Source organism: Anticarsia gemmatalis, chromosome 6 (genome assembly GCF_050436995.1).
Source record: "Anticarsia gemmatalis isolate Benzon Research Colony breed Stoneville strain chromosome 6, ilAntGemm2 primary, whole genome shotgun sequence".
Taxonomy (NCBI): domain Eukaryota; kingdom Metazoa; phylum Arthropoda; class Insecta; order Lepidoptera; family Erebidae; genus Anticarsia; species Anticarsia gemmatalis.
Window position 1 is genome coordinate 2,878,403 of NC_134750.1, and position 141,890 is coordinate 3,020,292.

Genomic DNA, 141,890 nt, shown 5'->3' on the forward strand with positions numbered 1-141,890 from the left:
AAAACCTTACAACTATGAATCTCAATTTTATTATTTGTATTATAAAACCTACTCGTAAATACAATTCTCGAAACAATTTCTAACTAAAAATTGCGATACAACAATAAATTATTTACCTCACCCATTTCTAGTAAGTAAGTAAGAATAGCATCGACGTATTCTGTGAAAATTAAATTAATTTGGGTCCATTTGCCTCGAGTTTACACAATTAATTAATTGGCTTTATGTGTAATTCCACGTATATTAATAGAATTTCGGGCGAGAACAACACCAATTACATTCTTTAGAGTTATTAATTAAAACTGTATCTACTACAATAAGGGTTTAAAATACGATAGAGTTATTTTCGTAGTTTGAAACAACAAAATTGATTAGGTTCTCTAAATGTAAGTGTATGAATCTGTTGATCAAGTGTTCAGGATCCAGTAAGTAGTTAAATTGAGCTCAATATTTTAATATGACTATTTCAAATACATTGTACGAAGTTTACCTAGTGAATTACCTAGGTAATGGTACGCATAAATTGTCAGTCACTGATATACTTAATTTCATGCATATTTTGTTTCTTTCGGGACCGCCTCCATCGGTTAGCAGCGTGATATGTACTAGAAGTACCCCTTGCTAGAAAAGGTAATTTATCTTCTTAAACAATTATAAGAATCCTCGTTCCTAGACTAACTAAACATACAAACTGGACTCAAAGATAGAGACGTTTAACCTCTAGCGATAAACACAACACAGTGGCAGCAACGGCAGTAATTAACTACAGGTGAACAGACGACAGGGAATACTAAAAACAACAAGAGTATTGACTTGTTGGAACACAAACATGTGAATAACGAGAGATATGACCTACACGCGAACTGACCGTTGAGGATTGAAATCCAAGGCTAACTTTCAGGGTCGCTTTGTTGAAACTAGATTTATCTGTGTATCTCGTAGTTTACGAGAATGAACGCGACTTTGAATTTTTCTTGAGCGTTTTGGTATAGCTGGTGTAATTGTCGTTGTCGCAGGCTGACTTAACTACTTAAAATCGTTTTTCTAACACTTCCCTGTTCACTCCTGAATTTGAAGGCGTGTGTTAGAACTATGACCAACTATGTTCACTTACTGCACTCATCGAAATTCAAACTCAATAATTCTGGTTCACCTTTGTCTTAGCAATAGGATTATCAAAGTTCAGAATTTTTTCGTTTTTAATAAATGTTTTGTAAAATGTGTTCGAAAAGCTATAAAACCAGGAACTCTTGTTTTTCATAGAAAAAGGTGCGTAGTTTTAAGGTAACCGTCTTCTCAAAGACAGTCAAAATAATGACGTCTTGTGTAAGTAATTGGATATTTACATAACAAAATCGTTTCGGACAGTCCGTAACGAAAATTAACATGAATATTCCGCATATTTCAATGTCAGTTTAAAAACGTTTTACTTATGATACGTCGACGTACATTATATTTATCGAATTAATATTTTTGTGAAATTATTTTTGAGGACAGTTTATGATGTTTCCGAGTAATATCCCAGCGTAATTTCAATATTATGTCGTGTTGGGCCATGACCTGTTTATTTTGACACATATTTCTAGATATGAATTAGGTATATTACTGTTTACCACACCTACCGAACCTAATCATCATAATCCATAGTTTCAGTAAATTAGAACGCCTATCAATCATTAAGTTTGCGTGCGTAATAGTATAAAATTCTAATTAACAAGCTATCTATCTAGTTTAGTATTTTGATGACTAAGTTTCTAAGTTTTTTTAGTTAGATTTAGGTCGAGTGTTTATTAGTTAAGTGCTTAGATACATTATTACGCAAAGACAAGTAAGTACATTTGTAACTGATTTTATTTCTCTGTTCGATAGCAAGGCGATCGCGATTCGCGTGCGCAACTACTGTATTGCGATTTTTCTTTTGAATTTCAATTAGGTGCTTATGAAACTTTCACAAAAAAGCAAGGATAACCTATCTTTGTTATAGTTACCCATCTTAAGAACGTAAACAACCGTGTTTTAGACCCATTAGGTACACCGCATTACGGCAAACATTGGCCTAATTTTGATGCTACCCTTACCTACCCTCTTTTGAGTTCGTTAACTTGTATACGTCATAAAGGCTAATCTAGGATAAATCACGGCTACAGCCTACAAGGTTCCTAAAACCTTTGCCTTCAATATTTTACGACGATGCTAAAACCGTGCTCGAATAAACAAGAAAATGGTTCAAGGATTAGGTACTTTTTATTTTACAGATGAAACCTTTTTGCGACAAACTCTTTCAATCAACTGCAGAACGCCAATAAAAAAATATTGCGAGACTCCGACTAGCAACTGGACCACGCTGGACAACGCTGGAAGAAAATAAAACAGTTTAAAAATAGAACACGTGGCTTAAAAACCAAATAAACGTCAATCCGCAATACGTATCGACCGACACGCTTTACGATTTCTTATCAGAAAATAAACAATGATATTATAATCAGTGAATCATCAAAATTCCTGTTAGTTACAGAAGTACTGACCTAGTAACGTAGTGAAGTAAATACAAGATTACGTATTGTATAGCTTTGTTTAGTTGATATTGTGCTCCAAACTTGTGCAATGGACAGTAGTGAAGTATTGACAGTGTGTAATTTAATTTACATACAAACAAGGAATGCTATATTTCGTTCTTGGGATCTTCCAGATGGTTTCTTGTATAGTCTACGGAAACCCTTCAGTGAGTAGTTTGTTTCATATGCATATGCGTTTCAATAATTAAACTAAACTATAATATTTACAGAAAATCAAGTGTCGAATTCTTGGAAATTTCAAGTACAGTATTCCGTTTTACTAAATCTCGTGATCTTCAGTGATGGTTGACTTGGAATTCAATTTAGTACAGCTGACTCAAATTATTTTACCTTTAGATGAAACAGCTATTTACGGTAATTTTTATTGGTTGCTTGAAGTAATTATATAAAAATATATTCATAGGTCGTTTAATTTTATGTGCATAATCATGAACGCATCCGAATGTTCGATGACAAAAAATGAATTTAGACAGTTTTTGAATTTAGAATGTTTTGCTGGTAACATTAGTGACTGTCCTGTCACTTAGGTTATGACAGAAACATAAAATTAAAAAAATGGCGGCGATTGGAATGTGTGAAACACCCGGCTGCAAATCTATTGCACAGCTACAGTGTCCGACATGTATAAAACTCGGTATACAGGGCTCTTTTTTCTGCAATCAGGACTGTTTCAAGAAATCCTGGAAGAATCATAAAATTATTCACTCTTTGGCGAGTAAGTGCATTGTAGGTTATGTTGCGGTGTAAGGTTACAAGACATCGGTGGTAATGTGGATTTTGTTTTAGAGGGCGAAAGTACAGATGGCTCGAACGTGGAGTTCAATCCCTGGCCGTCATACAATTTCACTGGGAAGCTAAGGCCTTTCCCGGCGGGGCCGAAGCGTACGGTGCCGCCTCATATTGGCCGTCCAGATTACGCAGATCATCCTACCGGCTTCCCGGCGTCCGAGAATGCTGCGAAGGGTTCCGGACAGATCAAAGTGCTAGATGATGAAGAAATTGAGGGCATGCGCGTCGCCTGCCGTCTTGGCAGGGAAGTTTTAGACGAGGCTGCTAGGTAAGTGTTGTTATTGTGCTCCTTGTTTTGTAATAATATGATTATGAGCTAAATGGAAGTTACTTAATTTTCCATAAGTATTCATAATAGTAAAACAATTAGAAAATTGTTGGGACAACTGACTCATCAACAGCACCAAGGCTGTTAAGTTGTTATGTATTATCTGTTCAGTGATAGGTGCTAATTGTTGATACTTTGTACATGTTTACTTACTAAAAAAGGTTCCTATTAGATCCTGTTCTATATTTCTATATTTGCCATGAAAGATATTAATTGTGAATCAACTGTAAATTTACTATAAAAGAGAATAGGGAGATGCCAACTATTTGTATACAAGTTATAACTGACTGCATTGCCAAACTAGAATGAGTTTGCTGTTCAAATTACTCAATAATTAGCTTTTTGAGGCACCACTTATTAGATCCAAAAGGATTTAAATAAATTATTGTCTTATTTTTGATTTAACATAAATTTTTCTAACTGTTTTCAGAGTGTGTGATGTAGGAGTGACTACAGATGAAATAGACCGCATTGTACATGAAGCATGCATTGAACGTGAATGCTATCCGAGTCCACTGAACTATCACAACTTCCCCAACAGCTGCTGTACTTCAGTCAATGAGGTTATCTGTCACGGAATACCTGATTTGCGTCCGTTACAGGTTTGTTTACTTCATTAGGCAATAATGTAATCAATATACCTATGAATACTTTTTTCTTTAACTTTTGATTGAAAGAATGAGAGAATATTTATTGAATGTAATCTTAGATCCAAATCTATGAATATCATGATTCACCAAAATGAAAGGACTTATTCACACATTTTTTTCATAATTCAATCTGATGACTGACTTATCATAAAGTATTACATGTAATAATTATGTTCTTTGTTAATTAATGATATGGTGACTGACATTATTATTATTTTTATCTGAAATATGTTTATTTATGAACAATGTAATTTTTATCTCAATGACCTGTAGTAATTTTTTATTGCATTTCATCATCAAGCACTTGATTTGTTTACATAGATAAGGGTTTGATTGATAGTCTTGAACAATTTGATTGATGGCAGATAAAAATTGGCTGTAAACTGCTTAAATAGATTATCCTTCTGTAATCTACCTAGCATAAGAAAATAATTGATGCAAGGGATTTGTAATTGCTATTGTTTCTTTCAGGATGGCGATATTTGCAATGTAGACATCACAGTCTACCACCGAGAGTTCCATGGTGACTTGAACGAGACATTCTTTGTGGGAAATGTACCGGAAACAACACGCAAACTTGTGCAAGTAACTTATGAATGCTTACAAAAGGCTATTGACATTGTGAAGCCTGGTGAGAAGTACAGAGAGATTGGCAATGTTATACAGAAGCATGCTCAAGCAAATGGGTTCAGTGTTGTGCGGTCTTATTGCGGTCATGGAATACACAGACTGTTCCACACTACACCAAATGTACCACATTATGCTAGTGAGTAACCATGTAACTTAATATTAGATTAACTTTTAAATTAATTGATGTCAGGAAGAGAAACCATGATTGTATTGATCAATTGTAACATGCCTTTGTCGTTAAACCACGGCAAAGGCCTCTTGGGCGGCTTGAACAACTTTGACACTAGGTTGACCACTAACTATACGACAAACAAACAAACAATTTTAACATACTGAATAGAGTGCAACTTATGTGCCTTTAATACTCATTATTTGTTATTTAGCCAACAAGTATTGCTGTAGGAAATATGATTTTGTTATCTAATTTTGCTTAACAACTTTTAAAAATAAGTTTACTATTCTGCCTATTTCAGAGAACAAGGCAGTAGGTGTGATGAAGCCAGGCCACTGCTTCACAATCGAGCCGATGATCAACGAGGGAGGATGGCGCGACGAGCAGTGGCCAGATCACTGGACCGCTGTAACAGCTGATGGCTCGCGATCTGCACAGGTATTTACTACACATTTACCACCCTTATTGTGAACATTAAATGCTTAGGGCATTATAATAATATACCAAGCTGGGAATAGACAAACCTGTTTGTAGCATTTGAATGAACTCACATTTAGATGAGCTTAATATAAAATTGTAAAAGACAGTCCAGGCGGTCTTTTACAATTTTTTTAACACATAACTTGTTGTGACCGGCCAAATTTATGCGCTAAATTGTAATTTCCTTAACTGCCTCAATAAACAAACAATAATTTTATGTCAAACTGATAAATTGACTTTATTTTTGATTTCAGTTTGAACAAACCCTGTTAGTGACGGAGACTGGTTGCGATATTCTGACGAAACGCGGGACTGGTCGGCCGTGGTTCATGGACCAACTGGAGAAAATGAACGCGGCCTCCTAGTGCCCCTTAAACCCACGCCATCCACTGAGACGGGCTAACAACTCGAGCTTGCTACTACGCACTAAACACAATAACAAGGCAAGAGAAAGATGATTTTATTAGTAGTTTTCTTTAGTGTTTCGCGTCAAGGCATGACGGGATATACGGTATTTGCCCGTGAGTGCTAAACGGTTAATCAAGAAGTTATCATAAATTCACGTAATAACATACAGCGCCGAGATAATTACTATAAAATTAATCTAATTATACAGTGATTGAGCCGCCGATAAATTGTTTTTTTTCTTGTGAGGTTGTTCTCTAAATGTCTTAATGTATTTACTGCGTAGTAGCAACAAAAGGTTGCCAAATCGTACTATGTAATGTGCGTAGCGCGTAGTGTTTATAGATACACTATTTCAAATAGTTCGATTTGACAACTAACAACTGGCCTAGGTGCAAACTGCCTGCCTTTAACTGAGTAATGATAAAAAAATAAATAGGGTTTATAATGTTGCATGGTTTTTAACAACCAGTATAATGAAGCCACAAAACAAGTGCCCAATAAAAAAAAATACTGCCAATAGTTTTCATACAAAAATAGAGTATAAATATACATCATATTTAGAAGTTCTAAGGAATACAAATAACGTGCAATAATTAGATTACAATTTAATACTGTATATAAAAGAGTCTCATCTCAGTGGATGTATTATTATGATAGAATTGCGAAAAATATTAATTAAACTTTTAGGTAGGTTAAAGTATTTTATTGTTTTCTTGAGCTTAGCTTAATATTTGAGATACATCAATAGTTTGATTTCTTGCACCCTGAATTAAAAAAGATAATGACAGTATCTACACAAGTTTTGTATAATTTAAAAACGAGTTGTTTAAATTAAATAACTGTGTAAGTAACAATAGGGAAGGAATACAATCTGGCTGATTTGTCTCAAATGCTAAGTGAATACAATTATGCAGTGGCCCTTATTATATTATTACTTTGATATTTTTGTAAGTCATCTGTACAGTCCATTTGGCATTGTTTTGTGTATAATGTAAGTGACTTGCATTTTAGCTTTATTTGCTATGACAATATTTTACACTAGACATTTCCTGGAGAGATGTCTTAAAACTGTGTCGGTTTCCCTAGCACAACTTTATAATAAGTTATTTTAAAGTTTGACTCACAAAAGGCTTTTTGATGATTTTTTATTGGCAACACTGAGCAAAAGATTGATGTTGCCAGATCACATTATGAGTGACAATGTATGCCTGAGGTTTTAAGGCTTTATTACTCGCCCTCCAGTTCTGGACCTAATGTATGGAGGACGATATAAATTCTGTTTACTATTTGTCCTAACTTTGTGCAATGTCTGCGTAATTTCTTTTAATATAAGTTTTCGTATTGTGGTTGAGGATCGACAGAGACGGGTGTCTCTAAAACCCAAATTGTAGAGTAAAATATTACGTGTAATGAAGTTGAGATTTTGTAAATTGTAAAAGCGATAAAAAATTAAAATAAAGCGAATATAAAATGAAATCCTTTTTATTTGAATAACAATTTGGCATTTATATCAATAAATAACAATTATTCTAAATGCACTTACATACTTATAATCAACTTGGAATCATTTCACCATTTCCTTATATTTAGATTAATGGAAATATCTGGCGATTATTATTTAGCGTTAGTTGCTGTTTGTAAACTTGCATAATTAATGTATATTTCATTTGAAAAGTGGCAAAATGATCCCTATTAACAAAACTTACAATTACGAGGAAAAATATTATTTACATGGTTATTTCATTTGAAAATCAATCGTATATAAACATTAAAAGCACATTTTTCACAGATTTGAAATTGAATTTTATACTTAGCACCATAACATGAAAGTTACACAACCATAGATTATTTAGCACCAATTTTTAACAAAATATGCACACTCTGAACAACATTGAAAAGCCTTACTTTCAGGTGGGCGGGTTTAATTAAACAAGTAAAGTTTGTCGGCTTTTTGAAGAATTAACTGATATTATTACAGATCAAATGTATCGTGAATCTGACAAAAATCCTTGGATAAAAATATTTCATAATCAAAGTCGACTATAATCTTCAGTGATCTAAAACGCAGGATTTATCAGTTCACCCACATAAACAATTAATAAAGTACCCATTTGTGGCAGATTGTGGTAAATTTCAAAGGAGAAAACGCTAAACTTTGAACCGTTTTTACCATTGACGCATAAAAATAGAAGCTACAAAGTACACTCAGTCATCGTACTCCTCAAACAGTGGTATGTAATCGTCATTTCTTTCTCGCAGTTTGAGACCAAACTGCGTCACTTGATTCTCGTCGAACCCTTTACTTTTCTCTGAAACTGCCTTTATCGTAGCTCCTCTCCAGTCTAATATGTCTTTCTTCATTATTGTGTCCTTCGCCGGTTTTAAAGCAGCCAATTTTGAAACTACTGCGTCTTTCTGGAAGGTAGGAAAATTCCTAATTTATTATTGGTTTCGTGGCTCATATTTGACTGACTATGCGCGAAGTTAGAAATGCTTGTATAAGTATTCCTTAGTATTATTTGCCTTTGCAAAAGAGTATTATCCATATTGAGTTGTATTCTTTGTTAGAAAGGTCTTCCAAGTTTTAAATTCATCATCATTATGATGATTATATCAACTTACCTGTGAGGGATTGTCGACGTAACTGGCATATATCCTCAAAATTGGCTCCCCGGTCTTATCGTCAAAAGTCAACTTGCTCTTAGGTGGAATTCTCGCTTTAACCGCTGTTACCTTTGGAATCGATACTGAATTTACTGCACTGGCTATATTATTTGAATCTGCAACGGCAAGTAGTCTAATAGGAGCTCTCCGTGACATCAAAGTCGCCTTTTCTTTATTAAAATCCTGGTCCTCGCTTATAGTTGCTTCTACAATTTGACCTGCATACACAGCCCCTTCTTGAGTCACTTTGGGTTGCTGCTTGTCATCTGCTCTTACCAAAGTGTACGCTACTTTAACGGAATCCGTAGCTTTAGTGAACGGTACACCTAATAATGACTTCAATTCAGTACTTGTTGTGTTTTCAGATTTCTCGTCGCTTTTTACGAAATAAGCTTTCAAATCTGGTAATAATGTCGTCGTTGTTATATTATCAACTGGTTTTTCTGGTGGCTTTTCGGGAGTTTTCTCCACTTGCTCCATAGCTGCTGCTGCTCTTACGTCGTTTATAGCTGAATAAAACCCATTTGCGATAACATTGCCCACACTTTGACCAACTTGTGCGTAGTATATAGGAGTGGTATTTTGTACTTCGGTGTTAGTTTCAATCACATATTTGATGGTAGTTGATGGTTGTGAATCAGCTGCTACCAATTGTACAGTAATGTTTTGAGGCTGTTGAGGTTGTTGAGGTGTGGTTGCTTCCACTTGCCTCTCTGTGGTGTTGGGAGCAACAAATGATTGTGGAACTAAAGTGACTACTGCAGCTTCTTGTGTTTCTCTTTGGACTACGTTCTTCTGCTCAGTTCGTTCCGGTACGTGGATAGCTATTGGTTTGTTCAACTGCTCATTCTCAAGCAGGACTATTTGAGGGTGATGTTGTGATGCTTGTGCTTGGGGTTGTACATGAACTTGGTTGGGGACATCGGCATTGTACGGGATAAATTCTACGGCGGGGAAACGCTGCATCAGCTGGCTTTGAAGTTTTTGAAGGAACATAGGATCTGACTGATACAGCGCGTTCGGTGGGATGAAGAGACCCTCAGCGCCAGAATTAAGTAAATCCTGATGCGTCGGGAGGCTGCTCATGCTCTGCAATATATTGTTAACATTAATGATGATGACAATCTTATCATAGGTCCAATTACTCATTAATGGTTTGAGTAAACCTCAACCTTAGGTACCTGCATCTGGAATTGTTGCGGTAAGATCGGATGTTGGTTGATGGTGACCGGCAACGAATATTCGGAGGCGAGTTGTAACGCTGCGCCATTCCTTATTAGTGTCTGTAGCTCTGGCGTTGAGAAGGACTAGAAAAGTTATAAAATATGTCATTATCATTGCTAGCCTTTTAATTATCAAGTAAATATAGCTGAGACTTACAGTTGATTTGGAGAATCCAACAGGTGATTCTATTTTAGCCACGCTATATTCGCCTTCTGGGTACTTTTCAGTCACTTCGTACGAAGGTTTCACCTAAAACACAATTTAATTTTTTTATTATCGTTGGAGTTTCCTTCTACCTTCACGAAAGGTTAAAGACGTAACTTACATGTTCTGATATAGGGTTTTCTGAGGTTTCGATGACAACGATGGGCTTCTCTGACAGGCTGAGGTTGGGCGCTGGTATCGTGTGGATGGCACCTGACGGTCATACACGTCTGAACAATCGTGCTTGGCCCACCAGCGAACATTTCATGTCAAAAATGATATAATTTGATACTCTCATGGTTAAGATGGCAAACTTTGAAAAAGTCCTATGTTGATAGTTTTGACACAAAATGTCGCTGAGGGCCTTCCATTAATTTTGTGCATGTGGTGCACGAAACTTAATTACTAAAAATGTAACTACAAACAACATAGATACATCCCCCCACCGTGTGCTGCAAACAAAAAGATGTGATAACATTTTGATGAGAAATGGGTCTTATTGCATTGAATCTGGGAAACAATTCAACTAGTTCCATACAGATTTTCAACAAGCGGGTGAGTCAGCAAACCTTCGCACCAATTAAGGGGTTGTAGCATTAGTATTTTTAGGGCTTAATTTAACTATTACTATCAAGCCTTTACGATGAAAAAGATAACCGTAGGGATAGTAACACCTTAAGCAAACTACTAAAAAAACAGTTTGTAAGTTCAGTAAAGTGATTGTGCAGTGCACTTAGCCAGTCAACCTGTACCACCGTCAGTGTGAACAGGTTGCGCCGACGCGGCCTTGACGAACTCGTACTCGGGCGTCACGGGCGACATCTGCGGCAACCGCGCCGTCGTCTTCCAAGGACTTTGAGCGAAGATGTTGCGAGTAGCTGACGGAGAGTACTTTATTGCGTACCTGGAAAATTCAAATAGTTCTTCAGAAACCTATTTGCCTAAAAAAATTAACTTTATTATATTGGCGAGGACTTTTCTATGATTTTAAACTTGTGCCCTCGACGAGCTTGGCTTAAAATCTACAATCAAACTTAAAGCGTGGCTATTTTGTAGAACGTTCTTAGTTGTCTGCTGTTTGGTTTCAAACAATCAGAATATTTCAATTATAAGTATTTGCTAATAGGGGTAGACTAAAATATGGTTTTAGTTCTTTTTAATTTTTTTATCTTACCGTTTCGGCGCATTCCTATACAACACATAAGGCGCTCGATGCGAGGCAGCTTGTGTCAGTCTCATGGAGCCGTAACTCCAAGGTCGCTGCATGGGCTGTAGGCTCTGCAAGCTGACGCCAGGCCTGAACACAGACCCGCGCATTCTGTTCACTGTCGACATGCGGTTGATCGGAGACATCCGGCTTATGTACACCGCTTGTGTGAAGGAGCAGAGAGCGACGTAGATTAGGTAGACCTGCGAATAAAAGGTTTACTTTAACGTGGTTTCTGTTTACTTGAAGAGAGTTTGTGCTCCAATCTTCTTTCCCGCGTACAAGTATATGTGAAAGTGATAGCGCAGTAATAATTTGTTAGCCGCGGTGTCTGTCGTCATTTACGATGACTGGTTTGCATGTATTGTTGCATGAATATAGGCATCTAATAAGACATTGCTGATTTTGTGTTTGGTTCCCCTTTTGATTTCTTAGACTTATATTAGACTAAAAATATTAAGAAACGTTCCTGCCAACAGGTACACACTTGTACCTACGATTTCCATACCAGATTCGATTGTTCTTCAACTAGCAATATTTCGTCTTACACAGGATGCAGATGACGTGTTAATTAAAGGCTTTAACTTAGATACGTTACCGGTTGTGCTGATGCAGTTAGGTAAATTTATTTGTCAAGAGTTTTCACTTGTTGAATATAATAAATACGATTAATGGTAACTGGTAGAGCGTGATCTAGGTCCTAGTGCAAGTGCCTATATATCTTTGTACTTGACAGAGTAATTAGTATTTAAAATAAATCATTGAGCAGTTTAACTGTTATTTACGTATACCCTCGTTTTTAACCAATAAACGGCCAATACTAATGCTAATTTTACAATGCAAGTTTCGCTAGGAGAAACTTGAACAAACGTGTAGACCATTATAACCCAGCAAAACAATAATTAGGTAAAATCATGTACCTACTTAATAAAACATTTTTCGAAAGATCCTTTATATCTGACTGAATTAAACTAGATAGCAGAACTAGAAAGAATTTTCCGCAGACTATTCAATGTATTGACACTACGTTTGCACTTGGCTAATACACGTTTTCTTTTTACTCCAAATGATTCGCAACGAAAAAGTTTTTCGAAGCTTAGTACATAAAATAAAGGATGTTTAAGTCATTTTCGCACTCTACCTAATAATATAAGTATAAATATCCTCAATTACTCAGTTACGAGACGACATTCCGTATTTGTAAGACACCGGGGAAAGATGTGTGCCGACCGGTCCGGTTATTTCTAACGCGGGAAAATCGTTCTCTGTAAACGTTTAAGTGCTGGATGTGTTTCTTTAGTATTGCGCTTGTAATGTACCTTGAACTTATCCTTTTCTCTTTCTTTTGTTTACTTATATGGTGACTTGATAGGTAGGACGCAAGCATTTGTTTTGTGATGTTTGTTATTCGTGGTTTATTTAAATTGGGTTAATAAAGGAGTTAGTTTCTACGGATTGGGTTGATGAAAGTCTGGTTAAGTCTGGTACTCAGGTCTTAAAGGACGGCAGGTATCTCAATCAAGTGGGTTAGTGTTGATAATTGTATAATATTATTGACTAATGAAAAAGCTTTTACTATATAGGCATTGCCATATTCGTTCTTGAGCCCATCTTTGGTGGTGTTTAAAAAAAAGATAATTACAAGAATAATGCAAAGATTCTTATTTGTGACTAGTTTTTTGAATTGAAGAGCTCTTTATTAATTTGTTCGTGTAGCAACGACACTAAACGAAGACATCAATTAATCTCGTATGTCACTTACAAAATGTTGATAGTCGCGTTATATTATACTTTGTACAGAGCATGAGTGACATGACTGTGTATCAATACTGGTACAATGTACAAGTTTCAAGAGAAACAATGTCATGGATGGGTGCGGGCGAAATTGAACAACACGGTGCTGCTGCACCGACTTAGCCTTAGTTTAAAATAGTAACACTCCTAAACTACATTCAGACACTTGTCACTTGGCAAAATATTTTTATGGGCTATCGCTATACCCTTTTCTTTTTTATACAATGGCCATATACCCAGTGAGTAATCTATTTTATGTGAAGAAGGCCCTGCCGATATTGAGACAGAACATGTACTTAGTTACAGAATCGTTGATAACATTAAATTTTACAGTCTCATAGATAGCAAATGATTTAGAGACAGAGTTTAACAAATTTCACACCAAATTAGCCTTATTTATTAGACAATTTATAAGTCTAATTTATTACACAAAAAAGATCTCATGATTAGCATCCATTTAGTGAGGTATGCGCATTTAAACGACGCTATCGAGAATGCGGTACAAGTTAAAACATGGCTAAAAAGTGCACTAATGCATAATTCTTTAAGACATATTATTCGCGTGGAGCCGTCATCATGCGTAACACACGCAATAGGTGATCGCCACATAGAGATTACCAATTTACTGATTGTTACGTCAAGATGGAGAAAAAACATCGAAGATTGTTTCACGGCCGTACTGGCCGTTGCCAATGCGCATTGCTGATATCAAATAAAACTGTAGGACTTGTGTACTGTGTCTATGTAGTTGCAATCATTATTACTTACAACTAATATACCTAGATATCGGTCCGCATTTATACAGTCCTGTCGCAGCAAGACATTCTTATTACAGGAGTTTGTTGTATCAAATAAGCACAATGGACAATGGCATTCATTTACTAATTATATGCTGTATGTAAACACGGAAGTGCACTAAGTAGGACGTGAATTAATAAATAACCTACCTAACCAGAGACACCCTACCAGCTAACAGGTTCGGTGCGAGGAAGAAACAAGTTGTTCCGGTAAGCAACGGCTCCGTAGATTAGATACATTGTAGCAAAATGAAATTATTATAAGACTAGTTGAACCAATAGCTGCCACGATACATACCTATGTTTGCTACAATTTTCAGATCGTAGGCTAAGAAATTTAAGGTTAAAATAAGTTTAATTCTAACATTAATTATTGAATCAATTAATATTATGATTTTATAAATACTTGCAAAGAGGGTCATTTAATAAATACTTGCAAAGAGGTACCGGTTCTGGTAGTAAAGTGACAGAAAAGTATTCTTGAAAATTACTCACAATCAAATTGGTAAATATTATTGAAGAAACATATATTAATAAGCTCCAGGTCAAAACATTGTACCTATATTGTTATGTATTATGTTGAAGGGTCTTTCCATATTTGACATAGGTACCCTACAAAAGTCCAGTTCCTACCAATGAATCGATTCTACCATAAGGTTTCGAAAAACATTGAAGAGTTGCCTTGTCCCTATGATTACTGAACATAATACAAGGTATAGTGCACCAATCCTTCATGCCGACAAATATTCACCGCCAGACAGCCACTTTCACGGTAATACGTAAATGGTAAATTGTGGTATAAATCTACGAGATTGAAGAATTAATGTTAGCTTGCAAATCTCTGCTACATTTCATAAGTTATTGATCGTAATATATCCCGACTTCGATTCAAGTTTGTTACGTAATTCTGTTTCCTATTAGAGTTCTCAGCTTATTAGGAAGGAGTTGTTAAAATAGTAATAAATAGTAAAAGAGGAAATGCTATTGAAATAGTAATAATTGTATCAATAAATAATTCACAAATGTAGCTTGTTGGCACTTTTCTATAATTGTGTTTAATTCTTGTTATAAATAGATGTACCTACCTATAATGTTCATCGAAACTCTTTTAACAATTTTTTTATAGTATCCTCTACCTCTATATATAATAACGCCTACATTTGGGTATTTTATCCAATGGCAATAATGGTCTTATTTAGGTACCTACTGTCAATATGATCGTTTTAAATATATAAATTCAAAATAGGATACTTTACTATTTGAAGACACATTTGAGTATAATTCATATAGAACATAGTGACGTTAAGATAAAATGGATGACTTGCGTTTTAGTCTGTTATAATTTTGATTTCAATATTATTAACGAAAAAAATTTAGTTAACATGATAATTTCATTAAATTTCGTATAAACCTCTAAGAGTACAATTTTTCGTCAACCCAGTCGACATTTCACATTGCAACAAAAAAACGAGTAGGTAAGTACCTGTTCTCTTGATTTCTATTTTAATTCTAAATAACATTTCCTTTGAAGTTCTCTGTACTAAGTCGTTTCGCGCGGTGCAACATGTATTAAATAAAGCAGAACGCTAACGGTATGCTGCAGTCTAATTGCTGCAGATCCGCTAGAAAATTAAATGCAAACATGTGTTTATGTTGTGTGTACTCGTTGTATTTACTGTGAAAATGTTGTACAAAAATTATGTACTATGAGCAAGAAATATTTTGTCCATTCTTAGGATTTTTTAAGTATGTAATGTTCGTTGCATACGATCAAAATTGTGGTCTCAAATAAGAATTCGCCGACAACTTGATACTTTTTCCAATCAATCATAACATTAAAACCTTGTAATCGTGATTTGTATGCCTCTGTCCACAATCTTTTTTTACCTGAGTTCGTTATGGTATTAAAATATCATAAATATAATGGACACTGCATAGTCTAATCGTCTTTGTGGAATTATACGTGTCTTGAATTGTCGCCTTTCTGTGTCTGTCATCTCGCAAGTACGAGCAACAGAATTCTTAACGCTGACCGTACCTTCGTCCGTATTTGGACTTTAACTTTCACACAAAAGAGGCTTTCTTTGTGGCGTAAAGTAGAAAAAACAGCAATAATGACGACATTGAATGTGCGGATGATACAGGTGGCATTGACGACTGTCATTCACGTCCTGCGATGTGAAATCTAGACTGGTTGTACTAGTCTAGTGCTAACGGCTCGTTCTCTCCACCACTATGTGTTGTGGAAAAATCTGCGTATTACTGTTATATTGTACGAGTATATTTATGTGATTTGCTATTGCGTTTGATGGTTGATGTTATCTTATATTGCTCGGGGATTGTCGAAGTCTTTCATTAGTTATTCGTTTGGTTTTGGCTAAGGTATGGCTATTGCATGTGGTATGATCTTGTGTGGTATAAAACGTATAATAATTTAATCAGTTAAGTTAGTCTACACGTATAATAGAATCTAACATATCGTTTAGGAGACAAAATCCTTATCTCTTATAATCTTCTAACTCTAATCCGCAAGGTATTTGCATTTAAAAACTCTCACTACACGTACTTACAGTTACATGTACGTGTTTATAAAATAAAAGCGGCTAACTGCGTTAACAGTAAAATATAAAAAAATTTACGGTGACAGATTAACGGCTGTGTACTCGCTTTCCTTGAGAATTTGTGTTTATTTTTCACGGAATGTGTTGTTATAGTTCTTTTCTCAGTTTTGTAAGCAAATTTTTAAATATGAAGGGTATATAGAAGTCACAATGATTTCATAGACCGATGTCTACTCTTGCCTTATGTCCTTTGTTACATATGGGTATTTGAATTAGACATTTGTCTAAATCCTCATTAGAAAACAGTCAGACGAATACAGTCATACAGTATTCAAAGAAATAATAAAGTAAAGTAGAAGAAGACACACAGTCATGTTGTGCCAACGACGAAACAAGTTTAAGGCAATCATGAAGATACATTATCAATTAGTTACACTAAATAAGCAGTTTCCCTATACTTTATTTTAATATAAAATAGAGGCACAAGAAAGCAAGAGACTATTCCATCAATAATAATTATCCCATTTACACTGTCCGTGGGGCAGGAATACCGGTCAATACAAATTACCTTATGCTAATCAATTATAGCAATATCTCGATGTTTCATCTGAAAGTAACATGGAAAGCTCAGGACAACTCATTTACGGACTTAATCAGTTTAATTAATGCCACGAAGTGCAATCTGTAAGACATCAAATACGTGGTAAGTGAGCTGATGTCGATGTGTGTTGGCTTGCCTGTCCGTCTGTTACTTCAAAATGACTAGAGCAATTTGTGTAGAATTTAACAGGGTGAAATATATCCCCGGGAACATATTTGTAGTTCTTCATAAAAGATATCGCAAGCTGAGGGTCTGGTATAACATACTATTATTATGTGTTTTTTTTGCCTTTCTTTCACGCCAAAACGAAGTGACTAATTGATCATGATGTGATTTTCGTGTAGAGATAGAGGTTTATAGACTGACATATACTTTTTACAGATGAAATGAATACCTTGCCCTTCGAGCGAAGCCATTACAGCAGCTCGTAATTTTAGTGTCTCGGCTAGTAATTTTAAAGAGAGTTGCCATCACTAATTGGTAATGAGTTCTAAATTGACCTCATTATTATTTAAACGCTTTGCATCTAACATCTTGTTGCTTATTAGTTTGTTTAAGGTAAACACGCGAACTAAACACACGCATGCCCAGAGAAACTCGAAATAACTAAGTAGTTGTTTGTTTTCACTAAGAATACGTACTTTTATTTTTTAATAAAAAAGGAGGTAAATATTTTTAACATCTGATTAATGTTTTCTAGATTAATAATAGTGGAGTTTTCGGGCCTTTAAAACGAATTAATGTTTTTGTAGTTTTTTATTTCACGTAGTGTCTCGGTTGATGCCAATTTGACTGCTTGTTTGACAACTATTAACGTGGTCGTCTCGCCACAATAACTGCTGGCCTTGTATGGTTGGTTCGAATCAATGGCACAAAAATATTTGTGTGATAAGTACGAATATCTATTCTGAGCTTGAATGTTGATTTATTTACGTTAGCTGGCCTATTGCTTTTTTTTTGTTTTGTTTTTTTTGGAATCATCTGACTGTGTGTGGATTTTCCTGTGATATTTATTTATAATTATGGTATTAATTAACGTTAAACCACGCCTATAGTCTTCAGCTAGCTTGAAAAACTTTGACATTAAGTTGACTAGTAAGTGTATGAGTATATGATTACCACTAAGTGTATGATTAAATAACAAGGTTCTACTCAAGGCCGTCTAGCGTCCCTGTTAATAAACATAAACCAGTCATATCTTAGATATGCTAATATAATTTCTCCTGTTTAGTAAACATTGATTATGTATTTAATTGACAGTTTAATGATAACGCACTTTCGTTAGGTTTAGAATATTGTTGTTTTATGCGAAGATCGCAAGGAAGGCCTCCAACTAGATGGTCGGATAACAAAGTGAAATGTGTAGGACTGTAATGGATGGGACAAGCGCAGGATCGTAAAAAATGGCGTACTGAGGGGGAGGCCTATGCTAAATCATGAGTAGAAAAAGAATGAGTAGATAGATATATAAATACTGAGCTTTGATTAGTGTTTTGTGAAAAAATATTTATACCGAACATCACGAATTTAAAATCCCGTAATATTGTATCTGGATTTGGCAAAATAGAATGATAGAATCAAACTCAGTCAGTAATCTAATGATAAAAAAAATCTACGGATTTTACAAAATTCCGTCATATATTATATTGATATTCGATACTTTTATGAAAGATAGATAGAAATAAGCACTAGTTACCTAATTGCCTTAATACTTAACAATACTTATGGACTCATAAAAACTTTCTTTAATCACATAGACCTCCATCACACCAGAATCAATAAAAATAATTAAAAAACAAAATTATACTAAATTGTAAAACTACTATAAAAATAACACAAAAACTCACCCTAATCATGTTGAAGAGTCACAACACAACACAGTTCGAGCACAGAGTCGCTGTAACCTCACAAAGCCTTAAGTTTTCCACTGATAAGTCACTGTGTTTTCCAACTGATGCACTTGTGTGGCGGCGACAGCACTGGACAGTGGTCAGTGTAGTGTGGGGGACGAAATAGGTCATCACGTCGCTTTATACCAACCCCCACTTGATGCTTAGTGCTAGTGTTAGTGTAGTGCTAGTCTTTGTAGTGTTAGTGTCGAATAGTCACTACAGGGATACTGTACAAGTATAGAGCTTTGAAAATTGTAATTAAATGAAGCATAAGGCATCGGATGTCTAGGGTTCGATTGCCGCGCGAAACATAGGCACTTACAATATATTCATTTATGTTTCTAATCATACTTTTGGTCTGATTTGTGAAGTGACTACTAGATTTATTTTAAGTTGTCTCTATGTCCATAAGCCAGACCAATGCAGACCAATTTAACGAATTTTATCTGTGTATATTTGCAAGAGAGGAAGAATGTCGAATGATTGTAACTCTTTTAGTTTGATGTAAACATTTTCCATAAGTGTACAAATGGCAAAGTAAAGCCAGTGAAGCTTACAGCTTAAATATGGTCTAAATAGGTAAGGTCTCAGAAATAATAGTAATTATTGTAATGTTAGGTCTCTTGGACGCCAGTAAATACCTAGTTACATTGACTAGGGTTTTACTCATTAACTGGAGAAACTCTAGAAAATTAGAGAAAATTGGAAGAAATAATTATAATTGTAGTGTTAACTAACACTGCAAATAACGCAAACATAAAAATAAGTATAATGTGCCATGATGCATGTTCTTCATGACAGTAAATAATAATATAATTTTCATGTTGATATATCGTATACTGATTATTACGCAAAATGAAAAATGAACATAATTTATATGATGCGATCGCATCTGATTGGTTTATTTATTTATTCCTGATAGAAAACATTAATAATAATCCACACATTATTTATTCTATCAGGAATAAATAAATAATGTGTGGATTATTATTAATGTTTTTATTTTATTGATGACATTTATTTCATAAGATTTACAGAAACTCTAATTAAAGTAAACGTTTTTAATTGTCTTGGTAGCGGAAGAGTTCTAAAATCGTTTCGCCTATACTAAATGTGAGAATCGATAATTTACACTTATAATACAAATTCACAACAGTTTTACTTCTCCAGCGAAACAGTCTGTTGAGTTCATTGTCTTTGTATTAACAAATTATATCAGTGGCGTATTAGAGAGTGAGTTTTTTCAAAGAGTCACCGACATGCGCGCACGCAGTGGAAAACATCGCCGATGACCGATGACGGCGCGGCGGCCATTTTATCGCGTTCTTAATGAAGCGAATTATTGCTTTACTGTCCATTATGAGATAATCTTAATCTTTAATCTTATCTTAATTTCATCTAGTTATTCTAGTTAAGTATTTATCGTTCACTTTTGTTTTTTAAATTATTTATGTTGCTAAAATATTTTTCTTTCGCAAGTTTTCATATTGTTTCATTATATGCGGTTCAAACTATATTTTCTTGTGCGTACAGTTGGTCGATTTCTACCTATTGCTTTTAAAGTCTTGGCAGTTGAAGTAATCAATCACACATGGCGAGGTAAACAGATAACCCTGCGGTCACCGTACCTTAATTACGGTCACACCTATCAATCAATCCGAAAGCGAGCGCCGAAGCCCGACGCGACGGTACAACGCCATCTTCCGGGTGTCTTATGTAAACTTAGGCTTTTATTTCTGTCGTATTCCGCTTCCGTTTAATCGTTGATTGACTTTAAACGTAGCTTGAAGGTGCTATAGTGCTATTATACCTATTAACTTTCATTCATCCTATTAGAAACCATTAGAAGGGGTGAAATATATTTTTCAGATGATTTTATTCATAGTCAAGTTCTAGTGAATTTATTATTGTAAAGTGTTGTGGAAGATACAAGCGCCTATCTTTTAGAATATAGCAACTAATTTATTTTAAAATGTGCAGATTGATCTTTAAGATACAATTAATGATTACTTAAATAAAAAAAATGTTCTTACTATCATGTCACAACAAAAAGTCAATGTATACCTACTCTTGCATATTGATCTTTAAGATGCAATTAATTATTAAAATAGAAAAACATCTTACCATCATGTTACAACAAATAGTCATAGTAGGTATACTCTTGCATAAAAAACGTAGGTATTTTTCAGTAAAATATTTAACTGCTAAAGCCTCCATTCCTGCTTTCATATCAAAACGTAGATGCTGCTCATTCAAATTACCATGATTCTCCATCCAAGTTCCGTGTCACACTGTCAACACGATATTTGATACGTATCTTATAAGGATACTATTCACCTAATGATCTTAATGAGTAGTTAACTAAAACGCGAGATTGTCCAGATAGCACAAGTCGTCCGGTATTTGCTAGTTACTCGGCAGGTAGTCGCTATAGGAAATTGTTTTCTCCCATGTATTAACGTTAGATAAATGATCTGGCTTCCTATTCGATTGGGTAATAATAGTGAAGTGAATGTATGTATTTATTACTGGTCATGCTGTTTCTGTGGTCGGTGATTGTCGGCTTCCTTGTTGAAAAACTTGTCCTATCGAGTTCTTTTTGTAAGACAAACTGATTTAATGTATTGCAAGGAAATAGGGACCGTAATATCGCTAAACTTCACCATCAAACGGCCAATACCACCTTCTGGTCCCATAATGGTTCCTTTTCGATTAAAACCATCTGTTAATTTTGCCTCTACTTTGAATTTAGCTATGTTTGAGTGATTATTTCAAATAATTTTAGCCTCAGCCTATCAAACGAACATTAATATCACTGTCGAATTAAGCCAATGCTTTAGAATCGCATATAAATTCGAACATCTTTCAATAGGCTGTTATAACAGAGTAGAATTTTACTAAATAATCCAAAACGCCTTCTTATATTTCAAGCTAAAACGGCTAAGATGGATCGGACGTATTGCTCGTCAATTTACACAAGGCGTTGCAAAAAATAATATAAATTCACACCGTGATTGTGATGTTTCACAGTCCATATAAGTGAGCCCTGATAAATTATTTAACCCAATCATTTTTGAACATGAAAGCCACGTGTACTAATTCGTATTTTAGTTTTGGAGATATCGTACCTGCTGCTAATGAACACTGATGAAGCAAGCGGGCCATTACATTAATAACTTCATAGCTCTGCTTCAATTATCAGCGAAAGCTTTTCAGTACCTAGATACTTTGAATTAGGTCGTAAAGACACCCACTATCACACCTGTTCTGTCGTCTAGAAGTGTATAGAATACACTCACGTTTTGCCTTAGCAATACTAGTCGCATTTATACGCCTATGGCCATATACCACAGGCACGTTACCAAACTGCGGGCTACTCTTAATATTTTAAGATATATAAGGAAACATCAATATTACCCGGGATTTGAACCCAAGACTTCATGATTAGCAGTAGGGTACTCTACCGATCGCACCACCATTTCTCAATGTAGCAGAGGCACATAATATTATAATTTTCAGTATCTATATACTTCGAATTTCATTTTTAGTATTATTACCTAACACAGTTACTGCACTGGTATCATCAGGTAAAAAAAACAGACACACATTTTTTATTATGTTGATATCTCTGCATTTTTCTTTAATTTATTTCTGTTGAGATGTCCTTAACAGGAGCATAAGACAGGTTTAAAAAAACAAAGCATTACACACATCCCTCATAGTTTATTTACAAAAATAGTATATTACATAGAAAAATTATAAATAAATTTACTTATTTGAGCATTATTTACACAATATTTCTACAACACTACGTTATCATTATAAACACCAATTCGTTTAATCTTAATAAATAATAGTACAAAAGTACATTTCGTCGATTCGTTTCTACACTTAATACTGGGATTTAATCGCTCCATGTAAAATACTTAGAATAGGCTGTTTACGAATACATTTTACATTGATGACATTATTTAACTCAATAATTTGTTGAAATTAATATGAAATATTTCAATGAATAACTATATGATAGTTTTTTCTATTAAACATTAGATATACGATAGAGTCGTCGTTTCATGTTCATTTCGCTTATGACTTGTGAATTCCAAGTGACTGTGAAAACATGACAATAATAGTTGATACAAAATGACAATTATGAATAATAAATGAAGGAGCATCGTTCCCATGTTGAAAAAAATGACAATCTGCCGTGGTTAATGTGTTAAATATTCTTAGTGTGAATTAGCAAAATATTGATTTAATGATGTGATAAATCTCAAAATAAATGTTAATGATGCATAACTTAATAAGAGATGTGCCGACTATTTCACGTCAAAACTAATCTTTATAGCATAAACCTGAAAATGTAATGCTGCATTATTTATATATACATTTGATACAGAATCGTATACAAAGTAATAAGCTGGACAGTCGGCAGTCTCAGTCGAATTATACCGACTTGTTGCCGACTACTAAAGCGGCCGGATAGACGGCTTTGTCAAATAGTCGGTAAATCTCCACATATAATTTGAAGTGACAAATTATGAACAGTGAAATGAATGAATGAATTGGGCATACAATAACGAATTTTGGTACATCATTTACTTATATCTGAAATCATAGCATCGAGTTTGTATCAATGTAAAAATAATTCGTATGGGTTACTTCTTAGTATTAACAATCATACAGGTTTAGTAAATAAGTACTGTTTGTTATAGTAATACATTTCATTGTTGGTAATCGAATTGGATTCATCTTATTCAAATTAATTTACAATTATGTTTATTTGGTATCTTTTAACATTATTTCTTATTTCCTTCTTTTAGAATTTTATGATTTATTTTAGGAATTTATTTCTATTAGTTTCAAGGCAGTCTTCGAGACCCATTGCAACATTACCAAAACCTTTTCTGGCCTAAAAAGTTAGAGTAAAAAAAGTAAAAAAAATATCAAACTGTAAAGGAATCGTCACCGATTAATAAATATATAAATTAATGGTGGTAATAATGCTGCAACTCTTCGGCATGGAGCAACGTGTGCTCGACAGGAATCTCTGCAATCAGAAAATAATAATATATTAGTGTTTGTTTAAGCTTTGTGCTTCAGACTAGCGTTTCTAGCTAAAAAATATTTTTTAAATGAACTGTGTATTAAATACGAGTAGTATTGTTGTTTTACTGAAGATATAATAGAAAAGTTCAAGAATAAATAAAAATGGACTTAAAATGTGTGCTTAGGATGAGAAAAGATTGTAATAAAACATGAGGGTGCTTTAAAAATAATAAACAAATAGTTGAATATAATGTAGTCATAAGAAATGGGTACCAATTAAGTAATAATTTATATGCTAGAAACAAGAGGCAAGCAAGAAACGCTAGTAATTTAAGTCGGGATTTCGCGCTACAATATCATACAGAATGCTATATTAACTACTTATTTGTGCCTAATATCTACTTTCTACATGATGACTACTTCAATATCTGTCAAAAGACTGGCTTAAAGTGATTTATTATACATCACCTGTGTTTAATCGGCTGAGCTTTCTAGTATGACTAGCCTTTGCTCCCAAGGCAACGCGATTTAAATCATTCATCATTTCATTACCTTTTGAAAACGCTGACATGGATATTTTTTGACTAGTAACTTTTTCACTCAGTTAAAAAAGCTTTCGTGATGTAATTTTATTGAAAGGTTTTTAGTAAAAATCGCTTTTAACAGATATTGACTAATGTAAGTAATAGTTATATTAATATAAATACATGCATAGATACAAAGAATTGTGTAAGTTTGAGTAGGTAATGTAGAATTGTAGAAGTTTAGTCTTGTAGTCTTTACAGTCTTGTTAACATTCCATAGAAAACTTCGAAGAATCACTACTAAAGTGAGTGAAGAGTTCTACAGAACACAGGATAGTTAACAGAGTCGTCAGTCATAGTCACATACCTTTAGTCAGTCATAAAATGTATCAGACTTGAACGATCTTGTTGCCGCGTAGATAGTATTTCACGTCTTTTCTTCTGTTTTGTTCGTTTTCGGTGGTTGTCTTTGGCTTTTCTGTTGTCGTAGTCGTGGTCGTGGTAGTGCTTGTTGTTGTGGTCAAGGGGTCGAGGACTTCGGCGGGGAGCACGCCAATTTCATTATCAGAAACTACGGGAGTAGGAAGGAAGGGAATCTGGCCTTTCTCCAGCATACTTTTGTAGGTATCTAGGTCAGTAAGCTTAAAATCTTCTGAGGACCTTTTATGTTCATTTAAATAATCTGTAACCTTTTTCAAATTGGTTCTGATTTTTTGTATTTTTTCGGGAGTCAGACCCGTTTTTACATAATGGGTCGTAGGAACGACTGCACGTTTTGCTGATGCGTAATCGTAGGATTGGACAGGTGCGGAGGGGTTTCTGGGATCAAAGTCTGGGTAGGTGTCAACTGCAGCTGGTTGTCCGTACGAATCGACGGCGCCCCACGACATGGGCTTGAAGTTAGGGACGGGTTGAGGAGGTGGAGGTGGTTGGTAGGAGGCTTCGACTTGAGCTGGAGCCGTGTAAGAAGGAGCTGGGACACCATAGGACGCGGAAGGTGGACCGTAGGCTGGAGGAGGTGCACCATATGATGGCGCGGGAACACCGTATGATGTGGAAGGAGCGGTATGAGCTGGTGCCGGAGCGGTCATTGAAGGAGCAGTGGATGAGAATGCGTTCTTGATAGCACTGTACACTGTGTGGAGAATTGAAGGAGGAGGTTCTAAGGGTGTGTGGCCTGAGTGTGCGGTGTCCAAGGTCTCAGCTTCTTCGCCCAGGGGTGTCAGAAAGACTAGTCCGGCGTGTACGCCGTTCAGTTTACCCCGTCCTGTCTCAAAAATTGTCTCGGTCTTAGGTGGAGTCATGTTAGTTGTGATGTGAATGGTAATGATGTGCTGTTCTATATTAATATTATACTCTGAGACTTCATGTAGGCTGTGTTTTTGTCGATGCGAACTTAGAAAGCTTTCATATTTATTGGATGATAAATTATTTACATATTTTCCACTAACGTTACCTTGAGTGCAAAGTTCTTGTCTTTAGAGAAATCAGTGATTTTGTGTCGTGTTTATGGCCAAAACATTCAACAACATCATATTACTTTCATTCATTTCTAAGATCATAACGATAAAAGCACAGCCATAATGGTCTACATTGTGTACTCTACTTAAATACTTAAAGCTACGTTTATCTAAGTTTACGATCATACTTATGCTACGCTACATAATTACGTCACTACGTTGACGTTATGTCACGAGCTACATTGTACCTAAACGGTTGTAAACGTGGTCCGGAGGAGATGGTTTGAATCCGTAGTGTCCTATAATAAAGTGTTGAATTATTTAAAAAGTGTCAGTCATGATCTGCTAAGATCATAGTCATTGGCCGAAAAATATAGATAAGGTTTTAAGACTTATTTGAATTGGGAATTAAAGAATATTGCAGAGTTTGAGAGTTTATCTTGATTGTGATTTATAAGAGAAAGATTTGAATTTTGTAAATTGAGTATTGATAAAATTAAGGAAAAAGAGGTGCAAGTCAGCTTAATATGTAGATCGAATAGAGTAATATTCGTATAAGTGTATTCGTTAGAATATTTGTATAACTTGAAGTCAAGTAAAGATTTTTGCTAAGTAAGATTTGTTTGTTTGTCTTATTTTCTAAAAATGACCAAAACGCTACTTAATTTTATTTATGATCAATATGAGTTAACACAACAATTCTGTCAGTAATTTGAGACAAATATAACTTAAGATATATATCAGATTGTGCGTGTTAGCATGTTTACTAGAGTACAGTTTAACCGACAATCGATTGGATGCGGTAGCGTGGGAGACGAAAATGTCGCGTGTTTGGTATTAATAAAAATATTGCTATTTGTTTTGTTTGCACGCATAGAGATATACAGAAAAGTCTAAAGATTTATTTGTTAGGTTTTGTTCAACAATTGAGACTTGACAATTAATTACTAAGTTCTTTGAAATAACATGACTTACTTATACTTAGTCAGTAAAACTGTTCTCTGTTTGAATGATCGCCTTTGTCGATAGAATTAAAAATCATTGTCTTTTTAGAACATATTGACAATAATACAATTAGAGGAATGTTGTTTATAGATATGAAAGTATTTATAAGCACAATAATGTAGATCGTGAAGAAACCGGTTAGAGAAAGTGACAGTTCTAGAACATTTCATATTACAGTCGGATTTTAATTTGGATATCAACATACCGTGCACATTTATGATCAAAATCTAATACAGACTGTAAGCAAAACACTGTAATTACTAAATTGAGAGCTGCAATTTAAAACTATTTAATTTTTGTATTTTATCCAAGCAACCAGCTCGACAAGAACTTAATAATAAATATTAATTCTAACACATAGTTGTCTTATTCGAAGAGAGGAGCCACCTCATCTGTAAGTAATCGGTCAAATTTATCATGAGCCAATATTGCTTCACCCATTTATAAATCAACTCGTTATGTCGTGTAAAATTAATGGTACTTAGTTTAAAAAAATCTTAAAGTTAACGTTTATAACAAAATATATCCAGCGAAAAAAAATATTGTTCGCTGAACATATTTTGTTACGCACAAACGATGAAACGCGGTTTAACGAAATCGGAAGCTATTGATTAACAATCCTATTATTTTTTTCACTTTCTAATGCATATTTAACAGATTATATTATTAATCGATGGCCTATAACTCAGGATAAATATTAAATAAAATCTGTATACAAAATAATAACAGACTATGGGCTTTTTACAAAGATTCTGCTACAACTTGTTAAAATTTTTAGAGCCACAAGAAAGTCTCGTGGGTTCGAAGACTCGAATAACCTGACGTCAACCGTTTGCTTTACAACATACAAATGACGTCAGTAAGACCACAGTATACATAACTGTACACACGTCTTTGCAGCAAGTATTACACCCGTTAAGTTATAACAACCACATATTAGTTGCATTACTTAAGTCTAGAAAACTGACTGATGACGAAAATCTATAATTATCCTTCACACACGTAACTTCCTATTCTTTAAACTGCTTTCATAGACTTCCTCAAATAAATATAATGCATGTGAGTGTTACCAATAATAACATATTAATAACGGATGCAGTACATCCGAACATCACGCAATAATAGATCGTGATTGTTGTAAAATGTCAAAGCTAACAATATCGTTATTTTCAATGCACTAAGTACGTTGCGCAATGATGGCACTTCCTAAAGAATTGAACTTAATACGTGTTTAGAAAGACTCTTTGTGTTTGACGAGTGGCCCGTAACAGTCGTCTGTGAAAACATTTCTTTGGCAGATGCAATTCGAGACGTAGTTGACAAATTAACGATAAAAAGTAGTTCCTCATTTTCTGATGTAATTATTGATATAATTTGACAGTCAAATAATCGAAACAATTATGCATGTAGCGCTCTACTTAAGATTGCAAGTGAATCTTTTTACGTACTTTTACATTTAAATTAATTTCTCTGCTTGCAATAGTTGCCGTAATGTGTAAGTGTCCATCATTCTAATTGAACCTCTTAATTGCAACTTATTGACAGATTGCAATATGACTCGCATCTTTCACTGCATCTTATGTAATAACTTCCTCGATACTTAAGTTAATAAGTCTGCGGTCATCTCATTTAGTGTAAGTTTATTTTTCATAATAACTTGGAATAAGTGGTTAGGCATGTCATTATAATAATAAATGAGAGTCCTTTAATTCACTTAAGTATTCTTATGTAAGAAGAATTTGAAAGTACCGACATGTTTACGAAATCATCTTAGTGATGGACTGTTACAATACTGCATTAGAATATGAAATCAATGTTTTCTGCTCACTAAAGAAGTGTAATGTATCGATGCAATATCTGTCCCTATTACGGTCATCATACTAAAGTAGACGTTAGCAAACAGTGAAAGATAGCACGTTCATGTGATCAATCAATCAAAATGGAGTGACCAGTAATGGTACGTGGCGAAACATACACTTTTCTTGTAAACCTTTATGTGGCCATAGAAGATGGGAGACTGTAATAATGGTAGATGATTATACTTTGTAAATGTGTCTATGAACTCTGAAGCCCATTCACCTTACGTAATTTCATATAGTTATAAACTAACTATCATAAATTGCATCTCACAACTCCTAGTTTTATCACGCAATTTCATAACACAAATATAATTAAATGTTGACAAAAATAGCTAAAAACTTGCAAATTAACTCTCACTAAAAACAATTTATTAAGTAAACAAAGTAATTATGTTTGCTTTAGAGTAAATAAATACAATAGAGATATTTGCATAGTTTTCACTTGCACTGCGAGTTAACGCTATGAATAAACATGAACCGAATGAATGTATTACAGCACAGGTGACTGCTGGTATTAATTTCAAAGATCATTAATTCAAATATAATGTTAGCTTGAATATTATTATGACTATACGAGTGTAGAAAACTGAACTGATAAATCTTAGAAGATAAAAGTAATAGTAAGGGTAACGCCATAGAAAAGCGAAAATATAGGCGTGATGGACGTGTGTAATATAATTATTTAGGTACCTATATCATTAAGCAGATAACGAACAAGTGGCAGTATATAAGGAAAGGCAGAAAAAATATTTAGAAAATGCAATTCAGACTCGCGTTTACATCGTTAATATTTATAGACTGAATTGCACAGAATTTACAATTACAACAACACCTATAGGTGAACAGGGCGAAGAAGTAAATTAAACTGTGGAACTTCAGAAAAACATGTCTCCAATATGTAAAATGTCATTCTTCAATTACGCAACTTTCTTAATGAAAGTGATGATTTTGCTTCGACGTATTATAGTAAAATGTCAAGCCCTACATGGTGTAAGTTGAAAGCCGCAGAATGTAGCAGGTCTAGTTCTGCGGTGTCGGTCTTGAAATCAAGTGCCCGTGACTCGTAGGGTCACTGACTCAAGGAAATACTACCAGCTATAACATTTATACTAATAGTGCGTGTTTAGGAGAAACGACTTTGATTATCTGGTGCCAATTAAAGTAGGTAATTGCTTTTGTCGCTTTTAATTTGTTTTGTAATAAGACTTGAATTAGGTACAAATAATTTTAAAGATAAATGCATAATGTATTCAAACAGTCGTAGGAACATAATATTTCTTTTAGGTATTGAATACTAGACCCACAGAATGATGTAGTAATTTTAACCACCAACCATTCTGTCTCTTTAGGCAATAATACAATGTCTATTGAAAAAGTTTCAATGTTTTTACTTCGAAACCTTCTTGTTCCAAAGTAACTTGTGTAACTCCTACATGGCTATTACCTTCAGTGCGTCAAACTTCTTTCTTATACATATGAATGCTTCGTTTGTACCACTAATCTACTCATGCAAGACCATTTGTTTCGTTATTACCGATATTAGTCGTTTCAACAGTACCGACACCTAATAGAATAATTATCTTTTAAGACCTTACACTGTTGCGTTCTTTTTTAATTTTTTGTTGCCTAATGAAAATTTCTGCGTTGGTAGGCAAATGGCTTAAGCATCTGTCTTGCGATTAAGAGGCTATAGGTTCCAATCTTCTCATTCTTCGAGACCTCATAAAACGTTGTCTAGAACGCAGCAGTGAGACGAAATACTTACTTGATACTTTAGATATGTTTTTCTTTGCTTCTGTTACATAAGTTGTTTAGGCGCTAAACTGACTTAAACGAGTACAGCTTAAGTTTTAGACGTTAAATTGATGCAGTTTGAAAGGCGTTATGTAATGTTACGTAGAAAATTTGATTACTTAATTTTATTTTGTTTTTATTGAAGAAATTTTATGAGTATACTCACAAGTTTGTGTTTGTTAGTTTTTAATTATGTCATTAACGAATTCTTGTGAGAGAACTAGCTATTACTTATATATTTATAAAAAATAATTTAATACAAAATAGAATAAACTATAATTACGATAGGGTTAAAAAAATGTTAGATTCAAGATTTTAAAGTTTCATTTTGGTCCTATTAATTTCATATGTAGGGGAAATCTATATGAAATATTAATTCACGCTTGCATAATATTACACTATGTACTAACGTCACTACGACATGGATTTGTCGTACTCATCTATCATTTCCCTCAGTTGCAACAACTAACTTACGTAGCATGAAGGATCTAATATAACTCGAGTCAGAGCATATGTATCATATGACAACACTACATTCACAACCGGACCGGCTGGATCCGTGACATAATACACTTTCACTAGAAGGCTCAAAGGCGCGGTTTACTAAATCTCAACGACTGCCGTAATTGTGGATACACCTTCCTTAAATGTTACGAAATATTGCACATAATTGCAACTGCACTTCCCTGATCATTGTTAAAAGATTTCTAAATAGGTCTCTCGTTACTTAATTTAGAAATACTAACATATCCAGGTCATCAGATACGGATAAAAGATGCAGTGGCACTGTAACCTGTGTTAAAAAAGTGTTTTGTAAAGACACGCTCGAAAAAATATCAATAATTTGTTGAATAGCAAGGGTCGACCAAATTAAATTACAGCGACTTGAGTGACATTATAAACAGTAACAATTTTTGTTTTTCCTACAACCAAATTTCCAAATATTGTGATTTGTCGTAATTGGAAGGTTACATAAATCAATCAAGATACCGATGTAGACTAAGTATGGGAATTGTACATTTCAATTGAAGTTCCTAATGCAACATTTTTATATTGTTTTGACTCAAATTATATTGCAATCCAAAGACATCCGTTTGCCAACCGAAAATTATCTAGCATATTACAAAATGACATACTAGTTATTTGTCAGTCAATTGTTTTGAGTTATTTCGACATGTCAAACGTCTATTTCCGTCAAAAAGGGAAAGTATTATGTAAATGAGGGGAAGACTGCGCTGCGGTTTTTAGGTATGAAAACGGTACGACTCATATATTTGGTAATCTACCAAGAAGTACGAGTGACACAGATTCTATGACATCAATTTTAAATCAAAATGAGTAAACGGATATTAATAGTAATCCATAAATATCGATTCCTTATAGGATTAGTCACATTATAGTGAAAGATAAAGCATTTGCAACGCGTAAACTTATAAATCAAAGCACTAATATGTTGAAGTTTATAATATATTTCGCAGAACACTTTGGGAGAAGGAAATCTGTTCTGCATAAGAAAAGTGCTTAAAGAGGAAATGTGTGTGCGAGAAGACAATAAAAATAAACAATAGCTCAGCAAACACGAAGGGTGATTGCTATTTTATACAGCATTACTACAATCAAAATAACTTTGGAAAACACTTCGAAAGAGTAGCATTGATTGTTGATCAAACTAAAAGAAAATTCATGTTAAAAAAAAGTAGAATGAAATCTAAAAATTGAAGATTTTAAAACTACAATCAATGTGAAGCGTAATGAAGCTTTCGAAAGAGTAAAAAGGGCCATCAGGCAAGAAGACAGTACACAAGCTCTTACCATCACAATTCATTCACTAGGTCATAATAGCGATACAATAGCTCGCCTGACGGTATAGGCATCGGCTCTTCATTAATGCCTGCTACAACAGATGACAACGCTATCATTTCTGAAAACACAAAATTTGATTTTAGAAATACATATATTAACGGTCTAGTTAAGTAAACCTTCATCGATGAGTGTAATAAAGTAATTGCGATACATATTTTGAACAAAATAATATTTTATATGATACGTAAGACGTAGATCATTCTTTATTATTGTTCTGTCTAGTTGTTGTGTACTGACTTGCATAAAAACAAGTCAAACTCAGCAAAAAGTTAACAATAGTGTGTACAGAACTTTTACTATCGATACCGTCGTCGCGGAGTGAAACGCTACGATGAATACTCTTATGATCAAAGTAAATGTCTGACAAAATGACTGCGTGTGAAGTAACTGTGACAATGAAGATATAATCTATCATCGTGATTGCCGATTATCAAATTAATGATTTAAATCATTTTTGTTCATTACGTTCTTTGGATTACAGTTTAAAATTGATTGATATTAGTTGTAAGTTTTGAAAAGGTTATATTATTTTAAGGATGAACCATATTCTGTTGCTGTACTTAAATTTTGTTTTATGCCTGTAGCGTAGTGGGTGGTATCTTATTCATATTCAGTAATATTTCTAATAATAGCTGTCCTTTATGACTTCATGAGACATCAGGTTCATAATATTTTAATGTCTAAATTTAACGACATGTCAACCATCTTTGGGCCTTAACTTGACCTAAATCGTAATTCTGCTAAAGCATACAGATTTTGTGTTATTGTAAAAACCTATTGTATTTAAATAAGTATGTTGTTGATGATGCCAAAAGGAAAAGTGTTCTCAAACACGATGTGACCTTTTTAACCTTCCCAATATGATTCATGTTGTCGTTGCGTAAGTTGCTATCGTAAATATCTGAATGTATAACCAATATGACCATAGCACATTTATTATTTATTACTCTTAGTTATCTAATAGGTACTTTTTAAGTATTAAGTAATGTAAATTTATGTTCAAGCCACTTTATTATATTGGTTTCGAAAGAGAAGTTAATCTTCAGTGCATTTATCTAAATACTTTTTTTACAAAAATATAAAAAATAAATGTTATTCAAGCTACTGCATAAAACGTTTAAGCAATTTGTGCCGGGTTTTTATTCCTAATAGACATAGAGACAATTTAATCGACAACAGTCTGATCTCGTTCAATCTTGTTAATATTCGTTTAACAAGCGTGATGACAATGTCCACTTTAATTTTGCCAACAGAAAGATTACCGAAGAAGTATTTGAACATGCTACTATTTAGAATGTACCTAAGTAAGAGACATTAGTTCTGCAATTAAATTGTTGGGGAATTTTATAATCGATTTTCCTAAAGTCACAGGAAAAACCTCAGACCGAAACTAAAGTTTACTGATATCAAAAATTTCAAATAATTCCAACAAAACAAGGAAAGTAAGACAGTTATGTATGTGAGTGTATTAAAAACCCCGTTTTTCTGTCGCCACAAACTGTACCTACCTACACTCTATAGTAGTACTTATAACCGAATAATAATATTATTTACTAAATTATAATAATAATATAATATTGATAAATAAAATGATAAAGCAGATATAACGGATAACCCATGCTTTATCAACAAAAAAACACACAACAAATTAATGTTGATTTTTCACAAATAATATTGTTATTTGAAAACTAGCATATATTATTATTATTATGTTGTAACAAACCAATGTATCAACTTATTGAAAAATAACTACATAGATGTGCCAAGAAGAATAGCAGTGGTACAAAAACACCGTAAATCTTAGATGAATTTTGTGTGTTGCATCAAAAACATCATCTAGAAAGTTAATAATATAGTTTCCGGATTTATATTAATATATTATTTGCATCAAATTCGGAAGATTTAATGAAGTTTTTAAGCACTATATTAAACTGTAGAATGTTTTTCAACCTAGTTCCTAAATGTCAATGTTGCGCAACAATGAATCTAGGAAATAAACTTTAGGTTTTACGTAACAACCTGAATTTGAGCACTAAGCGTTGATAACAGGTGTTTATTGGTTCGTGAGCATTGTTTACTGCAGCTATTTATATTTAATCAGTTTTAACATAATCTTATACGAAGTCGATTGTGTTAATCGAAATTCCTTATATACTGAAATACAGACTCTCGAGAGTGATCACATAATAATAAATCATTTATTTGTCAGAAAATTGTTAAAAGGATGTTACAATTTTAGTACGTACATAATGTTCTGCCGTTTCCCCGCGTATATATATATATATATTTAAAAAGAAAAATACAAAGAAGTGAGGTTATTTACGTCACATTGTAAGAGTGCTTTACTTTTACTTTATCTCAATTAGATAGAGTCTCATGGCCAGATACACGCACTTCCGAATAAGTATCAATTAGCTTATCAAGTACAATATTGTCACATGTTTTTAATAAATTTGCTGTAATTCCTACTGAACAGATCATCCGACAAGTCGTTTTAAGTCTAATATATTTGCATGTATTTCGAATGATAAAAGTAATTTACGTTCGTTTATTAAGTAAGTGTATACGTATGTTCATAAATGCCACAAATTGAAATACGTACATTATTCATTTAGTATGAAAACACGCATGTACGTGACTTAAAATAACCCAACTTAATAAATATTAACATCCATATTTTGTAAGTTTTACGATGATAATATTATAATAAACATTTAATTCTAATATTCTTCGTTAATTGGTCTTTTGAGTCGGTTTAGCTGAAAATTATTAATTTTATATGGCTACCTTGACATAACTTAGGAATTAGGTATGTCAAGCCTTAACATATATGTCGTATGTATCGCAAAAAAAACTACATCCAACATAATTCGTATTTTCAATTGCGATGTTGACAAATCGAAAAAAATAATTAAACTATTCCAACTCTGTATACTTGCAGGAATTTTTGAGCTAACACAATAAAATTTTGTTACTTTTACTAAGGAAACAGACAACAAATCTTGATAAGAACCTAAAGTATTATTAAATCAAAATCCTAGAACAATGACACGTTACGCTTAATTCAATCTAATACGAACAAACAACTGTAATCAGTCTCTCACAATTAAATTCTCCTGTTGTTGTGTAAGTAGGAAGATGCACTGTTTCATAACCGGTTCAGTTCCGGTGCCGCGAACTTGTGACCCCCATTGCGCAATAGGTTGAATATAATACATGCGTTCGACTTTTGTTATTTTTGTACAAATATGATCGATCGGTTTTCGTAATGGTTATTTCAAATTATATAATGTTTTTCAAAATGTGATTATTAGAATGTCCATGAGTTGCGGTTTATCAGCTTAATGTAACTTCCGAGAGTACTGTTTTTTAGAGTATTTTTTATTCGGCGTTAATGTACGTCCGGAGTATGGTTTTATATAAGTAAGACCGCCGGTGCAAGCCGGAGATTGGCCCCATGACGACCGGTAAGCTCAGTTCACATTTGATCCAGATGAATTCGAAAAAAATAATTTAATAATAAAATTTAACAAATTGCAATATTTCAGTTTGTGCTTACGAATGGATTATAGCTTTCGTAGTTGAGAATGTTACTTTAATAATGAATTTCTTATACATTTGTATCATGTCATGATGTCACTAAAAACATTTTGTTACAGATTCTCCTCAATCTATTTCGGACAATAAATGGCACGGCAAACATAAAAATGTTTTTTAAACATTTAAACAATAAAGCTGTACTTCTCACCTATTTGGCAGACATACGGTATGCAATTTTTGGGTGACGCATCAATTAATTGCGTCTTTTAGTTTTTTAGTAGCTTATTGCACAATGCACAGTAAATTTACTAAAACAGCAGTCGAAGTTCAACAAAACATCAAATCAAAGGTAAAATCGCATGAACTCTCATTATATTCTGCTATCTATTATATTGTCTCTGTTCTTTCATTCCCATTTCAAACAGTCGCATGATTTGTAATCGTCTAATTGAATTTATTTCCTGGCTTCCTTTTTTCTGAATCACTAAGAATGTTTACATAACAACTTTTGCGCTTTATAACATGTTAGATTTGTTATGCAATGTTAAACATGTTTTTTCATATTTTTTTTATCTGTTTCTAGTTGTAAGTAGGCGTTTGACCTGGCTTATGACCAGTTTTTTTGTACTTACTGTGGCGCTAGTTTTGCGGTATTTTTTATCTTGTTGTTTTTTGTTACATACTGTCTAAATTATGTAAATGAATTTTTGATCTCTGTTTTAGGACACGTTTTGAGTAAGCCTTTTAGTGATGCGTTTCTTTGTAGTGAACGTATATTCTACTAGAAAAGCGTAACAATATACGTAAGCTAACATAATCATAAAGCATCAGAAAGCTTTCAAAGCTCTTATTGAAACTATACTAAGTATGTTGTACTTGAATTCGCACTAAAACCGCGGCTGTAAAAGTGACAGAAAAGTATATTTTTCTATCACTGCTAAAAGAAAAGTTTATATGAACTTACCGTCAAATTGCGCGGGGTACTTGTGTGAAGCGTATCCAGTCGGTACCGATGGTGCAGTGAAGTGGGCCGCAGCTGTAGGGGCCCCATAGGCCGTAGGGGGCCCGTACTCCAAGTGTGTGGTGGGCGGGGGCCCGTATACTGCAGGTGTGGCTGGAAAGTGTGGTTGGAATTGAGTGTGATGGTATGTGAGTCTGCTTGAACAAGTTGTGGTGAGGACTAACTGGCTTTGATTGCAGATGTTAGTGCTTTGAGACCATTAAGTCCTTTTTAGTTAGGGGTTTCATTCTCTTACACGCTATTTAGGTTATATTTCAGTTAATGAGACCTAAATTCTATATAACCCAATCTGACAGCCAAAGCAGACAAACTGAGTTTGAGTTTTCACTGACTCAAAGTCAACATAAATTAGTTAAGCTACTTACAAGTAATATAGCTGTTTAATTCGAATAACCAGCAATAAATTTTGCGATCATTGGTTTGCTTCTAAATTTCAATAATCTAGAAATGGTTTATGTTCTGCAATCTTAAATTATCTCCTATGACACTTAATTTCTTAAGACAAAGGTGTTAGATAAAGTAAGATTATTTGTTAGTTTACACATGGGAAGTATAATGTTAGTAGTTCTTTGTTTGGTATGAACTTATTGTTAGGTTAACCCCAGAATCGACCCTTGAAGGGGCCTCTGAATCGACCTCTAAAAGGCCCTTTTAAAAGACCTCTGAATCGATGACCGAAGTAATCTGAAATAGTACAGAGACACTGTAAGACAATGATACTAGTAACTTAAGTCGGAAGAATAAGAGAATTCAATTGATTGAATTTGTTATTCAGGATAATGATTTTGAAGCTTATGGAGCAGCAGAATATTATAGTCAATGCAGTCAGTGCGACAGTCTATTAAATAAATTAAACTATACAGTATACACATATTATTATAATATCATCACTTTTGGGTGCTTGCATTGCATTACATGCATGCTATCCTCGTGGAATATAACAAGCAAGGTGCAGAAGAAGCAGGTGATAAAATAAAAACTGATTATGATATAAATTTATTTAACTAAAATACACACAAAATAATTCAAAAGGTTGACAGTTACATAAAGTGATAGGTAGTGTTATAGTGTATGAAAAGAATCGTCAAAATTCTCCTATAAGCGACCCAATGTTTTTGTGAACATGAATCCAGTCCTATAAGTTCTCAGAACAAGATGTAAACAAAAACAGGTAAAGTATAATAGAGCCCCTATTTAACAGATTCATGTTTGCAGGTCAAGGAAATAACATTAATGTGCGTAAAATATTACGATTTGCGTATTACTACTACTGAATGCGCAATAAGCAATTTCATATAACAACATGACACCTGAGCATTGAAAACACTTCAGAATGTGGGTTATTTATTTTCCTTTAAGACCTTTAAGGAAATTAATCAATTACGTGAGAACTAGTCTATTTCCTAAACCACAAAAATGTCAACAACTAGAGAGGATACTATTGTCTATTTTAATTAAGAAACAAATAAGTAGAAGCTCTCTAGGTTTGTATAGAAGCTAGCAATGAGGATGAACATAAATATGGGTTTAAAAAATCCCATAGGATATATGGCAAAGGGATTTTTCACCACATAAAAACTCGAGTAAAGAACCACAAGAAACATTAATGATGTCCGACCACAGATTTTATTTTTATAGTAATGAGGATAATTCAATTAATTATCTGCTTTCCGTATGGGATGTACATAATATCAATAATAATAAACATACATTGAAAATGTCCTGTAATATCTAGGCTATATAATAATGACGTTGCTATTACGTAACCGATGCTATGAGGCAACAATTCGTCATCATTCCTGATTTTCCTGTAAATAACTGTAACTGAACAATGATGACATAGTTACGTAGCAACACTGGTAATTAGATAAGTTATGACATGGGTCATCACGTCATTAATTGCGTTGGTAACAGTAAATTTATTATTTTATCTGTGGTTGGTGTTCTAGGGAAAGGGTTCAGTAATGTATGCGTATGATTAATTACTTGCGGTCACCAATTATGACGTGCAATTGTCAATCATTATTATTTTATTGGTCATTTAGGGCTAGTATTTTTATATTCTGATAACTTTATTCGAGGAATATCTTTATTGTTTTAACAAATTCTGAGATTTGTGCATTATCTGTATTGTTTTCTTATATGTATTTGTGTTTCGACGAAATTAAGTTTTTATATTTAATATTATATTTGCACACATTTGTACGTAGTGAAGCAAAACTACAAAATCTTGTCAAATGGTTTTTGGTCATGTGCAAGTGTATATACATAATATTAATTATTACCATGCGTGTTATAATGATTTTCTATTATAATGTGTATGAGTGTTAAGTCAGTGAACTTATTGGTGCTGTCGCTATATACAGGGTGGTGTACAAATTATGCTTATATTTATCAGTGCAATATTAAATGATTACAATAAAATAACAAAACATTTTCTATATCAACATTTTATATTTGTATAACAATAAGAAATATAGTTACTTACTAATATTGAGTATATTAAAGGTAGGTACATACTGTATTATAATATTTGACTTTCAGGAACAATATAAAAATTTGTACATTGTAATTAGAGAGCATTATTGTAAAGATAATCGCTGTTGCCTGAGAGATCGCGATCAATAATCTCGGTCATATTTCGGTGGCGTTCGGATTGTAACCCGCAATTCATATCTACTGTATATTGGCTTATAGTCCCTGTTACACTGAAAAGAGACGTGTATTCAGTAGGAACTGTCTTATTTTGCCATTTAGAGAGCAACCTTATATTATTTTACTTAATACTACAATCAATGCCCTATCGCTGAACACTGGCCTCCTCTGAAGCCAACAGGGATAAAAGCACAAATAAAATTGACAAACGCATTACTGTTGTCACTTTGTATCGACTTTTTAGTTTTGCTGCTTACGTTTCTTCGTACTTGAACTCTGCTTTTAGCATCTCCCGAGATGACGATAACTTCAGGAGCTTTGGTTGTGGCAGCTTCTGTTGTTATTTCTTCAGTAATGTCAGTGACTGTTGTAGAAGACATCGTCGTTGTGGTCAAAGCATCACCTTCTTCGAGCCTGCTCCTTGAGTCTCCTGATATTAATACTATTTCTGGTTCTCTTGTTGTCGCCTCAGTGTCATCGTCTTCGCTACCATCCACTACAAAAGTCATAGTAAATGTCGTTGTCGGGTCAGTAACAGTCATCGTAATAGTCGTAGGAGGGTCAGTTTCAGTTGTAGTAAATTCATTTTCATCATTTCCACTGAATCTATTGCTGAGAAGAATGAATTCGCCCTGTTCCTCATTTTCTATCTCAGTTGACATTTCTGGAGGTGTTGGTGTCACAAACATTATTGTTTCTTCTATAGGACGATTAATACTTCTGCTGGCTCCACTTCTGACGTCGATCGAAATAGAAGGATTTACGGTGGCTGGGTAACCCGCGAATTGATTGACTACAGGACCAGGTTTTGTATCTTGGATGTTGAGGGCTTTTCCACCTCGCATACGGATAGGTCGGGCAGGAGCTTCTGTGCTATTGCACATGATACATAAAGGATCCCCTGGAGAATAGGTAAAGGTTTTGATTGATTGGCAAAGGTTGTAGGAGAAGGTAAAGACAAAAGGCAGTAGGGTGAAGAAAATAGGCAAGGTTAAGTAGGAAAGATTCAGGTTGCATTATTTTCCTCCTTAGCCCCATTGTTCATATTCAGCAGGAACTGTTCACATTAACTTCGTAATTTGAAGCATTGCCTAATTGATATGATGGCATATAAGTAGGTTAGTAAAAATTATGAGTGACGAACCCGTGGTTAATTAGTCATCGATTAGTTTTGTTTAAAGCTAATTCATTACAATTTAATCAAATATTGTGACGTCAAGTAGACGTAAAAATGGAAGTTAATATTAATTATTATTAACCAAATTAATAAACAATATTTCATAGGAACGATATGTCATATTACCACTTAAATCTTTCAGATAAATAAGAGTGAATCATTTCTGACGTGGCTTTGTACTAAATATTTTTGTTTTATTCATCTGGTCCTTCTTCGCAAATTCCGAGTTCAATTTTACATACAACTCACCTTGCAACTGCTGAAATGGCTTAAGTGTCATCGTTACAGTCAAAATTCTACATCATTTAAAGTACTCAATTACTTACAGTGTGGTTTCTTCTGACTAAGGGCAGCAGAACTGACGATCTTCTTGCCGAGATTGCTGACGGCGTCACCCTTGACGGAGATGACCTTGCCTAAGGTCGCAGCGAGGGCACCACCTCCCTTGATCAGTTGACCCTTAAGAATAGTCACTCCTCCGGTGATGGCCTTCACAGCTTGGAATAGGGTGTACAAGATTGATTTCTTCAGACCCCAGTAGTCGTATTTTTCGTCTTGCTATAGAATAAATAGTGGGTTACTATTTAAGTTAATAATTGAACGAAAATAAAAAAACAATGATTTTCATAACACAATTTCTGATTAAGATAAGATTAATATGATCTCCCTTTTTTAAAATTAAATGTACGATACTTTTAGCCACACGGCCCTACAGCTAGAAAAGGGGTCCTCCCAAGAATGTTCAATGTCAATGTTAGATAGATCAAATCACTACAGATCACAATCATATATATTATCATTTACGCACCAATTACCACATTAATGTTTCTAGTTTCGATTAGAAAGGCCAATGAACTTTATAAATGAAACATGTAGTAAAAACTTACTGGCTCATAAGAGTATCCTTGGTGTTCGTCGTGTCCGCCTGACTTGCTGGACGCTGAGCCTATGAAGGCAGACGCTTGTCCGAGGAGACCGACCTTGCTCTGAAGGCCTGATGATGCCTTGGACACTACCGACGTTAGCGCTTGAGCTGACGACCGTTTTGTCCTAGGGACGATAATGTATCACTTTACTATCATATTCTACTTATACACGTTATTTGTCTGTACGAGCAGACGATACACTGAAATATTCATTTTATCTGCCGGTTTCACTGGTTACAAATACTAAAGTAAGTTTACGTAATTAACTAACCAATTATTTTTAGGCAAGTCTTAGACTATCCATATTATTGCAAACTTATTAGGTTTTAGATTAGACATCACTGAATGTCCATTATTTTCAGTCATTCGTCATCGCGTCACAGGTCATTCATAGAAGTGTGTTTGACCACATATAGAAACAGTAGGGTCTATAACGGTAGATTGAATCATACAATACCCATCAACGAAGTCCCTTTATTCAAATTGTTTAAGAATTCTATTGTAAGACCGCAGATACAAAAATTACTCATTCATTATATGTATTTTGGCTTAATGGATCGTGGGTTTGTTAGGTTACCTCATAATCTCCTCGGCCGCTAGACCCTCAGCCAGTGCCTCGAGTTGCTGAGGAGTCATCCTGCTGATGGCTGCCATGTCTATGATGTCCAGGTACAGTTGAGGACTCTGTGATGGAGCGGGAGCTGCCAGCGAAGACGCCAGGCACGCCACGCAGATCCATAACTGTAGAAGAATTCAGACTGTTTATTATGACAGTTTTAAACGTATTTTTACCACAGTAAAATACTTATAATTAGTTTTCTGTAGTTATTAGAACATGCGTGTTAATTTACTGGATTTTCCTAAAAATACGAGTATTATATATTTTTTTTGTCATTGTTACTTGATTGAATAATATTCTCTTATTAGTTTGTTGACCTCAAATTCATAAGATATCAATAAGTTACCCCTGTATCATAATGTTCTGACTCATAAAATAAAACGTCAAAACACGGTATAACAATAACAAGACAATTTGTAATAAAGATATATTTTATAATAATGGTCATTGCCTTAATAAGTTGTATAGGAAATGATAACATTGCATTACGGCATTTCCTACAATTTGAGTGACACGAAACAATAGGAATATCGTTACGAACATAATGGTGTGACGGCGAGGCGCGAGGCGGCCGCGAGCCGAGCCTTGGCAGTGAAAAGCGAAAGTTTTTTATGCTCGCGCGCCGATGACGTCACTTTACATGGTTCCGCTTGTTGTGGCCATAACATTATTTTTTAAGCGACAAAACATTTATGTTTGCCAACCAAATTATTATGGTTTTTTCCTTGGTAGTTAATGTTACAATTTTTTATCGTAAATTAATCGATAAACATATTTTAATTTCCCTAATTTCAGGAGTTAATATTGATAATAACACAATTAACGTGAATAAGCGCAAACTATATTTGGGGTTAATCCTGTTTTTTTTTATTACCTGCGAACATTAGATTATGGTATGTTTATATCCGAAATAAAGCGCACTTTTTGATTTATTAATATAAATAGAATAACATCTACTTCGTTATGGTATACGTGCTACTGTTTTTAAAATCGCTTTCTTAAGTGCCTCAATGCTATTGACAGAATACGAATGTCGTTAAACTGGTAAGTCAAGACGCGGCGAAAATTTCCAGAATATTTTATATTTTCGATAGGTGCATGCCTATTGGTAAAGTTTCTCATTTCACATTCCACACAGAAATGGAAAGGAAAAGGTTTTTGTGAAAATGTACCTAGTCACATCAGATCACCGGTCTAACAGAAGCTGTATAATAATTTAAGATGGCCTTTAATATAAATTTTTCGGTCATAAACCCGAAAATAATATTATTAAAATTATGCTCAAAATTCGTTAAAAATGGTACTTGTCACTAAAGTGATTGGGATTACACTAAACAAACTAATATAATGTTGTAGTTGTCTTACAGTAACAAAGAGCTCATTTACTTGTCAAGTAAAAAATCATATCCTGTGCAATGTTTCTTAGACTCAGGATTTTCCTCGTGCCTGCGTAACGGCTAAACCAGTTACGATAGGTTCAATGTCCAAATAAGGTCATGGTAGTGTAAGAAAACAGAGCAATACTGCTACTTGTGTCTTAAACATTTGCCGGCGACTTCTACGTCACGCGCCGTTAGCTGCACAAGGAGGAAGGAGCGTCACCGGCAAACTTAATGCACACGATGTATGATAAATGAATTGTTACGATGAAGTTATTGAGTGTATGTAGGTAATTACTATTATTCTTACGTATGTCTTTATATTAATTTCCCTTGAAGTAATTGTGCAATAAGGCGTCAGAAGTTCATCATGTTGTTACATTTCTCTTACTCAATGTCACAGGCAATTTGAATATTTTTATTAGTATTGAAAACGACTCTGTTACTATAATGAAGAGGTTTTTCTATGTGATAACCGGCTGCAATTCTAGACCAAGATAGTTTTAGTAATACGTTCACGATTAGCTAAATACCTCTTCCCATCAACATAAGCTAATGCCAAGATCAGGAATCTATGAGATCAGCAGATACAAACATTACTTCAATAAGAGAAAATAATATTTCCTAATCCACACTGCTTAGTAGAAATCATTAAACCTTGACCGCCAAGAAAACTCAAACTTTGTTAACATAGTTCCATGATTCATTCATAGAGAAAATTGTAATATCCGGAAGGTCAGTATCTTAGCTTAGAATATGTAAATAGCTTCAAGCCGGTTTCTGTGGTATTTGAGAAAACTACCGCATGTTGACATTTGTCTTTATTGACAGCTCTTTATTGCATTCATGATATATTACGTAGGTAATTTCACCAATGGAATATAAGTTTAAGAATGTTTTTAAAAGGATAGATGGTAACCAACTTCGAGAATATTTATATATTATCAGTCCTGATCCTTAATTAATTTAGTTCAGAGATCTGTTAAATTCGCGACATAAAGCAGTCTTATCAGGAGACTTTGAATGCTTTATGTCGACATAGTAGTCTTTTAAAAAAATATTTTACGAAAGTTTCTATTTTAAGTATCAAAGGGCAGTGTGGTATAAATTCTGAATGTTCTTAAATGTTAACAAGAGTTAATGTTTTAAAATTGGTATTGCATAAATGATATATTTTAACTGCTTTACTTGAATTTCGGTTAACCTTAAAAGAAGATATTTTAATGCATTTTGAATTTAGGTGTAGGTAATTGACTTGGCAAACAGGTTTTTTCCAATTATATCACGTTGTTAAAATGAACAAACAATTTACTTTCTTAAGACGTCAACGTAAAATAAACCCATGTGGTAATGTCGTAACTACTGCAGTTAAGTATGAATGAACTTAAAATGACACACAAATGTGACATCTTTTAGTAATTAACTTTAGGGTTGTAATTGTAACAGAGCTTTGGTCCGCATCAGCATTTCAGGGGCCGCAAAACTTAACGCGAGTTAATCAGTTAAAAAAAACAGTTTTTTCTATGATCTAGAATGCGTCTGAAAGTCACGCGTAAGTCTCTTAAATTGTCAAAAAACTTCGATTGAATTTACGCTTCTGTATCCAGGGCGGTAACCTTCATTGTCACATTGGTTTAAATTTAGTCGTGTTCTTCCTTTTCAATTCCAATTAACTGTTGCCTACAAGAAGTTCAATAAAACTTCTACAACCATTGTAAGATAGAAGGAAAACCGCTCAAACTGAGACGCGTGGCTGAATTCTAAGGAATTGCATACTAATATGTAACCACGACAACACGACAATGTATTGTAAAATCCCGTTGAGGTTAATACCTCAAATAACTTAATTGCAAAAACAACATTGACCTACCTACAATATTAATGTACTTTTTTAAAACAAATGCCTATTTTGAGGTATTCCTTTACGTTTACCTCGAAATGCCGACTGTTTACGAATACAATTTACAATTAGGTACTTAAATGTACATTTTTTTACAATTACATTTTCCTGACTATTTACACTTCATCGTAATTATCAAAATATTTTTAAATTTAGTTTTATACTGTACAGGGCACAGAAATTCACAGAATTCAAGAAAAAAAGATAAGTTAGTTGTTTGTATAAACATCTTCACAGCGTGTGTAAACGTATACATCCGACATCATATTAATTATAGCAATTATTTTTAATTCCATTGTGTTAAACACTTAGAGAAATCTTTGTATGTGGGTTAGCAGGGCACGGCTAAGAAAGTCTATTTCATCTTTCTGATTGTTTGTGGCTTGGAGAGAATATGATAAATAAATTTATAGCGTTTTTTTTTACAATTTGAGACAGGGATATCCCAATTTGAAATTCGTGATTCGTGACTTCGTAATGTTTTGGAACTAAATGATTTCCTTTTATGTCAGAGCAGAAGGATAAGACATTTAAATTTCTTTGATCTCGGTAATATCCCCCAACTATAGGTAAAATTATATATAAATGTAGGTTATGATTTTATCTACAGTTTCGACGGTCTGTCTCAGATATATTTGCCAGTGCTAGGCTTCAACAGGCTTTAAGTTGAGAGTTTCGTATTAGGGTGGCATTAACAAAAGTATGTAGTCCAGGTTTTTATATTCTAAACTACTATTGACGCGCAACATAGATATTAATAAACAGTGAGTTTAAATTCAAGCTCTTAGTTTAACTATTTCGGGAACATACTTATCATCATCACTTAATTCTTCTGTTTCAAGTTGCTGGCGATGGCGACTCACGCACAATATACTATGTACCGTAAGAACATTGACGTTTAGAGGACTACGCAAATCATGTTTCTAACACGATTTAACTATTATATAATATAGACAAGCTTATTCGGGATTCACTAAGAAATATGAATCATATTTGATAGCCGAGAGATGACTAATAAAATAAAATGTTTTTTTGCTAATGTTTCTTGAGTGGTTTAGGATTGTGCTTTTCTCTCCTTTAGATTAATATCTCTCAGTTTCCTCCCAATTGTTAACCATAACCTTAATATTCGACAAATTTAAAGATAGTAGTTTTATCGAACCCACCGCGTCACGCCTGTGCCCATGCTATGACCACCCTGACACCCACTTAAAGAATAAACGTCTTAAAGGAAACAGCACGATTACACCCTACAGGGTGCTTATAAAACTGTCATATATACAGCAATTTGCGAGCACTGAACCGGCATAATAACATCACTACAGCGGTTTCCTTTTAAGACATTTTTTATTTCAAACATTGGGCGGTAACCATTTTGTAAGTGTTACGTAAAACGTTTTTAGGTTTTCGAAGAAGGCTGTGCTCATTTAACCGTTAAAGAATTCGCTTCACAGTAAAGATTGTTAGATTGTTAGATTGTTTAGAAAGTGTTCTGTGGGAATTCTTAACCAGATTTTGAGTTGGATTTGTGATTGAGCCTTTGTTGTTATTGTAATAGCGGGAGATGATAATGTATGGAAATTGTTGTCGTGTGGGATTTTGATATAGTCTGAGAGAGTGAATTCAACTGAATTCACATTTCACATTTCACAGTGTAAGGTCGAAGAAGATAGCAAGATATTTTTGTCATGTGGTAATAAGAAGTAGGTTAGTCCATATATATCTTGTTAATTATGAAGCGGGATATATGCGACGAAGTTTATTCTATTTCAAATTCGAAACATAATCAAACTCATGATTCGAGCTAATTAGATGTACCCAATAATACGATAGATATCACATAATATAAGTTCGACAAGACGCGGAAACGGATATCCTGTAACATTAGGACGTCTGTGTGGATATATCACAAAAAAAAACAGTAAGATTGTGTATGGCAATACAGGATGAGTAAACAAACTAGTCATTCTAGTTACGCATGCCTTACTCACAGTAAGAAAGAAAGTACCGACATAACAACTGCATAATAATCTTTACTTTTATTATTTTTAATATTACATCATACCGTTTGAGTCATCTTAATTAATACTTAGTGCTGGAGTTCTTTTCGTTTTTTATGACTAGAATGTTGTGTCTCTTCATTTTCTTAAATATCTTCGTATTACAACAATTACGTGAGTATTATAGTAATAAATAATACGTGTAGTAAGAGCGTGTTGCATCAAATGCATATAAATTAAATTGTCACAGTAGCATGTTTAACATGTTTACGTATTCGTCAAGTCGTTTCATTTACTCTTATTATTATATGACACAGGACAGACCTTAAATTTGGCAAATACAAGAACACAAATAACCAGTAGCTCGATTCTTTACTAGGTACTATCGACTACCGACAAGCGGCTAGCTATCGAGAAATTTTACACAAAAATCTGTTTAGCGTCTCTACCGAGCTCTGTGAGAACTATTTTGGCAGTACATTTTAAATGTCAAACTCTCGATACTCGACAGAACAGACAATACAGAATTGCGCTACAGGTGCACGTCAATACGATGTTGCAAATACGTTCTATATTAAGAACTTCCTCATCTATTTAAAGAGTTACTTGTCAAAACATGACACTTATTCTTTGTTTATATTGAAGTTGTATGCAGAAGTGGTGATAATATCAGCCCGCGATTCCAGTTCTTAAGTAAATGCTAACGTTTCCCTTACGAAACATCTTGTTAAAGATCCACTTATTATAAAGTGCTTGAAATGCAACTGACATTAAACAAGTCTTGTTATGCAATACTTCTCATTTCTCTATATGGAGAATATCGGATATAATTTGAAGTCATGTCTTTTATGACATCCGTTTCTGAGATGACCTCGATCTAAAAGTGTAATGTAGCGTAAACAATTATGGGACTTATGCAATGTTAGTTTTTTTTAACAGAAGTATTAGTAGGTATTATAGGTTTATACTAAGGAATAAAAAATATGTGGTTGCACTTTGTTTTGCTGATCTAAGTTGATCATTTTCACGGTCTGCTAACTTCATAGGTTACCTATCTTACGTATTTAGACGCTAGTTGTGTAAAGTGCAATAGTCTAATAGCTATCGGGGCTCAAGTTATTAAACGCCATTATTTGAACTCTTTTCCTAAAATATTTTATTGACGTTGTTTATTATTTGAAATTGAGGTTTATTAAGACTTTACGGTCGAAGTATTTTTAAAACGTTTTCTGCTGAGCCAAGATTTTGCGCAAAATAAAGTATTCTTAAACTATCATTAATAATTTTAATCAAAATTAACTGAAATGTATGGAAAGACTTTGGGACCGGCAGTGATATAGGTACTACACAGTTGACTAAATGCCTACTAGACTTAAAACTTAAAGTTTCAAGAGTAATTTCCAAGGCATGCAATCATTTTAATGAAGGAAGCATTCAATAGTCGAACAGGTGCCCGCGTCATTATCAAGTGGGTCTGAACCGGAATGTTCGCAGAAAAACTCTGGGCAGACTACTTTCTTTCCTCCATGTCCGGCCAGACGCTACCAATGTGTGGATATTAATATTTATACCAAACTTTTACTCATTTATGGCTCGAATGCATTTTAGTTTTGTTGTTTTGGTCTGTATTTTGATTCGAAGTAGATAGTGGTTCAAAGTCTAGTTTGATGCTTTTTTTTGTTATGATCACTGAATTAAAATGAATATGATGTTTGTACTTAAACGCATTAGTAAATTAGTGTTTATATATTTGACATATTTCTTTTCGTGATGCAAAAAGCTGACTAATTGGAATACAATGAATTTTAATTAATTGCTAATAACAGAATTGACAAGTTCATAAACTACACTCAGGATTACCCAAATGAATGCTAAAACGTGTTTTAGTTATCGAGTAACAAAAAACTTCTTACATAGTGAAGTCGTAACACTGTTCTACTAAGTACGTTACCAGTTTTTTGTGCAGTGGTCCACATCTTCCGACCATCACGACTTATTGTATAATACATAATACAGCTTGTTCGTGTAATAACTTTATTCAACACGTTGGATATGGATGCTTTATTCAAGCACACAAATTTATATGCTACAGACCTATTACATTTACAGATTATAATTTTAGAAACGTTTCTTTAGATATGGATTGTCATAAAGATAACAGCTGTTACTTTGTAAAAAGTTGCCTTAATATTCTTTTGCTGCATCTTTATCGACGATGGGTTATTAAAACTGTTTGTTGTTTATAAATCTATATATTTTTGGTCCGTGTTGATGACATCATCCGCAAGCAAGTGTTATGTATTAAACTGTGAGTAAAAGTTGTTCAGATTGTTTACAAGTTTGATTAATTAGAGAACGGTCCAATTGACCAATTGACCCACAAACTTACACGTACAAATTATTTCCTGTTTTTTACTTTGTAATTTAAGGTGCCACAAAATATTTAGTTATTTATAGGTAAGGAGACGTTATCGATTCCTAAAATTAGGTATTTCTATGAGATCCGAATGTTTGGAAACCAACAATTTGTTTTCAGCATAACTCTATTATAAAAAAGGAAATTTATCATAGGATAGTCTATACAGCAATTTTGGTTGTAAAATATATCATCGAATAATAAAGCAGGCATAGGCAGGAAACTCAGTGCTATAGATGTGTGTACCATTGACAATACAGGGCAATGATGTCTAAATTCAGGTACAGATTTATATATATTTAATATATTATATATTGAGGAGCCCGTGGCTTAGTTAACAACAGCCGCGCGGATCGATCTCTGAGGTTAAGCTACGCTTGCCGAGGTTGTTCTGTGGATGGGTGACCATCTGATACATATCGAGTTCCTCCGTGTTTCGGAAGGCACGTTAAATTGTGGGTCCCGGCTGGCAATTTCGAAGATCTTTGACAGTCGTTAACAGTAGTCAGAAGCTTGAAAGTCTGACAACCAGTCTTACTGAAGGGTATCCTGTTATAACCCAGGTAACTGGGTTGTGGAGGTCAGATAGGCAGTCGCTCCATGTAAAACACTGGTATTCAGCTGCATCCGGTGAGACTGGAAGCCGACTCCAACATAGTTTGGAAAAAAAGGCTAAGCCATGATGATGACACATGATTGTATTGCCTTGATATACAAGGATAAAAGTATATAACGGAGAATGTTTTTTGTAGGCGTATGTGGAATGTTAGATCGCTTCGCAGTAGGTGCTAATATGTATCTAACAGGACACGTAAAATGAGTCAAACTTTTTTTGCTCAGTTTGTGCAATATTTGTAAAAACCCATTGGCAAAGTTTGCAAATAATAGGTACCATTGCGTTAAATTATACACTTTAGAGCAACTGTAATAACAGGTGTAAACATATCCTGTTCCTACATGCGTTTTGTTATAACCTGCGCAAGAGTCTGTCAGATGGGAAGGCGGTGAAAGTTAAAGTGCAGTACAAACACTCGCTTAACTCGCCTTCTGCGAGTGAATGGCCATACTATACGATTTTATTATGAGTATTATATTATTGTCTACTGTCCGTAACTTTGTACACAGACAATAATATTGTCTAGTCAATATCCGATTTATGCGATGATATGTGTCGAATGCGTTATTTTGGCGACAAAAATAGAGTATTCGATAACTTTGTACATAGATTTTTTTTTTATTGCGATATCGCAGCAGTTCAATCCTGATTTTGTTTCAACTGTCTAACATTCTGTATCACACTGGTGATATTTTATCAAATTTCACAAAATATAACATGATAATTTTTTTTTATTAATTTGATACGAATACAAAATAAACACGATAAAAGAGCTGACGCAAATACCAAGCAATGTCAGTAATTCTGGAATTTACTGCCTCTTTTATTACCAGTCAAAGAACGTTGTAAAAAGTTTTTTTTATGTAAATAGTTCCTACATAGGCACAGTAATGTTATAAGACTCAACAATTCTGTCTAACGTTTTGTAGGCCAGCCCATACATATTTACATAATTGATGTAGTAACATATTTTGTGAACAAACTTTCCTATAACAATTTGTCTAGAGGCGATGTCTAGCCGAAACTGTGTCAAAATCCACGACAGCGTCTGATCGCATCGTAATAACTTTTAAGATACTGATAGTTAAAATAACTTAGCCGAAACGCATCTTACTAAACAAAATTCTCGTTTTCTGTGAAATTCTTTGTTTTAAAATCAAATTACTCTAAAGAAGGAAATACGAACATAGAATATTTGTACATAAAAACAATTCATAAGAATTCATTGAAGTCATCACTGGCATCATCTACCTACCGGTGGTTAGAATACTTATTTTAAATTCTATCGAAATAATTTTATGTTTGCATGGCTGCACCATCTACTACCATTTCAACTAAACAATAACGTAAAATAATGTGACATTTACACATATTACATATACATTTTACATGTACTTAGATAACCTTTTCAATGTACAAATTATATTTTTCTAGTCATACAGGACAATCAAGAAAACGTTCGCATTATTAACTAGGTCGCTACTGTTACGGGGAAATGTGTGTGAAATCTTCGAAATACACAATACTATTGCATAACTTCACTTCTCATGCAAATCATCGATAATGTCCTCACGTAAGTTCTTGGACTTTGCTTATCTCTCTGTAACTGTGCGGATGTTTTACGGACATGAATTTTGGCTAAAGTATCTTGAGTAGATCATTATCTTACCTTACCAGTTCTTATACTCCGGTCAATTTAGACATTTGACCCACGACAAATTCAGGGGAAGCTGAAAATTCTTAAAATTGTTTAAATTATAATTATAAACATTGTCTTAAAAGTCCCAACCGATCCCATGTAAGGAAAAAATTTTAGCGGGGTAATAAGGTCCAAAAAATGAGTTTTTCGCGATTTTCTTGAAAACGGTAAGTTTTATCGCAAAATTACCCCAGACATAATTTGTAGATCAGGGAATTTCCTATAAAAAAGGTATCAATAATTTTTTCCCTAAAAGCCACCGCTTCTGAGATATAACGATGCAAAACTTCTGGAAAAGGATTATGTATTGAGAACCATTCCAAAAGTTTTCGTAAGTCTTTAGCATCTTTTTTTACTCGTGAATCACTTGCATCAACATGCTGCTCGGTCGTATCCATCCTAACATTAGCCAGATCTTCTAATTTTTCACAAACTGTATTCATTGCATGCATACTATAAACCCATTTACTTATGACACTCTGTTTTGTGCTTCTTCCTCGAGCAATACCTCCATCTGTCTTCATAGCTTTCATCATAGACTGCTCAATTACCATGTCCGTTGAAGAGCCACAGCTTAATTTGTCTGAACGTCTCACAGTGAAGAATCCTTCTGAAAATTTTTTATAGACTTCAGGATCTATGAAATTCTCTAATTGTAGCATATCCTGCAAGTATAGGTGTGCAGACTTAGCATACGGAAAATGTCCAGACGCGTGAAAGTAAGGAAGCATTTCTTTGACGCAGTTTAAATGAGCTTTCCAATCCCCCATACGTTCAGCTCTTAAAAACTCTTTAAGAATTGAAACCATATAAAAATATTGAATCCAAAGTTTCGCTGTTGGTCCTCGTTCCTCATAATCCTTAAGTTTTTGATTCAGTTTATTAAGTAAAGCTTCAGATATTTCATCATTTTCAATATCATTGTATGAAAAAAAATTATCTACTATATTTTCGATATTAATTATTAAATCAGCATCCATGATGTCATCGATTTCAACTTCTTTTAATATTATAATTGCTAAAGCAAGTTGAAGTAGTGTATGAGTGTATTATGACGCTCGCAATTTTTTGCATCGTTATATCTCAGAAGCGGTGGCTTTTAGGGCAAAAATTATTGATACCTTTTTTATAGGAAATTCCCTGATCTACAAATTATGTCTGGGGTAATTTTGCGATAAAACTTACCGTTTTCAAGAAAATCGCGAAAAACTCATTTTTTGGACCTTATTACCCCGCTAAAATTTTTTCCTTACATGGGATCGGTTGGGACTTTTAAGACAATGTTTATAATTATAATTTAAACAATTTTAAGAATTTTCAGCTTCCCCTGAATTTGTCGTGGGTTTACTGATTTTTTGGTCTAATTTGACCGGACTATTATGTCAGTTGAAGTAATATTGCATGGATTTTACGATAATTGTGGTTTAGGAATTCGTTATTGCGTATCTTTTGAACCGATATGACGAATTTCCTCTTAAACCTTCATCTTAAAAATATTATTTCTGCCATAAATATTTTTTCGATATTTCTATTAATTTTTCGCTACAGGAAGATAAGATCGAAAATAACACATTTAAGGAAATATTCTACGTCGTGTTTAAGTATGTCATAAAGAACACAGTAAAAATGATCATCAGAACAGCGGGGACACTTTCTATCGATAAACGCTACAACTAAATATAGTAATGTTTATAATTTGGCCGACACCGGACGGTGTATTCAGAAAGCAAAACGACTTCGCTTTCAATCGGTGTTACGTTACATGTCAACGTCCGACATGATCGATATTATACGTGGAATACGTCACACTTTGTTTGTCCACGGCATGGCTTTTGATTCCAAATGTTCGTATGTAGCGGATCTCCTGCCTGTAGGTAATCTTACGCACGTTAAAGTAAGTTTGGGCCTTTCCTTGTGATGCAATATCTGAATTGAAATAGTGGCAACATAATGAATTCAAGGAAATTATTTATAAAAAATAAAAAGCGGCAGAAGAAAGAAGCAAGTTATTTTTTGCGAATCGATTCTAATAAAGCAAATGTTAAATTCCCTGGGTTATATTGTCAATGCTACTTTTGCAATCATTATTTTCTTGTCAAATAATAAAATAAAATAAATAAATATAAATATAGTGGGACAATTCACACACGGTCATTTGATTCCAAACTAAGCAGAGCTTGTACTATGGTAACCAAATAACTGATAAACATACTTATATACTTCTAAATACATACTTATATAGATAAATTCACAACCAGGCTCAGAACATATACTCGTGCTCATCACACAAAGATATGTCAATAACACTTGACGGTGACGAGTTTTACCACCACTAAATAAATCGTCTCGTGGGAGTTTGGCAAATCGAATTGACTATTTTAACGCTTTTATTTAACCCTATAGTTAAATACCCGATATACAGATACGACGACGAATTACAAACATTCCAAAGCCTGTTGACTCGAATTTTCTAATTTGTCTATGAAAATTGTTTTATAGAACAATTTCGTAATAGCCTTTTTACCTGAACCAGGATTCGTCCTAAAAACATTTACGCAACAGCCTATCGAAATAATGGCCAAAATACTGGTAAAGAAAGTTGACCAAAATAACTTGAACACATTGTCAAAACATTTCGTTGTAACAGTGATAAGTCACAGACACGTGTATTTATTTATGTTACGTAACAAGTACATTTGAAATAGCATTAAGATCAGTGGTCGTGACGAAGAGGATCTAACTGGCGGTTACATCGCATCATGTAATGTTATGTTTGCTGATTGATAGCCGCGTTTGTCAGTGAAACTACCACGCACGGAATAGTTTATTGTTACCGAATTTTTCTCTACATTTTCTTATGAAAACAAAACTTAAATTTCTTGGTTAAAAACCATAGAAGATAAAATCGAATGAAATAAAGACATGGATAGATAGAATTAACTAAATATACATTGCAGTTGTGGTGGATTCTTTACTATATTTATTTAGTTATTACAGTTTGATATTAAGCTACGTAACACCTAGTTTAATTTTAATGTAAATAAAAATGAAATCTGCTTAATTCCACCGGTTTTTTTTTTATTTTTATCTTATTATGAATAATAAAAAATGTCATTCACCTATTACGTGATAGGTAAAAAAGTAAAAAAAAAGGAGAACAAGTAGGCCGAATAATTACGGCCCATTGTTTTTTCGAAGTGAAGACGTGTGTAGTACGGAAACTTAGGCTTTTGTTTACTCGCTAATGAGAAGTTGTTCCGTAATCGTCTAGCCAGGAGAGTAATAAATAAAGCCTTACGTGGGGAGCCTAAGACAATGAAGGTACTTTAAGCGTGACTACGATTATGACAGATCGATCAGTTCCCCGAGCACTTCTTCAAAGCAAGCATTATATTTGCCAAAATAGAAGCAAACGACACTGATGGACGAGCTTGGTGGATCAACAGTTACTTCTTAATCGATGTAAATTATTTTTTTCTTCATTATTTTAGCGCAGTACTATCGATCGTTTCTACAAGGCTAAGATGTTACGCGTCAGTAACTTTTCGAAGTCACGTGGGTTGCAGAAATCAATTAACACTTACATACGTTTGTGACAATCTTTGAGCGTTAGTGGCCGAAAGCTTTTAAGATGGCTGGCTTTCTACGTACTTAGATTATTTCCAATTTTGAGGTGCAAATGTCCGTCAAAATAGTTTCTGAAAGTCCTTTGCACTTTCCTTAAAAAATCTAGGAATCTAAGTAACAAATTCGCTTGAATCCATTTTCGATTCTAAGTGTTATAGGAAGTGACACCCTTCTCTAACCGTCAAAGCAAGACAGGCAATTATCGCCTTTAGTTGCTGTCACTAAGCGAGTTATTAAACGCTGTTTTCCCCTAATGAGCGGTAATGATGTGAGGTTGAAGCGCGACGATACTCGCCTAGCGAAGATGATGAGTTTAGAATTAATTGGCTAATGCCTCACAGTGAACAACGATATTAGACTCAAAATTGTGAAGTTCATCTCCTTTACTTATCGTGAAGATAATATAATGCGTACAAGAAAACAAAGTCTGTTTGTCTGCACACGAAAAATCAATCAATTATTCGGTTAAACAATAAACGGAGTGCATAATTATATTGAGTGTTATAGTAGGTACCACTCTCAAAATTTTATGTAATAACCTTTCTGTCCCTAGGATCAGGCTCTCAATTGTTTAGAGCTGTATATCTGACCTAGACACAATTGCTGAGCTATATATACAATGGATAATGTTAACAAATTTGGGTTATTAGCTCTCCATATTCTCTGTTAAAAATAAAAAATACTAGTGAAAGAATTACTTTGATACGTGAATTACTTTCCGATTTATAAGTAAAACAAGTTGTAACCGCGCGAGTCGGTGTGACGTCATTGTACATTACGCTAAGTCTGGCTCACATAGTCTTTTTTAATAATATTTACTATTATTACACTTTAAATGTAATAAGCAGACGAAAACACAACAAAATACTGCATAAGCTATTACATCTACGGCTGTAGACTTGATATTAAGCGGGACGCGGCCCGCGCGGCATGGTGTACTATGACGTCACGCTGTTAGCGGGACTCGATATTTTTTGAAACTTTGAATGCTTGTAAAATCAAAACTACTTGGTATTTTTGACTAAAACAAAAACTAGTTTTCATGTACATGTACAGGCTTAACTGAGTCAAAATTTCAAGCGATTTGGCATTCCAAGTAACATTCTCCATTGCTGCGCTAGACACGGAAACGATAAATGAAAAGCATTTCAAATTAATCCTATACTAATGGCACATGTGATGAAAATTCACCTGCGAATGAAACTGTAATATTAATTTGTAATTTGTGTAATATATCATAAAATCGGCCAATTAATACTCATATATTTAATAACTTTGGTTTACGTTCACTCGTTTATAAGTGTTAACGCAACGGATTCAAAGTTTCCCAACATAAAATAAAGTACTTTAACCAGCCATTTGCACATACAAACACAAGTGTTGCATCTATAAAAGTAAGGTATTCATCTATGACGAAATATGTTATAAATAAATATTGGAATACATTCACTACTCTAGTTGCGTAAACTGAACTGACAGGAAATAAAAAAGCCTCTGAATTGATTTCTTTATACCGGCTTCTACAGGTTCTTATCTAATCGATTTGGGAACGTGACAACGAATTAAATAATTCTATCATATTCTGACGCAGTGTCGACAAACAGACAAAACAGTTTTCTTGACGTTTCGGCACAGGTGTCATTGGCAGTGGTCACAAACTGATTTGTCTCAAATAATGCCACGTCGTCTTCTTACCATCAGTGTAATCTTAAAAGTTACCATGCATCTTCATCAAATGGAAAAGCTGGAAGCCATCACCTTAAAAGGAGTATTCGTCAGAGATCTTCTCTAAAGCAACTAGCAGGCTTTTAGGAAACAATCGATATTATTTTTTAAGGAGTAATATCCAAAGAGATATGCTGGTATTGAATAACCCACAATCGAATGACGAATTATTAACCCTTTGCCCGACCTGGATATTGAACCCAAGTCATCATGATCAGCAGTATCTAAACACTTAGATAAGACCAAAAAATAAGCTAATAAAGTAATAGCTATATTTTTTTATATTTTGGTCATTGCAAAGGTTTTATCTAAACGAAGGTATTAAATTGCTGAATGCTAATAGTTTGGCATATTTCCAAGCTTTACGTGACTAGCAATTTAGGTTACAATAACTAGCAATAAAACTATGAATTTATCGATATATCGTCCTTGTAATAAAATTGACATGGTTTAAATATTTGGTTTTGCTATAAGTAGGTAAGTACTTGAATCCTTCTAGAAAATTCCTTTTTTATTGATAAAAAAATCCTTTTAATTTTATAATAAAAGTAACTTTACCACTTGTAATACTTATTTAATAACTGGGACATTGTCGTTTCACTATTACTAACTATAGACACCTTTACGACCTTGCGTGTGTGTTGCCAAAAGATTTCCATTTTTCTACTCATGTTAGCCACACAATGATCATGAGCAATTGAGATGGATATCTTTGATTAAAAATCCTCGCAACCCGTATTTTACGGCAGGCAAAGATAAAAATTACTGCATGAGAACATGACCTGTGCTGTGAACTTACATTCTTGACACAAAAACTCATGCAATTAGGCTTTTAATAGTCGTGTAAAATAATGTTCGTGTGTGATAGTCACACAATGTTTGATTAGTTCATATTAAATGTTATCTCGTGGGTGCATTTACCAATATTATGCATAATTTTAAGACGTGAAGGATTGTTGCAATAATCTCGTCCCACGAATTACAATTAGAGGTTGATATATGGTTTTAAAAAGGCTTATTACTGTACTTTGGGTGCCAAATATATCGTTATTTGTTTCAGCCATTAAGCTTCATTGCACGGGGAAAAAATACCTAGTTTAATTTACATTTGGACATACAGATACCAGCACAAGCTTTCTGTTTGCAACCACGGTCTCATTGTGGGTTAAAGGGTAAGAAATATACATGATCGCTTTAATCTTCGTGTAACACGAAAAGATTCGGGAGCTCTTGTAAACATTTAATCGTAATATTGCAATCAAACATCCTGCTTCATAAAATGAAAGGTTCAGGATGCTGTTGGGGCTGCCCCGATTCTGTAGTGCCTCCAACATGTTTGTAGAATCTAGAGTTGATGGCTTCCATGCCATTATTCGGAAAAGGGTCGCTTCCTTATTAAGGAGAGTGCGGGACAGCACCAATAGCATCCTGAAAGTCATTGCTGAAAAATATGACTCTGGCGTTATGAAAGCGTTTATGAGTGTATTAGTCAGATAGTTCTGCAGCTACCTAGATTAAGTTTATCCTTTAGCACTGTACTTAATTTTTATGGACATGGTCTGAAATAAATATATTATTATTATTATTATGTACGTCTGTTTTATATCTCGGGACTACAGAGTCCCGGACATTTGGTAGGCGTGCGTGGGGCCGAAGCCAACACGTAGAGGCCCTTTTTAGACAGCTTTAATCTATCAGTAATGTGTGGTGTCACAGTCCGGTGATAATCCCTGTTTACACTATAAAATGCACCCAAGGACAATCACCGGACTGTGCGGAGCTATGGCAAAACTAATGGGAAAAACCTACTTGGGCTATGGGGATGGGGTGCTGATGGACTGGAAAACTATGTATCTACGGGGACTATGGCGCCTGCCTATAACAATGTAAAACACGTATAAATGGCAGGCGGAGACTCGCCAACTCACAAACTGGGCCCCCCAAACTAGTCGCTCAGAATGCAACAAGGGGGCAACAGGGACGTGAGCGGCTGAAGGACGGAGAGGCCTTGCTGGACGTTAAACTCAGATCACTTGCTCCCTGAGGGTCCGGCATCACTGGCCCACTAGCCACTTACGCTCAGCATCCGTCCTCCGAACAGAGTGGGAGCTCTGCTCTCGCGACTCCACTCTGGACGGCCAATGAAGGCAAGCCAGAGGCGGGGGACCGCTTCCTCGTCAGTTTTCACTCCGACCAGCCAACTAAGGCAAGCCGGAGATGAGGAAGGGTGACTTCCCCCTGGAGCACTCAGGTACCGCGGGGTCGCTACTCCCCGTCACCTCGCCTCGAGGTGCCCTGCGGGCTTATTATTATTATTATTATAAAAAGAGGTGGTATGGTGTAGGGAAATTGTGCCATGTTTTGCATAACATTAGCCATCTCAACCGGAAGAACGTAGCGTCATTATTTTATTGCACTTTTTGTTCACTTTCATATGACAACACATTAGTATCTACGTATAGTAAATAAAACAGGGAAAAATATAACAGACTAAGCTGTCATACTTTTTTTTCGCATATAAAATCGGTCTATAAGTAGCAAATTTTTATTTTTTATCTAGGGATGAGGGTGAAGTGATGCGATATTGTCTTCCATTCGATAACATGCTATGCCTTTTCGATGCTACGGGCATAAGGAGCGCAAGGTCATCAGAAAAAAAAATGTCTAGCAGAAGCCGCGGAATGTCGCGACTTCATATCATGGAACAATTGTCCCTTACTGTATCCCTCTGTACTCAAAGAGTAGTCCACGCACCAGAGGGCAGCCATTAAATCGCTTCCGACCGGTTTACGCATTTCTGAGGACATTTAGATATGTTCTTTAAACAGTTCGTCGTTATCAAATATGATCTACTACATATGTTGTATTTATAACCTGCATGCAATAACTGAACGAAGGAAAACACGATTAATTCACGAAACTTAACTAATTTCCTTAATTACACGCTTCTGAATAGGATTTTTTATACGAAACTGGCGTAAAATTTCTCAACATAATATAGTTTTTAAGAATCGTTCAAGCAAGTATTCCTATATAAAAGTATTAGTAAACTTTTTGTAAAAATGGCAAATTGCCATAATCTTATTAACTTTGGTGAAACGCGAATTTGCCTTGTTTTTGTATGCGCTTTCACTTAAAAATATAAGAATTGTTATAATTTGCATTTGGAGTTTTATTTAAAAACTGGTCACTAGCCAGTAAAATTAAGATCCGATTATATTTTATGATCTAACACCACGAAAAAAACTTGCTGGTTTCTAGATAATACTTTTTTAATCGGAATCTTGGAGGTATAAGAATCCCGCAAAAATAAACGTCTAAAATAATTTAGCAATTTGTTTTCCCAAAACTTTTTTTAAACAGTTTCTTGGTAGCACAGATAAACGCACAATCTCATCAATCAACTAAGCAATAAGCGTGAATAATAAAAATGATACGCAACTGCCGTGCGGATAATTTTATTAATCTCGTTCAATCCATTAATAATGTTAACTTGTGTTCGAAAAAAAGTATTAAATAATAATATCTTTCATAGGAATTTATTGATTTTACTTTTCTTTGATAGTCAAGCGTATTGTATTCTCACCTTTTTGCTAAATACTATTGTGTGGAAGAGAAACTTCATAATGCTTCAAATGTCTCTTTTATTGTGTAATACGCTTGTTGAGGTTCTAATATTTTTGCTTCTTTATTAGATAATGGTAGGTATATTGAATGTGTTATAAAAGTCACATGTGGCGTGAAGAGGAATACCTAAATTGTAACAAAGGCAAATGACAACTGAATGAAAACAATACACTAGGTATGAACTGATAGAAAAACCCCATACCTTAGAAAACAAACCAAATTAGAATTTACTTGTTTTGTTTTTTAGAACATGTGTTTCTGTAGGCACAATGGACTAATTAATTCTTAGAACAATACTATATGTATGTGGTCGCCAAGTAGGTAGGTATTGAATTGGTAACTTACCTTAATATTTCGCATGTTCATCATCCTACGGAAACAGACGGGCGAAAGTCACTTAGCACTTGCACTGTCACCCCACAAGCACGAAACACCAAAATTAATATTGTAAAAGAATTTAAAATATTCACGAAAAATAGACTAAACACATTTAAATCCTGTTCCAGGAAGAAAAAAGATGGCGATCGGGATGAAGTGACGTTTGTATTGGCGCCAAGTTTGAAATAGGAACGCAACTTTCGCGCGCGTTCGCTTAGACGTCTCACTCTCACTGGCCACGGCGACGTGTTTTCTTTTTATTTAAAGTTGCAATCCCCTCTAGCGATTGTGAATTATCGCATAACATCTTGTGTTATCAATTTGCCATTCGGGACGGATGCTTCTCTTAATAAGTAGGTGATTATAGTATAAATCCTACTGTTGAATCTTGTAGGCATGTAATTAAAGTTTTTAATTGCACGCAAGTATACCCAGTGGGATGAATTTGCGAATTTGTGACCGAGATAGTCAAACTCATAATAGAGTTAAACAAAAAACGAAATGTAAGGTTCGTAAAAAAGATCATGTCATCAAAGACAAGATTGTCATTGCCTTATAAATAAACCACGATCAATTAGAATGATTCATCTAAATATTTTTTATATGTAGGTCTATTTTACTTTATGTAATTTTAAAACATAAATTTACATTTAATTTATATAGAATATATGATTTCAATACAACGTATTACTACGTATAAACAAAAATGAATGATCTAAACAATTAAAATAGCAAGGAATAACTTCTTATCTCATTATCGTATCTTTTTGAAGTCGCTAAATAGGTTTAATCTGCCAGCGATGCGGTAAAAAGGTCGTAAATACATTCATAGAAGAAATACCTACCTACTTGATTGACATGACCTATTTATGATTTAAATCAATAGGAATGCTTATTTTTTCATAAGTTACCGGTTCCTTTATTATTAAACAATGTTTCACCAAAATATTTGAAATATTTTGATATTGTCTTTTGATATCACGGTTTCTAAAATATAATCGAAAATACGAATAAAATAACATATAGCCAGTTAAATTGGAGACTAAGTTAGTACTACATTTCTTCAATATATTTTACAAGAGATCACCTAAATATTTATGTTGATTCAGTCCCAACAGAAAAAAGTTCAAGTAAAAGACACCAACGCAACCGGTAGATTAGATAAAATCAAACTTCGCAAGTTACTTTGTACAGTACTTATAAGTAATCTAATTCGGATACCCGTTAATTTACCTTGTTTCTTTAATATACCTACATATTATGTACTGGGGGTTAAGTTAAATTTTCACTGGTGCGATTGAATTCAGAAGGAATTTCAAGTCTGCATGGATTGTGAACGGGTTTTTAGTCTTTGCAATAATGAGCAGTGACTAAATAGTTAATAACTATCTGTTTATACAAAAAGGTTTATATTATCTGAAGTAGTTATGTACTAATTTTTTACTACTTATGCAGAGTCACCCGCAACAAGTAATGAATTGTTACCCAATTGGGTTATATATGGGCTAAATTGTCAGCTTTTTCTGATTTGTCAACCATATTCTACATTTTATTTACTACGAGAAAATAATGTATTGAAAAATCTAGTTTCTGAATGTAAAATATTATGAGGGAGAGGGAATTTTCTTTTGGTGCATTGTGGACTGTCATAAAATGGGCAAAGACCCATGAAGGACTTTGAAGGAGACCATTGGCAACAATGGGACGGTAAATTTTACAAAAAAATAAGTCGTTCAAAGTAAACTATCACTTCTCTATAGACATAGCGCCAATTCCCGGTAAAGACGATAGGTAAATTAGAATTGTTTTTATTTGTGGCATGTAAATTTCAGTAAAAGAATTTGAAGGGCATACTTATTTTTATTTATGTATATACTTCTATATAAATGACCTCAAAAGTCTGAAAGATAAGTCTACGTCTGAAGTCAAGATATCTGAAATTCCTGAAAAATCTGATATTACGACCATGCGCTATTTCCACTAGGATCCCTTTATCAATCATATCATCATCAAAAAGTAAGGTAAGCCTCAAAAATATGTGTTTGTAATTATGACACCGTCACGTTTTCATTTTATTCACTAAATAGTTTACTCCAACCATACAGCTTTATCTTAAATAATTCAAATAACAATGCATAAACCAGGTATTAGTTTTATCATCAAGACAATCTCAACAAAAAGTCAGTGACCCGTGATTGATGTTCTACCGAATAATGTTCGTATAGGTTTGTCTAATCATTCATTGCAAGTGATAGGCGATAGTCTGTTGCAACGTGCAGTGAAGGGATCATCTAACGTTACAGACATATGCTGTAACAAATTATATATCTGTTATATAATATTTTTTGTACAGGTTTTTTGTAGGAAACATAGTTTTTGTACTCGTGTATGTAATGTTGAAAAATCTAATGGGAGTTTTTTTGATAACTGTTTCTTAATAGTTATGTAATTTTGGAAATCGATTTGGGTAACATACATTTCGCTTGTAAGGTTTTTTATATGTATATGATTATGAAATAAGGGGTTGTTCAGAGTCTTATTAAAAGTTTTTACTAAGACTTCCACAAATATTACAAATTGGCATATTATACTACATTCTGTGTTATGTACGGGTAAATATTGTTTTCATGGAATTTGATAGATTTTTTGTTATAGAGTTTTTGTTGTGTTTTATCCGGAAATAAATCTTTATATTTACCCTTTTGTACAATATATGCTGTAATGTGTTTTCATACGACTCGTATATTTTTTTCCTTTCAGAGTATTTTGCTACGTAACAACCTATACCTACTTTTTATAAGTAGTGGCAAATATTGTAGATTACATAAATAAAAGCGGAAAATTGCAGTTGTATGACTCACTTAACTTGGAGCTTTATACCATTATATCTACGGGTTTTAGTGTAATTGTCTTATATGGTCCAAGATACTCTATATCCTATTGTCCTTTTATGAGCACAAAGGTACCTTTAACTTCCTGGTAATTTATGAATTATTTCAGTTAACATTCTAATAAATGTTAAACAATACGTTTGGGAATTTCAATGTTAAAATAGCATTTTTTTTAGCCTAGCTCTAGCCTATTTTCATTGTATTATGGCACGCTAATACCAAATTGAGTTCAGGCTACTACAACATGAGGGTATTTCATTAACATGAGGTCCGCTTGTCTGGAGCAAACAAATCGAAATGCAAGTCAAACTCTCTACTTCCCTTACGAATCTGACAAAGAACTTAAGAAACTGCTGTTTTATTTTTTTTATAATTAATTAAGATCACAGTTTTTCCGTCATTCAAAAGGCCTACTCAAGGGTGACTCTAACGTAATTGTCCACTGACCTTAAGATAAGAGAAATACGCGTTTGCCTACAAAGTTTATCAATAATGGTCACGATAAGCTCTACTAATGAGGATTGATATAGATAACACAAACTCTTACTCTGCATATAATAAACAAAAAATATCTCTATCAGGAAATTTTACTCTAAATTCTAACTGATTTCCTATATTTAGTGCTATATATGTCTTTCATACTCTTTCTAGTTTAATTAAACTAAAAAAAATAGTGCCTTAGTGTTTTCTGTATATTTAACAGGTCATAATTACTTTAAAAAATAAATAAATTTAACCCATTACTGTACCACAGCTGGGCAAAGGTCTCCTCCCGTAATGAGGGAGGGGTTAGGCCTTGAGTACACCACGCTGGCCAAGTGCGGATTGGGGACTTTGCATGCCCTCAATAAATGTATTAAACAAATTTTAGGCATGCAAGGTTTCCTCTCGATGTTTTCCTTCACCGTTGGACCATGTGATAATTATATCTAATACACACATAACTTCGAAAAGTCATTGGTGTGTTGCCTCGGGTTCGAACCTGCGACCACTTTTTAATCCAAATCATCGTTACGCAAAACCGTGATACCTAAGACGAAAGGGGAAAAAAATGCATCTATAATTTCTTATGACAAAACGCCTAGTCATTTATTACCAAAAAAGTTAATTAAAATTTAATGTGATATTCAAAATCCACGGTATATTGCATAACGACACACATTGTATCAGTGACTTCGTTATGTAACTGCATCCTAGCTTGTATCCGTGAACGCAAGAATATCGTAAAAGTAGATGCAGTGACTTTACGATAAGGAAAATGCTCGCACTTTATCGAGGTTATGGAGTTTGAAGTTCCATTAGGCATATTATGTGCATAATCTATATTATATTAATCCGTGAAACAAAAACTTAGGATCCCTTTTACGAAAAACGTGCGGACGCAAAAGTATGAAATTTGGCACACTTACAGTTTATGTATGGGAGGAGCTGAGAACGCTAATATTTTTTAAATATATATGTTACTGTAAAAGCCCAAACGGTGGTAAATCCTAAGATTTTCCGGTATAACCTAAGATTTACCAACTCGCAATGGTAAAAGTCCGAACAATTCTTTTATTTCGAACTTTTACCTATATTCACTTGATGATGTCGAGATGTCGCCGGAGCCCCGCTTCGCGGGGCTCCTCTTTCTGGGTGGTTAAAAAAAATAACCACGAAGACTAAGGTGGGAGCTTCGCTTCGCTCGCTCCCACCTTAGCCTTCTAACCTAACCTACCCATGTCGCTTTGCCCAAAACTCCTTCTTTATAACTATGTCACAGTATATAATTATACCGTGAAATAGTTATAAACATAGTTATGAAGGAGGATATTTTTATATATCGTAACAAAGTTTTTAAACTCTGGTTTGTTCGGACTTTTACCATTGAGAGTTGGTAAATCTTAGGTTTTACCGGAAAATCTTAGGATTTACCACAGTTCGGGCTTTTACAGTAACATATATTCCAAACTTTATTGTTTTGTTGTAATAAGCCAAAGTCCCCTCGACACGTCGTTCGGTCTATTCCCAATAAATATTAAATCTAATGAAAGGATTTTCTATGTGGCTTTTACCCATTAATAGAGAAGACGGAGCAGGCCGTTAGTATTATACAAGATCCTATTGGGTGGTAAATCCATTGCGTAGAATATGGGGGTCGCCACCGCATACATCCGCTACGAACATTTAGCAATACCAAGCCGATGGGTTGTGTAAACGTAATACTTTTAAAACCTATTTTTAAACTAGAGGCCACCCGCGACTACGTCCGCGTGGAAACCCTTCCTCGGGAACTCCGGGATAAAATACCAAATTACATCGTAATCGGTTCAGTAGGTAGTATCCCGTGAAAGAGTAACAAACATTCCTACATTCTCACAAACTTTCGCATTCATAATATTAGTAGGATTACAAAGAAACGGTCAAGTATTAGGACAATTTGAATTTGATGAAGTCTTGATCTAGTTTCACGTTGAAAAGTGTAATCATTATAACAAAATCAAAATAAATATCTTTGGTAAGTATATCTATGGTTTAAATGAGGATGTCGAACGTTGTGGCGCAGTGCTTAAATGTGGTCATCACAACAGTGCCATTGTACTGCATTTAACTGCACGTTTGGCGCAGTGGTTTAAGCGGTCACCTCGCCGCAACAACCGTAGCACCGCGTGTGGTGGGTTCGAATCCCACCCGGGACAAATCTTTGTGTGATGAGCACGAGTATTTGTTCTGAGCCTGGATGTCAATTTATCTATATAAGTATGTATTTAGAAGTATATAAGTATGTTTATCAGTTATTTGGTTACCATATTACAAGCTCTGCTTAGTTTGGAATCAAATGACCGTGTGTGAGTTGTCCAATGATATTTATTTATTTATATTTATTTATTGTGCGGGCATTCGATTACCACAAGGAAATTGTGTGACTAACTAATAGTTATTTCAGGTTTAGTTGTACTTCGCATCGGTAGCGCTAGATTAATCTTTAGCGCAGGAGTCTCTTCACAGATAGATTAAGTCTGTGTAGGTAATGCAGAGCCAATAAGCAACAATTATTTATATTTATTCTGTTTTCTTTTGGGACTGGGACAGGCAGAGCAACTTTGCTCCGGACAAGTAATAGTATGTATAATATGTAGAATCCTTGTAACAAAAAACACAGTAACACGAACCATGGATAAAATAATATTCCTCAATATAATTATTATTAATGACTCCATAATTGAACTTCAATTCATCTATGCGATAACAGCGGGTTTCCCTTGCAATGATGACTCCCATAGAGTAACATGAACTAAGAACTGACGTCGATGCATTAACACCATAGCACATCATTGACGTCACAACCAGATTAAAGCAAAATGTATTGAACAAGAGATGAAGTTCATTCATGTTGTTAACGTACTGGTCAATTTTGAACTTTATGTTACACATTATAAGGTTTAAATTAAAGGGGTAAAGTAAATGTATCTTGTGTACGGTTTATAGTTGCATGACGCGTGCTCCCACGTGGCTGATAATGTCATACGAGTGTTACTATAAGGAAATATGTGTTAATGATAACAGTGACACAGGTTGTTATCATTCAGCTCGAGGAATAAATAAACTTCTGGTGAATCCTGTACAGGTAATTTTATACTGCAATGTGTGTAAATAATGACTAGGTTTTTAAAATGGTTAGATACTTACTCAGTAAACTGTATATACTACTTACAAGTAAATACACCAGAACTTCGGGATTTTTTTACATTGATATGTTTTTAAGTTGTAAATAGTAAAGAACGTTGTAAATTTCTACAAGAGCCTATATTTTGGTAAATGGATATTGAACTGGTTATGGTGGTTGATTAAAGGTTTGTTATGGTTCAAGAAACATCTCAAAGACTGTTGTGTCAACAAGCGTGTAAGGAAGTCGCAGTTTACCTCACATAAATCGCAAAGAATAACAAGCTAAAATAGTAATACTGTAACGGTTACTTGACTCTATTTCTAACATTTCCTAACAATAAAACAAACAGTACAGGTAACAATGTATCCAAAAATTACAAAAGATTAACTAAGAGTCGCCCGGCTAGAATGCATTGCTACACGTTGTGCAACTCACAACTTATAATGTAGCCAGTCTATTGCCACCAAAAGAATGTGTAAAACATCGCATATCCAATTGTTATGTTGACAATTTTGACAGGAAACAGGGCGAAACAAACGCGGCAAATCTCTTTGAACCTATCCAAGCTAAAGTAAATTCAATTTTTATAAAAATAAAGTTCAACTTCGGTCTGATGTGTCGCTAGGGTTGTTGCAAAAACGTTTTGCCGAGTCGCATTTCGAGTGCACCTTCTATTTTTACTTATAATGACATAACACGACAGTTTTACATGAAATAAGTATCATTAGACATAATTAAACTAGTGGATATGTCATCATAATTATGTATGTGAACATAATTATGTGAGCACCGTGACATTATGTTGCGTATTTTGTGCACAATTGTTGTGGAAATAATGCAGGTCCTTAACTTTGTTAAGTAAAATGGTTCTGTAAGGTTACACATGTTACGACATCTGTCACACCTGTCAACAAAATGTAAACAGTCTTTGTGTTTATACATTTGTAATGTTTTAGGTCGACGACACAAAAATACGCAATACATGAGTATATAAAATAAGTACAGGTGTTGACTTGGTTGTTAGTGCGTGTGACAACGGACTAAATAGTTCGATTCCTCGGTCAGAAAAATAATCACTTCTAGTCTTCTATGTACACTGCCTGTAATGGTGAATTCACATAGCAGTTTACTTTTTGAAAATTGATTATATCAAAACTGACTTGAATTAATATAGAACTGCCTTCAGAGTTTTTATTTTTATTTTCGTATCTTGGATGAACTAAGTTATTCATGCTGAAATGTCAAAAAGATTAATGCTAAAAAGATTTTGAAACTTCAGGATTTAGGTACAAAAAATCTACTATTACGTAGAATATAATAGGTACAGTTGCAAATAATAGTATTATTATAATAATATACTTTGTGGTTGGTAACAATGATGGTAAGTCATAACGACCCTACCTAATCATTTTATTGTTTAAATAATAGGAGTTTCCCGGATCAACAACTCTATGTTACCATTCATAAAATAAACAATAATATATTTTTTAACTACTATTACCGAAAGTGTGGAAAGGTTTTTCTACTGGAATAATGGAAACACTTTACCGGACTCGGGAATCAAACCTCAACAGCAGTCGCAAACACTACCGCTATTCGAACTAGAATTACAATAGAACAAAATCATTAAAATGTGTTATTATCAGCTATATTATTTGTTACGAACTTTATATTTTACATAATAGAAGAAATGTTGGAGAACAAATAAAATCGGATTGTCTTTAGCTATTTTTATTATTATGCAAACTAACTCATCTATCACCGATAGCTCAGGGGTGGCTGGTTGCGTGTTGCGCGAGATTCTAAGTGTCAAGTTGACAGTTTCCTCAATTCAGTATCCACTGATCGATCCAAGATGAATTATTTGATGTTGATCCCGCGATATACTTTTCAAATTTCAGAACATTGCCCTTTCATTTTCAAGAAACAAAACAAGATACATGACTGAAATAAGAAGGAAATATCATAATGATGCAGTTAGCAACACAATCCTATTGAAATCCTCGAAATCGAAAGACAGGGAAACCCTTTGACAACAGTCATTATTCGCTGAAGTTAACGAGGACGTTTATTTAATGTGTAATAACTATTTACTTCGCGTGCGTGATATTCTTGTCGGAACCCCCAAACAATCCTGGAAAATGTCGTGACAATCGCGAGAATTGGGAATTTGGAAGTGGGTTTCACAGATATACATTTTTTTAAGTTACATACTTTGAGTATACCGGCTATTTTGTATATGCAAAGGGGCTAACCCCCAGTTTCTGAGGTTCATTTAGCGGTAGTTTATCTATTCAATAGCGATGTAACTCATATAAAAAAACGCTATTGATATTGCTAAACGTACTCAAAAACCGGACTTAAGAGATTTCAATAGAGAACCATTATTTATAGTGAAATCTTATATCTGATTGTACACTCAAATTTTCAGAACGAATAAACTGATTAAATGATTTAAATGAAACTTTGTTATGACAGATATTAAGTTCCGGCAAAAGTAGACTATATTTCATCTCCATAAGCAGCCATCATAAAATAAAAATAATTTTATAGTTAATGTTTTTAAACTCTCGCGACTAGTACACATAATATTATAATGCAACGGGTCTTATACGCGATTGAAAATTTAAAGGTTAGGATACCTTATTTGCTGCCCGACATTACGAACGTGAGTATATTATTGAAAAACCGACTTGGAATTACATGGATCTCACAACGTTTTACAATAGAAGGACAGATTGCAAGACCTAGTAGTTTTTATAAATTATTTTATTTTGATGGAATTTCTTTATACTTTGCCTTATGAGGCAAGGGTGATGAAATATTTATTTGTCACAATTATATTATAAGGCTTAATATCAAATTACCTCTATATGTAGTGGCCTAATGACAATTGTTGTGGTCGTAATTTTGACCATAGAAACGAACCACGACGTGTTTGTGGTCTCTTCCAAGTAACATAGTTAAAATTAAACGTGAACCTCGTTAAACGGATTAGTCATTTCTTATTATATGGAGTAATCTTTATATTAAGTATACTGAAATATGAAAACCGCTAATTTGCTTCGTTTAGGTACTTTATCAGTGTTTCGACAGTTATGTACCTGGCCTACATTGCGTTATAATACCTTTTAATAAAACTGGATGCAATAATATTCTGTATTTTTTTAACCGCCTCTATTTTATTAATAGGCCGAACACGTTACATCCTAATTAATATGCATGTAACTTAGAACTACCTGAAAAACTTTGTTTCACAATGATACTGGGTAAATGATAGCGATTATATTTATTAATGTTTTGTAAGTACTTGGAAGCAGCAGTGATTAATAAGATTTGTTAAATGGGCTACTTTTTTCGACGCACAATTTTGTTTCCATAAATGTTCTACGCATTACTTTGACAAAAAGTCAAAAGCATAAATCACAGATGGTAAACTTAATCGCAAGGAAAATTGAGTAAGTCTACACCTACTCCAACTTATAAACAATAACTGACCGTGAGTAATAAAATTAGGGAAAGGAAAGAAATTGTATTGTTTCATTTCTTAGAACAGAGCGATTTACAGTTACATTTTTCGTTTACCTATTATATCTTGAGGAAAAATATATGACTAAATAAACTGCAAACTTGTCAGACGTTTCCCTGCAAGAAAGCAGAGAAACGAGACAGCAAAACTACCTGCCGGGTTTGATAGTGTTGTGATAGCGTTTCCAATCCTTCCAGCGACTTTATCACGTGTCTTAGTTGACAACTAGTGTATCAGTAGGTGCTGCATGACGTGCCAATCATTCTAATCCAAGGGAGAAAACAATGGACAGCAGAGAGGCTTTTAAATAGTTGTCAACTGAAAAACGTGATAGCCCCAAGTACTTTATTAAAATATAATTCCCAAAATTTCATTAATATCGATCCGAACGTTTAGAAAAAGTAAGAGCAAGAAGAAGCAAAAGGAAGCGTAAAATCCTTGTGTTTGGAGCAATTTCGACAATGTGTTAAAGACAGACTTAAATGTATTTTTTTACGGAAATATAATCTTTTGATGAGAAAGAAGACACTTTCTTTTCATATTTATAATATTAATTGGTGCAGATTTTTTACAACAGTTGATAGGCGGCTAGTTCACCACTTTAAAGCTTATATTTAAAATGTACCGGCTAGCCTGCTGCAGAGGTTCTCAGATTAAATGATTTATTCGATGCAAGGTGAGGTACCAGTACCAGGTTAAAATTTTACCGTAAATAAATTCTTTGCCCGTGGGAAGGAAATTACCAATTTTATTTATGTTAACTATATTGGAAAATGTGATATTACGACAGTGTCTTAGAATTACACTTAAGTCTACATTTTTGTTATTTCTTTTCGATTGCGAGTTAACCAATGTACTTGAAGGGTGAGAAATTAACTTTACTAGTCTAATGCCGCTTAATACGATCCTTGAAAACAGTTGTTGCCAATACAAATTTTGCTTATAAGCAATTAGATCAAGTATCAATACAATTGGGTAGTTGACTGGGTTAACATAAAAATATTAAATTTGTTCTCTTAAAACGCGACGTCATTTTGTCATATTTCTATACTAAAATGTGTTTTTGATATTTCATATAGAGAAGCTGATGTGACTGGTAGTCAACTACCGTATTTATGTTATAAAATTACTAAATTTGCCACAAGTTAAGAGACGTGGAAGCACACGGAAAGCACCACATAGCACCTCAATAGTGTTTAATTTTTCAATGATTTTGAAATTATGCTTTTCATCAACGCTAGAAGAAACATTTTAAGGATTTTTTACTGAATAAACTTTTTTTAAATAAAAACTCTTAAAGCTTAAAAATGAAAGCTGCTTTAAGACATCATATTACATTAGCTTGAGACATTAGTACGAGACTTTAAAATTAGTTGACTAACTAAAATAATTAGGTTTATATTTACGTTACATAGTTACAATATATTTCTCACACACCAAATTGCATTTAATAAAATCAGTAATATGAAAATGTGACGTGATATTTTTGACGTAGTTACGCTTAAGGGAAAACCGTACAGCTTTGTATATAAACGAAGCGCACAGTTCACTAGTCATCAGTTGGGAAGGCACATTATTTGAAGCAACAATACAGTTGACTATAACGTGAATAAAAACGTTTATAGTTTAAACTATATAGCACAACAATTGTTGCTTTGTATCATTCAATCAAAAAATAAATCAGTCAAACTAAAAATGGCGATGTCAAGTTTCGTTACATTTGCGGTAAATATTTTTTTGTAATCAGACGCTTATTAGATAAATAAAGCAGCAAAGCTTTTATTTATCAATGTATAAAAAAATAGGAATAGACACTGTATCTATTCCATTTTTTTTTTTGTACTATGAGTAAATAATAAACAGATACTGAACTATTTGTTGTTAAACCAATTAATAATTTCTTTCCACTCAATGGTTTTTAAATGGGAATTGATATTAAATTTTATAATATATATTTACAGACTGTCCTATTCTTGGCAACCAGCAACGCGGCACCAACTGACGGTAAGGAAACATTTTGAATAATATATTTACATAATTATTTACTTGGAAACTAAAATTCTGCTGTCCTTATCATACTCCATTTATATTAAGAAGACCCTATCTAGCAACGTCTGTCATTTCATTCAAGTAAAAAGCTACGATTTTTCACTTATTTAATTTCACAGAAAATGCTAATCAAGATGTTTTTTTTATCGTTCCCAATGATTGGTGGCAAAAAGTGCCTCTCTATAACTTAAGTTAGCTTTTATTGAGAAAATTAAGTAAACTTATAAAATGTTTTTCATTCAACACAGATGGCATCAATGTTCTTAAAGTACCTGAAAAGTGCAAGCAGCCAGGCTTCTGTAGCGTCAAACCAGCTGGTTACGATGAACTGGTAAAGAAGATCGACAAGGCGTTGCCGGACATCCTTAAACAGGTTTGTTTTTGTTTTCTATCATGCTCAATTTTTTTTAAACGTCAATTTTATAGTTTTAGTCTCCGTTAACGACAGAACTTATCGAACAACTTTGCTTGTATTTACTTTAAGAAATGAAAGCATATTTCTTTTTTTGTTTGAAAAAAGGGATCTTCAATATTTAAAGTGCCTCTATGATACATATTTTTTTAAATCTGTACAAAAAAATGAATCATGTGGGTCGTATATTGAAGTTCATGATTATCAATTAATTACTATTACGCTAATTACTATTTTATCTTTCGCGTTTCTAGACTTGCTTCTAAGTCGATTTTAAATGTGTTAAATATTACTTTTTTTCGGCAGGAGTTTGAAGATAGAGATAAACCAGAAACAGAATTGCCGAAGGTTTCACCTGAGAGTGACTGGCATAACTGTCCTTATGAAACAAGGGTAACTATTATTTTTTATTCATATACGCTCTGCGTTTAGAAAAACATAGAAAAAACAACAACAAACAATAAAGACAAAAAAGCACACCTTATTGCTATTGAGGTTGTCAGAGATAAAAATTCCCACCTAATAAAATATCTCAAAATCATGCTTTAAGACATGATATTAACATCAAATTTCTTATTTTGTTCTTCATTATTGCAGACCGAGTCAATGTATCTGTACCACCACGGAGAGAACAGCACTAAAATCGACATCATCGTACAAACTAAACTGTTCAGGCAAAGAGTCGAAGTAGTCCAGTGTTTGTAAGTATAACAAATAATAATAAATTTAACCCATTAATGTCCCACTGCTGGGCAAGGATCTCCTCCCGTAATGAGGGAGGGGTTAGGCTTTGAGTCCACCACGCTGACCAAGTGCGGGTTGGCATATATCAAGTAATTTTGCAAAGCTTTTAAAATCACTGTTAAAACAAAATAAAATTGCACTCAGTGCAATTATGAGCAATAGTTTATAGCAATTTTTATTCACTGCTAAATAATTGATTAGGCATAAACAAGATCTAATGATCATAATAATATAATTTTTGCTCACAATACGTATTTCTTACAGGCCAAAAGCGACTAGAAGTAGTGGTGAAGTAGTTGTTGTGAGCGGAGATGAGCAGTGCTTCGCGGATCTGGGCCTTAGCCGTCTCGCTATGAAGTCCGAGTGTGTAACCTCAACTGCACAACGTACCCTATACATCTTTGATGAAGAGAAGGAGAAAATCGTTCAGAAGGCTTACGCAGTACCAGCATGCTGTTCTTGCAGGGTTTCTTACAAAAACGAATAAATTAACACGCGTTTCAAGGTGAAGAGCATATGAAAAAATACAGGGATTTGTCTATAAGTTTTAGTAATAATTTGAATGGTGACCATGTTAATGACATGGCATGAATGTGAGATTTATGAATGAAAGATTTATAAGTGTCTTTGTAGAAAATTAATTTATTTGCTCCAGTGTCAATATTGAATTGAGTAAGCTTGCATCGAAAGTTTGTAACCGCGAAATAATATCAGTATTAATAAAATAAAATAAATCTTCGCATTCACTAAATCACTACATAGTATAAAACAAAGTCGCCCATTTTGTCTGTAGTCCCTTCGTATGCATAAAACTTTAAAACTACGCAACGGATTTTGATGCGGTTTTCACTAATAGAAAGAGTATTTTCTCCGACAGGTTTTTATATATAATTGAAATACATTGAAACTATATTAGCTGAGTTATAGCGATTTATGTCCAAGAAGTCAGAAAAAAAATCTAATTGAAGATTGCATTTGTGCGTGCGCCGCTTATACCGTTGGATACAAGTAAGAACAATGTATAGCAAAAACATTGGTCTTTATTAGTTCTACAAAAAAGTCCGAAATGACATATATCCAGCTTTTTTATTTAAGTCACAAAAACTACTTTTCTGTATTAAAAAAACATCTAATTCGTTGGGTGATGTTTAACTGGTGATATAACCAATAATACATATATCCTTATCAAAATAAGTAAGTTCATCATCACGAGCATTTAATTTAGATTATTTTTGCAGTTTACAGTGTGTTATTTAGACATATAGTTTAGGAGATATCACGATATTAGTATTGCGGCACGGTACGGGCCGGCCGCGGCGGCGGGGGCAGCGTCCCTATAAATAGCGCGTCGGCGGCTATTAAATTAACAAAATTCCGTTGTCATGGCAACTGTTTTAATGGCGAATTCGTAATATTAGGAGATATTTAAATAATTTTGATATATTTTTCGTGAAAAAAAAAGCATATTGTATATCATCACGCTACGACCAATAGGAGCAGAGTAACAGTAAAAAGTGTTACAAAAACGGGGAAAATTCTGACCCATTCTCTCTTATGTGACGCAAGCGAAGTTGCGCGGGTCAGCTAGTTAAATATATAACATACCTAACAATCACGCTAGAACCAATATGTATTTAGTTTGATCAGTTATTGAATTGATGTTGTAAAGTTTTAAAAGCAACCACAGGGATAATTGTAACTTTTTATTGATAATTGTTATTGTTACAGTGTTAGCGATTAGGCAGTATTATTGTGCATGAATTTTTATGTACACTTAAACTATTCATATATTATTATGTCTTCAGTGTTTCTTATGTCAAAGTACGTGGCATTAAAAGTATTATAACTTAAGTAGTAATAAGGATTAGTCAATGATGCATTTTTAACAGCTTTATATTTAGTGAAGGTGATATGTGACTGTCTTAATTCATCTAGCTATGATTATAGTAGCCCTTAGCAAACCAGGGAATACAACTTGTTGGGTGACAAGACCATATCTTAGTGCTATTGCTATGTGATTGTGTTGTAAAACAAATTAACTTATTATTTATTTAATTAATTTATTGTAATACTTTGCAGGCAAAGTATACTTACAAGTATTTTTTTTACTGCTTTAATAAACATTGAGTATATTTTTTTATTTCACATATTTTTATTTAACCAAAATACCTCGATCCTTTTTATATTACAATTCAAGTATATTTTAGTATGCCTTGTGATCTCGTCGGATATTTATGAATTATTATGTTCTACAATCAAATCATAATTATAGATAAACAGAACAAAATAACCATCTAATTATAATTGCTTAGGTAAATGAGGATGCTGTATGAAGTCATGAATTAAACATTCGAGTAAAACCCAAGTTTTATGAATAACAACTTTCCTTAAGCAAAAACGGTAAAGTGGAATGCCCTTCACGTTCATTATTGAAACCACAGAGTCACTTGAACCACGTCTGGGTATGACCACTATCACGACACGGGAAAATCTCAAGACTGCGGTGATTCACAGTGCTGTAATAAATACCGTTGCTGTAACATACCAAATAATATCTCAACTAACCAATAAGTAACTGCAATTAACTGCTCCTCGCTAGTTCATGTCATTTACTACGATATTCGACTACGGCGCACAGACGTGTTTTTCGAACTATCCGTAATTATTTAATAAAGCAAGGATCAATGCGTCATTCGACATTACTAACTAGGCGATTAACTTAGCCTGATTACTATCATAATTATATTTTAACAGTAGTTGTCAGAGTCTAAATCTAATTGCGTGCGAATCTTCAGTAACTATTTTGTTACTTTAGAAAATTGTTGCAGTAAAGCTAAAACCTTTAATAAGTATATTGTTTTGGAACAAGTTCAAATAAGTTATTTATTGTTAGAAATGAACCCGTTAATACATATAATGCAATTATTGTAAGATTTACCTAAAGCGCGTCAAATTTGAGGAATGGAGACTATCAGTTGTATTCACAAATTCTGATGACATCTGACTTTTTGACTTCTAGTATTGGCCATATTATGGTTGGATAGTAAAAATTCTAGACCAATAGTTTATTAAGAACAACGAATAGATAAGGATCGATATATTAAATTATCATAGTTAGACATATGATTTCTATTTTCCACACTTATAGTATGATAACTGCAAGTTAAAGCGTGTGCGTGATATGGGTCAATTATTGCGAAAAGCGAAAGTACATAATATAATTTAATGTAGTGTAATGTGTCAAAGGACGGAAACATACGACTAGTCAGAACCACGATGATGATTGCACGTGCCTGTATGTTGGATGGTGTGAACGCGCTGCCCGCGACTTTGAGAGCAAATAATTCAATGGTGAGCAAGATGATGCAGATCGCAAGTAGTTGTAGCTGGATCGCACAAACGCGTTCCACAGTGTATCGGTTATTCTGGTTAATGAGATGCATTCGTCGCTATAATATCTGAGCGTATTTGACGTTGAACCTAAGTGTTCTTATTTAACCAAATCCCCTCAGAAATATGTAATATGATATTATGTTTATTTTACTTTTTGGACTTTTACAAACATACAAACAACGGACACAAAGTACAACTATTTGTGGATCGCACAAGCGACATCCCGACGCGACGCCATGGTAGTGCCGTGGCGACCACCTTTACCTCTGCGCCATGAAGGCCCGACTTATCATTTTAAATAAGTGTCAAATGTTGATACTTATGGTCGTTTAAATGACTAAATCCACCTCTGTTTATAAATGACAATATAATCTGTATATTTATAAGAAATAATTATCTAAAAAGTCAAAACTATGTTTCAAATAAAGTTTTTAACGATAGAAAACGGCCCATAATTTATTTTATCCATCTTAACAAGACTACGTAAATGTAGGCTTATCTACGTTTGGCTATATCGGGACAGATCTGTGTTTTCCTCATCTTCACCCAATTACGAGTATCTATTATAATACAGATAATGTGAACTTGTTTTGTTTTGTTAGGTATTTATGCATTTACTTGTAATTGAGAATCGGTGGCACAAAACAATACGCAGTAAGAAGCGACAATAATATTATTGGAGTAAAGTTTTTCAAGAGAAGAAGTCATTGCGTATAATAAAACTTTTATCAATATTGCCATCATGCACGTAATTTAATGCAATAAACAGTTGAAGAACCTATGATAGAATATTACAAGGGAGAATCGCGTTAATTACTTAGGATAATTTCATCGATTTTAACACAGTTATTTCGGCCGTTAACTGTATTTAAGCTCAAAAGAAATAATGAGATTTATTCTTATTTTGACTGCTGGGCAAGGGTATCCTCTCGGAGAGAGGGGTAAGACCTTGAAGCCACCACGCTGGCAAAGTGTTGATTGGGGACTTTGTTTACTTTCAAGAATCAGCCAGTCATGCAAAGTTGCATCACGATGTCTTCGCCGTTACAACGGTGATAACTTTTTCTAATACACACTTTGAAGGATGTGTTTCCACATTATAATTTATTGATTAAAAAAAAACATATTCATAGATATTTACTAAGGATGGTGAAATGTGGTGTAACAAAAGGCTGAAGTTTTAACCAAATAAGCTTTTATAACATTAATATGTCATTTAAAAGACCTTTTTTGTGCAGTAGTTATTATGAACTGCCAAATGGGCATTAGTATTCACGAATGGTAACAATAAAAACATTCAATGCTTCGTAGAATCCTATCAACTTCCTTACTGATATGATCACAAACACAAACAGAAATAAAAATATATGTTTGGAAATTCCCGAAAAAGTGTATCAGTTATAAAAGTAACTAGTGGACCCGCGCGGATTCGCTTGCATATTAGGTCGGGGAACAAGTCTTTTCGCGTTATAGTATGTATGAACTTGTAATAAAATCTCTTTGGCTTCACCCGAATATCGCTTCACCGAAATTATCAGTGGTTCTCTAGTTTATTATACACTACGCGCAACTTTGCTTGTGTCACATAAGAGAGAATGGGTCAAAATTTTCCCTGTTTTTGTAACATTTTTTACTGGTACTCTGCTCTTAATAGTCGTAGCGTGATGATATATAGCCTGTAACCTTCCTCGATAAATGGGTTATCTAACTCTGAAATATTTTTTCAAATCGGACCAGAAGTTCCTGAGATTAGCGCGTTCAAACAAACAAACAAACTTTTCAGCTTTAAAATATTAGTATAGATATTATTATAAACCATAGCAAACATACAGACACATAGACAGACGCGGGAAGCGACTTTGGTTTACCCTATGTAGTGATATAGGATGACTAATTGCATAGTTTAGGGTCAGTAAAAAACACCGATATTATAAATATTTTACTTGCAATCAGATTAAAGTTTATCAGTAACATTTGTTAGTTAAAATACTTCAAACTCAAGTAGTGGGGCGCCCAAACAAAGTTATTATTTTAGTAATCACTCTTCTTCTTATCATATGATTAGTGGTCAACCTAGTGTCAAAGTTGACCCGTTCAAAGCCTTCTTGGGCTTAGTCATCAGTGTATTTGCAGAGATATTTTTTTTAACACATTACTGTCCTACTGCTCAGCAATGATCTCCTCCCAAACGAGGGAGAGGTAAGATTTGGAGTCTAGCACGCTGGCCAAGTGCGGATTTAGGACTTTGCCCTCTATAAATGTCATGCAAGGTTTCATCGCGATGTTTATTCGGAAGAAATATAATCTAAAAATTATTTTAAATTAAAATAAATGTGACAGTGCATTAATTTGCTTTTCTTCCTCTCACATGAAAAAATCAGAACCAACATGGTGAAATTTAGAAGATAAAACCCGAAGAAGGCCATGAGTGAATTAGCCAGCCCATAAGAGGCTGAAATAGGACACAAACAGTGACAGTGACAAACAGAGCTGCGTGGATGGGCTATGATAAAAAAAAACTACCATTATTTATAAAAACGGCAAAAAAGACACATTTATTATATGGGAGCCCCATTCAAATATTTCTTTTATTCTGTTTATTGGTCCCCACAACAGAAATACATTATCTGTAAAAATTTCAACTGTCTTACTATCACGGTTCATGACAGACAGACAGACAGACAGCAAAGTCCCAGTAATAGTGTTTCGTTTTCCCCCTTAGGATACGGAACCCTTAAAATGTACATCGTATGAACCCAAATAATTATAAAAAAAGATTTAAAAAACATGTGATAATGAAGCATGTTATTATCAGTCAGATAAAACTATTTATAATTAAGTTAATTTTTAAGATTTGTACACTACATTCATTCAACGTGTACCTTATCATGTTATGACGGGTTTTACCCCTCATTATTATGTTATTTAATTTGATAACGTGACTATTTTGCGCTTTGGTTATTAAGCGAAGTTACTCCGTCTTAATCACAGCCGTTCTTTGTGCAGTAGGTTTCCTATCCACCCGGCGCAAATATTTGTGCAATGAGCACGAGTATTTGTTCCTAGATAAATCACTACATTATAGCCAAATCCTGCATGATAATGAGAGAGAGATAAAATAAGTTTTTGGGATCGTAGCAAGCGGCAGGTTTGGTCTCTTTCTACTCCCGCGGAACTATACGAAAGACATGTCCAGTGATGCTGTTTTTGTCGTTTATCGCGAAAAGACTTGGCTGTACATATTATAAGTATTTATTAAATGCCATAATAATATACAATATTCCAAAATAATGCAAGTATACAAAATTCACCAATAAAGTTAAGAATCCCGGAAGGATTAAGTTTATAACTCAGACTCATGAAAATTTTGTGTAAACGAGCTGAAATAAAATTATAGATGTCGACATAAATTAACTAGAAAAAGATAGCTTACAATATTTACCATGCAATTTATAGCCAGCGTAAGTTTTTTTCTTGAAAAGTGATATTCATAAAAAAATGCTGGTTAACACTCCAGTAATATTATGGATTGTAATTAGAAAATTATAACTAGCTAGCTGACCCGGCGAACTTCGTACTGCCTAAAATATGCAAAATTAAATGTCTATTTTTCAATATTTCTGAGAGATTTTCTCAATATATTTTTTCGTAAGAACCTTCTCCTTATAATAACAAATACAACACAGATACAAAATAATTAATAAAAATCGGTCCAGCCATTCACGCGTGATGCCGTGACCAATGAAAATGGGTTTCATTTTTATATACATAGATACATGGAAATACGAACAATAAAATAATCATAATCAAAAATGTCGTTATTAGATATGGAATTCAAGCAGAGTTTGTAGTTTTATGACAAGATTTTGCGTTCTGTATGACTGTAGCATATTAAAACACGTTATGTTTAATGTAGGTCTAGGCGCTCCTGAAGTTAGACATAGATAGGCACATAGACCTATTCGAAATAGATTTGATAAGGAGTATTGGAAAATCCAGAGAGTAACGTTTTCAATGACGAGGAAAGATAAGAGTAACGCACCTAAAGGTATATAAGACATGCGTTATTCGTGAGATTTTAGTCTCACCAGGGCATTTGCTTGCGTTCAACCAATAGTTACGAAACGAGTTCTTTTTACGAATAATCTGTATTATTTACAAAAAATGGCGGCGTGGAAGTTTGTTATCTTAGCGGTAAATAATTTTATAGTTACTTTAATAATAAGTGCAGTTTTCGTTTGAGAGATTTATAACATTCGATAAAATGTTTATAAATTACATACTTTCTATGTTAACTATGTTCATTTTATTAATTGTGGTCTTAAATTAAATTAAGTAGTCGATATTTTGACATTTTCAGGAAAAACATGTTATTTTTTATATTTTACAGGTGTTTTTAACAACATTGTCAACATGCAGTCCTACTCCAGTTGGTAAGTAAATATTAATTGTAGTATGATTTCTTTAGATAGAAAATGCTTTGGATAAAATTAATACATCACAAATCTCTTTTTTCGAATATTTCTTGGATCTGTACTTTAAAGTTACTGTACTGTTCTGTTAGATACTATTGCTCACTAATATATACTAACTAATGAGTTTTCAGTGTATGATATTTGCCCACATTTCGCGCTAAAAAACGTTAGTTCCATGTAGGTAATAGGGGACGAGCCTATTGCCATTTACCGGGCCCATTACCAACCTCAGGCCACTATTGAAGATATTCTAACATAAATAGGAGGGACACGAACTCAAGACCTTATGACCAGCAGTCGAATACGTTACAATCGCGCCATAGAGGCAGTCAATATATGCAATGTGGTGTAATAAATAATATAATTAAATATCAACGTTGTTAATTTTATTGTTTTTATTATTTGCAGAAACGATGATCAAGATACCAGAAGGATGCATTGGAAAGACTTTCTGCGACATAAAACCCGAAGGTTATGATCTTCTTGTACCTATCATGAATAAAGCGCTACCAGAGTATCTCAAACACAAAGTTATAAGGTCATAGAAGAGCCAGAATTTTCTGCCATTTCCTGATACAAACACACTCTGAATCAAGATGAAGAAAGTGTTTGAATTGAAACCATCGAATTTAGATAGGGGGTTAAAACACATAGATTTTGAAGTAACCTGTAATATAGAAAGTATAAATTAACATAAGAAGGGCTTATAGATATGACTTAACTTGACTTTCGCCGTTAAGTTAAGGGTCCACCCAAGAATGGGGGTTAAATATACATATAATACAGATTTATTAACTTTACTCCACTTATAATATAATAACTTTTTATCAGTTATCTCTGATTTTCCAAAATAAATTATTAAATAAGGGCTAGTTGTTTAAACATCATATAACTTACACGAGTGGGGAATCGAAACATCGAATATAAAAACATCAATGTTTCAATTGCGTCAATGGATCGAATGCTATGGTATACAAAGACAAAGCGAATAATAACGTAATATTAGGTCAGGAAAAAATATTTTCGCATTATAGTATGTATGAACTTGAAATGAAATCTCTTTGGCTTCAAGAATCACAAATGAGTACACGGTTCATTAGATTTCTTTCAGTGAGCTCGTGAGGTACCCAAATATCGAGCTTTTTTGTGAAGAGAAAAGGTTTTATTACAAGTTCATAGATACTATAATGAGAAAAGACTTTTTCCCCGACCTAATATATTAAGTACCTGATGATATAATTTTTAAGGTGTATTTTTTATGTTTAATTGTTGTTATGATAAAAAATAAAAACTACCTAAAATGTTATTATTGAATATATTTAACGATTTTCATATGATACCTATTTGTCATTTGTATTGCTCATTTTTACATTTTATTTGCAAAAGGTACTCGTACCTATATTCTAGGGTAAAAATCAGCTAGTCAGATAACAAATTTACTTTTTTCCCTTTTAAAATTAGTGTTAGATTTTTGTTTGTTCCGAAAACAAAGCTGGTTAGAGACTACTTAGTTTTGGTTTCGGAATAAGCATAATCACACATACACAAAAATGTTCAAATCTCAATCAAAAAACATTAAACGTGCAAACGTTTTTTTTGAAGGTTTTTAGCGGTCTACTACTTCCATTGTGCATTACATTACAAATAATGTAAAATACGAATTGCGAGTTGGAAAATAATTCTGTCCGCCCGGTTCAGAACAATAAAGTCCAATTTCAATAATTAAAAATAGGTATCATATCTCCGATACGGTAAATGTAATCCATATTACCTGATTCGGACGCGTCAGCAGCAATTTAAACCAGGGGGGCTATCACGTATCTCAGGTGACAACTACTTGAAAGCCACTATGCTGTACATTGTTTTCTCTCTCAGAATATAGTGATTAACACGTTACGTCAAAGCAGCAATGTACTAAATACTGACCATCAATTTGACTTAGACTAACTGTCAACTGAGATACGTGATAAGCCCGCAGATGGCTGTTTCGCTGAGACCACTGACACATAAAAGAACAAATAAAAAGTTCATCTGTCTGTCACTAAAAAGAATTCGCGAAAGAAAATAATATAAACAGGTTCAATAATAAAATACTGCCTCACTCACTAACACTGCCTGTAATTGTTTTCTTTTTGTTTAACTTGGTGACGCGACGGTCCTGGCTTTACACCGATTTTCGCTAGTAGCACAGTAATAATAAAGTCAATCAAATATTAATTTATAAATTATTTTGACTGCTAAGCAACCATGTTGAAACAAAACTCCAGCACTCGCCTCTAAATATTGTCATTTGCATAATTTACATCACATTGACTGCCCGTCTCTAAAACCAGGTATATCATTGCCTGTAAGTACAGTCATGGAGTGTTATTTACATCATGAAGCATCATCATCACTACATAGTATAAAACAAAGTCGCCCATTTTGTCTGTAGTCCCTTCGTATGCATAAAACTTTAAAACTACGCAACGGATTTTGATGCGGTTTTCACTAATAGAAAGAGTATTTTCTCCGACAGGTTTTTATATATAATTGAAATACATTGAAACTATATTAGCTGAGTTATAGCGATTTATGTCCAAGGAGTCAGAAAAAAAATCTAATTGAAGATTGCATTTGTGCGTGCGCCGCTTATACCGTAGGATACAAGTAAGAACAATGTATAGCAAAAACATTGGTCTTTATTAGTTCTACAAAAAAGTCCGCGATGACATATATCCAGCTTTTTTATTTAAGTCACAAAAACTACTTTTCTGTATTAAAAAAACATTTAATTCGTTGGGTGATGTTTAACTGGTGATATAACCAATAATACATATATCCTTATCAAAATAAGTAAGTTCATCATCACGAGCATTTAATCTAGATTATTTTTGCAGTTTACAGTGTGTTATTTAGACATATAGTTTAGGAGATATCACGATATTAGTATTGCGGCACGGTACGGGCCGGCCGCGGCGGCGGGGGCAGCGTCCCTATAAATAGCGTATATGTAGTGATTGTATACAATTCGCTTTTAAAACAGAAATGTACAATTGTAGTGCATTCGGTTTATCACTGTACATTTATCTTTTAAACCCTGAATATGCTGAAAACTGAAATCTATACTATATACTATACTATATACTATAATACTATACTATAATATTATAAAGCTGAAGAGTTTGTTTGTTTGTTTGAACGCGCTAATCTCGGGAACTACTGGTCCGATTTGAAAAATTCTTTCAGTGTTAGATAGCCCATTTATCGAGGAAGGTTATAGGGTATATATCATCACGCTACGACTAATAGGAGCAGAGTACCAGTGAAAAATGTTACAAAAACGGGGAAAATTATGATTTTCTTATGTGACGCAAGCGAAGTTGCGCGGGTCAGCTAGTCATAATAAAAACAAACCTAACATAATAATTACAAATCTGTCATTCAGAATCGAGTATTATATGAACACAATCATGTGGGTTTATGTAGAAGCAACGAAAAGCAAAAAAAAAATAATTATATCAAACTTTTAATGCAGTGATAGCCGAGTGGTATAAGTTGACACCTCCCACGCAAGTGGTCGCAGGTTCGAACCCAAGGCAGCACACCAATGACTTTTCGAAGTTATGTGTGTATTAGAAATAATTGTCACATGCTCCAACGGTGAAGGAAAACATCGTGAGGAAACCTTGCATGCCTAAAAATTTGTTCAATACATTTATTGAGGGCATGCAAAGTCCCCAACCCGCACTTGGCCAGCGTGGTGGACTCAAGGCCTAACCCCTCCCTCATTACGGGAGGAGACCCTTGCCCAGCAGTGGGACAGTAATGGGTTAAAAAATTTTTTTTATTTTTTTTTATCAAACTTTAATATAGCGCGTACCTACAAGAGAAGAAACATTTATTGCACAATATGTCTCAGAATTCAAGTATCCACATTAAAGAACTGGTCAAAACATGCCGTTGAAATGACGTGTAAACTTGTTACATCTTTATTAAAGAATACAACGCTATATTGCGTAAGAAACTCTATGTTGATCATATCTTTGAAATCTTCGCGTTGCTTGATTAACATAATGTAACGTAATGTAGGTATTCCCGCGGCCCTGTACTATGTATGTGCCTCCACTAGCGTAACGTTTGTCCACCCATATCTCAAACTGTCTGACGTCGGAACGACGAGCCCCGTTCCCATGTCACACCATAAATACGTAAATTAATTACTCGGTATATAATTTGCTCTAATTTTATGCGTAAATACGTAATATTACAAACTGTGACGCTTTATTATTGCCCCAGCATATTGTTGTGTTGATCATGGTATAAGGAAAAATATTTGTATTTTCCGTAAATATAAAGGCGACGATCTTGTTTTATAAGACATATGCATTTCTGTAGTAAACTGAGAAGCTTGTGTTAAAGACACGCCTTAAAAACGTGTAGTAAACATTTCTTTTCATTGAAAAATCTTAAATAAAAAGTACAATATGTGTTATTTGTTTGTGGTTGTTACTTGTATGGTAAGTTTACAGATGTTCTTATTTACAAACATGAAACAGAAGGTATTTATTAAATCATTCAGGCACCAAAGATATTCCGTAACATTATTTATTTTGATGCATTTATGTTGGTTTGGATATGTCTGAATCATTGTCAACTTATCGATTAATGTCCTTGTAAAAATGTAATAAAACAATATCAACACGAGAATACAATAAAACTAACACTGATGGCGAAACACAATATTGTCCTAATACTTATACTATATGTATGTGTATGTATTACACAACATTTTTGCTGTTGTCAATGCATTACGTTATTGCATTAATGTTGCACAGCATACATTTTTGTTACTTCATCAGTTAGGTATATTATTATAAAAAAAACGGGAAAACAAGATAAAAAAACAACGATTTATGCAATGAAAATAATTTTGAAAATTTTGATGACATTGACCTTGTAACTAAGTCTACAACTTTTGCTTTACAGGCGACAGTCCTCGCTGGAGTAGCTCCTATGCCGTCTGATGATGGAGAGGATCTTTTCGACCCCTATTCTCTTCGGGAATGTAAGTATCTATTAATTCATACACTTACAACGCATTACTTAACTGCAGCTAACTTAAACCATTGTCATTACTTGCTACTTTAAACAATCACTACAATCTTAGAGAATGAAAGTGCAAAATCAAAACTACCGTTGGTTTTACGTATAATAAAAAATATTGCAAACTTACATCCTATTTTGTAAAGCTTTCGCCGAAAGAACTCATTAAGAGGAAAGCAAGAATACAATAGTTGTCAATAACGCAAACATTTAACTTGAATTAATTGTAAACTTTTATTATTCTAGTTACAATGCCGAAGTCCTGCAAGAACGAGGGTCGTGAATTCTGCTTCGAGAATGACGATTACCCAACGGCTATCGTTGAAGATCTGCTGAAAGATATGAATGACTTGGTTAGTATTTGACTTTTATCAGGATTGGACAGAAACACAGATGTACCTATACAAGAGTATTGAGGGCTATAACTAGAGTCCTTTGTAAGAACCATTTGAAGTACTTAAGTTTAGACATACATTTTTATTTGATTCTTATTCAAAACCCTATGTTTAATGACATTGTTAATAATTAAGATATTATTATCAGAAAAAGATACTGAATTATTTTGACCACGCGTGCATACAAAATTGTGACCGCTTATTGAAAACGTACGCTTACAAAAAAACTTGTATGTTTTCAGGAGGTTGCGCACAATGACGACGTTGGTGAACTGAGTGGTTCTTACTCCAGCCGACAAGGCGTCACCGATGAGCCTGACTGCCGGACTGATTCAACTGTAAGTACCAAACATTCTTAATTTTTTTGAATGACTGATTGTACTTCAAAATAATGCCCAGCCAATAGGAACTTATGAATAGGGTGATTCATAAGAAATGAAAGAATTTAGCAGTTTTGAAAATGGCGAAGGAGAAATTAAGTAAGCTTTATACTTACTGTGCATTTAAGCTGCTGTTTATGGCCTAAAGTATATATAAATTACTTTTCGGGGAAATAGCCAAAATATTCTAGTACTTAAGTGTTAGAATGAAGAAACTTTTATTCTATATTTTGCAATATTGTTGACAGGATAAACCTATTTACTACATCGTGGACGAGGCAGGGAGAGACCGCGTTGTGGTGCAAATGGAAGGGAAGTTCCAACAACGATACAGTATTCTGTGGTGCGAGTGAGTATTAAACAAAATAATATTATTTCAATTTATTCATTTTTAAGATATCAAAAAAACTGTTGTCTATTTTTTTAATGCTCATAAAAATACCCACTTTTTATATCTATTAGCTCTATCTAAACTGCTAGATTTTTTTTACCTGGCAGGTGTACTTTTAAGAATAATTAAATAACCAACCCCCCTCTAAATATAAATATTTCTCTTTCCAGAAAGGAGGGTAGACGAAGCAAGACTTCGCATTTCCTGGAGTCAACCCTGACCAACTACAAGATGACTTGTGAGAACAAATATATGAACTACGACTTCTTGGTCCTGAGCGTGAAACCCGATATCACCGGCAGATGGCAGATGGAGCGCGCTAAAACCAAAACTGGCATCCCCGTCTGCTGTGCATGCAGATACGAAAAAACTGATTAAAACTGATAATATAATCTATAAAAAATGTTATATAATCTAACTGCCTATGTAGTTTGAGTAAAATAAATTCGATTGCCGTTTCGGGTTCGAGTCCCGAGTCGGGCTACTGGCTTATTACCCGACTGCGTTCCGCAAAGGAGGGCTATTGTTAATTCATAATTCTTTTGAAATGTTTTCTATATTAACTTGAAGAACAATGCACCTTGCCTTGTAACCAAAGGCGTCTTGGCTTAATCTTCGAGTACAACTGTAACAAGTGATGACATAAAAAAATATAATTTGAAATCGTGAAGAATTTGACCTGAGCTTAAGTTCGTGTATTGTAAATATTTACCGTTGTTACACGTTTTAAGTGTATTCTATTACTATTATTTACTAGTCAAATAAAGTATTAAATATTATAACAAAATCACTTATTTTCTTTCACCATTATTTTTTTACCTAAATGTAAAAATAAGACTACGGGCGAAACTCCTGAATGCATCATACCCTGTGTAAAGGATTAGCACATCACCGTTATTAATATCTTAGGTTTTTCTTGGCAATTGGATGCAATTGATACATATATACGACCAGAGTTCTTATATACGTCCAGAGTTTGTGGTTAATTAGTACTACATCAGGTATCTATTTAATTCCCTCTAGGGTCAAAACATTTGTGTGTTCACAAATAGTAAATACATTCAGATTATCTAGTCTTATAATACTACCTAGATTGTATAATACAAAGTTCTCAAAATCCCTCGTCATACAAGAGTATGAAATTCTTAATTACATTAACAGAGCTGTGAAATGCATTATTTGATTTAAATTTTCATTAATATTTTGCGTAAAGCGTAAAATCCACAATGTGTCTGAAATACAGATTTTATTTGGTGCAATCTTTAATTATAAATATAAATTTGGTTTCCAAATTAGGTTTCCTGATCAGGAATTCAGATTCGGAATTCCATAAGACTAACAGAAACTTTGGGCTTTTTTTATCCGAACGCATCGAACCGAACGTTAGGTTAGATTAATACTTTGTTTGTAAGCTGAACATTCAGTACCTCGATTCTCTAACACTATCGACTACCGGCAACCGGCAGCTCAATTATCTATTACTATCGAATACCGACAACCGACCTGTCATCGAGAAATTTTGTATGAAAATCTGATCAGCGCCTCTGACGGGCGTCGTAGAAACTTTTTTTGCAGTACATTCTAAATGTCAAAATGTCGATAGCTAGCCGGTTGTCGGTAGTCGATAGTGGTAGAGAATCGAGGTACTGATGGCGCCACAGAGGCAGCCAAGTCTCTCTCTCTGTCATACAACGAAAGCAAACATACAAAGACAACAGTAACTGTCAGAGTTGTACAAGATAAGCTATAATTTGAAAAATATTTATATGAACGAGAAGTAGTGAAACCGGGTCAAAGAACCCTGTCAATATCATCAGTATTTACTGAAAAAGCCGCACAAACATAGATCTATTCCTTTTGGAGCTACAATACCAAAACTTTGCATAAGGAGACAATATTATCTTAGTAAGAATTCGTAGTAATGGCGGTATCGTCATACAATAGTATGTAAAAGGACCTTTTTCTTAGAGAGAATATAAAAATGAACAATTATAAAGAATATCCTTTAGGAAAATAATAACAATAAATATTTTAATAAGTATTTTCTATAAATGATTAAATAACTTGTGTTTTCCAACACGTCATCAACATTGAATACATTCTTAGGGAATTTGTTACAAAGTTGTAAGGGAAACAGAAGATCCCTATGTCATTGATCCTTTATAATAATGTAACATAAGTCTTATTAGGAAAAATTATAGGTACCTACATTACATTTGAATGATGTCACGCAAACATCGTCAATATGGGTTTTTTTAATAAGTTCTTTTTACAGTTCAAGGTCAAGCGTTGCGTTTGTAAATATTACACTTTTTGTGTTCGAAAGTCACGCATTTTCTCCATTACCTAATAATATCATCGTGGGTTTAAAACTTTGCAATTTGAAATCTACAAATACAAGAACTCTATGAAATAGAGTTCTTGTATATTTTGTAGGTTGGTTATTGATATCTATACTAATATTATAAAGCTGAAGAGTTTGTTTGTTTGTTTGTTTGTTTGAACGCGCTAATCTCAGGAACTACTGGTCCGATTTGAATCTTAAATAAACATTATTCCTCCGTGTTTCGGAAGGCACGTTAAATTGTGGGTCCCGGCTGTCATTTTCGAAGATCTTTGACAGTTGTTAACAGTAGTCAGAAGCTTGAAAGTCTGACAACCAGTCTTACCGAAGGGTATCGTGTTAATACCCAAGTAACTGGGTTGTGGAGGTCAGATAGGCAGTCGCTCCATGTAAAACACTGGTATCCAGCTGCATCCGGTGAGACTGGAAGCCGACTCCAACATAGTTTGGAACAAAGGCTAAGCGAATATATATACTAATATTATAAAGCTGAAGAGTTTGTTTGTTTGTTTGTTTGTTTGAACGCGCTAATCTCAGGAACTACTGGTCCGATTTGAATCTTAAATAAACATTATTCGTTGTCAAAATGAAATGGCCAATAACAATAACTTGTCAATAAACCTTCATTCAATTTGCTTAAATTGACATAAAGCCAGATTTGGTCTACCTAGATAACAAGTTGCGTGCCGGAGTGTCAAAAAATGTATGGTTAAACAAACGTTCGCGTTGATTCCAGTATAGCATGACAATCACACAACACGAAAATTTCAATTCTGTAGCTGTAATATCTAGTAGCGACGAGAAAAACTACAAGTAAAACGCACTGTTAGTATGATGCCTCGTAGTTCGTGACTACATATTATGATAATAGAGACACACCCACTAACGTTGCCTATGACATATATGCAGGTGATCACGCGTCACCGAGAAATACCCACTTCTTTATTAATTCATCGTCATATTATGTGTTGTAGAGTTGACCGTCTTTTAAAATGTATCATAACATTACATCACTTTATTAAATGACCGTCATTCGTGACGTCTACGTAGTAATTAATGCTTACAGGGAATTTACAATATACATGACTAAAGTACCTAATCCTTTTTACCCCCGTGACGTAGTGAGGCAGCATAGGTTTTATTTGAACGGTAAAGTTAAGTTACGTAACCACGGTAAGTTTTCAGGTGAGAAGCACACTACAAATGTGTAATGATAAACATGTATCGGAATGTTAGTAGAAATGAATATCAATGTAAATAGCATTAAGTATATTAAGTATTACACAAGCGGTCTAGGCTATATCTATTTGTGATATAGAGGCAAAAAAATATGTTATATTATGTTAAATTAGTTTCCTGTGTCAGAGAGGTTTAAATAACGTTTTACGGTTAACCGCTGTTACAACAAAAATCTATTTTCCTATAAAATCTATTTTCTATTCTATTGACGTCCTAGAATATGGTTCCGGAAAATTGAAGAAAGTCTCCATAAGTGGTAAATCTTACTTTGTCGTACGGAAAGTAATATAAGCAGTTGGGCAATAGAAAAAATATATAATAGTAAAATTATCTTAGAATTTTGATAATTTATTTCTGCTAATATGGATAGGATTGATTTTATAATTTGATAGTAGGAACTACGGTATATGGAAGTTGTATTTTCATACAGCAAATTCTAATTCAAATAAATGTATGAAGTTTTAGAACTCGTATGCAATGTACGGGCGGTTTATTGCGCAACAGAAATATGTTCTTTATTGCTATTGAGTCATTCATGACGAAATTGTTATGTGACATCACAAATACATTTTTATTAAGTTTGATATGATTTAATCTATTAAACCTTCGTTTTTATGTCTATTAAAGAACCCCTGTCAGTTTGTATTCATTCCTGGAATGCCATACATAGGAATATGTTATGTACAAACATTAAGTCAAGCTTTCCTTTCAGAGGGGAAGACATTTCTTGAGTTAATCCAATCTTAATTAAAGTTTTTGATGCTGTTCTACTAAACCTAATATTAAAATAAAAATAAATTACTACGGTAAGGCATATTTTTTCGATTAGGATTACGAAATTGAATGAAAAGAACGCTGTTTCAAAAACTAGGAAAATTTCTCAATGTTACTATGGTAGTCATTCAAAAAATATTAATCATAAAAAAGATGACTCAGATTGTGAAGCTATGGAATAAATATAATACGGTTAAAAATGATAAAGAACACAAGATCAACGTGATACAAAATGTTGCAACATGTTTACAATACTTAATACAATTCTCTCAGGAGCGAAACATGATTATCCTTATAAAGACGCGATGTCGTAACAACGGACACAGTTGTCAAGAAACATTTGTACCAGCAACATCTCCAAGTACAAATTTATTTATTGCAAATTAATTGACTATTCTAAAAAGTGTTTTTATTTAAGTGTGGTGTTTACAATTTGTGGATTAAAATGGCGTGGCTAAAATCCAGTTTCTTTGTGGTAATTGTTTAATTTTCTCTTGCTTTTCTTTTTCTTACTTTTTCTCCCATATAGTAGTCATCAAATGAATCAACCTTTCTATTTTTTTCTTCAAGTTTATTCTGACTCTTCTATCACTTTACAATTACATTTTTTTTTGCGCTACTTTTACTACTTTGGTACACAGTATTTTTTTTTTTTTATTTACAGGCGACTGTAGTCTTGGCCGTCTGCGGTGCCTCCCCAATTGAAGGTAAGAAATCAAACTGTATTTTTAGCAATCTTTATTGCATAATAAATATAATAATAATGATTTGAGTAAAAACCATCAGTTGATTGATTAACATGAAGGTTTCTATTGAAAAAAAAATCGTGAGACTTATACAAAGTTGGTAATGGATCGAGCAAATAATTTTAAAGAACAACCGTTTGGAATGTAATCATTATCATTCTTCATTCCCCCGAGTACATTTTTTTTACTATTTTAAATAATACTTTTGTTGTTCTTACATTGTCATTCTATGATTGATATGAATTTGTGTTTTGCTTTCAGATCGTAACTTGCCACTGAAAGTACCAACACCGTGTAAAGGCAGAGGGTTCTGCACAATTGAGCCGGAAGGATACGCTGCGCTCGTGGAAAAGATCAACAAAGCGATGCCACAATTCCTTTTACAGGTTTGTTATGATCTTTAGTTTATCAACTGTGACCATAATAGAAATCTGTAGTGTAGTTTTCTATCACTATCTACAACCAGCTAGCTATAAAAAAGTGTTATATGAAAGCTGATCAGCGCCCCTAACGGGTGAAGAAGACACAATTTTGAAATAAATTTTAATATTATGTCTATCTGGAAAATACATTTTTTTTAATAAATTATTAATAAGTTGAGTGTAAAATTATCGCCAAACAGTGAAACGTAGTTTTTTACGTACTTTCAATATTATAAAATCAATTAGGTAAATACGTAAAAATTTTATTAACCAAACGATCAGTTTAAATCATTAGCTCATTTCGTTCAAATGTGTATTCCAGGAGTACGATGACAGAAACGGCCCAGAGTCAGCAGCACCTGAATATTCTCCAGAAAATGACTGGCACAATTGTCCCTCAGTGACTACTGTAAGTATTTATATCTTTAAAACGCAAACGCAGTCATTTACCGTAAAAGTGAAGGTTCACTTAATTTTTCCTGCGATATTTTCATTCAAAAACGAGTCCCATGCGTTTTTACTATAATATTGGATGAACGCAATCTTGATGTATTAATATTATAAAAGTTAGAATAGTAGGAGAATCGGAGATCATAACAATCATGTTAGTGGTTTTGCGATTGGATCTGAATCATTGTTATTAGTCATGCCATATTCTGCAAAAAAAGTTAAGTCTATTGGATGTCAAATTCGGAGATTGTATATTCAATAATCAAGTGCATACCATTGCTTAGTTCATATAGAAGTTGGTGAATGTAGGTGCAGTAGTGGTATTTTCTACAATCATTGTAATTCTATCAAGTACTTGAAAAACTGTTCTTGCAAGACACAAATTTGTCTATAGCCACTTGGTTGTCGATAGTAGAAAATGGCCCCTCGGGACTTGGACTAGGTTCTATTGGTTCTTAGATATTAGTGGGTATTTTACTTTATTTTGTAAGTAGGGATTTTGGTGAATCACTGCTATTACTTTGGACTTGAGAAAGCGACCGTATGTATGACTAATGTGTAGAAATATTGTATCACTGACAATTCATACAATAACAATTATTATTAATGATGAAGACTTGCATTGGTTGACGTGTGTCGTTATTTTTACCGACATTACTTTCATTCATAAAACAAAATAAGTTAAGTTGTAAGTTAGTACTAAATTGAAAGTGATGACAACTCTAAATATAACTAAAGAATCATTTATCTATTTTCAGACGGAGTCTATTTACCTGTACAACAAGGGTGAAAACAGCACAAAAATCGACATCATCGTGCAAACAGAGCTTTTTAGACAGTACATCAAAGTCGTCAGTTGCGCGTAAGTTGAATTTCAGATTATATTTTCTAATGTTATTGAATGAATTACTGTTTCTAATGAAGTTAATTTAAATCATTTATTTTTACTATAATGTAATGTAGACTCTTACGAGAAGTTATTTGAATTTCTGCTATTTCAATGCTTAAAATTCAATGTAGAAACAATTAAAATTAACATTTTATTCTTAATTTTTACAGGCATGACAAAATTGATGCAGACAGCGATGAGCAATGTTTCAAAGATCTAGGCATCAGTGCTTTCAACATGCGATCTCAATGCGTGACAACAAACGCTAGACGTACTCTATACGTTTACGATGACGACAGGGGCAAAATCATTCAAAAGTCATATGAAGTGCCCGCTTGCTGCTCTTGCAAAGTTCAAAATAAGGTCTAAAAGGGTGACTGCAACAACACTTTATTGAATTTTTATGTGATATTATTGTTAGTGAACATTTAAGTACTATTTATTGGCGTGTAAGAGATCCTGTTTGGAACATAGTCTGTGCGCTTGGTATAGCTGTGATTCATTAAGTGCCTTTACACACACACTCTTTCGCGCGTGATTAAAAGCGTACAGAATTACGCACGGGAAAGACGGCGTGCTCTTCGCTCACGTATTCTTCGTGGGCTTGACAGTAGAGCGCGGCACGCGCTCTTTCCTTTGTTGTTTCACGCGCGAAAGAGCGTGTGTGTAAAGACGCCTATTCACATCATCACATCACAATTTACGGCTCAAGACGGAATAAGCGACATGTTACGTCAATGATAGTAAAGTTTATCAATCACAAATAGTTTTTGTCAAAGATGAATGAGAAATAAAATAAGTATAGAGAAAGTCATTCATGCAGATTTTTTAAAGCGCCAAGTACCTAAATTAGCCTTAATTACTGGATCATATAGCTGCTATATAATAGTTAGCTGAAGATATTGTTACCTCTTCACAATTCTCGTACGTATTTAATTACTTATTAAGATTTAGTTTTAAGCATGCATTTATGTAAAACGTAAAAAAAAAGTACTGAGTATTTAAAAATAATGTAAGTTTTACTTTGTTGCTTGTATGATACGCTTATTTTTGTTAAACTGTTTTTTTTTGTAAATATATGATTAAGACAAAAACAATTTTCTTTTACCTTTAAGAATCTTTACGATTATAATTTAAAATACAAGAATACACGTGACAGCTTAGTTGTACTAACTTCCCGTCTGCGGTTTGGCTCACATGGTATTTCACTCATGGATAGAATTTCCGAAAATGCTTTCTTAGTGCTCTTCTACACTTCTTAACTCTATCATGTGAAATTTCTACTTTCGTAGTTTTAGCTGTGCGTTTTCTATCAATCAGTCAGTCACTAACTAACGGAAGCGTTTTATAAATATTGATTAAAAAAGAAGCTTTGTTAAAATGAATTGAAAAAATATTACGCATAATATCTATGGAATGTCTAATTAGAGCAAGGCTGACCTGAACTAATTTAATATTTAGTATGGAGCTTGTCTCATCTTTGAATTATCGTCATAGGAGTTATTTTATAGCCACTATAGAGTATCAAGCTATCGTGCACTATTCTTAGCTTCGGAATACTAAAGAACTGAGACCGACCTCCTGGCGTGTACCTAAGGAACTAACTTCTGGTACCTCGGTGATTTACAATTCCTTGCCATCTTATTATATTCAATTATGAGTTGGTCTCGTTAACATATTTTCTTTATAATACGGATATGAATGTTGTTCATAAGCAAATGTTTTATCTACATAAGGATATCCTTACCAGAAGTCACATTGTGTTGGACATTGTTATTGGGGCCGGCCGTGAGATAATTCGAATACCCCATTGTTCTCTCGACATGAACAACTGCTGAAAAAAACTGGTTTTTTGGATGATAAATCCTAAGACTGTAATTTTTCTAAAAAACTATGACGCATTCAAATGTACGCTAGGTTGTAATAAGGTTATATTCTTCTCTGATAGTCGTGCGTGATTAGGAAAAACCTGTATGCCATCAAAAACATTCTGTAAAAACCTCAAGTCTCGCCGTAAAAAGTTGTGAGATCTATATAATACCAAGTCGATTAATCTATTTAGTCTCTACTTAAAAGACCTTCTGTCTTAAGTTATTACGTATGTTATTATCATGCCAATTTAAAAAAAATACCTCTAAAACAAATAGACCGACCTGGCCATCGCATGATTTGATTATTAGTATGTATCACACTACACAGCACGACGAGAAGTTAATGCTCCTGAAATGTTAATGGCGAATTTGTGTTTTCTTGCGATGACCAAGTCGATCTATTTGTTTTAAAGGTATTTTTTTTTTAAATTGGCATGATAATAACATACGTAATAACTTAAGACAGAAGGTCTTTTAAGTAGAGACTAAATAGATTAATCGACTTGGTATTATATAGATCTCACAACTTTTTACGGCGAGACTTGAGGTTTTTACAGAATGTTTTTGATGGCATCTCACTTCTTTTTGTAGAGCGAATAGAGCAAACATAAGTCTAATTTGTATGGAAAGCCGTATTTTTTTCATAATTCAACATATTTTCCTATGGGAATGTTGTTCAGTTTCATGGGCTAAACACCCTTACCCACCCTATACCCCCTCCCGTTATGTCTCATATAGTAGATACATATTTATACCTATTTATTTTATTTTCTACAGAAATAATAATTTAATTCATTAACCGCAAATGTAACCTTGTAATCTTATACATTTATATGGGATTACAAAGTTATTGTTGCAGTTAGTGTATTTAGAAAACTTGACCGAAATTAGAAAATATTGAATTTTTCCCATAATTAAGACACTAAACCCTATTTGTATTCTAAATTTTAAGCTTCTAAGTCTGCTAGAAGTACCTTAGACTTTTGATGATCGGTGAGTCAGTGAGTCAGTGAATCAGTGAGTGACAAAATTCAAAATTTTAACAAGTTGTCATTCTTAAACTACTGGTTCAAATTGACTGAAATTTTAAATATACCGTGTTTATACAATGACTGATTAGTTGCTGAAAATCCAGGCTTCTTGTTTTATCCACTACGAAATTATAGGGGTGTCAAAAATAGCCCGAATTGCTTCGAGAAAAGGATGTTACGGCCGTGCCGCTTTTTTTTTGCTCGACTTGCGGGGGCACTTCCGTGCCCCCAGATAAAAGTAATTTTAATCTTTAAACGTTTTAAATTGTGAATCACCATTCACGATTTCATTCATTCAACTTTAAGATGAGTATTTGTGTTAAATTGTGAACGTCAGCTTTTATCTATTACCACTTAATATAATTATTGATTACATTAAAGGTTACTAAAGGCCGACCGATTATTCTGCGTTCAGTCAGTATTTTTTTCTATATTTTTTTTTGATAACACCACACCTGCTATCCTCGACGGCATAGGCAGAGGCCAATGAAAATATGTCTACGTTTTCATTTACAATGTATTGCCGTAAACTGAGGTTGTTACCGGTATTTCGGCTAATATTAAAAAAAACTAATAGAATTGGAACTTGGATCCTCATACGAACGAGACGCAAACATTCAAACTGAAGAGAAGTCAAAAGAAATGTGATATCAAATCTCGTGGTCATCGTACATTTTTCTGAAATACGTTTTGCAAAATACTTCAAAGCAATAAATGAAAAACGTCAAAACATTCTGAAGTAATTACAGCGAAGAAAATATAAATTATTTTATTATTTAAAGATAATAATAATCGATGTGACACCGTGACGTAAACTGTTTATTAATTTTATTTTGCTTTAGATAACACTTACTGCTCTAACCTCACTTATTGTTAACAATACATTCTACCCGCCTACTTCGCCAAGACTCTTATAGGACGCTCTGCTGTCTTTAAATTCGGGTATTAATAATAATTAATGTGTAAGTACTATGAAATGCAAAATTACAGTTTGTTTGGTAGAGATTTTGTGAATCACTCCACACCGCACAATCACTGACCTTACGAAGACAAAAAACACATTCATTTAACAGATTGGTTTGCGGTACGCTGTAAATTGATCTTAAATGTTACGGTTTTTTCAATTAAATAACAGGAAAAAAACATCGTTCATTAATGAATGGGAATTCCTCCGTCCACGTGCCCTTTCAATCAACAGTACGGGCTTATCAATTTCTTCTTGGAATGTTAACGTATAATAGATATTGTGTGTAACTTACCAACTACGTAATACTTTATATGAATGAAAACATATCTACATAGGGGTGTAATTACACAAAATACTGTTCAAATATAACGGCAGCTGAAAATATCAATTTAATAGGTATATTGGCACACCTCGAAGCCAAACAATAGCCGCTTTTTCTTATGTATTGTTTTGTGCCAAATAATACTACACACGAGCGGAGCTGTGCGTGTCTTCTAGTAAATATAGTTTATTAATAAACATCGATAAACGTTATCAAGTGGGAAGCCCGCAAATTGTAGGTATTTACAGCGTCCGTGGAATAAATATTTATTCCGGTCATTCGGAGAGAAGAGGAAAACGAGTTGAATAAAAACGTTGAGTTTAGCGATCTACTATCAGTCTTAGTGGTGTTACTCAAGGAATAACATCTTGATTTAAGATACCTATAAAATTAAAATTTAAGTTTGGCATATTCATTAAAACTTTATAGTTACAACCGACTACTATAAGTGCTTATATCGACGCTGAGTTCAATGATGTGGAAAATGTTTATTTTGGTGGTAAATATATTCTTTTGTTTATTTGACTTTTACAAAATTGAAATACGTTTTCGGGTTTTATTCATATCCCTATGTAATCAGTTCATATTTTTGTGCTTTTACTCATAAGATGAGTATTAATTAGTGAAGACTTATAATGTTTTTTAATGACCTCGCGCTTGTTATGTTATGATCGAGTGTAGTTAGAGGCTGTGTTAGAAGGCCAAGAATTCTTACAGGTCATTTATCTATGTAATAAGAAAGCCTATCACTAAATTATTATATCAGGCATATTTTTAATGTAGTGTATTGTGAATATTACAACGATAGTTTAAAAATCAATACCTAGTAGTTTCACCGTTACGGACACTTCCTCAATATCAGTCGCCTATAACAATTTCAATATATATGTTACTGTAAAAGCCCGAACGGTAGTAAATCCTAAGATTTTCCGGTATAACCTAAGATTTACCAACTCGCAATGGTAAAAGTCCGAACAATTATTTTATATCGAACTCTTACCTATATTCACTTGATGATGTCGAGATGTCGCCGTGTCAATATATATGTTACTGTAAAAGCCCGAACGGTAGTAAATCCTAAGATTTTCCGGTATAACCTAAGATTTACCAACTCGCAATGGTAAAAGTCCGAACAATTATTTTATATCGAACTCTTACCTATATTCACTTGATGATGTCGAGATGTCGCCTCCTTCTGGGTGGTTAAAAAAAATAACCACGAAGGCTAAGGTGGGAGCTTCGCTTCGCTCGCTCCCACCTTAGCCTTCTAACCTAACCTACCCATGTCACTATGCCCAAAACTCCTTCTTTATAACTATGTCACATATATAATTATATAATTATACCGTGAAATAGTTATAAACATAGTTATGAAGGAGGATTTTTTTATATATCGTAACATAGTTTTTAAACTCTGGCTGTTTTACCGGAAAATCTTAGGATTTACCACAGTTCGGGCTTTTACAGTAACATATATATATTATTTTAATACTGAAATAAAAATACTACCTCTCTGTTTACTGAGGCACGCACAATCAAAATGATACAATTATCATAAACCTTGTAAGCAATAAAGGGAAAAAGTAAAATATTTAGTTATTCATGTCTTCTTTATATTTTTTTAGATAATGGGAATGTTATTGGCAGCCTGCATCAATGCTGCTCCATTAGAAGGTAAGTTGTTTTTTATTTGAAATTGTCAATAATCAGTTTTCTACATTCACTATTTATACATAATGATATATTTCTTTTGCTTCAGTTAAACGCACGGTAATTGAAGTTCCCGAAGGGTGCAAAGGTCGTGGTTTCTGTAACATCAAACCTGTTGGATACGATCAACTTGAAGAGAAAATGAATAGCCTCCTGCCTGGCTTTCTCAAGAATATTGAACTAAACACATAACCCTATTTTCTAGAAAAGTAAAATAATCAATGTTGGAATAGCTACTACAGCTAATCTTACTACTGTCACTCTACCAAATGTTATTTTTCCTAAATGTAAGAAAAAGACAGCCAAACAAACAAGCATTTATATAATTTAACTTTGAACATAGATAATGATATCAATGACGCTGGATGTAAAGTGTCTATTTAATTTAGTAGCGCAACATAGTGTTGAATCAATTCCCATCATGACGTGTGTGGTTAAGTAGTCACATGACATGACTAATACATATTATTGATTAGAAAAATAATTATTAAATTTAAACACGATTATTGAGTGTACAAATATTTGTGAAACTTAGTAAATTGTACACAGTTCAAAAGATTTCGTCATAAAATGAACTTACTCTATTATTTATATTAATTTATTCATGTCACTACGCTATCATGTTACATTCCTAAATGCGTTATATGCGAGCGTATTGAAAACGAATATAATGATAAAATAATTATTATTTAAGATGAAGAATTTGAATTGTACCTGACCTAGATTTAAGAGCATTTAATTTCGTTAAGTAAAGCAATGAAACCTTATAGGTGATATTTTGGATAATATAAATAAGTACTGTCCATAATTTCCTATTACATTTAGTAGGCAAATAAAATTATGCCATCAAAAACATTCTGTAAAAACCTCAAGTCTCGCCGTAAAAAGTTGTGAGATCTATATAATACCAAGTCGATTAATCTATTTAGTCTCTACTTAAAGGACCTTCTGTCTTAAGTTATTACGTATGTTATTATCATGCCAATTTAAAAAGAAATACCTTTAAAACAAATAGACCGACCTGGCCATCGCATGATTTGATTATTAGTATGTATCACACTACACAGCACGACGAGAAGTTAATGCTCCTGAAATGTTAATTTGTGTTTTCTTGCGATGACCAAGTCGATCTATTTGTTTTAAAGGTATTTCTTTTTAAATTGGCATGATAATAACATACGTAATAACTTAAGACAGAAGGTCCTTTAAGTAGAGACTAAATAGATTAATCGACTTGGTATTATATAGATCTCACAACTTTTTACGGCGAGACTTGAGGTTTTTACAGAATGTTTTTGATGGCATCTCATTTCTTTTTGTAGAGCGAACATAAGTCAAATTTGTATGGAAAGACGTTTTTTTTTTCATAATTCAACATATTTTCCTATGGGAATGTTGTTCAGTTTCATGGGCTAAACACCCTTACCCACCCTATACCCCCTCCCGTTATGCCTCATATAGTAGGTACCTATTTACACCTATTTATTTTATTTTCTACAGTAATAATCATTCATTAACTGCAAATGTAACCTTGTAATCTTATACATTTATATGGGATTACAAAGTTATTGTTGCAGTTGGTGTATTTAGAAAACTGGACCGAAATTAGAAAATATAGAATTTTTCCCATGATTAAGACACTAAACCCTATTTGTATTCTAAATTTTAAGCTTCTAAGTCTGCTAGAAGTACCTTAGACTTTTGATGATCGGTGAGTCAGTGAGTCAGTGAGTCAGTGAATCAGTGAGTGACAAAATTCAAAATTTTAACAAGTTGTCATTCTTAAACTACTGGTTCAAATTGACTGAAATTTTAAATATACCGTGTTTATACAATGACTGATTAGTTGCTGAAAATCCAGGCTTCTTGTTTTATCCACAACGAAATTATAGGGGTGTCAAAAACAGCCCGAATTGCTTCGAGAAAAGGATGTTACGGCCGTGCTGCTTTTTTTTGCTCGACTTGCGGGGGCACTTCCGTGCCCCCAGATTAACTTTAGACATTATAAGCGAATTTCTGTAAAAAAAATTACTGTTACTACCAAATACTCATCAGTATTTTTTCTTACGAAATAAATGATTTGATTTAAAAACGAATTCGATTTCGATGTTGCATTCTATATTTTTAATCGCCAATTATACCATCCTTTCCAGTTTAGTGTTGTTTTAATCATGGTTTTGTTTAAAAACGATAAAGACACATGAAAAAGTAGACTTTGAAAACACTTGATAGCTCTTAAAAACAATTCTTGAAAGCATATTACGTATTTTTACTCGTTAACCATATATAACATTGAAAATGATGTGTAATAGTAGGTAAATAATAAAATTATGTTCCCATTCATAATATTTATTTAGAAATGAGAATATTGAGTAGGTACAGGAAAGCAAAAGTAACTACGACTGAATAGCAACCGGATGAAATATGAATAGTTAAAGAAACAAAACAATTGGCTTAAATATTTTATGACACGTGTTAATTGGTTTTTATCAATTACCTTAAAAATACTTAGCATTAACGAAGGGTATTTACCGTTTGCTAGTTACTGACCTTCCGACGCGACGTAACCACGAGTCCACCAGGATTTAAAAAAAATGTTTTAACATTTGATGAAAATAAGTAGTTTTTAATTAAGATCGATCACGTTAACAGTTTAACACTTTAACAGTTAATTAAGTAGTTAGTACGAACAACAGTGACTACTTACAGCACTGTGTTTTTGTTTTCTAGCCGGAAAGCCTTTTAAGAGGTTCAGATCAAAAGCGCCTGTACTAGAAAACATACAAAGGCAAACCCTACATAATAAGCTACACTATTTAAAGTCACTTACTGTGTCTAAAAAGCAATTTCTAAATAGAACATCATAATATTATGATATTACCTGATATCTGTGTTAAAAACTTTTGCAGCAATTGACGAGATGTTAGAACAAAATTAGGGTTAAGCTTTATGGCACCAACGTCTTATGTCCTGGGTAAGGTACTGGTTTGTCACTTTTTATGTTGTTGGCCTTAATACCATTGCCTAACAATATGTATATATTATTATGATGAAATAATGAATAAGCGTAATTTAAATAAATATTGCGTATTAATATACTATTAGCAAAGATAAATCTAATATTAATTGCGCAAATAAGGATAATGTGGAATGTTGCATCAGCGCGTAATATTTTAGATGTATTCTTATTGAATTCATTATGATATTAGATTGGACAAACAAATTATGTTTAAGTAATAAATGCCTTTTACTTTACAGTGAGCAATCTGACTCCAGAAGTATTTTCCATCGTATAAGTAAAAGCAGAAAACTTGAACGGATACAACTTACTATTATTTACCTATCTTAGACATTTGTTAGCGTCACTTCCTATTCTTGAGGCGCCCGTAGCCAGTTGCGTTCACCGGTCGGTAAGCGATCTGTGGGTAAAGCAACCATTGGCGCGGTCATTCCATAGATGGGTGACCGCAAAGTGGTATTTAAGCTGGGCGTCTCCGTGCTTCGGAAGGCACGTGAAAAGTCGATCCCGGTTGTTGTCTACTAAGATAACAGTCGTTAAGCCATGTCGAAGGCCTCACGGGCGCGCGGGCGGCTTGAACAACTTTGACACTAGGTTTACCACTAACCATTCGACAAACAAACAAACAACAACTACCTATTCTTTCATCTTTTTATGGATCTACCTATTTGAAATTAATATTTATTCATAATAATGCCATTAACTATTTTTTTTTGCACTTAATTTTATAATGTCGTTTTCTTGCGTTTTAAGATTAGATTTGAATAAGCAGTTGTGATGAAATCTGTTTCGACCTACTTTATATGCGTAGGTATTTAAAATTAAAGAATAACAAAAAAATCTATAATCGGTACGTTCTTATGAACATGTACGATGCTTATTATTACTGGTCCGATTTGAAAAATTATTTCATAGTTAGATAGCCCATTTATTGAGGAAGGCTTTAGGCTATATATCATCACGCTACGATCAATACGAGCGGAGTAACGGTAAAAAAATCTTATAAAAGCGGGGAAAATTATGACCCATTCTCTCTTACGTGACGCAAGCGAAGTTGCGCGGGTTAGCTAGTTTTATTGTAATCTGAGTTCAGATTTCCGCAGAGGTTAAGGGCCCACCATCTGCTCAGGCACTTTTCTATACAAATTTGCAAATTACATTTATGTTAACTATTTTCCCTGTATCAGCTACAATTTACAAATATGATATTGAATATTTTAATAGTATTAATCATAATAATTTAAGCAGTTCTAATGACGTCATTAGTGTGTAGTAATGATTTCATTTCCAATGTCAATCCAGATACAAGTCAACACCTAGTTCAAATTATATGTTCTTAAATATCTAAGTTGTATCAATACGTTAAGTAATTAATTTACTCGTACATCTGTACCGTGTGAACCACCCCTGTGTGCGCGGTCGATAATGTACGCCTGCTGATCATAACGCCTCGGGTTCGATTCCCGGGACGCATTGTGGTATGTATGTATGTACCTTTGTATATGCACGTCTGTTGTACTGGAAACTACACGTGGAGATCAATGTTGTGAGATAGATAGATTAAATAGAGGATGTATTTAATTCTGTGCGTATACCTACGTATTTAGTTCAACAACGAACAATCATATTAATCTTTCCTACCCACTTTCTCCTCTATCACCAAATCGAGTAGGAGGCTTAATACAGTAACTTTGGTTTTTAAACGATTTTACTAGGTACCGTTTGAATGTTCATAAATAAACATATGAAAAAAATATACTCAATTTATTAGCTACTAACTCGGACTTAATTATAGAGTCTCTTGTACAACTACTGTACTATTGTACTATTTTTTAGTTAGTTGTATTGTTTTCCTCACAAAACAATTCATAAATACCATTGGCGTCGTCATCGTGGAAGTATGCTGATCAAATATATAAATGATATCATCAACCATAGTAGTTTTAGAAAATAATATAAGTCGACTTATGACCTAATGCGAATGAATATTCCGGCACTATTTATTTTGTACGGAAATAAAATTAAAAAAAACTAATACAAACAAAGTTGTTGCTTATGATGTTAGCTAGACAGCTAACAGCTAGTTTTTTTTAAACTTTAAAAACGGTTTTTGGAGTTTGAAATTGAACTCAGTATACAATACCGCATACAAAAATGCACAACACTGCGTTGTGGACTTATGGATCGGTTCCTCATCAGTTCCCGTTATTTTTACAATTATGCCGTATGCCGTATGCGACTGTCGGACAGTCGCATACGGCATCTTGGATTGAAATCCCGAGACGATCAAAAAGTAAGCCTTTGTTTTTTGTCAAGAAATGCACAGTGAATTGCCCGGAGTCAAGAAGTTAAGGTTTTCAGAACTGCATACCACGGAGAGTACGTAAAGCCATCGGCCAAACTTTGGAAAATGTTTTTTTTTCACAATTAATTACTGTCGACATTGAGAGACCTGAGACATGTCTAATATTTAGGTAAATAAACGTCATGCAGCTGAGCTTTCCACAATGGGTTATTTTAGACGTTATTCCCCAAATACAATTCCAATAGTGATTAGTATTTTCAAAGGATTTTTGATAAGGTGTTGGGGAAAACGATGTAATTTTAAATTGCACAACATTCAATATCAATAATAATATAACTTACATTAAATTGCGCAACACATATTGTTATTATTGCCTCCTAGTAGAGATATACATTCATTAAGTTTGAAAACAAAAATAAGTTGCATAATATAAAATGTTATTCTTGATATCTTTTGATTTCACTCTGCTTTTAACCAATTATCTTATTATGAATTGAGAGGAAGCTAGTTTTAGACTAAACATTTTTTGATAATAATATACGCTTTTACTACAAGTATCAACTTACAACTTTACTGTAACTAGTGTGTTTAGAACCTTGAAAATTTCCCTACACTTCTTTATATAGTGTAAGCGAACATTTGAATCGAATTCTCACCCTAAGAGTTAAAAATAGGGGATGAAAGTTTGTATGAAATAGCTCATAGCTCAAAGCGTCAAATTTTGTGTTTAGGGTTTTGATTAGAAATAAATTTACACGTGTTTCAGCAGCTGAAGAAAATAATTAACAAAGGAGTAAAGATTGTGACCTAAGTTTCTAGGGAAATATAAGCATGCTACTGTTTGTTGCGGCATTTGTTTAGAAATATATTTTATATAGTGTCGTGATTAATTTTTTTTTAAAAATTATCCACTCAACAACTTAAATAGGATACCAAAGTGATAAGGAAAGTTTCTGAAGCTGCAAGCGTGAAACTTTTCATTTTGATCTTTGATGAGCAATAAATAATAACGTGTTAAAGGGTTCTTTTTGATTTGAATCGAATGCATTTTAAGACATTGCTAGTAAAATTATAAAGTATTTTTAAGAGTATTCGTAAAAATTTTTAACTGGGTGATGCCACATGCTAATTATGTGTCGAAACAATGTGTTAGTCCAACGGGAAAATCGAGCAGAGAGCGGGAGATATATATATGGCTCAAATTGTTCCTGATTTCAGTACCATTCCGCTGCCAGCTGTGCAAGTTATTAAATAAAGTATTAAAAATACGTTTGTAAACAAATATAAGACATATACACAGCTAGGCTACAAATAGTACTCGCAAGTACCCAACATAAAATATTTTGAACACAAGATGAGTAAATTACTAGTATCTGTATTTTTGGTAAGTTTTTATTTTATACCTCTAGTGATGGCAAAGACCAACTCTAGTATTTTTATCTTAACGTTTTCCATTATAATTATGAAATTTAAATTGCATTAATATTAATGAGATTATTTTTTATTGATAATTGCAAGATTACAAATTTTCATGTAAGTATTAAAAAATATCAAACATCGAATATAATTATTGAAAATTATAAGAAGTACTGACGATACTTTTTTTTTCAGATTAACACTATCTTTTACGGGGTAGTACATTCAAGGCCATCAGACGACGGTGAAAGTGTACATAAACTCAAACCAAAAGGATGTAAGTAACCTTAAATGATTTTAGTACTATTTATTGACTGCCTGTAAACCTCATGTTGTCTCGTGATCATTCCGGGTCAGGTAAATGCTATTTAGTTGCCGCAATTATGATTTTTATATTGTCTCAATAGTACCTTAGACTTTGATAACGCGAAGTGTTTGGCAATTATAGGCTCACCTTCTGTTATATGTGGCTGACTTTAAAATACCAGTGAGTGTTTTTTCTTCACTACTCTACGAGTGTAGATTCATATTTGAGTATAACCAGTTCTGAAGATGTTTTATTTTTTTATGCAGTTAAAATGCCGAAAGCTTGCAAAGAGAAGGGCATGGAGTATTGTTTCGAGAACGATAACTACCCGATTGATATCGTTAAAGAAGTCGTGAAGGATATGAAAAATTTGGTAAGAGTTAACAAACTACCGAAGGACTATAATAGAATTGGATATTAATATTTCCAATAAGAAAAAAACAAGTTGGTATAGAATAAATAAATTATAATAAGTAATGAATTAATCCTTAAATCGTCTTGTTACTTTTACTATTAATCTACAAACCTTTCTTGTTTTTGATAACGACTATTATTTTAGTAAAATTTTGTATCTGATATCAACAGGTTCAGGATGACGTGCGTGAAAACTATCATTATTCAAACCGGCAAGGTGATCTTCCTGAGTGCCCTTACAATCGTTCTGTGAGTAAAATATACCTTATTTGCAATATCTTAAGTTATAACTGCACTGAATATGAAAGGTCCGATACTGAATATTTGATATTATAATAGTAACTAGAACCCCTTTATATTATAACAGCTTCGGCAAACAATACGAAAGGAGCCCCGAAGTAGTTGTAGTTACAAATCGTTTTTTTTTTCAGAATGATGCTATTTACTACGTTGAAGTCAATAATAAAGACAGAGTGGTTATTCAACTGAAAGATAAGTTTGAACAACGGACGTCTCTCGAGTGGTGCACGTTAGTATATGTCAATTTCTAAATATAAAATGAAGTTCACGCAAAAACGCTAGCCTTGACGTTCAGCTGCACTAGTCTAATTTCATCTTTAAGATTCTTACCAGCCGGCAAATGATTTATAAAATAATGATATTACATTGGTTATTAAGCACTATTTTGCTCAATGATAATAATTTTCCTTATGCACATTTTTTCAAAAATTACTAATATTACTATTTACTAGTTTAAGAATTAAATCTTTATCACCATGTCTGCAGGACGCCGGGCCGCGTTAACAAAACAACACACTTCGTTGAACTAAATTTGGTTGGCACCAGGATGTACTGCGAGAATAAATACATGGACTACGACTTTTTAGTTCTAAGTTTAAACAAAAACCTCTTTAATAAGTACACCGTCGAACAAGTGCGCATTAAAACTGGTATCCCAATTTGCTGTGCTTGTCGATATTATAAAGAGTAAAGTTCTCAAAAATGCATAATGTAAACAAATGTAGATTGATTATTTGACTTGTAAAAATAGTGGTAATTTAACTGATAAACGTTTGTAAATATAATTTATTCAATAACTATTTTCTGTTTAATCATTAAACCATCCCCAACCAAAAATAAAAAACACAAACAACGACGAGCACTTTCAGAGGCGTGATTTATTCGGACTTAGTTAACAAATATGTTTATTACTTAGTATATTTGCACATACAAACATAAAATACAAGTTTTGGTCAAAGATAATGTACAGTCCAAATGGTACAGTATTCCTTTAACTACGTTCCGGAGAATACCCTCAATGTACATAAAAGTTCACAAAATCTCACTTTCTCTTTATAATAGTAGTGTAGATATTACTCAAAAGTAGCCCGGAATTTGGAAACATGTCCGGTACATTGCAAATGTATAGCAGAAAAAATTGCAATAATTTTGTATTAATTAATACTTTTGATTGCCTCCGTGGCGTGGTCGGCAGTGTATGGTACTGCCGCGCGAAGGTCTGGATTTCGAATCCTGGGTCGGGGCAAAACTTCCTCCTTGAGTTTTTAAACCTGTTAAGGAAGTTGAGGTCGTAAATACTCGTAAACGTGTTGCGCCTGACCTGACTGGTTGTGTAGGTTATACGTCACACCGGGCTATGAGTGCTAAGAAATAGAGAGTGGTCCCGTGCACACACTTGGACACAATAAACATAGTGACCCGCATCGTTGGCTGGCTTCAAAAAAATTGGCCGCCGTAGCCGAATAGGACGACATAATTTATTATTAACTAACAGCGATAGTTAATAATATATTTCGATACAAAAAAGTACGATTGAAAATGTGACAAATGCGTTTGCTCTTCGACAGTAGGTATGAAGGTACGTAATAGATTTACGGATAAAAAAAATATTATGAATGTGAAATATCAACACAGTACTTGTTTGTATTTCTGCCCACGAACCTACCTAATCTACCTAGAAAATGGCAAAAGGTTATAGAACAAAATGTTACATACATATTTGAGTTAAATGTAAATAAACTATATTAAAAAATGTTTTGAATTTTCCTAAAAAATGTGAAGAATCTTTTCCCCCAACCTGTTATGTGTGCATCTTTAATTATTTTCACTATTACTACCTTGTTTTTCAAGATTTGATTTTATATTGACAACAAATCAGAGCTTCTTATTACGTGTGCGTTCGCGCAGCGGAATGTTGTTGAATTTAAAGATATTAATTATGCAGATATTTAGTGTATGACGTCGTATAATTGTGTATGGTAAAAAAAAAATTGTGTACGCAGCCATTGTGGAGAAATTCACCAAAAACTGATTCCGCTGGGCGAACGTTGTCCTGGCGGAACTTATTTTAATCCATAGACTTTAGAAGAAAAGAGGTGTGTCCAAAAATTAGTGTGTATTTGTGTGTAATTGTGTATGTATGAATAAAATGAGTGCATGCATAAACTTCGGAGAAATTCAAGTTTCCGCTACGCGAACGTTTGGCCATTAGCTAGTTTTCATATAAAGCGCTTACATAGAGAGCTGTAGATTTTTACATACGTTGTTTTGAATTTGTTTATATTTGTTTAAAAAACAGATTTAGAAAAAATCGTAGGGCTTAAAAGATAAAAATATAAACGTAAAATACACTTAATAGGTCTTAGTTCTTAAAGTATGCACTTTGGGGTCTAGATTTTCACGTTTATACAAACCTTGTAAGTATCTGAAACATGTTGCCAAGTATCAATGATGTTCCGTTAGTAATTAAAGAGTTAAAGGACAAATTTACCATGAATAGATCACTGTTTACAAAACAGTCAAATATCACGACGTTCTAAAGGAATTGCATGGTAAAATGTATGCCAAAAATTAGTTTATTCATTCAACTATTCACATGCAAAATTTCATGTCATTAAATTTAGTAATTAAAGAAATCAATTAAAATACTGACGAAGCATCGAAAACCTACATAACCCGACCAAGTTCGGATAGCTACAAAAAAGCGTCCATGCAATATATTTAGGTAACATCCCAAAATTTACCGTATAATACCGGTATTGAATTGGTATAGGTGATAACACAGTTGTTGTTTCGATATAATTTAAAGGTCATTTATTTTTGTACACCAAATTGTTGTTCAATTGTTCTGATTTTTCAGCTCCAGAATTGACTGGAATAATTCCGGAGTTCCGATAGGTATTCACATTTTTTAAAAGTTAATATTTTGATTTAATTATATTCTTGTGAACGCACGTAATTTAACGTCTGTGGAATATTCCACAAACTGCTAGTCGAACAGGACGCGCGCGGCTTCCCGCTTGAAACGGTACTTCCATCCTTGAAGAAAAGAGAGGGCAATAATATGTAATATACTTAATAAAAAAAAAATTTGTACACGGATATTTAAATAGAAAAGTACTTGTTAATTGAAGATTTGTTTTTATCGTAGATAGTTGGGTTATTATTAAAATAATATTTTTAATTCAAGAAATGCAATTGTTTTATTTTTTCCTAACGCTTGTGTACGGAACTGTACCATATTAGTAAATACTATATTGTAAGGTTAAGAACGTCTCTTAGATATATGGCTGGGCCGCTTTTTTGTAGCTATCCGAACTTGGTCGGGTTATGTAGGTTTTCGATGCTTCGTCAGTATTTTAATTGATTTCTTTAATTACTAAATTTAATGACATGAAATTTTGCATGTGAATAGTTGAATGAATAAACTAATTTTTGGCATACATTTTACCATGCAATTCCTTTAGAACGTCGTGATATTTGACTGTTTTGTAAACAGTGATCTATTCATGGTAAATTTGTCCTTTAACTCTTTAATTACTAACGGAACATCATTGATACTTGGCAACATGTTTCAGATACTTACAAGGTTTGTATAAACGTGAAAATCTAGACCCCAAAGTGCATACTTTAAGAACTAAGACCTATTAAGTGTATTTTACGTTTATATTTTTATCTTTTAAGCCCTACGATTTTTTCTAAATCTGTTTTTTAAACAAATATAAACAAATTCAAAACAACGTATGTAAAAATCTACAGCTCTCTATGTAAGCGCTTTATATGAAAACTAGCTAATGGCCAAACGTTCGCGTAGCGGAAACTTGAATTTCTCCGAAGTTTATGCATGCACTCATTTTATTCATACATACACAATTACACACAAATACACACTAATTTTTGGACACACCTCTTTTCTTCTAAAGTCTATGGATTAAAATAAGTTCCGCCAGGACAACGTTCGCCCAGCGGAATCAGTTTTTGGTGAATTTCTCCACAATGGCTGCGTACACAATTTTTTTTTTACCATACACAATTATACGACGTCATACACTAAATATCTGCATAATTAATATCTTTAAATTCAACAACATTCCGCTGCGCGAACGCACACTCTTATTACTACGAATTCTTATGAATGGCAATTTGCTTCAATCGTAGTCTGAAAGTTCCATAAAGTGATAAGAACGGAATGCGATGTCCTCAACAGTAATTTGGACGGTACCTAGGTGGAATCTACAACCTGTCCATATTATTATCTCATTCCGCGAAGAGACCCCCTAGTAACATTATAAATGCCAAAGTTTGTTAGTATGTATGGATGTTTGTTACTCTTTCACGCAAATACTACGAACCGATTACGATGAACTTAGGTATTTAGGTAAGGTAGGTACTTTTTATACCGGAGTTCCCGAGGGATCAGGATTTACATGAAAAGGCGGACGAAGTCGCGGGCGGTCTCTTGTTTTATTTATAACAACAAAATATTCTTGGTACAGATAACTTCTATAATATCCCGCTATTAGTCAAGGGGTTTTTGTGGTTATTATTATTTAATGACAATTAATTGTTTTTCATATAGGTAAGCAGAAGTAGTAATAAATAATTATATGAATATTGCTTATTATTAATACTTACCTTTAATTATAATTGAATAATCATGAGACGGTAAAACCTACTAGTAACTTAAATTATTCAAGAATGGGACTTTACCCATAACGAATGTGTTGGAAATTTTGATGATACAAAATCTGTTATTGCATGAAACAAATTAAACATGCACTGACATATTATTATATGCCACAGAAGTATTCTGAGTGTCCCATGGTTGCTTTAACATTTCTTTATGCACACGTTTAGAAGTAATAGAATAAATCGGCGGGTATATTTTCGTAACTATGGGGCGCGGAGAAACCGTTAGAATCCTCGGTCCTGTGATTTGTAGTAGTATTTGATCGTAAGCGTATCTTGCTTGTGCTATCATTGCTAGGTTAGACGTTGGTACGTCTAACCTAGCAATTCGAAAATTTAAATTTTAAATAATTTACAACCACTTCTTCAAACTAGTTGTTAGACTAACAGGAACAAATAATGAGGTTTTAATAAGATGGCCTCACTGCACAAACTTCAGGAACGCATTTGGGATATTATTTGTAGGAAAAATCATTTGCCGTTTTAGTGACATACTCTGGCCAGCAGGATCGCTTGATCTGAGTCCTTGTCAGGTGTTTTATGTGTGTTTTTTAGGATATTCGTAAAGGTCTGTATTATTTGTTTGATTATCTTCGTGCTGAACCTGATTTTGCAGCAGGATCTCGAAATATTTACTATTACAATGAAGACAAAGTAGAAATGACATGATTTGAAGATTTATTGTTGCTAAGTAATTTTGAAAGTCCTTAGCTTGCTTGAGTGTTTCACTGTTAGATTATCTTAAGATAAGCTTTAAGCTTTTTCAGTAACTACACTCTTCAACTTGAATACACTTGTTGCATTAACAACAGTATTTAATAATAAAATAATAAGATATACATATGAAAACATTTAAGTCATATAAAGTCGCTTAACTGCACGTTTCATATAAATATGTTTATCAGATTTTTGGTTAACACAATACGAGCTCTGCTTGGTAGAATTAAATTACCGTGTGTGGGTTTTCCACTAAGTAATTAATTAATTTATTTAAGCATGTCATATTTTTTAAACATCTTAATTTTGAAATTTTGATGTATAATTAAGTAAAAACGTCGAAATTACGCATATCTATATCTATATTAATATTATAAAGCTGAAGAGTTTGTTTGTTTGATTGTTTGTTTGTTTGTTTGTTTGAACGCGCTAATCTCGGGAACTACTGGTCCGATTTGAAAAAATCTTTTAGTGTTAGATAGCCCATTTATCGAGGAAGGCTATAAAGCTATATATCATCACGCTACGATCAACAGGAGCAGAGTACCAATCAAAAATGTTACAGAAACGGGAAAAAGAATTACCCATTTTCTATTATGTGACGCAAGCGAAGTTGCGCGGGTCAGCTAGTCAATCATAACCATTATGTTGTTTGGGTGGAACTATATATGCATATTTCAGAATATAGGGGCTTGAAAGATTAAAATTATACTTCAGTAGCTGACTGTTCACACAAGTATGACTGATTGATAAACCATGACACCAAATCGTTCTATATCCATTTACAGAAATTATGATTACGTATTAGTTACGTTTCAGGCACATAACTTTTAAGTTACGTCATTTCATGTGAACTGATTGTGGTAGAATAATATAATTACGTGTTTACCCGGTTAATAGGTAATCATGAAATGGGTTTTTATAGAAATTATAAATGGTAGTATAGGTTTCATGCAATTGTTACTTATTATTATTTAATTAATGTTATTAACAACTTATTATTGACTTATTACTTATTGACTGCCTCCGTGGCGCAGTGGTTTAGGTCACAACCATTGCGTCGGGAGGTCGTGGGTTCGATTCCCACACGGGACAATTATTTGTGCGATCCACAAATAATTGTTTCGGGTCTGGTTGTGCTTTGTGTCCGTTGCTTGTATGTTTGTTAAAGTCCCCGCGACACAAGAGAAATTCTTAGAGCGGGAGTTGTCTTTTTAAAAATAAAATAAATAAATAAATAAATTATGTACTTATATACACTCTCCCTAGTGGCTGTACAAATAATATTATACAAAATAAAGTATATACGAAAGATTGTTATTCGGCTCATAGCAGCTCGAATTTCTACCACAATATACTACCAGCTAGATATCGAGAAATTTTGCATGAAAATTTGATTAGCCCCCATAGCGGGCTTCGTAGGAAATATTTTGGCAGCACATTTTAAATGTCTAAATCTCGATAGTATAGTCACTTGAAATATACCGTAAATGAATTTGACGGTACCTACTGAAGAACTGCATTACGATGCTAAACAAAGCAATAATTTATTATATGGTCAATTTACGCCTCAAAAATGAACAAACCAAAAAACATAATTGTACCGTTACCAAGTTTTTTTAATATAAAATTAGTCCTCCTTCCCGCTACTCGGCTTTGTCAGCAAGTTTTATTGAAAACGTAGGTAACGAGGCCTTGCGTGCTCTCAGAGCAAGTCGCTAAGCATTTCTTAACTAAAAAAAACAAAAATATTTTTTTCCTTTCAAACCCAATACCTCTGCGCGGCAGTCACATACACTGCCGACCTCACCACAGAGACAATCAGTTATCTTGTTGCAATTGATTCAATATATGAGCCGGAAATAAAATACTTATCCTTATGTTACACAACATTTTAAAACATTGTTTAATACAAAACAAACATATTGCTGTTAGCGTTTAAAATATGGGCGCAATGATTTTGTTATTCAGCGGAACTATTAATAACAATTATACATATGTGCGTATATCATAGGGAATATTGATTTAATGACTGAATGACTCACTGACATATCAACGCACAGGCAAACAAACTTGATTGAGAAATTTAAAATTCGCACCACGCTTTTTAAAGTGTCGGTGAGCAGTAAAATAGTGAGAGATAAGAGAAGAGAGGTTAAAGTAGGAGCTGAAAGTTTGGATTGAAGTTCATCATTTTTAAAACTAAAAATATGATTAGCATAATATTTTTATAGACAATGTTCACTTAAAGACTAATATATGTGACACAAGGCAAGGGTTAGACAATCTCATAATTTTGGTGAAAGTGGTAGCATTATAAAAAAATCATTCAACGTCAAAACTACATGCACACATAACACAAGACATTATACACGAAGGTTTTGGCAGGTGGCGTTCTATGGTATCTGCCTACTCTTATATTATACTGGGCTTGTTACCAAATTCCGTGTTACTTTTGAAGATTATCTGTTACTTTTGATGAAAATCTTTACCCACTTTACCCAACCCGAAAATCAATCCAAGGACCTCGAGAGCAGCAGACGCGTACCTACACTACTATACTCGCTTTGACCCCATAAGCAGTGGACTAATTGTTCTGAATTAAAAATGAAATCTATTTTGACAAATGATTTTGTTTTCTGAATTTTTTGTCTACTTTGTTTATCTTTTGTTTTGAGACAGATGTTATGGAATGCAAACTGAAGCAATTTCCTTATATTTGACATCATGGATCTATTTTAGATTATTGACGAGTACAAAATTCCTTTGTCACAATATTGCTCAATAGTTGAAAACAATAGGAACAGGAAAATTCATATCAAACAGATATGTATATATAATTTTGCAAGTCACAGTAACTCAACATAAGTTGTACCACCGCTTTTGAAGATCGTACAACTATTATTTTATTTAGTTACAAAGTCTTTTCATATTTTTATATATTGAGAATATTATTTAGTAGCATGATGTCATCGAATTTTGTTTTTTTTACGGTAAATATTTACATAAGTATATAATAAATAATTACAAGTATCCTCATTACGTTTTCCTTCAGTGAAAATAAAGATATTATGCTTCAGTTACGATAATTTAAGGCTGCAACATCTAGCCTAGCGATAATTATTACACATTATTTTTTATATTACAGGCGACAGCAACCTTGTTCACGATTAGCAGTGCAGCTCCATCAAACGGTAAAATATTAATTTAGCTCAGCTCAGCATCAGCATCCGGTTGTGAATTAGCTTTAATGAACCTTATGTTTTTAAAGACGGCGTCACGAAGTTAACACTCCCCGAAGAGTGTCAAGGCAAGGAGTTCTGTCACATTAAGCCTGATGGATACACAGAGCTCGAAGACTTGATGAACAGCAAGTTGCCAAGCCATCTGATTCAGGTATGTACCTATGATGTGTCAGGTTAGTTTTGATAAAGTAGAACTAATTACAGTAGAATGAGTACGTGCTTATGAGTGTATTGTAGTATATTTCTTATAGTACTCAAATTGTGTTTTTCATATCCAGCGTTCCGGTGATAAGACTGATGATAGTTTAGATGGATTAGAAGTATTGTCGGACGAGAGTGATTGGCACAACTGTCGATATACGACAACGGTATGTACTTTTACAACACTTTCCCAATATTGCATTATTAGCTGAAACGCTTTGAAAAGTTTTATTTAAATGTGAGACAACTAGAATAATTAGTAACCGATGCTTTATGTTAACTTCATGTAACTTTCATGAAATCCGTTCAAGTAGTTTAGACGTCAAATCACTACAGACGGGCAAATAATGTTGACAGTAGGTATTTATCATTTGAATGCTTCATCTAATATCCATTTTATTTCCTCTTTCAGAAGAAAGTGTGGTACCTTCGGGTAAAAAAAAATTCGGTTACTCAAATCATTATTCAGACCAAACTTTTACGTCAGGAAGTTGTGGAAGTTAAATGCGAGTAAGTCTTTAGTTTTATTTTATTCGTTGAATCCAGAAATTGCAAATCTAGTTTAATTGTTTACATATTATAAAAATACGACATCAGAAAATAAGAATAATATCATAATGAAACAGTCATCTGAGCTGTAAAACACAAACGTTGTCATTTGCCGTCATTATTGATAAATTTTAATGATAGCGGCAAAAGGCAACGTTTGGGTGAAAACTGTTGCAATGTATACAAAACCTCTATTTTTTAATTTAAATGCCGAGTCAAACATATCCACGTAAACCTTCACTGCTGATAACACGACATTTTTTTTTAACAGACCTAAACGTAATGCACGGTGGCCTTGCTTCGAAGACTTACTTAAGAATCTGCAGTTTCTGAAATCGTCTTGCGTAACAGGTGAATCCAGCCACACGCTTTACTTTTGGGACATGGACAAAGAAGAAGTCGTTGCGGAGACCGTACAAAAGCCTAGTAGCTGTTCATGTATGGTTTCTTATATCTAATCATTAAGGATTATTGTAAACATCAATGCCAATGCCAAATAAACTAGCATTTTTGTCTTTGAAAAGAAGTGTCTGGAACTGTATCTGATCCTTATTTATAATTATTATTTATTAAATTACATGGTTAAGTTATTTTATTTTTTATTTAATAAAGTTACGCCTGCTACACTTATTACACAGGTGTCGAAATACCGTTATTTCGTCCTCTGTAGAAATGCTTTATTGCACTTTATTTTACGATGACATCATATGCCAACTATTCGCTACTTTAAAACCACTTACTTCTAAAATGATTAGGTACCTATTTCGATGTGTATTTTTGTCCCTTGAGATTTCTTGCATCTTTATATGGACACATAATTATTCGCATACATTGTTTCGAGACAATACATATCGACGCCCCCAAGGAATAAACCGGTAATCGCAAAAATCTAATTTTACAGGAGAAATGTTTTAGTGTTTTTCAGGTATAACTTTTCTATAAAAGGTAATTATGACAACATTGTCATATGGAGGGAAAGCTAATTTTTTTTCTAATAGTTAAACATAACCTGTGAAATTATTGTATATACACAGGATTAGTAAATCGCCAAAATACATAATACCGAAAATGGTTTCAAACACTTTTAAAGGTAATGATATATTAGGATCTTCACTTATTAATATTATTCCAGCAATGTTTACTTACCGAGTTATTCTTGTGAATTTCTTAAAAATCATAGACATAATATAAGTTTACTGAATTATCGAACGTGTTTTTACATTACAGAGGGTGATTGTAATATTCAGTTACCGACTTATTACGGTGAAAAATTAATAACCATAGAAGTGTAAATAATTGTAACAGTTATATTGTAGGAAATTTCTTTGAGTCATATTGATTGTAATAGTTGGAAACCGATTATGTATTATAAATATTTTATCAGTATAGTAAAGGGAATAATTAATAAAACAAAAAAAAATAAAATGATTACTGTAATAGAGTATTACCGAAAATGTCGGCCTAAAAATTTACGAGAATAAACCCGTAATCGCGTTAGCCAGAAGATTTTAGGGAATATTTTACAGTAATATTTCTTTACCGAAATTTGGGCATATAATTTAATTTGTAATAAGGTATAGCGGTATTTTTCACGTAAATAAAAATAAAAAAGAATCCATGGAACAAACATGTCATAACGGAAATCATTGAAAATTTTGGGAGAAAAAATCTGAAAAAAATTGTATAGGTGTATTCACACCCATAGATACCGAAAATGTAATAACAATAAAAAGTCGGTAATAGTATAATACCGGTTTATTCCTTGGGGGCGTCGATATATTTCAATGACGTCACTGCGATTATGCGACGTGAAAAATATTACTTTGAACTTTCCTGATATAACAGATTCCATTAAGTTTAGATCACGTCATCATTAATGCAAATTGTTAAGGATGACAATCACAATATTTAATTTGTAACATATGCATATAAAATCACGCCTTACTATAGGGGTAGGCAGAGACAAAAGCAGTTTTGCCATGAAAAAATAATGACCCGATGGTTGATACTAGCTGCAAGCGGCCTATTTTACTGGAACTAGTCTACAATTTACAATGCATGTGTTTCTATAAAGTGTTAAGTATCAATTATAAAGCTACCCTAGAGCAAAATTCATTCAATTGGATGGTCACTATGGAAGTCTTTGAAGGAAACGGTATATTCCTAGTTGCCCCTCTACTGCTACCTCTACTCTACATTTAAAAATTAGTTTATGGTAAAGTAATAAATCCAATAAGGGTAAAACTATTCATTGAATTCAATATTTTTTACCAAAAAGTGACGTCCTGAGCTTTTCCCAACCGTTTCAATATACTCAGATCAAGCTAACCACTGACCACTGAGAAAAAACCAGAATTGTAAAATATTGAAAAAAAAAGAGACAATATTGACGTATTAGCAATTTTCATAGATAAACTGAATATTATTTGAATATATTACTCATCAATACCGTTACGTTGGTCGGCGGAAAACACGAATTAAATGTATATATAACGTTCGTTTGCCGCAAGGCTTTACAATTAGTGGTGCAGCCGTTGGTGATTCCACACGTTTATTCTAATTTTAACTGACTGTGGTATTTAAAAAATCATAAAATCATGTTATCGCTTAATTTCGTGTATTTTGTGGTAAGCATTATAACTTTGTATTTGTGGTAGCCATTTCATTGTAATATTTAATGTCTTCCCTCACTTCCAACCTGACCTAAGATGGGCAGGTGATAAATTCTGAGGTCTAAAAACGCGTTGAAGGAACTGTACTAGGCAATAACTGTTTAGGTATACAGTACGCATTACACCGTCGACTGCTTCTTTAGCTCATTCAGTACTGTTTAACATTGCTGCGCAGAGGGCCAGGCTAATAAGTATGTCCTGAGATTTTTTGTTAAAAAATTGTCAGAGGTTGTCCGGAGTTAGGAAGTTGAGATTGTAGGCCTTCGGAGAGCACGTACAGCCGGCCGCCCTGCGCCTGACCTCTTGGTTGGACAAGTAAGGGAATAGAGAGTGTTACTGGTGTTGTTCACACACTTGCACACTTTAAACAAAGTTCTGCGGTTGGCTAGTTTCAATGAAACTCCCCCAAATTATCGGTCAGGAGGACATTATGCATTACAATTATATAATTATTGTTGCAGGTTGTAGCAGGACTCGTGGCAATTAGTAGTGGTGCTCCAGCAAACGGTAAAAATATAATAATATTTCTATTTTATTTCGAAGTATTAATTTTTTTCAAATTTCGTATAATAATTTATCTGTCCTGCAGAAAAGTCAAAACAGGCTCATATACTGAGCATTTACAATAGATAAATAGAATTCTACACGACCAATTATAATTGTATTTCAGACGTCGTAAACACGAGTATAAAGATACCTGAACAGTGCAAAGACATGGAGCTCTGTTCCATTAAACCTGAAGGCTACAGCGAGCTTGAAGAGTTGTTCAACAGCAAATTGCCACCGTATCTAATACAGGTAACTTAATGTATTGAATAGTGTGATTATATTACAACTTCAAAACAAATATTCTAACTCTAGATAGAGCAAATATAGATTTTTTGTGTTGTGCTAAAACAATATTTTTTTCACAGCCTTACAGTGATAGGAGTGATGATAACTCCAATCAACCACCAATATTATCACCTGAGAGCGATTGGCATAACTGCCCATACACTACAAAGGTCTGTAACCACCACTTACTACATTAATAAATTCATTTTATATTTCCTAGTGTAAAAGACGATAATTTTGTGTTATTGTTTTTTTTCAGATAACACTGCCTTATCTACATAGCAACACTAAAAAAAATATTACTAGATTCATTATTCAAACTGATCTATTACGTCAAGAATTACCGGAAGTTTCATGCTCGTAAGTATTTATTATACCAATACATTTCTATGCTGAACATGAAACACCGTGTCGATAGTAGGTATTATACCTAGTAGTATATAAAAATAATAATCTCCTAAACCACTACAAAATCTAATAAGATCCATCGTTTTCCCGATATTTTAGTAGTTAAAAAAAATACTTACACTTTGGGTTAGAATATAACTATAATCTGACTCGGCAATCGGCATTAATTTGCACTATCACCCATAGGCTTCTTTTACGGTGCGGGCTGCGATGCGTCAAGCGTTTCTTCCGTTCATGGAAATGCGACGCGACACGATAGTTTCCTCAATAGACTTGCACATCAGTGGGGCAGCCATGAGTTAAAAAAGCATAGCTCTCATATCACGTGACAATAAACACTAATTATTATTTTGAGCACAACAAATCAAGTTTTAGAAATAAATTTTAATCAAAAAGAATTCGATGCCGCGCAATGATCACACATTTTGTTCGCGAATCAAAATAAATATTTAGACAATGCGTTTACATTATCATGGTTTGAACATATAAATAGTACTTAACTGCTAAGTGAGTCATAAACGCGATGAGAATCTTACGGTTACGATACCTTATTTGTGGGCACCGACGTTTCGTTTAAGACCTGTTTAGCACTTTATTGTTGTGAACACTACAGCCGCTATAGTACCGCTCGATCTACCCATTGGTTTAGAGATCGGGGACGTTACCCGCGCTTAAGCCGCGACCGTCCTGCTGCCCGTCTCATTTGAGACAGAGGCCTAGGTGTTGGATTTGAATAAAATTGTGACTGTGATTTGCTATGTTTTTTTTTTTCAGAACAACACATATCACAGCGCCTGGGCACAGGGAGTGCTTTCAAGATTTACTACACGGTGAGAAGGACTTGAAGTCTACTTGTGTAGAAAGTAAAACCAAGCTTACCATCTACCTTTTTGACATGGATAGAAAAGAAGTCATTCAGGAATTCGTTCCGGTTTCTAGCAGCTGTTCATGTATGATCTCCTATACCACAACGGCGTAAACAAGATTATTAAAGTTTTTTTTTATAATACTTTTAAATTATAAGACTGTATTATAATACTTATAAGTACTTAAAAGAAATTAGAAATTAAATTAATTTATTATGATATTATCAAAAACATTATGCAAAGGCATATTTATTGCAATAGTAATTATAATTATTATTTAAGCTACAGACCCTGTTTTCAACTGATAACTAATTTTATTTTAATAAATAAATAAAGGGATTTGATCAGCCAATATGTTTATCTGTTTGTTGTAACTTACAAATGTTCAAAATACTTTATAATTGCAGGAATTAATTTTGCTATTTAGGTATATTTAGTGCCTGGCAGTTTTTTAAGAGCAAACCAAGGTTCTATAGACGGATGCCATTTTTTTTGTTAAAAATATAAAATAATACGGAGTTATTATACTTTAAATGAGTCCGACGGTAACTTATAATACTTATTCTAAACAAGATGTTTTTTAAAATTTAGCTAGCCTTTGGTTGTCAATATTGCAGCTATCAAACGTATCTCAGGGCATGTCTAGCACCCGTTGAACTCCGTGTTTATTTATAACTAGCTGACCCGCGCAACTTCGCTTGCGTCACATAAGAGAGAATGGGTGAAATTTTTTCCCGTTTTTGTAACATTTTTTACTGGTACTCTGCTCCTATTGGTCGTAGCGTGATGATATATAGCCTATAACCTTCTTCGATAAATGGGCTAACTAACACTGAAAGACTTTTTCGAATCGGACCAGTAGTTCCTGAGATTAGCGCGTTCAAACAAACAAACAAACAAACAATCAAACAAACAAACTCTTCCGCTTTATAATATTAGTATAGATATAAAACTATGTAAAATTTATTTAAAACAACCATCACTGCAATGTATTATTTTTTAAATTTTGTGTTCAACAAAAAAAAGTTACGTTTTGTTTGGATTTTATTGTGTTAGTTTATACACACAATACACTTATTACAAAAAATATACATAGAAACCTTAACTATTTATATTACCTACTTCTTAAATTTCTCCAATTCATAAGATATTGAAGGATTTTATCTAGTCTATTGAACTTAATTTATTGCTTGTTTGTTTTGCTGTCTGTTTCTAAAACCATGCCAACACAGAAACTTAAAAATCTGTAATAGCCATCTTCGGCCTAGAGTATAGATAATAAAAAAAACATCTGAGCGCCAAACAGCAAACCAACATTGCTCTACTCAACCACGAAACGTTATCCCATTTGCATCACCATGTAAGTAGGGTGTGTAATTTTACTATTGACTAGAAAATAAATTACAAAATTGTTTTATATTACTTTAATTCATGGATTAGTAATTTCTGACAAACACTGAAAATTCCGCAGGTTAAAAGGTTGCTTATGCTCGTATAACTTTATTTTTGAGAGCTTCAGGCAACGCATTGTTGATTCTATCCTCGAGGAGATCGTAGCCCTCAGGTTTGATGCTGCAAAAAGTTTGCCCCTTGCATTCTTCAGGAATCCTAATAACCGACTCTCCACCTGAAGAGAATATTCTTGTTACTGGCTGTAATATTTCGTACAAACAATTTGCTTCTTTTTACCTTATTTTCTTAACAATTTTTGTATCGCACCTAGAATTGAATAAAATTACAAAAACCAATTATTTATTTTAGAAAACTATTGGATTTACTAAGTTGTATAAATCGACTCATAAATAGATATCTTGTTTCAACAAAAACAAGGATAGTTAGAGAGGTTTGTATGCACTGTACTATGTACTGCAAAGTATTTTCTTCAATAAAAATACTGAAATTAGGTTAGAAATTATTTTGGCAGAAATACTTAGATCTTATAACGAGCTAAATAGCAACTCAAATTTTCAAAGATTTCTATGGGTAAAGATTAAACTATTGTTAATGAAAATAAAGTAGAAATAAAAGAGATCTATATGACTACATAATATTTACCAGGGGACGGAGCAGCATTACTAGTTCCTAAAAATACCACCAGCAACTGCAAAAAAGAATGAAAATTGCATGAACTTACATAAATCTTATTTCAGTCAAAATAAAAACGAAGCTAGAAACAAAAAATAATCTCATTTGTAATTTTTTCTTACCAAACTACTTTATTTAAAATATACATTTTATAAATCGTGAAATATATTTACCGTAACACAAATAAACTTCCAAAAAAACATTTTATAAGTAATTAATGTTTCAGCGTTAATTAGGATATGAAATATAGAGATGTTCTCCGCTTTAATACGATTGTATGAGTGACGACGAACCTTCAGAAGTTAGGAGCTTTATATATACCCACCACATTGATACGCAACATTTTCCTGGTCGTTTACAAAGGTATATATTTTAAACTTTGTTATTCCCGTACATTGTTTCGGCTGCAAAGTTTTATATTTCATTAAAAATTACAACAATAAATGTCCACCGAAGTCTACACTGTTCTTTATTATATTAAAATAAGAGATTAATAACACACAATGATTAACGTTTTAGTACCTAAATTATAATTATTAACAAGCGGTTTATAATTACCCTTCTAAAAATAAATAACTTTTTATTTCTCTACCTAAGATATTGCAAGTTTATTCTGTGATCCTAGTCAAAAAGCTGCCTGTGTTAGTAGGTATTTATTAGTATTTTTAACCAAAATGATTAAATATATTATTTACTTAAATATTTCGCAAACTTTTGTACATGTACAACATCTACACACTACAGATACATTAGGTTATGTTCTAATTACTAATTTTATTCAAAATAACACATACATCGGGCGGTAAAATCGTTTTATTAACACGCATTGTGCAAATATTTTTTAATTCTAACGTAATTTCATAAATATAAGGGGTTAATAAGGATACATTCCTTAAATATTTCTGTTATCCATAGTATGTAATAATCCACTGGCCACCATTTCTCTTTGTTGAGTCGGTGAACGACTTGACACTTTTTGAATTGGACTAATAACGACTATTATTATATATATTATAAACTGACTACCATATCAATAGCCTCGTTTAAAGTGTTACTTCCAGGGCCAACAAGTACAAAGACGCACAGCTCAAATCGCTTTATGCTTACCCGTCTAGAGGAAACCAAATTATACGCTTAAATTAATAGCAAGATAATAAACCAATTTCTGAGTTTTACCCTAATATAAAAATTGTATTGTTATAGTCCATAATTTACAATGATTGAAAACAATTTTATTTTGTGCATATAAGTGTTATTTTTGCATTATGAATTTAAATAAAAATATTTAATCCATTAACGTCCCACTGCTGGGCAAGGGTCTCCTCCCGCGATAAGGAAGGAGTAAGGCTTTGAGTCCACCACGCTGGCCAAGTGCAGATTGTGAGCTTTGTATAACTTCAAGAATAACTGATCTAATGATTTCTCAGGCATGCAAGGTGGCATCACAATGTTTTCCTTCACCGTTGGAACAAGTGATCAATGTTCAACTTTTGAGCACCGCAAGAACATTTCTAAATATTGATCCTGGCACACAATGATATAATACTTTATTGTTGTGTGTCTGTTTCCTTGCATAAAAGCATGGCGCGATATTAAAATAATATTATCTGTGTATGTACTTATTTCTCATCACCGACTCCATATAATTGCGTTTGGGAAACGGTAATCATGCGTATGTTGACCGATATTAGAGGAAATGAAAATACCAACGTTTTTGCCATAATTCTAATTTACGGCAGTATGAGTCATGCCCGTGGGTTTTAGCAGTCGATTTACATCATAATTGTTACTGGTAGATTTCTAATATTATTACAAACATTATGACAATTTTGTAATTTTTCTATAATAATATCTAGGCGAGAATCAGCATTGACACTTTATAAAAAAAATATGCAAAAAGAAAAATTACAAAGAAAAATTGATTGCGATGGAGACTTTTACAGGAGTTTAAGAGTTATGACTATAATAGATATACAAAAGAGAATAAGCTACGACGGTGGTAGACGAGAGTTATCGGTAGTGCACTGGTGTCGGCTCTATGACCTCTTTAACATAATAGTTGATGATACCTTAACTTCCTACCACCTTTCAACAATACAATTAAGTTGCGCTATCGAAATCTCCGTTCATATTGCGCAATTTTATGTTAATTTCCCATGGGCGCCGGGTCTCCCCTGAGTGTGACAGTCAAGTGCAGGTCAGGGACCCATATGTTTGCACAATATTAAATATAGTTTGTGAATGGTCACCATACCGTATACTTTTATTAATATCGGTTTTAGCACCTATCATACTATCAATAAGTTTTCTATATTTAAATTATGACGTAATTCTAGTAACTTCTAGGAAACAAATAAAAAGTTTGTTATGTTTCTTTAATGCAATATTGCACAATGCAAAGTAACAATATTTGATTTTGAAATCAACTTGAAACAAATTTCATCATTCATTATGTAGAGTGGTTTAACGGTTACTGGTTGTAAGGCGCAATCCGTGTAAGTATAACAAACATACTTAATATAATATATTTTCCGGTTGCTTTTGTTTATGAGAAATAAAGTTATTCTTAAACTTATTACTTAGATCTACGGAACGATTTATTTATTCTTCATGATAATATTTAAAGTAAATGATATATTTTCTGATAATTACGTGAATAGATTCTGCCCATCGTATTATATTTTTTATTAAATTCACACACCTGCTTAATTTCTTGATCTTCTAATTTAAGCTCCGAATTTTACGATTTTAACACTAACAAACCTTTATCTAGTTTCAAACTATCTTAGAGTTTATTTAAAGAGTACCTATAGTATATAATATAAAAAAAATGCTGCACTATTTTAAACTAACTACGTGATATATAAAAAGTTGTTTGGGTGTTTAATCTAATTTTATATAAAAAAAATAAGTCTATATAATAATGTTAGCCTTACGATAAAAACTCGGATCATTGAATCAAAGAAGAGTTCGAATTAGAATTTATCTACGGAAGTTATCCACTTACGTTGACATATTATTCAGAGTTAATTTTAGGTACTATCTGGGGCACAAACATCAAAAACAAACAATTCAATCGATACCAATTTTCACATTTTTGCAGGATTTAACGATGAGTTGACTCTTTACTATCGCAATCGAATTAATGTCTGTGACTTACTAAAGGTGTTACAACAAAATTAAATGCTAAATTGTTTTAAACATAAGTCTATATCAATCAAGCCTCAAGCAGATCTTAGTTATTTTTTTCTTCACTGTATTTGATAACAATATAATTTGCAAATATAAAATGCTTGTTAAAAATTATACTGGTTAACAGTAAAACAAGTTTTATCTTAGATTGCTCAACAATTTTTAATCTAACACTTTTGACTACGTCACCGATTTCACAATTGCGATACATGGACGCTTCAATATATTTGATTAAATGTACGTATAATGTTTTACTAATAATATTGAGATTTTCAATTATTTTTTATATAATATACATTAAACGTCAAAAAAGTTTATGGTTAATGGCATATTATGAGGTGTATAATTTTAATTAATTGATTTCAATGTGTGACCAATTTAATGTTTTAGTCTGCAATATGAACATTGGGAAACAATACTAAAATTAAAAAATAGCGTACAGGTTAAGGATTCATTTATCCAAACACAATATCAATATTTTAAAAATCTTAATTAAATACCGCTACCCTACTGCAAGTTGTAGAATGCACTTCTCATGCACTTTGTCATGTAGGATACCGTAGGGTATTTACGTCTTATTAATGGTCTGGATTACGTTATAATACGTCATATTTCAAGGAAAATTGTTAATATACTAACAATATAAACCACCTCAAGACAATTTCTGAATCAGTACGTTTTTATACCATCGCTCTCACTGACGCGCGTCCGTTGTAACACCTGTTCACCTATAGCAAAGGAGTGGATTACAAAATCGTATTCAAGTATCAGGAGAATAATTTATAAAAACATCATGAATAAATTAATCGTGTCTCTGTTCTTGGTAAGTGGTTATAGTACTAAGTACCTGCCATACCAAGCCATATAATTGCCAAATATATAAGTTGATTGAGTGATTAGTACGTAAAATATGCAAACACAGTTTCTGCTTGATTAAATATTTATCAATTAAAGGAAGTCCAGATTTTGATAGAATAACATAGAAAACATATTGCTGAAAAAAAAAGTGATCTCTATCTTTAGTCCTTTAGTAAGATTGGTCATATTTAACATTATTGCTTTGCTTCGTTATCTTTACTGTTCTTTAATATCAAATCATATAAAAATATTTATGTATTTATTAGTTATTATAGTTTTAGAATTGTTGTAAATTACAGAAAACCCGGAAATAGTTTCGCGAAGACTTGCGTCTAAAGCTTTTCGCCGAGATTCGAGACAAAAAAGATGAAACAAACAGTATTCCCAGATCAAAACTATTACCACATTACAAACGCATTATAGTCTTAAATAAATTGTTCTTGCAAGGAAAGAACCGTCAATTAGTGTACTTATTTTCCTATAAAATATTATTGAACTTACGTAATTCCGGAACATTTCATTGCTAATAAACATTATGGAAATAAGCTTACACTCTTGGCTTCGTCCCTAGAGACCTCTTTTATTTATGACTATTGTTTTATTACACTTAAATTCATTGAATATAATCTCCCGTTTGAAAATTTTCTTTGCATTTATTTAACCTCCGTCATGCTACATTGAGTTACAATTCTAATAAATCGATGATTGAAGTCCAATAACATAATTATATTAATTGTTATCCTGCTTAGATATGGTGGAAAACATCAAATGGAGAGTCCATTTGATGTTTTTGGGCCAATCAATACATATTAACAGTCATAAAAGAAACTTACACGTTTCTTAGAATATTTACTACATACATATGTACATAAAACTACGCCTTTTTCCTGTGGCGGTAGACTAGAATGTTTAATTTAGATGCAAAATGCTTAATTCCAAGATGTAGGTAAGTTATGTTTGTTTTGGATATACAATCCCGTTAATCCTAAAATACCCAATTGACGGATGGCATGACTTATCAAAATTTATAAAACTTGTTAATGAGTCAACAGGTAACCAAAACATGTTGAAATATTCTAAAGAAGGAAAATTTCCTACTTTAAGAGTTTATATCAATAATATAGCAAAAGAGTTTCTCGAAATATTTTACTATTTTACTGAAATATTTGAAATATGTTTTTTGTTTCAGCTTGCATTATATGAGTCTGTAACATGCGAAGATAATCTCTCCGTCCAGCCTCTCCGAACTTGTAAGTTGTTTTATTACCTACTAGCTGACCCGGCGAACTTCGTACCGCCTAAAATATGCAAAATTAAATGTCTATTTTTAATATTTCTGAGAGATTTTCTTAATATTTTTTTCCGTAAGAACCTTCTCCTAATAATAACAAATACAACACAAAAATAATTAGTAAAATCGGTCCAGGCATTCACGCGTGCTGCCGTGACCAAGGCAAACGGGTTTCATTTTATATATATACAGGGTGTCCCAAAACTCAACGATAATCCGAGACAGGATGAAAGGCCAAGTCATACCGGTTCTAGGAAAAATAAAAAAAAAATTCCGTATCACTTAGTTCAGCAATAATAGACACTTTTCAAAAAAGTTGAAATTCCACACCCTTGGTCGCATTTTCAAGTCCTGTGATCACCAATGTCACAATTTCGCTGTGTTTTTTTGAATTTCGTGATCTTCATTAAATATGCTATCACTCGTAAAACAAATTAATGCACAAAACATTGTTAATTTAATAAAAAAAGTTAAGTTTTAGTGAGTCATGGTTCTCGGAAATATCGTTAGTTAACTTTGACGCTTCATACTGAAAAAAAATGTACTACACTACCCTTGGCAAGTTATTTCAAAAGTTGGCGCATTTAATCAAGATTTCAAAATGGTATAACACTTGCCACTTATCTTGCCATTAAAAATGTTATTTTTATTTGAACGAAGAGTATCCTCGCAAATGGATCGGACGCAGTGGTACAATTTTATGGCCTCCTCGTTCTCCCGATTAGTCCATTGAAATGTTACAATTTGAGGGCCGAATATTGCATTTCTTAGAGGACGCAATTTTATTTTTGGAACATGTAGGGGGGGTCAATAGAAGCTTAACTTGAAGTTTGTGGGGTCGCCACTCTTGTCCCCCGGCCGCCATCTTGGAAAAGGGGGTAGAAAAACTTTTTTCACTATATCTCGGAAACTATGCGTCTTACAATAAAATTGTGAAAGCATAATGTGTAGCAAATTATTTTGCCTACAAATATGTCTAATAACTTTTTGTCCTAAATTAACAATTAAAGAAGTTATAAGCAAAATAGTGAAATATTTTTTACAAAAATTTTCTTTCCCAATTCGTTCTATTTCGGAGCACTGTTACTGAGTTTCTAATTAATGAAATTAAAAAAAAAATATACGCTAAAATTTTCCGCGAAAAATACTCCACAAGATTGGTCTGAGTTAATTTTTTTAAATTTATTCATATCAGCTTAGCCTTTTTTCCAAACTATGTTGGAGTCGGCTTCCAGACTCACCAGATGCAGCTGAATACCAGTGTTTTACTTGGAGCGACTGCCTATCTGACATCCACAACCCATTTACCTGGGATATAAAACGATACCCCTGGTTAAGACTGGTTGTCAGACTTTCAAGCTTCTGAGTACTGTTAACGACTGTCAAATATCTTCGAAAATGACAGCCGGGACCCACAATTTAACGTGCCTTCCGAAACAGGGAGGAACTCGATATGTGTAAGATGGTCACCCATCCACAAAACAACCTCGGCAAGCGTGACTTAACCTCAGAGACCCATCCGCGTGGCTGTCGCTAAAAAAAGTTATAGAGCAATAAAGAAAATAATTATAAAAAAAATTGCACTTTTTTGCTTATAACTTCTTTAATTGTTAATTTAGGGCAAAAAGTTTTGAAACATATTTGTAGACAAAATAATTTGCTACAAATTATGCTTTTACAATTTTATTGTAAGACGCATAGTTTCCGAGATATAGCGAAAAAAGTGTTTCCACCCCCTTTTCCAAGATGGCGGCCGGGGGACAAGAGTGGCGACCCCACAAACTTCAAGTTAAGCTTCTATTGACCCCCCCTACATGTTCCAAAAATAAAATTGCGTCCTCTAATAAATGTAAATCTCATGTAACATTTCAATGGACTAGATCTAAATCCAGTAGATATTTTTTACTGGGAATGCATAAAAGAAAAAAAATATTCGAAATCAATACAAAATCTATCAGAACTTAGTCAGAAAATTGACACAGCGTCAGAGGAAATAAATGCAAGGAATTTTGATTGACTGGTGCAAAGGTCTTTTGTAAGGCGTTGCAGAGCCTGTATTCGTGCCAGAGGAAAACAATTTGGAATTACTTTAGTTTAAGGAGAATAATTAAATAAGAACGATGGTTCGTTCATTGTTTTTTTTTTTAATTATTATAACCTATTATGTTTATTACATTAAATATTTGTTATGGACTGACTCAATTACGTCTTTACTAAAAATAATTGCTTTCCTCTGGCACGAATACAGACTCTGCAACGGCGTACAAAAGATTTTTCACCAGTCAAGGAAAATTATTTGCATTTATTTCTTCTGACGCTGTGTCAATTTTCTGGCGAAGTTCTGATAGATTTTGTATTGATTTTGAATAGACTTTTTCTTTTATGAATTCCCAGTAAAAAATATCTACTAGATTTAGATCGGGGGAACAAGGATGCCATAAAATTAAACCACTGCGTCTGATCCATCTGCGAGGATACTCTTCGTTCAAATAAAAATAACATTTTTAATGGCAAGATAAGTGGCAAGTGTTATACCATTTTGAAATCTTGATTAAATGCGCCAACTTTTGAAATAACTTGCCAAGGGTAGTGTAGTACATTTTTTTTTCAGTATGAAGCGTCAAAGTTAACTAACGATATTTTCGAGAACCATGACTCACTAAAACTTAACTTTTTTTATTAAATTAACAATGTTTTGTGCATTAATTTGTTTTACGAGTGATAGCATATTTAATGAAGATCACGAAATTCAAAAAAACACAGCGAAATTGTGACATTGGTGATCACAGGACTTGAAAATGCGACCAAGGGTGTGGAATTTCAACTTTTTTGAAAAGTGTCTATTTTTGCTGAACTAAGTGATACGGAATTTTTTTTTTATTTTTCCTAGAACCGGTATGACTTGGCCTTTCATCCTGTCTCGGATTATCGTTGAGTTTTGGGACACCCTGTATATAGATTGCTACAAATAATAGAGTCCAATTTTATTAATCCTGAATGTTTAAAAATTCCTGTTGTTTATAGCTGGAACTGGCCAACTCTGTGGCTGGTAAGTTTAAAAGGCAGGGGCAGGTTTTCCTCCTTAAGTAATGTAGTAATACATGTATAGGTACAGACTATCAAGTCAAGTCTAGTGACCCAGTACCTAATGCGTACTGCATTCCAATACTGTTATAATAATAATTATTTATGAAATAAATAATATCGCCTTTATTGTGTTCATTTATTGTATATAAATCCTATTAAATATATTAGGTCGGGGAAAAAGTCTTTTCGCATTATAGTATGTATGAACTTGTAATAAAATCTCTTTGGCTTCAAGAATCACAAATGAGTACAAGCTTCATTAGATTTCTTTCAGTGAGCTTGAGAGGTACCTAAATACCGAGCTTTTTTGTGTAGAGAAAAGATTTTATTACAAGTTCATAGATGAGAAAAGACTTTTTCCTCGACCTAATATAACCAATATTGTAGTAAATACATACATAATTGACTATCACTAAAATAATGCCTAACCTAATAAGTACTAAAATAGATAACAGATAATTTAATAATATTTTTTACAGTTAAAATGCCTGAATCATGCAAAAGTGAAGGTCGTGAATTTTGTTTCGACAACGCAGAGTACCCAATTGATATCGTTGAAGAACTTCTAAAGGACATGAACCGCTTGGTAAGCATTGATCTAAACACTTGATTTAATACGTAACTAAAATAATATAATTTAAATAAACTTAAATTATATACCTAAGAATAACACCAATATTAAATATCAACTCACAATGCTGAACAAATTTTTATGTGTACTCAAAAAAAGAAATAAATTGGTTCAGGACTACGTGCTGAATAACTTCATTTGTTTTGGGTTGCAATTTAAAGAAGAAATCTGTACGAACAATTATTTAAATGTTCAATAAATAATTTATTACAGGATGATTTCTAATTAACTTGTGGTACAAAAATAGCAAAAGCAATACAGAAGCAATTATAAACAATCAAGAAACAAATAAAATTTCTACCAACTTATGGCGTGTGTATTATTGTTTTCAGGAAGTTGCTCATGAAGATGATGTTGGCAAAATTCAATTTTCAGACCGACAAGGGTCTCCAATTGATGAACCTGACTGTCTCTCGCAATCAACTGTAAGTTAGTCAATATTTCAAGTAAACAAATGAGTTGAGTTATATCACATAAACATTTTCATTCTAACTTAAACTACCAACAGATCATAAATAGTAAAATAAACTCCCTACGGCTGAGCAAGACTAGGCAAGTCTTGAGCTAATTTTTGAATCACTCTGGCCACGTCCGGTTTAGATACCTGGTGCATTTTTCATTGCCATTTCTCCAAAAACTGTTTTAAAGAATACTCAAACTTGCGTTACGCTGTTTTCCTTCACCGTAAAACAAGTAATAACAAACTATTTCTTATTCAAGATAATCATTGCTAAAGACACACTTCGGGTACAAAGCCAAGACCATTAGCGTAAGGCACACTTCTGGGCTTTCACTGTTATTACATATTGTAGTTTCATAATTTATTTATTATATTATTATTTTATTTCAGAATAAACCTATTTACTACATTGTTGATGAGGCCGGGAAGGACAGAGTGGTTGTGCAGTTAAATAACAGGTTCCAACAACGCTACAGCGTCAACTGGTGCGAGTAAGTATCTAATAGTCTCCATTTTACTGCGCCTCTTAAATTCCCCGCAATATTACTTAAATAAAGTTTGCTATTTTAAAGTAACAGACGCTTTTGCGCTTAGTTCGGACATTTTCCTGTTTAGTTTATTTGCTTTTAGTTTACGAAATAATTAACTTAACATCCGTCGGCCAAAAACATGTTGACAATATTATTATGGGAAGTTGTCACAATATTATATGAATGTTAACACTTTACAATCGTATAATATCAAAGTTAATACTATACCGCAATGTCAATATGAGTTTTGCTTTGCAATTTCATACTCAATTGGCATTTAGCCGTCCAATTATTTTAAACATTTTTTTTTATGATAACATCAAAGGATTTGATGTTTCTTGTTTGTTTGTAGATGAAATAAGATGTTTCTCATTAATGCACTGATTATAATATTTACACAATACTACATCTGAATTATATTCGAATTGCAGCAAAGAAGGTCCCACAACAAAGACGAAACATTTTCTAACTTTTACTCTGGACGAATACAAGCCCTATTGTAAGAACCAATACATGAGGTACGACTTTCTGGTCCTAAGTTCTAAGCCTGACAGCAACGGCAAATGGCATATGGAACGAGCTCAAACTAAGACTGGTATCCCTGTCTGCTGCGTCTGCAAATACAACAAGGATGATTAATTTAAAACGTAAATAACTGCAAGATTGATACAGTAATGAAGATTTATGCAACACTAACGACTGGCGGATCCAGAAGGGGGCAAGTAAGAAAATGGTTGTTAAAACCAGTAAATTACTGGAACAATACGTAAATATAATATTGTCATATCATAATGAGTAGATAGAGTGGGGTCCTGACTTGTCTGTGTAGTCCTTTGGTTCTGAATTCGCCCAAAATAATTGAAATTTGCTCAAGATAATACTTTGTACTACTTAGTCTCTTACTAGTTCTTCGTCGATAAGATTCTAAGCATTAGAATAAGAAATAATCGTCTGAAACACAGTTTAACACTAATAAGCAAAATCATTAATTTCCTCTATAAATGTGTCGCTATAATTGTTTAAAATATCATTGTAATCATAGACAGAAATAATAAATTGTAGTGTAAAAATATAGCTAAATCTCAGCCAAATAATAAATACAATATAATTAGATACATAAGCTTAATATGTTATTATTTGTTCAATATAAGGACTTATTTCTAAACTTTAGTTTTATTTGATAACAATAAATTCAATTTATATTCAATTGAGCATTAGTTATTATTCACTTTATCCTTTCTTTTCACAACTATCCTAATATATTACCAAGGTACTCGTAATATTTACATGTTTATATTTTGAGAACAAGTTTGGAATATTAATAGGGCAAACTTATATATAAACTTCCAGTATGCGTCATAGGTCTTCGTAAGTACCTACTACCTCTAGATTGCAAATATGATCGTTATCGACTTTTATTTCCTCCGCGCGCCTAAACTTTAGATGAGGTCGCTGTGATTTAAATAAAAAGCAAAATAAGATTACAGAAATTCATCACTTTGCCTCGGATAATAGATATACTGTGATACACAAGATCCTTTTTAAAGTTATGGTCGAAATAAAGAAAACTTTTAAGATACAACACTTTTCATACCTATGGTTTAATCAGTATATCAATAAATATAGCCAAATACTTTTGGTTTATTAGTTAAGAGGCAACTGATTAAAATTGATCTATTTTTAGTTATATTGAAATGTATACTTTTAGTACATAAGCCTTAGTCAAGGATCACCGGTAAGTGGAACCACAGAGTGGCCTGGTTGACAAAGTTGCCGACTCATGTCGAATGAACGTCATTTTTTCTACCTACTGAAATACATTCCGGAAACTAGCAGTGACAAGGCGGGCTTTGACGTCATAATGACGAGCCCTTGCGGCTTAAAGTATAGCAAAAAATGCATAAATCTTAAATTAAAATATGCATACTGTAAAAAGATTGTGTTACTACACCGTGATTTTCATTTCTGATGCTTAAGAAACTTTGAAATAAGTGTATTAAATACTGTTATCAACACAAAGTATTCGTACTGATAAAAAGACATCAACGAATTGCGTCGTTACTGTCGCGCATCGTCCAAAACATTATTTGGTCTATTAGGTAGTTTGCCTTATTGTGATTCAACGAAATTAGGAAGTCCGGAAACACTACTCATCAAAATTTACACCTGTATATAATTACAATTTGGTAAGGTTGTTTGGTGTGGCGTCCAATATCCGCTGTTATTATTTTAAATATTATATGCGTGTAATTTTACAGCGTTCATTCACGTGAACTTACGTCATTATTCAACTGCTGGGATTCCCGGAGATTCCATAATGAATGAGTGAATGACGAGTAAGAAGATTTTACATATATAGTTTGATTACTTTAGATAAACAGTGTTCGCGAATAAATAAAGGAATCCCAGAATAATGAAAGTTGTCATGACTTTCTTCATTATATTCGATTCGATTGCTATTTAATTTTTATATAGATTTTCTAGCTAAATTAAAAAGAAAATGGGTAAAATATATATTGAATTAACTATTTCTCAAATTTCCTATTCTGTCCTATCTTATTATTATTTTGATTTATATCAATTACAATATCTACAATATAAGTTAAGTAGATTTGCAAATAAGCGTATGACAAACATTACCAGTGCGGTCATACGCAAGAAAAATGGTAAGATTCTAACTGGGGACGCGGGTCTCGACGTGTCGACGTTTAAAAGTCCCGTTGAGAGCAGATGAGACATAACAATAATGGATAGAATACATATTATTATATCGAATTGTAGAGTTTTATGACTCGTTGCAAAAAGGGTGCACAAATAATACGACCCATAGTAATCGCATTTCATTAATGTACGTATATGTGTTAAATTTTGATTTACGTACTTACATTTTTATGTCAAATACCTACCGAAACTATTTATGAAACTAATAAGATAAAAATACAATCCATGTCACGAATATAACAAGAGATGTACTACATTTTCACGGTCAAAAACGTCAAAGCGTCAGACTAGTAATCGTCTACATTGTATCTGACAATGATGTCGGAATCCGCATATAAATATACTTTCTGTGTAGTGTCGTCAGTTGTAAGCCGTTTAAAGTCGTAGTCGGTCGTTGTCTGTGTTAAGACGAAGTGAAGGACACACGTGTTTACTGTGAACTTGTTCGTGGTGGCAGAATGTTTGTGGGAATTCGCTTTGTATTTGTAAGTACAGTCATGAAAAATACTGTTTGTAAGTTTACCTTAAGTGTTGTATGTTTTTCGATTACCTTGGACAGAAAATTTTACGTAAACTAGCTACTAAATTCATCAAACTAGTTTTTTATCTTTTTGGACAAATTTAAGATATTAAAATTTTGAAACTACTCTTGGAATTTCCATTTCCACAACTAACCAACGGTTTTACTTAATTTAAAAAAAATGCATCTTTACGGTACCAACGTGTCGAGACGAGAGTATGTGTGTGCGGAAATAATTTCTGTTTACCTAAGATACATAAGCGAACTAGCTTTGCTTGTTTCTATGTAATTAAGACGGTAACACTAACATATAATGTCACTTGTCGCTATCGTCATACTGCTCAAGAACTTGAGCTAAAGATCACTGAGGATTTCATAACAAAAGGCATGTTGGCAAAAGGCATTACATAACGATCAAGCTTAATAAAATATTTTTATTATTTTGTTCGGTAATAATCCATTACTTTTAAAAGATAATTATAATGATATCAACGAAATTGAATGGATATTGTAAACAAACAAACAATATCCGTTCAAGAGCGGGCAATTATTTCAGGATAAATCCTGTAATAATCTACTCCGCTCAGACGGTGATATTAAATCTCAGATGTTTGCTTCACTGCGAAACTGAGAATTCTTTACGCATCTAAGATTATGGTAATAACTAATGATGGGTATCTGAAAATGTATAAAGTAGTTTGACGATTCTCACCAAACAAATACTGGTGATGTTTACTTTTTTTATTGTTCACTCCTCTAGGCTTTGCGAGTAACTTATTGCTTATTACTGACTACAGTAGAAACACAATTTGCCTGCCAATTCATTTAAAAAACTTGTTTAGATCGTAATCTGGTTCTTAGATTAATTTCATAGAAATAACTTTCTTAGTAAAAGGATATTTATTAAGTCGGATTTTTTGTTTTACAATTTTGACAATAGTTTCAACAAAGTATTTTTCCTAATTATTTATACATACCTATATATTATTATTAATTAAATGGTCCATTAAGTACTTATTGCGACGAATGTGTGTCATTTTTAAGAATTATAACTGTTATGTTTTTGTTAGTTTCAAACTAGTTTTACTACTTGACTTTAGAATCTATGCTTACCACAATGTGTTTTCTGTTGTCTAGTTATAATATCGTGAGCAAAAACAACTTTCAATAAACCATTACTTTTTATTTAACCAAACATTCTTACACGTCGTCCCTAGACGTTTAAGTTTTTTTAACGTCTTCCAACTTTTTTTCTTCAGATGAATAAAAAACGAATGTTACAACAATGCATTTAGACAAGTTTACATATATACTTAGTGTATAAATATAGTATAAATAAACTTATGTTGATTTTATTTCTATTCATTTTATAGTTTAAAGATATTGTCCTTATTCCACAGACAACTTGAACGAAATTCTGTCCGTATGCGTGAAGAAAAAATCACGAGACACAACATAAAGTCAACAAAAAGTGATTCAGAAAATTGAGGTTGATTAATACAAGTGAACTTTAAACATCAGTAACTTATTCCCCGGAAATAGCCTAGGTAGCTGATATAAGACGAAAACGGCGGTGACATTATTTTTTTTTAAATATAAATATCTACATTTATTCGCTTTTTTAAAACTGTTTTATATCAAATGTTTGATTAATAATTTTACCTAAGTCCTAGTTTGACAGATTGGCTACATACAAATATTAATCTACCTAATGCAATAGACAGATTGCCTTAAAAAATGCTGTATAAAGTAATCAAAATAATAAAACTTACCTTTTGGTAAGCTTTATTATTTTGACAGTACGCAAGCAACAATATTAGCCTATAGCCTAAGCCTATATAACTGTAGGTATCTATATAAAAACAAATATATTTTTCCTTTCCTTATAACTATGATTGTATTGATTTTGACTGATAATTATAGACTTACAAAAGTAAATAGTTACATCGTTATAATGATGTCATTGTTCTAAGATTTTATAATGTCTAACTACTGTCTGAAAGCAGCTCATCGATTTTCTCTAATAACGCTTAGAAAGTCATGTGTACAATTACAGGCTTTATTAACATAGTTATTTAAGATGATCTTTACTAATATTATAAAGAAGAAATATTTGTATGTTTATAACAAATTGGCTTAAAAAGTACTGGATCGATTAAACAATTCATTCACTATTTTAATGCTACATTATCACTGATGAATATAGGTTTTTTTAATTGCAAGAAAAAAATAATTCCCACCCGTGCAAAGCCGGGACGGGCCGTATAGATAAGTTTGTTGTTGCATATTTTAGGCACTGAATAATATTAAATCGTATTCATAGTACAAAAGTAAAGTACAAACTAAACTCCAAAGCATCTGCGCTGCTAAAGCACAGACATTATCATAACGGTCGCGAGCAAAACAAATGTTTCAAGTGTAATGAACAGCATTCCTTCGAGATCAAGACGAGAGCCGGAATATGGCAAGAATCCTTTATTGGCTGAGCTGTGTCTACACTAAGCTCGTACACGTTGGAGTATCGTTCGCATGAATTCTATGCAAGATACTTGGTAATAGTGAATATTAAATTAAATGCA

The 141,890-nt window shown here is 33.4% G+C and overlaps 11 protein-coding genes across 17 annotated transcripts in view; 9 read left to right on the plus strand and 2 right to left on the minus strand.

Annotated features, from left to right (window-relative positions):
- The first annotated feature begins 2,564 nt into the window (after positions 1-2,564).
- Positions 2,565-7,509, plus strand: LOC142973487 (methionine aminopeptidase 1). 2 transcript variants are annotated; one of them, XM_076115222.1, is made up of 6 exons: positions 2,565-2,722; positions 3,363-3,633; positions 4,124-4,295; positions 4,815-5,109; positions 5,447-5,583; positions 5,880-7,509. In XM_076115222.1, the coding sequence occupies exons 1-6, from the start codon at positions 2,605-2,607 to the stop codon at positions 5,988-5,990; spliced, it is 1,104 nt and encodes a 367-aa protein (XP_075971337.1). In that variant the 5' UTR covers positions 2,565-2,604; the 3' UTR covers positions 5,991-7,509. The 2 variants fall into 2 exon arrangements, with proteins under 2 accessions (XP_075971337.1, XP_075971336.1); XM_076115221.1 differs by lacking the exon at positions 2,565-2,722 and adding an exon at positions 3,093-3,291.
- On the minus strand, positions 7,498-19,110 carry LOC142973485 (uncharacterized). 6 transcript variants are annotated; one of them, XM_076115220.1, is made up of 8 exons: positions 18,933-19,110; positions 11,300-11,535; positions 10,881-11,029; positions 10,247-10,317; positions 10,078-10,170; positions 9,870-10,004; positions 8,656-9,786; positions 7,498-8,448 (listed from the first exon to the last, which is right to left on the minus strand). In XM_076115220.1, exons 1-8 carry the CDS (start codon positions 18,939-18,941, stop codon positions 8,239-8,241), a joined length of 2,034 nt encoding a protein of 677 aa, XP_075971335.1. In that variant the 5' UTR covers positions 18,942-19,110; the 3' UTR covers positions 7,498-8,238. The 6 variants fall into 6 exon arrangements, with proteins under 6 accessions (XP_075971335.1, XP_075971334.1, XP_075971331.1 ...); XM_076115219.1 differs by having other exon boundaries at positions 10,878-11,029; XM_076115216.1 differs by having other exon boundaries at positions 10,247-10,338; positions 10,878-11,029.
- Positions 19,111-22,680: 3,570 nt separating this feature from the next.
- Positions 22,681-62,071, minus strand: LOC142973488 (uncharacterized). Its single transcript, XM_076115224.1, has 7 exons — positions 61,804-62,071; positions 42,428-42,591; positions 41,812-41,974; positions 41,251-41,482; positions 37,036-37,185; positions 24,918-25,817; positions 22,681-24,027 (listed from the first exon to the last, which is right to left on the minus strand). The coding sequence occupies exons 1-6, from the start codon at positions 61,825-61,827 to the stop codon at positions 24,940-24,942; spliced, it is 1,611 nt and encodes a 536-aa protein (XP_075971339.1). The 5' UTR covers positions 61,828-62,071; the 3' UTR covers positions 22,681-24,027; positions 24,918-24,939.
- An 11,399-nt stretch (positions 62,072-73,470) lies between these two features.
- Positions 73,471-77,212, plus strand: LOC142973853 (uncharacterized). The gene is made up of 6 exons (XM_076115873.1): positions 73,471-73,630; positions 73,867-73,909; positions 74,203-74,327; positions 74,673-74,759; positions 74,964-75,067; positions 75,375-77,212. The coding sequence occupies exons 1-6, from the start codon at positions 73,601-73,603 to the stop codon at positions 75,595-75,597; spliced, it is 612 nt and encodes a 203-aa protein (XP_075971988.1). The 5' UTR covers positions 73,471-73,600; the 3' UTR covers positions 75,598-77,212.
- Positions 77,213-87,327: 10,115 nt separating this feature from the next.
- Positions 87,328-89,998, plus strand: LOC142973854 (uncharacterized). Its single transcript, XM_076115875.1, has 6 exons — positions 87,328-87,477; positions 87,947-88,025; positions 88,310-88,416; positions 88,701-88,796; positions 89,087-89,187; positions 89,400-89,998. The coding sequence occupies exons 1-6, from the start codon at positions 87,445-87,447 to the stop codon at positions 89,605-89,607; spliced, it is 624 nt and encodes a 207-aa protein (XP_075971990.1). The 5' UTR covers positions 87,328-87,444; the 3' UTR covers positions 89,608-89,998.
- A 3,927-nt stretch (positions 89,999-93,925) lies between these two features.
- LOC142973855 (uncharacterized) lies at positions 93,926-97,176 on the plus strand. The gene is made up of 6 exons (XM_076115876.1): positions 93,926-94,061; positions 94,251-94,293; positions 94,594-94,718; positions 95,077-95,163; positions 95,963-96,066; positions 96,264-97,176. Exons 1-6 carry the CDS (start codon positions 94,032-94,034, stop codon positions 96,460-96,462), a joined length of 588 nt encoding a protein of 195 aa, XP_075971991.1. The 5' UTR covers positions 93,926-94,031; the 3' UTR covers positions 96,463-97,176.
- An 11,082-nt stretch (positions 97,177-108,258) lies between these two features.
- LOC142973856 (uncharacterized) lies at positions 108,259-110,540 on the plus strand. The gene is made up of 6 exons (XM_076115877.1): positions 108,259-108,702; positions 108,930-109,011; positions 109,308-109,414; positions 109,627-109,704; positions 109,887-109,984; positions 110,242-110,540. Exons 1-6 carry the CDS (start codon positions 108,673-108,675, stop codon positions 110,444-110,446), a joined length of 600 nt encoding a protein of 199 aa, XP_075971992.1. The 5' UTR covers positions 108,259-108,672; the 3' UTR covers positions 110,447-110,540.
- Positions 110,541-118,042: 7,502 nt separating this feature from the next.
- Positions 118,043-119,716, plus strand: LOC142973902 (uncharacterized). The gene is made up of 6 exons (XM_076115936.1): positions 118,043-118,154; positions 118,310-118,355; positions 118,433-118,557; positions 118,685-118,774; positions 119,020-119,117; positions 119,428-119,716. Exons 1-6 carry the CDS (start codon positions 118,125-118,127, stop codon positions 119,612-119,614), a joined length of 576 nt encoding a protein of 191 aa, XP_075972051.1. The 5' UTR covers positions 118,043-118,124; the 3' UTR covers positions 119,615-119,716.
- A 1,961-nt stretch (positions 119,717-121,677) lies between these two features.
- Positions 121,678-124,275, plus strand: LOC142973858 (uncharacterized). Its single transcript, XM_076115878.1, has 6 exons — positions 121,678-121,783; positions 122,290-122,335; positions 122,499-122,626; positions 122,743-122,832; positions 122,922-123,022; positions 123,845-124,275. The coding sequence occupies exons 1-6, from the start codon at positions 121,754-121,756 to the stop codon at positions 124,047-124,049; spliced, it is 600 nt and encodes a 199-aa protein (XP_075971993.1). The 5' UTR covers positions 121,678-121,753; the 3' UTR covers positions 124,050-124,275.
- Positions 124,276-129,903: 5,628 nt separating this feature from the next.
- On the plus strand, positions 129,904-137,271 carry LOC142973859 (uncharacterized). Its single transcript, XM_076115879.1, has 6 exons — positions 129,904-130,036; positions 131,261-131,321; positions 134,929-135,035; positions 135,413-135,505; positions 135,931-136,031; positions 136,502-137,271. The coding sequence occupies exons 1-6, from the start codon at positions 130,007-130,009 to the stop codon at positions 136,707-136,709; spliced, it is 600 nt and encodes a 199-aa protein (XP_075971994.1). The 5' UTR covers positions 129,904-130,006; the 3' UTR covers positions 136,710-137,271.
- A 1,806-nt stretch (positions 137,272-139,077) lies between these two features.
- The window catches only part of LOC142973489 (uncharacterized), a 10,284-nt gene continuing 7,471 nt past the window's right edge, over positions 139,078-141,890 (plus strand). Inside the window, exon 1 of the mRNA XM_076115225.1 lies at positions 139,078-139,276. Within this exon, the coding sequence (XP_075971340.1) occupies positions 139,250-139,276 (27 nt within the window). The 5' untranslated portion in view covers positions 139,078-139,249. The remainder of the gene's footprint in view (positions 139,277-141,890) is intronic.

What these genes read in the sequence shown, in the direction of transcription:
- LOC142973487 (XM_076115221.1), top strand. Translation starts at nt 3,132, where the DNA reads ATGGCGGCGATTGGAATGTGTGAAACACCCGGCTGCAAATCTATTGCA. An exon ending in GTTTTAGACGAGGCTGCTAG is followed by an intron (nt 3,634 to 4,123) that starts GTAAGTGTTGTT and finishes AACTGTTTTCAG; the next exon opens with AGTGTGTGATGTAGGAGTGA. An exon ending in ATGGCTCGCGATCTGCACAG is followed by an intron (nt 5,584 to 5,879) that starts GTATTTACTACA and finishes TTTTGATTTCAG; the next exon opens with TTTGAACAAACCCTGTTAGT.
- LOC142973485 (XM_076115215.1), bottom strand. An exon ending in TATAGGAATGCGCCGAAACG is followed by an intron (nt 11,030 to 11,299) that starts GTAAGATAAAAA and finishes TGAATTTTCCAG; the next exon opens with GTACGCAATAAAGTACTCTC. An exon ending in AAAACCCTATATCAGAACAT is followed by an intron (nt 10,171 to 10,246) that starts GTAAGTTACGTC and finishes ATTGTGTTTTAG; the next exon opens with GTGAAACCTTCGTACGAAGT.
- LOC142973488 (XM_076115224.1), bottom strand. Translation starts at nt 61,827, where the DNA reads ATGATGAACATGCGAAATATTAAG. An exon ending in TGAACATGCGAAATATTAAG is followed by an intron (nt 42,592 to 61,803) that starts GTAAGTTACCAA and finishes ATTCTTCTACAG; the next exon opens with TTATGGATCTGCGTGGCGTG. An exon ending in GCGGCCGAGGAGATTATGAG is followed by an intron (nt 41,975 to 42,427) that starts GTAACCTAACAA and finishes TATCGTCCCTAG; the next exon opens with GACAAAACGGTCGTCAGCTC.
- LOC142973853 (XM_076115873.1), top strand. Translation starts at nt 73,601, where the DNA reads ATGGCGATGTCAAGTTTCGTTACATTTGCG. An exon ending in CAAGTTTCGTTACATTTGCG is followed by an intron (nt 73,631 to 73,866) that starts GTAAATATTTTT and finishes ATATATTTACAG; the next exon opens with ACTGTCCTATTCTTGGCAAC. An exon ending in CAACGCGGCACCAACTGACG is followed by an intron (nt 73,910 to 74,202) that starts GTAAGGAAACAT and finishes CATTCAACACAG; the next exon opens with ATGGCATCAATGTTCTTAAA.
- LOC142973854 (XM_076115875.1), top strand. Translation starts at nt 87,445, where the DNA reads ATGTGTTATTTGTTTGTGGTTGTTACTTGTATG. An exon ending in CCCCTATTCTCTTCGGGAAT is followed by an intron (nt 88,026 to 88,309) that starts GTAAGTATCTAT and finishes TTATTATTCTAG; the next exon opens with TTACAATGCCGAAGTCCTGC. An exon ending in TGAAAGATATGAATGACTTG is followed by an intron (nt 88,417 to 88,700) that starts GTTAGTATTTGA and finishes GTATGTTTTCAG; the next exon opens with GAGGTTGCGCACAATGACGA.
- LOC142973855 (XM_076115876.1), top strand. Translation starts at nt 94,032, where the DNA reads ATGGCGTGGCTAAAATCCAGTTTCTTTGTG. An exon ending in CGGTGCCTCCCCAATTGAAG is followed by an intron (nt 94,294 to 94,593) that starts GTAAGAAATCAA and finishes TTTTGCTTTCAG; the next exon opens with ATCGTAACTTGCCACTGAAA. An exon ending in ATTGTCCCTCAGTGACTACT is followed by an intron (nt 95,164 to 95,962) that starts GTAAGTATTTAT and finishes ATCTATTTTCAG; the next exon opens with ACGGAGTCTATTTACCTGTA.
- LOC142973856 (XM_076115877.1), top strand. Translation starts at nt 108,673, where the DNA reads ATGAGTAAATTACTAGTATCTGTATTTTTG. An exon ending in TAAACTCAAACCAAAAGGAT is followed by an intron (nt 109,012 to 109,307) that starts GTAAGTAACCTT and finishes TTTTTTATGCAG; the next exon opens with TTAAAATGCCGAAAGCTTGC. An exon ending in ACGTCTCTCGAGTGGTGCAC is followed by an intron (nt 109,985 to 110,241) that starts GTTAGTATATGT and finishes CCATGTCTGCAG; the next exon opens with GACGCCGGGCCGCGTTAACA.
- LOC142973902 (XM_076115936.1), top strand. Translation starts at nt 118,125, where the DNA reads ATGATGTCATCGAATTTTGTTTTTTTTACG. An exon ending in CAGTGCAGCTCCATCAAACG is followed by an intron (nt 118,356 to 118,432) that starts GTAAAATATTAA and finishes ATGTTTTTAAAG; the next exon opens with ACGGCGTCACGAAGTTAACA. An exon ending in TGCCAAGCCATCTGATTCAG is followed by an intron (nt 118,558 to 118,684) that starts GTATGTACCTAT and finishes TTTCATATCCAG; the next exon opens with CGTTCCGGTGATAAGACTGA.
- LOC142973858 (XM_076115878.1), top strand. Translation starts at nt 121,754, where the DNA reads ATGTTATCGCTTAATTTCGTGTATTTTGTG. An exon ending in TGCCACCGTATCTAATACAG is followed by an intron (nt 122,627 to 122,742) that starts GTAACTTAATGT and finishes TTTTTTTCACAG; the next exon opens with CCTTACAGTGATAGGAGTGA. An exon ending in TTACCGGAAGTTTCATGCTC is followed by an intron (nt 123,023 to 123,844) that starts GTAAGTATTTAT and finishes TTTTTTTTTCAG; the next exon opens with AACAACACATATCACAGCGC.
- LOC142973859 (XM_076115879.1), top strand. Translation starts at nt 130,007, where the DNA reads ATGAATAAATTAATCGTGTCTCTGTTCTTG. An exon ending in TAAAGGACATGAACCGCTTG is followed by an intron (nt 135,036 to 135,412) that starts GTAAGCATTGAT and finishes TATTGTTTTCAG; the next exon opens with GAAGTTGCTCATGAAGATGA. An exon ending in ACTGTCTCTCGCAATCAACT is followed by an intron (nt 135,506 to 135,930) that starts GTAAGTTAGTCA and finishes ATTTTATTTCAG; the next exon opens with AATAAACCTATTTACTACAT.